The 144,179-nt window shown below is 48.2% G+C and overlaps 2 protein-coding genes across 3 annotated transcripts; one reads left to right on the top strand and one right to left on the bottom strand.

Moving 5' to 3' along the window:
- The first annotated feature begins 49,661 nt into the window (after positions 1 to 49,661).
- Positions 49,662 to 80,174, top strand: LOC144093743 (glutamine synthetase-like). Of its 2 annotated transcripts, XM_077627423.1 has the most exons (7): positions 49,662 to 50,120; positions 51,333 to 51,500; positions 53,447 to 53,596; positions 56,548 to 56,675; positions 57,682 to 57,884; positions 61,869 to 62,062; positions 79,042 to 80,174. In XM_077627423.1, exons 1-7 carry the CDS (start codon positions 49,958 to 49,960, stop codon positions 79,050 to 79,052), a joined length of 1,017 nt encoding a protein of 338 aa, XP_077483549.1. In that variant the 5' UTR covers positions 49,662 to 49,957; the 3' UTR covers positions 79,053 to 80,174. The 2 variants fall into 2 exon arrangements, with proteins under 2 accessions (XP_077483549.1, XP_077483548.1); XM_077627422.1 differs by lacking the exon at positions 79,042 to 80,174 and having other exon boundaries at positions 49,663 to 50,120; positions 61,869 to 67,234.
- A 3,880-nt stretch (positions 80,175 to 84,054) lies between these two features.
- LOC144093744 (uncharacterized) lies at positions 84,055 to 110,938 on the bottom strand. The gene is given in 9 exon segments (XM_077627424.1): positions 84,055 to 85,374; positions 87,303 to 87,457; positions 88,322 to 88,587; positions 93,479 to 93,585; positions 93,705 to 93,784; positions 94,205 to 94,835; positions 94,838 to 96,414; positions 96,835 to 96,947; positions 110,515 to 110,938. Coding segments are annotated over 8 exon segments (3,090 nt in total). The 5' UTR covers positions 96,941 to 96,947; positions 110,515 to 110,938; the 3' UTR covers positions 84,055 to 85,206.
- Positions 110,939 to 144,179: the final 33,241 nt, after the last annotated feature.

The following is a 144,179-nucleotide window of genomic DNA, read 5'->3' as shown; positions in this document are numbered from 1 at the left end:
TACGCACGCACGCACGCACGCACGCGCGCACGCACGCACGCACACGCACGCACTCACACACACACACACACACCACACACACACACACACACACACACACACACACACACACACACACACACACACACACACACACACACACACACACACGCACACACGCACACGCACACACACGTCACCACACACGCACACACACACACACACACACAGCACACACACACACACACACACACACACACACACACACACACACACACACACACACACACACACACACACACACAGCACACACACACACCACACACACATTTTATTTTCCAGCCTTTCGTGAACGATGCACTTCTTCCGTACAACCGACCTGACAGACATTTACTGCTTTCGCTGGTGAGGAGCTTATGTCGAGAGTCGAGAACCGTCAGCGCTGATGAGACGCTAACCACGTAAACTACTGTGAGACCGTCGCCAGTGCTGTACTCGCTCATTTGAAATACCGCAGCGTAAGGAAGAGAGACGGCTGCCCGTAAGACACGCGGCGAGAGAGGGTTTTTGGGACAGGAAGAAGACGTTTGGGGGTAACCTGAAAACATGCTCGTGCCACGCTGCGACAAAACGATTCAACACTGAAACGAGCCCCGTCGTCCTCTCTCCCTGTCAAGAGAGCGGCACACTGTGTATAATTTGTCTTTTCTCGCGGGGCCCGTGCATTCGCCAATTTCCTCGTTTAATTCCAATTTCTGCGCGCGTTTCCAGGAAGTGCAGCAGGGCGCGCTCCGGGGACGCAGCGACGACCGTGTCGTCTCGCTTTTCCACCAGCCTGCGTCGAAGTTTGTGTCGTGGCCGCATCATGGGTGTGCGAGTCGCGAGTTTCCTATGTGTACCGCGGCACAGCACCTGACACGCGTGAACTCTGGCCAAGACGGTCTCTCTTCTACACGCTAAAGGAAACAGTGCAAAAAAAAAAAGAACAGTCTTTTCCCAAAGGCGCGCTTGAGCTTCGCAGAAAATTTGTCTCTCGTCTTCTTAAGTGAGTTTGCAAAAATATCTGACGTGGTCCCATGCACCCTTCGGGAATAGAAACATTTTTCTTCAGCTTGAATACAGCCATGTGACTGCGCAGCTAAATAGCTCGGTGCTTTTTTCTTTTTGTTAGATTAAATGGCTTAATTAAGAAATTTTCCTCTCTGTCTTCTTCATCATCACCAATCATCATCATCACCAGCCTGACTACGCCCACTGCGAAACGAAATTACTCTCCCACTGACGGCCTACTAACTCTGTCCTGCGCCTTATCCCCATCGCCGCAAACTTCCTCATCTCATCCGCCACCCGACTGACTGACGCCTTCGCTTCCTGCTGCCTCTGCGTTCTTTTTGAACAACTCTCCGTCGTTGACCTTAAGGAACATCGGTTATCTTCCCTTCGCATAACGTGCACCCCCCATGCTCCTTTCTTTTTTTTCATTTGGTTTTCACGCAATGTTGAAAGGATTGCCGACATTCTCATGAAAAGCTTATTTGCTTCGAAAACGTACACGATCATGATGGGTCAACGCCGTACAATCGGGTGCCCTTTCTTACGCTAACCATCCTCCTATACGTGTTAAAATGCGAAGGTTGCTCCGCACTAAGCACAGTAGCCATAGATGTGGTCATAGTTTCACTGTGTTTAATATAAGGCTTTAGTGTATGATCGTGACATTTATTAGAACAATAATTTCACTTTACACTGAGCAATCCAAAAATAAGTGAGCTACACAAATGAGACCGCCTTCTCAGTTCTGCGTACATTGATTCTATGATCGGGAAAGAGGAAAAACAACAGGAAAATCGGGCGGCTTTTCTTAACAACAAACATGGTCCTTCACCCCCGGAAGCTTCCTTTTCCTGTTGCAAATCCAGCATAGTCCCTCTCTATGAAGAAAATTACTTGAGCGCTAACTTAACTGTACCTTTAATCCAATAAAGATCCTTTTTTTGTGTTCAATTTCTTGACTTATCAATACAACTAGGTCATTCCGCAGGCAACTGCCGATTAAATAGGTCGCTTGGAAACGTGCCTCACACGAAGACGCCATAAAGCGCCTCAAAACAACTGCCTCGTTTATATATTTAAGTCCGTTTGCCCCGAGGGGCCCGATGCATTTTGGCCCCCCCCCCCTCCCCCCCCCCCACCCTCCCGCCCTCCTATTTGCGGTAGATAATGCCCATCGAAAGAACGATTTATGGCGACACCACCGAGCACGCGCCGCCCGAGGAGTCATTTTCTGATTACTTTTCGTTGCGCGCAATTTCTCAAGGACCGCTTACCTGTTCTATTATTGTTCCCTCGGGTCATCAGCACAAAGGAAAAGCGGTTTAAAATAAAGAGTACACGAAAAAAAGAAGCGACATGTAACGGATAATAAGAAAAGCAGCTGATGTGGTTAGGTATCTCTTGGAACAGTAGCGCTAAACCACCTAGTCCGGACGGAAACAACTCGGGAGGCATTATTAAATGCATCACTGCTGTGTGGCGGGCTCAGAATAGCAGCTCTTAAAAAATCCTCAGAGCGCACGCTGTTTCTGTTGGGCCGATTGCCGTCTTTACTTATTGTAATAATTATTTTTCTGCATGACACAGTAGTGAGACACCTTGCACCCTGGACTCGACGAGGTTTGCACATCATTTCGAGCTTATAAAATTCGTACAAAGAAAATAACTAAGGTGGGCAGCATTATCTTGTCAGACGAGCGGCAGATTGCGGCGCAGACGTCGCGGGTCGTACTGTACACGCTAGGTCATCGTCAAGGGTGAACGGCCCGTGTTTGCGTTATGCCCGTGCGCTTTGCCGTTTACCCGGGGCGGACCCTGTCTGGGCGTTTTGCTAGCGCCTGAGGCTGCAGCTGTGTCTGGGCCCTTCTTTGGCTGCCGCGCCTTATTGCGTTCGGGTCCACCGCCCCGTCGGGAACCTTTTATGGTTGGGTCGGACCATTGTCCACCAATGAATTCGCATCGCACTGCAGCCGAGATTAATTACGCAATTTTAGATTGCCGCTCGATCGCCGACTGCATCTTTCTAGATTTCGCGAAGGCATTTGATAAGGTTTCCCATCATCTTTTGTTACTAAAACTGCGTATGGTGGGATTAGACACTAACATTCTAAAATGGCTCGAAGTTTTTCTTAACCCATCGTCACCAATTTGTTGCCGTTAACAATGTTAATTCCACCGTTCACCCTGTCCTTTCCGGTGTGCCCCAAGGCACCGTCTTGGGGCCCCTGCTTTTTCTTATATTTATCAACGACTTACCCAGTAACATTTCTTCTTCCGTACATCTTTTTGCCGATGACTGCGTCCTTTTTCGGGAAATAACAAATGATAGTGACAAGCACATGATTTAGTCTAACCTTAACGCTATCTCAACATGGTGTAAAACTTGGAATATGACTTTAAATGCTGAAAAGTGCAAAGTAATGCGCATTTCTCGCGTTAATAGTGAATTGCCTGTATATACTCTTAATGATGTGTTGCTTGATCCAGTTACAAGATATAAGTACCTCGGAATTCATATTACGTCTGACCTTAGCTGGCATGCGCACTGTTGCAAATGGGTTGCAAGCCCCAAGGGTAGCGTTGGCCTGGCGTCCTGGGGCAAAGCTGGAAACATCCGAAGGTCCCGGCAAAGGATGAGTCGACTGGCAACAGAACAACTTGTTTATTCTGGCATCTCAAAAGAGCAGCCGGTCAGGGCGACCACGTTACTCGAAGGACGAAATCGAAGTCTCTCGTTGGCGTCCGGGGCAGCCCCCTTTATACCCACGGAGTAGAGGGCAAGAAGGAACGGCTTGGGAAGAGGCGTCCGATACGGCGACGCTTGAACATGTCCAGACGTGACGGGCGCGTCCGCCAGGCCGGCGCCGGTCAGACCTCCTCGCCTCCCAGTTGGGGAGCTCCTCTCCCCGGCTGCCGCGCTTTGACAAGCGTGGGCACCAACATGCACACACACACACACGCACGCACGACGACACGTGGCACTGAAACCTGCCTGGACGCGCTTGGCGGGAGGCGTTGCGGCAGCGATGAACGGGTCCAAATGACCGCCGCTTTGAACAAAGCCGCGGCGTCCGTTGCATCCGCGCCGGCTATACCGCGCGTCGTAGGCGAGACGTAACAGCACATTGAGCATATCATTAACAAAGCTAATCGCATGCTCGGATATCTGAGACGTAACTTTCACGCAGCCCCAACTAACATCAAACTTCTACTCTATACGACACTCGTACATTCACAACTAGAATATGCTTCATCAATCTGGGACCCTGGTGTTAAGAGTTTGAGCGACCTACTGGAGATGGTACAACACAAATCAGCGCGGTTTATTCTCTCTGACTTTCGGCGTACATCAAGCGTAACCGCTATGAAAACTACCCCGGGCCTAAGTTCACTTGCATCACGACGCAAAATTTCACGCCTGTGCCTTTTTCACAAAATATTTCATCATGAGTCCATTCGCTACGAGTTACTTCTTCCCCCTTCATATATTTCACGCCGCACAGATCACATACATACGGTAGGCATTTCTACATGCAAAACTAAAACATTCTCGGATTCTTTTATTCCTCGCGCGTCATATGACTGGAACCACCTTCCTTCCTCAGTTGCCACAATTCCTGACCCTGTATTGTTTAGGTCTGCTGTTACCGCTTCTATTGAATGATATATTGTGTTGATCACTTATTCTAACTTATCTATGTTGTGATAATTTATTGTTCTCTGCTGTTGTTTGTATTTTCAGTGTTATTATGTATTACCCACTCCCCTCTGTAATGTTTTGCCCTGAGGGTAAAATAAATAAAAAATAATAAAAAGGACAAAATAAACCACTTACAGCTCTGTCCTGTTACAAAAGAACACCTGTTTCTCAGCGGAGGGAGTCAGGGAGCGGATGTAGCTTAAGATGTATACCATGTAGCGGAAGTAGCAAGCGCAGTCACCCAGTGAGATGACCTCGGATGGACCCACGGTCACACTCTCATCAAGATAGACTTAACTGGATTTAGTCGCTGTGGTAACTCAGTGGTTATGGTGCTCTGCTAATGACCCGAAAGACACGGATTAGACACGAAAGACGGATCAGAAAGACACGGTCACATTTCAATGGAGGTGAAATGCTAGAGGCCCGTGTACTGTGCGATGTCAGTGCAAGTTAAAAAACGCCAGGTGGTCGAAATTATCGGGAGCCTTCCACTACGGTGTCCCGCATAGCCTGAGTCGATCGCCTTGAGACGTTAAAACCTGTAAAACCAAATATTAATTAGGTCTACTGAAATATATGGAGGTAGAGTTTGTGGTTATTGCGCAAACATAGAACAGCCAACGCTTAAGTTTCACTGGAATACGTTTGTACCATGCAGTTCCGAGTTAATGCAACATTTTTAGATTGATGCAGAAGGAAGGGGGTAAGAGTAGAACGGAAGCGCTGCTTTCTTTATTTTCTTTATGGGTGAACGCAAACAGGGTCGCAGAAACACTGGCATAACCAGGAAGTAGGGACAGCGCTCAGCCATTGCCGCTAGCCCTAGTGGCCTATAACGTTTTTTTTTTCTGCAAACACTCGCTCATTTTCTTTATTTATTACGTAACGGACGATATCATCGCGCTATTTTTTAATGTTCTCAGTGTGATGACAGCCAAGGGAACTAGATGCACTTCTCCTGTATTCCTGCTAATGCTGGACGAATAGCAGAGGTTAGTTCAAGCCCTTTTCTTCATATCTCAGTTATAAAACTGTGGTAACTGATATTGATTTACTTTAAACGACTTCACATTCGCAAACTCACTATTCCACATTTTCATTCCTTGCTGCAGTAACGTAATTTTTCGCAACATTAATTTTCACTAGATGGCTGAGACGAGTTTTGAAGGATGGATGCAATCTGTACAAAAAAAATTACATCAATTAATGTCTTCATTTCAGCCCGTCGCTTAGGACTCTTGCTGCCAAACGGGCTCGATAGGAGCCTCTTCTTGAAGACACTCATTATGAACGCTCTGATATCTTGCCCGTGAGTGAGGAAGAGGTTTATGTGCAAGGAACTGAAAACAGCCAACTCGAGATGGCAATTCAGTGCGATGATGCCTTTCTTACTGGAGTGCAAGCTGATCCTGACTCCTGATATTCCTCAATACAGCTGAAATTTTTATCACCTATAGCGAAGTAATTTGTAATACATTAGCGTATTGAACAGTGGTGGTCACGGGTTGCAGCGTTCAAAAACGTCATGATCCCTAGTGCCATATTCTGAGCAGCAATTACAAGATGACGTATGTATTACATATTATTGGCCGGCACTCGCCGCAACACGTCAGTTGACAGAAAAAGAGAACAATAAGTAACCGTCAAAACGATCAGCGGTCCTCTGATCTTGGGTAGGGTGTGCAAGTTGTATCAGGGCTCAAGGGAAAATTAGTATTATGACGTTTCCAGTTTTTGATTCTACCTAACACGAGAGCCGGATATTTGAACAAGTGCAACTACTCATTTCACTAATGGATAACAAAAATAACCTGGTAAGGCAATTGAAATCTTCACGTAAGAACTTATAATTAGTTATTGGTAACGGCAACATAGTGGGTACCGCGAGGAGCGGAATGCAGCCAGAGTCGACAGGTAGTGTGGGAGATGAGATTAGGAAACTTGCTTGGATGAACTTTCTCGGATGAAGACCAGTGAAGGAGCCTCTGCCCTGCTTCAGAAGTGACCTGACTGATGATGAGGATGATCGACAAGAGATGTATCGTTATGCACCAGCGGAGTTTAGCCTCCGCTTATTAGCTTCAACTTTTGTAGGTTGAGACTTGAGGTATATAATTTTATGTTGGCTAAGTTAGTGTCACTTTATCGCCTGTAAACACTGCTGCAGTGTTTTTGGCGCACATGAATATTTATATCAGAAAATTTAACGTCAATGAAAGTCGTTTGCACGACTGAAACATAAAGTATAAAACCACAGGTGATTTGTGAAAAATCACTTGTCAAACCGTTTGCTTTGGTGTGAAGTTATTTAATTTCAGATAGGTCGAATTTTCAATCAAAAGCCGAAGTTCTAAAATTTGCAGTGAGCCAGCTTTTTACGGACAACCCTGTGGGAAGTTTTCTTGTCTAGAAATAATGTCGCTGTAATGCATTATTTCGCAAAGAAGCACAACTGTAGATATTCGTCTATTGTTTCCAAAGATTTGTGGTTATTGCATGATGATGCTGTTCTGCTGAAAGTGGTTTCATAATCGAGCCGCAGTAATCACCACGTTGTGAATGGTGAGTTTAGGAAACTTATCTGTATACATAGTTTCACAGACACTGCGACTGATAATTTCTGCACAAGTAAATGCAAGACAGGAATCATTGTCGCTTTGGGATTTAGCAGTCATTCTGTCTTGCCTCTTTTGTTTGTTCATGGCGAAATTCCTGACAACAGCGTCATCAAAGTCCTTCACAGTAAACGCTTTCTGTACACGTGCGGTCTATCTCAAAAATGTACAGTCCACTGGGTTCGCTTCTCAGCCGCTTAGTGGGGGCTTCCATAACATTCCTTGAAGCCGTAAAGGCCTCCGAGGGTTATGGAAGAGAGTTACTCTCACCTTTAAGTGGCTTGGGACGCTGGTTATGCAAAATCAGCCTCACTTGCATGGCCCAGAAGCAAACGCGGTGGGATGCATATTTTCGAACAAAGGTTGCAAGTTGTTACTACACGGCGAGAGAGAGATTCCACAAATCCGAGCCGTATGCTCTGAACTGATGCTGTTGAAGTGTGGTCTTTACCAAAAATAACCAGGCTGCATGGCTGGCTTATCTTAAGTATAACGGAACCCTTAAGGCTTCCTTTGAGATTAAAAGGTCTTGTAAGGTCAGGACAAGGGTTCTCTTTACTTTACACAGATTTATAGCGAGGCTGCAACAAATTATCCACTATCAGACGCGAACCGTGCAGCCTGATTACTTTTGACAAAGGCGGTACATGCTATTGTCCTCGGCTGTGTTAGCTCTAACTAAGAAGCAGCAATCGTGCGAAATATTATATATGTGCATATCATGCGCACATAACGAGTGATCTAACATTGTAAGACGCACAAAAGCCTGACAAACCACTCGTAGCGCCGACTTCTACAGTCGGAGCTGCTAACCCAGTGGCAGAAATCTCGCCTTCATTACAAAATTTTCAGAAACACAGCGCAACCAACATCTCCTCTTTGAATGAAACCCCCAAGGAGAAAACTATAAACAGTTCGGTTGCTTGCGGAAAACTCGCGGCGTATAGTCCCGTTCTTCCTTTCCAGTTCTGGTCTTAACGTTATGTCCTAGTTCACTAACACGAATTTCGGTTTTTGTGCGGTGTAGTTATTCTTGTATTCAGGGAGCGAGTGCGAAGATAAAGAAGGCTGCATGGACTTTCGCCGCTTTGTATTGGCAAATTCTATTCGCAACGCGTGCCTCCGCCTGACATCTTGGGTCGGAGATTTTCCTTTCGTTAACGGGCAAAAATACTAGCTATGCATTCAGGGTACGTGGCCTGCATATATATTGTTAGAAGAAATCTAAGGAGCTGCTCGCCTCAGCGGGCGTTTCATTCTAGATCACCGCGTTTGAAACTTACGGCGGCGCATCCACATAAATATTACATAGTGTGTGTGAAGTTCTTCGAGTTAAAAATGCACTGCCATTTGGGGCTGCCTTCTTGAAAGCGTGGTACCTCTCCTAAAATAAGGAAACGCAACATACGGCTTTAAGTAATATGAACTCAAACTCAAACATGCATTTCCGCGATTGCAACACACAGAAAAATAAATCAGATATTTGTGCAAATAAATCTTAAGAAACTAAAACATATTTATATAGATTGATTCATTTGGCAATGCTGGAGCTAATGCGACCATTTTAATTATTCGAATTTTTTTAGTTGATATATATTCCTCTTAAAAATAAAGGAACAGAGCAGCGAGCACACGTACACTTCCCTGAAACGTCAACAATGTCGTGCATATATTGGTTAGTTTGATTGGTTTTTTGGGGGAAGGAAATGGCGCAGTATGTGTCTCACATCTCGGCCGACACCTGAACCGCGCCGCAAGAGAAAGGATAAAGGAGGAAGTGAAAGAAGAAAGGAAGAAAGAGGTGCCGTAGTGAAGGGCTCCGGAATAAGTTCGACCACCTGGGGACCTTTAACGTGCACTGACATAGCACAGCACACGGGCGCCTTTGCGTTTCGCCTCCATTGAAACGCGGCCGCCGCGGTCGGGTTTGAACCCGGGTACTCCGGATCAGTAGCCGAGCGCCCTAACCACTGAGCCACCGCGGCGGGTATCGTGTATATATCATATGTGTATCTTTGTCCATTGCAGCACTATCAATTGAGGTACTTCGAAGCGTTTTCATGCCCTTAAAAGATCATTTTTGTGTTTCTGTTTTTCCCATGTTGATTTCTCATTTAATCCATGGGAATAAAATAGAACCTCAAAGCTATTGCAGTCATTCAATACTAGTCCAACACAGTATTTACTACTTCATGCTCAATACATTGCCATTTCAGTAGATGTCATTACATTTACGTTTAATGCATATGGTCCCTCGACAATGCACCTTGCTGTCATACGAAGTAAGGCCGCACTTCAAGCAAAAGAAATTTGCAGTTGAAGTTCTTGATTTATGTCAACCGCGAATTGCATCCATGTAGCCAAAATTATTTAGAAATATGTGCCGATTGGCATTTCATGATCAAGATTTCATGGTACGCCCTCCATGGTTGGTATATAAGCAAGAGCTTGAAGTTTGTGTCAGGCGAGTGTGTCAACGTTGCATGGGCTTGTGCTTCACTGTAATGCTGTCTTCGAGACGTTGTTTTGTTTTCTTTATCATTTCACGGTTCCGGTAATGAGGTGTTGTTTAAACGCTCAGGCGAAATTTGCGTATACGTTGGCTTCGAGGACAATTCTGAGAGCGTTGCTATGGCGCTTATGCCTATATGAATTACTCTTCGATTGAAACTTGCATAACGTAAAGACACCTTGCAATGTGTATTTTGCGTGCGCTGATATTTTATACATCCAACAGCGCAGAAGAAAGTGAAGTGCATATTGAATGCATTGTTACTCTATGTGTTCTTATAGATAATCAACAGACAGGCATTGCAAGAGAATTGAATAGATTGTCTATAAAAACACGACGACCACTCTTCAATAACTTTTTCTAGAGCGCAGCAAAACCTCAACACGCCTTCAACAGTCACTCTGTTGTGTTTCAATAAAAGCGCAATAGCTGGCATTGAGTCACTTCTACAGATTCGCAAAACAAAGGCAACACTACTTTATATAAGGCTGCAGTAATAAGGGTTTATTGCCAGCGAGTGCATCCTGCGCACGATGTTTTGTAGCGAGAGCTACACTACGCTACCCAGTCGAGCATTTCGCCGTGACTCCGGAGGCCGATAGTGCGCATGCGCGAAACCAGAGAGGAGCAGCACGTGCGCGGCGCATGACTTCATTTTCCTTCGCTTAAGGAGCGGTTTGGATGTCCACCGAGATATGTGAGACAGGCGTAACTTCATTTCCTTAAAACCAACTTTCATTTCACTTTCCTTCCCTTACGGCGAGGTTTGGGTGTCCACCCAGATATGTGAAACAGGCGAGACATGTGTAATATTCTTTCCTTTTTCATTTCAATTTTCATTTCATTTTCCTTCCCTTACGGCCGCGGTTTGGGTGTCGGTCTCCACGGCAGGCGTCGCATGGATCACACCCACCGTTCCGCTGAACGCATCAAAGTTTTCCGGCGTTTAATAATAATAATAATAATAATAATAATAATAATAATAATAATAATAATAATAATAATAATAATAATAACTGGTTTTTGGTGAAAGGAAATGGCGCAGTATCTGTCTCACATCTCGGCGGACACCCGAACCACACCGTAAGGGAAGGGATAAAGGAGGAACTAAGAGAAGAAAGGAAGAAAGAGGTACCGTAGTGGAGGGCTCCGGAATAATGTCGATCACCTGGTGATCTTTAACAGTACACGGTGGTGAGGGTGGTGGTGGTGAAAAGCATTTATTCATCTATATGTACAGAGAGATGCTCGGGGAGAGGCCCCTAGTGGGTCTCACCCCTTACAATAGAAGGCGGAGTCCCTCATTCCGGAACCCCGTTGGTCCTGACCACTGCGCAGGTCCGCCGAACCAGGGCCTGTTGGGCTGATAGTTCCTGGCAGCCGAGCAGAGCCGCCTCCCAGTCCTCTCGGGTAGGGGAAGGGGTGATGGGGGGCAGAGAAGGATTCTGCTTGCATGCCCAAACCATGTGAAAGGTGTCGGCCCCCTCCCCACAGAATGAGCAGCGGCCGTCAAAAAAAGGATCAAAGTGCTTGAGGACCGACGGGCACAGCAGGGTGTTTGTAAAGAGCCTAAGGAGAGTTCGTTCGCCAGCTTTACCCAGTCCCTTCATAGGAACCGGGTAGCGCCTATAGTCAGCACGATAGTGCTCAGTAATATCTTTAAAAGAAAGAAAAGGGCTGTGATCTGGGTTAAGCTCCTCCCAAGGGACTCCTGGTGCCCGGTAAGTGAGTGCGCGGGGTGCCTCATGGGCGGCTTCGTTACCTGGCATGCCTTGGTGGCGGGGACCCATATGATTGAGCGATGAGTTGGATCGCAGTCACAAGTACTGTGGCGAAGAATTTGGAGAGCAAGTGGAGTGATCCAACCGAACTCAAAGTTACGGCAGGCTCCGCGAGAGTCTGTGAGGATGAATTTATAGTCGGGATGGGAGGCTGCGAAGGCGATCGCTACCTCCTCCGCATGAGTTGAGCTGGGCGCTTTGAACGAGAGGCCGTCCACCTGTCTCCCCTCGAGTATGACGGCAGCCGTGTACACCATTCCCCCCTGTAGTGGTAGGGTTCTGCAATTTCGACGTAGAAGACGTGTTTATTTGAGCCATAGTGGCGGTGCCATTATTGTCCTTCTTGTTCATTTTAGTCGGAATGGGATCGAACTTAGAGGGCGCGTCTGTACAGTTCGGGCACTCGAACTCGTTCCATCGTATGGTGGTCATGTTTGATATGTGACCGGTCCAAGATGCGGCGACCGGACACGGTCTGGACGAGACGCGTGTATTGGTTAACGAGATGCGCCTCGCGAAGTTCTCTATACGTGTTCGCCATCCCAAACGCGAGTAGCCGTGCGTTGGAAGGGGAGATCCGGAGGTTGAGGGCTCTATTGGAAAATTTGCGGAGTACAACCTCCAAGCAATCTTCGTCATGTTTCCGTAAGCGGAGGTAAGGAGTCGAGTACAGTACTCGAATAGTTACGAAGGCATTGGCGAGCCACACCGCATCCTAACTTCGCAACCCCTTCGCTTGTTGGAAACGCGGCGAACCATTCGGCCCACCTGGTCGTCGACTTTGCGGAGTTTGGCAAGGGTTGTGTCGGCCTTGCGGTGCTGATTAATGAAGAGACCGAGTATTCGAAGCCCCGGCGCTCCACGGATGGGGCTGCTGGCGAGAAAAAGCTGAACAGAGATATCGCATTTCGGAGAATGTCGAATACGCACAAATTCAGACTTGGACGGGGAGCACTGGAGACCGCAGTACGCAGCATAGTGGTGTACTGTGCTCGCCGCTGCTTGCAGGCATTCCTCAATCTCTCCTATGTTTCCCGTAGTAGCCCAGGTGGATTGATTGAAAACTAAACATTTTGACAGATTTGCCTGTCTGGTTGGGTTGGAAGACATAATAAACTGCACATCTCCAACCAAAAATTCTTTTTGGTTGGAGATATGCAGTTTATTATTGCCCAGATGGTGATGTCATCGGCGTACAATGTATGCTGAACACCGACGACACCCGCCAGCTGGGCCGGGAGGTTAATAATGGCAATATTAAAGAGAAGCGGGGACAACACAGCGCTTTGTGGTGTGCCCCGAGTTTCCATCTCAAACTGGCCGTAGTCGGTCTCTTGTTTGCGTATATAGGCCAAGCGGTGTGTTAAGAAATGTTTGACGTAGTTGAATGTACGAGGACCGCAGTTGGTCTCGCTAAGATGTTTTAATATGACGCAGTGTTTAACATTTTCACACGCACCCTTCAGATTGAGTGCTAATAAATAGTCCTGCCGGCGGTAGATCTGAGGATATATTGATTGTTGTAGTGAAATCTTGCGATATATGAAAAATCGCGTTCATAAACTCTTTCCCGTTCAAAAATGCTTTTATCCAGAATTATTGGGTATGTGGGCATCCGAATGCTTGCATTTTTACTGTCTCTTCTCGCCGGGAGAAGGCTTACGGGGCGTGAAATCTGGTCCGTGAAACACCTAGACACGCATAATGCACGATTTTTTTTTAAATTTCCTTTGTTCATCCTACCGCCCAGCGCCGGTTTCGTTCTGCGCACGCATTCGCCCTCGCATTCCCTTATTTGCGAAACCTTCGCCTTCACAGAACAGCTTTGTGGAAACGTTTTCTCATCTCCTTAATGACAGTTCCCTCGTAGTCTTGTACTCTCACCCAAGGGCGTGCAAAGCGCCAGCCACGAAAATGGGCACGGCCACGCTGCGACGCCTCTGAGGGGGGCCCACCTGTGAAACTGCAAACAAAGTTACGCGCGACACGGGGTCAACCGTCGCCCCAGGCAGGGTCCTTCCCTCCACACACGCGTCTCCTCACGCAGGGCGGAAACGTTTGTCTCTCTTCCCGTCGCTCGTTACCTGCGTGCTCCTTTTATTGTCACATCCTCTCCGCACGAAACACGCGTGGTGTTACACAGCGGACGCGTTTATACGCACTCTCCGACCGAGTGGCATGTACGCGTGCGCAGGCGCATCAGAGGAGGTACACTACACGTCCGCATTATCCTGAGACCCGCTATAGTTCGGTGCAACACAGCACAAGCTAGAGCCGTGGTCTGAGGAATCAAATGAGCGGAGTCGGCTGAATAACTCTAAATTACGCGCCCGGTCTTGTTAGCCTGTACTTGTCAGCGCGGATAAGGGGTCGCAGGTGGCGCAGGATGGAGTTGATTGGGATTCAGCGGGGGAGGCCTTTGTCCTGCAGTGTACGTAGTTAGGCTGAAGATTGACATGGCTGGTTAGTTGGTTGAGGCTCTTAATTGGGCTAGTTTGTTGCTGGATTCCGACATTTTAACCAGCGCAAAAAACGACGTGGGCAATAGAGGAGCGACAGGACACTGGCGTCCTGTCGCTTCTTTGCTTTCCGTGCCATTTTTTGCGCTAGTTAAAATGCCCTTATTGTTAGCCGGCTTTGCGAGGCTTGAATTCGAGCAACTTCCTCGCGAGATTCTAGTCTATAGTTTGGTTAGGCGTCACGTGTTAAAACTACTGAGTGCGCGTACCGAGGGAGACGCGGTCGTGGAGCTCTCGCCGTGAAAAAATACTTTTCGCGTAGTCTGGCACTGGACGCGGCGCCAAAGACTAGTCTTGGGAAGCATCGCTGCACTCAACTGTCGGGCTTAGACAGCACGTCGCGTGCCTACCTCGTCGTGCGAGTCACGCTCGGAGCCTAGCCGGAACAGGACGCCGCGTGTTTCTGAGGCGGGCTGCCGGCGTGCGCACTTTCTCGGTGCCACGAGGCGTCCTCCGTTTCTTCCTGCGCCAACTCGGCAGCAGAGTCCCCCACCCTGGAAGCGCGCCGGAATTCGGCCAGATGATTGCGACGTGGCCCGCCGCGTGGCGAGACGGAAAAGCGGAGAATGTATACGAATACGCACACGTGGCCTGGGAACCTCGGCAAGTTGAGCAGCAACCCGTCGTGACACTTCTTCCTCGGGCATTCCTTTCCGCTATTCCTGATAAATTATACCGCGATCGAATGCCTCCTAACCTGGTCACGTTCTTGGAAATGGCGATGGGTTTTCGAGCGCCTGTGTACGCGGGCATCCAAACACGCGGCACGTACTACGCACGAGAAGGGCTGTGAGTGTCGAGGGAGGAATCGTTTTTGTTGAATCAGAAATGTGCGGGAATACTGCGGAGTGTGAGAATTTCTGTGGTGAAGAGAGATGTTGCGAGCCAACAAGATGGAGCTCTTGCGGTCATACCGAGACTAGTGTACTGTGTGAACGGGGACAGGGACACGAGGAAGGACACGAGGTACCTTCTGGGCAGCCGTCATCTGCGCTCCCTTCTATCCGCGCGTGGCAGCGATAGTGTCCGCGGAGGTTCCTGTCGGCAACACACACACACACGCACACACACACACACACACACACACACACACACACACACACACACACACACACACACACACACACACACACACACACACACACACACACACACACACACACACACACACACACACACACACACACACACACACACACACACACACACACACACACACACACACACACACACACACACACACACACACACGTGTGCGTAAACTTGTGCCACACACTGTGTGGACGGCCTTTATACTGAGCTGTACTGAGCTATGCACGTGGGATCGCAATACAAAAGCTCTACAACGGTAAAACTTCCAAAGCCACCGCGGTGGCTGAGTGGTTATGGCGCTCGGCTGCTGGCCCGAAAGGCGCGGGTTCGATCCCGGCCGCGGCGGTCGTATTTCGATGGAGGTGACATTCTAGAGGCCCGTGTACTGTGCGATGTCAGTCAGCCTGAGTCGCCTTGGGACGTTAAACCCCCATAAACCATAGACCGTAAAACTTCCATCTAGAAGAAATTGCACTGAAGTGAACGCTAGCAGCAGGAGTGAATACTATTGTTTTAGAGTTGTGAATGCCGGTTTGAGTGCTTCCCTCCGAATCAGCAGTGCTTATTGAAAAAAAAACAGTTTTAATAAGTGAGCTGCCACACTTCTGAAGGAGACCCGCTCGCCCGTCAGCCTGGCATGTGAATAACCAGTGTTTTTTCCCGCGACTCGTTCAGGCGCACATCACTCATGCCGGACGTTTCCGCACGCTTGCGGGCCACAGGGTGTTATCGAAAAAAGCCGCGGCGTGTGTACATCCGACACCAACTAACTTCCCAGCTTCAAACACAGCGGCCACACCAATTTTTGAGCATCCCTTCAGGGAGTACCTTAGAGTAGCGGAGGTGCGGAGGGAACAACCCTGAGGCCAGGTCGTTAGTGTGGAAGAGTAAATCCGTCCATCGCCATAGACGGACCGCGTTGCTAAAGCGCTGTGCGTCTCTTCCGTGGGATCTGGCACCCTCTGCAGGTTACAAAGCGCGGGGGAGCTTCATTTTAATCATCAGCATCATCATCACCATCATTCATAAGGTAAACCTGGGCGGCACTCACCTGTACGTGCACTTGCCCACCAAGCAAATGTCCACCTATGCTCACCCTTTGGTTGCTTGCCCACGGTATAGTGGTGGGCAGTTTGTGATAGCCTGCCATCTGTGATCACGTAAGAGAGATTTGCTTTGCAGTGGGCGCCTCGCAAGAGTGAGGAAGCTTTTCTTTGGGCATTGCAAAGCGGAAAGAGTCTGAAAGTTTCTTTTTCCATAGCCTTCGCGTCACCTATGAGTTCCTGCAGAAAGTCTAAGCTTCAATAAATACAAGAATATATGTTCGGGCATGTGAGCAAATCAAAACCTTTCGCTCAATACCGAAAAAAAATCACTTTCAGTGTGTGACATGGGCTGCCTGTACGGCACCTTGTCCTTGCTAACGTCTTGGGAGCTGTTATAATTGCTCAACTTGTGGGCGGGGTGCCAGCCCACCCGGAACAGAGTGGCTTCATGAGTGCCGGCACTAATCTGCGGCTTGTAATCCGCGGCATATATGGCTCGCAGGCAGAGAAACCTTGGTCTCAAAAATCGCAGATGACATCACCGTGATACCAAAAGAAAATAGAATCTATTTCGAAGTTGCTGTGAATTGAGCCGAGGACTTTCAGATTGCCAGGTGAGCACGAAACACATGACCAAAAAACCGTACTGCTTCTCGGGAACAAAAGTGGTCCTAGCGGATGCGTTGCCTTACGACTGTATGCTAATGAGTAGGGCAGGTGTGTCATTAGTAAGGAAGAGAAAAATTAAAAATCAATAAAAAGTAAATAGAAATAAAAAGGATTTCGCATTCAAAGCACGTAAGTAGTCTTAAGTGGCCTCCGTAATTTTCGATCGCGGAAGGAAACCTGACAAGTCGCGCTGAACTTATCTCCACGAAAGACGCCGGGTCTTACAGAAGGAAGTCGTATGCTGCGCCTGGGAACAGAATGAGTACAGGAAATTTATTTTTGTTTCGGAGAAGAAAAGGAACCGTGACCTGGACAGGTCTTATGACAGAGAAGTGGGCAGTACGATAGGTATATAGTGGCCTGAAAATTTTCCTTGTTGATTTTTCTTTTTCCCGGTTTTAGTGCGAAATAATACCCAAGCATGACTGTGTACATCAGAATTCCAGCTTTAGTATTGGCACCGACGTTTTAGGAAACAAGGAAGAATTGCTCTGTGTGGTTTTTCTACACTCCACTGGGCACTCAAGCGTTCGAAAAAGCCTTTGTCTACTTCACTGTGCACTGCTAAGCCTTAGGGTTCTTTGTCGATGCATCGTGAAGTTAAACTAACCTTCTCTTCTATTCTTTTTTTTTTAACGCCGCAATTATGCCTGGCCGGCAGCAGCTAAGTAGGTCAGCACGAGGCGCTACCCACTGCTTCTAACGATCTTCTTGGTTATAGGCCCATCCTAATCTCACCTCAAACGGTCTTTTTTCATGCGCGAGCCGCCACAGGGCTCAGAAATGCCTTCACTAATGGGATTCCAGCACGATCCACATCCCCCCCCCCCCCTCCCTCCCGAAAAAAAAAAGGCCCCGTTTTGTCCGGTAACAAACGCCTCTTTCTCATCATGAGTTTACCTTCGTGTTGCGGTATAATGAAGGGGCTCTCAAAGGACTCGAAGACGAGTCCAAGCAGTCCGTTACGTGGCACTAAATGTTCCCCGAGCACGCGAACACACCGGCGTGGTTTCTTGAGAAAAAAGAAAAGAAAGAGAAAAAAAACGAGAAAAAAGATAACCGCGACGACCACGGTCGAACCGATCACTGCGTCCCCTCTTCGAACTCTTGGAAACGAGGTCAAGTTGATGTCAAGCGTCTGCTCTGCCTCTCACACTCTTTTTTTTTTCTGCCTTTCCTGGCACCGCGTCCGAATAAGAGTGACCGGGGCGAGAGCTTGTTTTACACCACGACGACCCATTGTTCGGCGAGCAGCCAGCGGGCATGTCGGGCGTTGTCGTCCTCTTCCCTTGACGTGTAGGGCCGCGGGGCTTCTGTGTAGACACGTTCGCATCGCGCCAGCGAACGCGCGCGCGGCTGTCGAGATTGCATCGCTTATTGATGACCTTCTGTTCGACGAAAGCGCATAAAAATGAGCTCAACTCGTCTCCGCCTAGCATGCTTGCGCGAACGTGTAAGAAGAGCACGCGTAAGAAAATAAGGTACAAAGAAACAAGGTTCAGAAAGACGGCCAACCGCTAAAAATAGTCAAGACTTCGACGCCCGCCGCGCTGTCCGGTTCGTTGTCCCGCCCTGCGGGATTACCTCTTCTGCACTCGCCCACTGGACACAGCACACACCCTCGTACGGTCGCCGGCGTGCCCGGCTATCTTTTGGAAGCGTCTTTCAACAAACCGACCCCGGTTTTGTTTTCTCGTTCTGTTTTGTTTCGGGATCGCTCGAAACACTGAACCCGGAATGGCGACCGCACTGGAGGCTCTTTCGAAACTGCTCCGTAGCACCGCAGGCTCATCTCGCGGGGTTGTCCCCGCTCCTGGGCGGGTGTGTCACTGCACTGGCGACGATAAAACTACGCCGAGCGGTCGGCAGAGAATTCCGTTTTGCTTTCTCTACTGCTCGCGGTCGCGGCGCTCTTTCCTTCTTCTTATTCTATCATTCCCCCTGCCCTCTCTCTCTTTTTCCTTCTCGGTATCTTAGTCGTCGCTTGATCCATTTTCCCCTAATGACAGCTCCTCCCATCTGGTCGAGAGGCGCAAATTTGCTCGGCACACGGCAGCGGAACCACTCGCCGTGGTGCGTATGTACACTCCTCTGCACGGTCGCTTACGAGGAAGAGCGATAATCTTTTTGCCTGTCTTCCCTGAGCGTCGTGCTTTTTTATTTACTTGTCGCTTTTTTTTTTTTTTTGCGGCCGGTCTCAACTGGCCGACGCTGCCGAGTCGCCGGACCGTTGCGCTTATGTGTGTTGCGAGGAAGAGAACCGACAAAGCAGAAGGAGGCGCTATTCGCCCTTGAAAAAAAAAGCAGAAAAACAGCTGCGCCTCTCTTTACATCATGAAGGCCGAAGGCGTTCTACTGCAGCGCGAAGCCTCCGGGCGACCCTCCTCGCTTTGCATCGCCGCTCACGGGCAGCAAACACGGCAGCAACGGAGAAGGCAGACGGTGCAGACGAAGTCACCGCCCTCGCCAAGCCGCCGCGCGCTCCGCGGAGCGCTGTGTATGTATGCGTTCGCCGTTGCAAAGTGGTGCAGCCGCGCTTCGGTCTCTCTCTGCCTATGCAGGCGGAGGAGAGGGACGCGTTTTCTTCCCAACTTCTTTCGCTTCTGTTTTCATTCTCGGTCTCGTTGCTCTCCCAGACCGCTCTTACCAGTCTGGGTATCCTTGCGCTTTCATTCAGATGGGGGCCCGAGATATCACGGTCAAGCGCAGCAGCAAGCATATACGCATACCTTTAAAACCAAAAGCCGCACTCGCGGTGCGTGCGTTCGCCAACGTCGTCTATGCCAGTGTGTGTGCGTGTGTGTGAGCGCCGCTTTCCTTTTCGACGGCGCCTGCACGCGGTCGACGGCGCCGTTTGCGTGTTCGTGTAACCTTGTGCGTTGGTACAGAGAGCGCATGACGCGGCTTTGCGGGCGGCAGAGGCGCGCGATGTGTTATATCGCGGCCGTTGACTCCTGTTCCAGGGAGCCACCTTTCGATGCCCTTTCTTGCTTCTTTTTCCTGAGGCATCTGCACGCGTTGCGGCCCGGTTTCGAGGCACACCTCTTTTGATTAGCGGGCTATATTTTGTTTAAGTGCATGTGTCTCGATGGTAGCTATAGTGGCACCGTTAGCACTTAGCAGTATTAGTATTAGTAACTGCAGTCTTGTTGCTACGTGCCAGTGACAGTGGCTACGGCAAGTAGTAGTAGCTGTATAGTGGAAGTGAAGGTAGTCATGCTGCCACCAGTGATGTTGCAGTTCTTTTTGTACATTGCTGTAGCAGTGCGCACAGTGACCGTGGTAGCAATGTGCTGCAATTCTGTGTATATCTTTAAACTGTGCATGTTTGTCCAGTCCTCGTAAGCGATTTGGATTAGCTCATATTTTGCTCAGGTATTCGGTGTTGAAGCGTTCTCCTTTTTTTTTTTAATCGAACGGAACATTTTACTGCTAAATTATACCTGCGAGCTAAACGGACCGTCTCGCCGCAGTACAGTCACGAGTTTCAGATTTTTTACGAGCCAACAGTTACCTTCTAAACCCAAAATCTCTAAATGAAAATTTAGTAAGTTCGTTGAACCTCGTTATAACGCAGTTGAGGGGACCCGGCGATTACTACGTTATAGCCGTAGCTTCCTTATAACCCGTGTTTACGGAGCTTCCAAGGGGAATCGTCATTCCTTCGTTATATCCATCATTTCGTTATGAACTGCTTCGTTATAACGAGATTCTGTAACTCGCATTAAGGACGGGCTCTCACAGAGTTGCGCATGGACTGCTTCTAAGAGGCACCAATCATGTGCCCAAACTTGCTGGTTATGGTTGTACATGGGGTCCCGAGGCTTCGACACAAATCCCGCATTTGGTAACGCTCATACTTGCGCTGTATAATGAGAGGTAATAAAAGCAAATAAAAGTTCATTCTTCGTCACATGTACGCTTCTTGCACACTCACCTATGCTTATTGTCTCGAGGGTATGCTAGCGGGGATGCGAAATTCACAAGGAGGTCAAAGGCCGTCGCCGCGTTCCACACTTAGCTGTGGGAGGCATCCGCTCTTAGAACTGGTAAGAGCTGAGATACGAAGCTATCGGATGATCCCGCCAACAGTTCAGGAACCACTGCCCTCGAGAGTCACGTGAGAATCCAATGTAAGGCAGTTTTCCGAGGTCTGCAAGCCATTTCATACCATGAACTACGACTCCACAGAAGGGCTACATAAATGTGCGGTAGGGTTCACAGTGTTCCGGAACAGTAAAACACACAGATAGAATGACACTGCCTCGGTTTTGTCACTATAGCTTCACTGAATTCATCAACGTATCGCTATCCGGTTCCGAAAGTAAGCATACAGCAACAGGAAATAACTTTTATTCATGTGGATAACTTTGAATATGTGAGGAATTAGCTTGAGTTAAACTGTTAAACTGATGGTTTAACATGCTGTGCATGCGGTCTCGCGGACAAGGTCACACAGGGAGCAAAGCCCAGCACGCGCGTCGGTCTCTGTCGGTGGCGCCGTCCACTCTTCCAGCGAAGTGACTCCGCAGCCTCTGTGTTCTGTTCGTATTAGTTCCAGACCGGGGCAGTCCCACAGCAGGTGCGGGATGGTAGTCGCTTCTCCGGTGCCGCAGGTGCAGCAAGCAGTGCACTCGAGGGCGACCTCTCCATGGCCTCGTGTTCTTCGGGTATCAGCGCGCCATCTCGCAAGGACGTCTACAGTGAACGCAAGCGGGTGTGCGCCTTGCATGCAAGCACCGAAAAGTGCTTTAACGCATTCTCGATCCCGTTACTGAGTTTTAGAACCAGGCCTGTTTAAATTATCCCTGCTTATTAACTTTTGAGGTGCTCTTGGCAAGAATATTGGTGTTCTCTTATTTGGTGTGATTCTGAAGTCGACACTTATCCACTATTTCGCCTGCTTTGTTCGAGGTGAAACTTCAGCCATAAACGTCGGTCTCTTCATCTCTGAAACCACCGGCGAATTGAGAGCTTCTTTGGCAGCGGGAAAAAAGAACATGCAGGGAGACCGTAAAGAGTGCCCTGCTGATGTCATCCCAGACATTTCCTCTGAGGCGTTATTGTTATCTGCGTTCGCTGATGACAGCAACAACAGTATTTCTGCGATGAGACGGCTGCATTATGGTAAAATAGTTATGGAGGGGACCACAATAGAACTGGGACTTCGTACGCGCGGTTTCATTGAAAGGGCGGTCCGGTTTCTAACGCAGGCAGGTCGAATTGCCCACCTCTACACCGCTACGAAAATGGGCTCTATGCTAGGTATACTGCGGTGTCGGGTACGTCTAAAAACCATCATTACGTTACCTGCTGCGAAAACCACAGGTTGGAGCGAGTACACAGCTGTTGAAAGAGATAAGTTCAAGCCTTTCATTTCACGCTATGAAATAGACTGCCGTTCCATCGCGTCGCTCGGCTTTCTTGTTTCTTCTCTGTGACGCAGAAAAATCCCTGCAATTTTTTTTCCCGGTATGATGATTGAGGAATAGTCGAGAAAACGGGTCATACAAGAAACGCTTCGCACGCCGAACTATTTCGGTAGGCACGCATCATTTAGCAAATTTCCTTGACCACGACTGTATCGAGCGAAAGACTTGACCTTGCGTGGCAATAGGCTTCTGCGTAGCTTTGTTTTAGTGAGGATATAGATATTCGAGGACGTGGACCAGAAGACCCGCTGTGATTCTATTTTGCTCTGTGCAACTCCGAGCTTTTCCATTGTTTTTACGGCTATCGTTTTAGAGCGCGGCTCTTCGGCGCCCGGTCCTGGCTTCCGCGTTGAGGTCGGCGTCGGTGTGGTCGTCGTCGGTGTCGGCGTTGTCGGCGTAGCGGTTGTCCAAGTAGCTGAGCAAAACTCCACCCGGAAGGTGGCACCCACGGGGAGGTCCGCATAGTGTTCCTGTATATGCTCCCTGCGGGAGCATATATGCGGGAGCATATAGAGGAACACTAGGTCCGCAGGGTGCCACCTGCCACTACGCGTCGGTGCAGTCGGCGTAACACGCCACCTGGCAGGTCACAGGTCACCCTGTCGCCTGACAGGTGGCAGGTATAGCAGCAGAGCGAAACACCACCTTCCACGTTGAAAGCGGAGGAATTGAGAGCTGGAAGGTGGCTGCCACCGGAAGGTCCCTGTGGGTGGCAAAACTAAAATACGCGAAGAGCTGCAGTCAAACTTCGCATTACCGACTAGCATAATCGTCTGCCATTTTTTTTTGATGGAACACTCATTCTTTTAATTGAATCTGACGCGTGAGTTCGCGTCACAACAAAACCTCAGGACGGAGATGTCGCCGCATTCCCGTGCACCTGCGATCGCGAAGTGCGACGCCATCTGAATAAGAAGAAAAAGAGCATCAGGAGCAACGGCACCCGTTTCTCGCACCGCGTTCCGTACAAGTTTCGCGTTGACGCGGCCCTGTCGGGGTCGTCCACTTGAGCCGAGAAGCGAAGGTTCACTGGGCCGAGACCAACCCCGAATGCGCATGTACATCCATATACAAACGTAACGCATCGCATTCCCCCCTCCCGTCTCTTGAAGCCACTGTACAGCTCCCTATACGTCGCTCGAAACTCCGTTGCTCGGTCGCGTACGGTCGCACGCAGAAACTCGATCTACGGGTTGTCGGCGCCCCCTTCGACGCTCAATTACGCGAACCTCCGTCGCTGCGGTCTTCTCTGGCCCCCTTTGTTTTGATGCCCGAACGGCGACGTCACGCGACGTGAAAGCGAGTCACGCGAGCCTGTTCAGCGACCTGCGCGTCGTCTCGAAGGCTTGCTCTGGCGCGCCCCACGGGGAAAGCCGCGAGCACGCAGCGCATCAGTCACGGCCTTTCGAACACTTTCTCACGTGCCTCCATGCTGCGGTTGACGCTTGTCTGTCCTTTGTATCGTTACTGTTTCCTTTAGCGCGCCCCAAGGAAGAAGCTTTGAAGGGGTTAGCGTGTGGGGCTTTGAAAAGCGACTCGTGTGTGCGAGATCAGGAAATAGTAGGTCGGGTGAATGCAGAGAAGTCCGATAACAGGAAAGAAAAAGAAAAACTTTCAGTCGTGCCCACACTAACGCCACACTGGTCCTGCAGTAATGCATTTAATGCTTTTAAATACTGAGTTTCTTCGAAGCCACTAAATGGAGCCACGCTGTTAGGGTGGCTCCAGACTGCTCCTACAGGAATGCATTTAGTGTTTTTAAATATTGAGTTTCTTCAAAACCACTAAATGGAGCCACGCTGTTAGGGTGGCTCCAGACTGCTCCTACAGGAATGCATTTAATGCTCTTAATTACTGAGTTTCTTCGAAACCACTAAATGGAGCCACGCTGTTAGGGTGGCTCCAGACTGCTCCTACAGGAATGCATTGAATGCTTTTAAATACTGAGTTTCTTCGAAACCACTAAATGGAGCCACGCTGTTAGGGTGGCTCCAGACTGTTCCTACAGGAATGCATTGAATGCTTTGAAGTACTGAGTTTCTTCGCAACCACTAAATGGAGCCACGCTGTTAGGGTGGCTCCAGACTGCTCCTACAGGAATGCATTGAATGCTTTTAAATACTGAGTTTCTTCGAAACCACTAAATGGAGCCACGCTGTTAGGGTGGCTCCAGACTGTTCCTACAGGAATGCATTGAATGCTTTGAAGTACTGAGTTTCTTCGCAACCACTAAATGGAGCCACGCTGTTAGGGTGGCTGCAGACTGTTCCTACAGGAATGCATTTAATGCTTTTAAATACTGAGTTTCTTCGAAACCACTAAATGGAGCCACGCTGTTAGGGTGGCTCTAGACTGTTCCTACAGGAATGCATTGAATGCTTTTAAATACTGAGTTTCTTCGCAACCACTAAATGGAGCCACGCTGTTAGAGTGGCTCCAGACTGCTCCTACAGGAATGCATTGAATGCTTTCAAGTACTGAGTTGTTTCGCAACCACTAAACGGACCCACGCTGTTACGGAGTGACAGCCGGGTCCGCTAGGTTGGCGTGCACTCTCGTCGGCTATCCTCTTCCTTGACAACTACTGCTTCCTCTTCTTCTTGGTCATGCGCATAGCGCATTTTTGTAAGAACGTCCTGCTTTTAAGCTGACAAGTGTGCCACATGTTCAGAAACGGAAGGGGGGTTTGGGACAAAGATGAAGGAATGTACTCGAGTTTCCTTGAAGAACCTGCAGAGTCGTCTATGAAACTGAAAAATTGAAATGAAAGTTGGATTTTGAGGGAAGGAAATGGCGCAGTACCTGTCTCACCTCTCGGTAGACACCTAAACACCGGTGGTCACAGGTGGGCGCCTTGGTCACATGACCAACCACGTGACGAACCGCGTGATCAGCCACAGCGCCTCGCCGCCGGAAGTTGCTCCGCACCACGTGATCAACCACGTTAGAGCGTGGTGGCGCAGCCACGCCGAAGGCTCGAAATGCTACCGTAATGTAGCTATCGCTACAAAAAAAAAAAAACAAATACCGCAGACTAAGCCACACGACACTCAACAGCACTCATTTGGTTTCACTCACCTAGGACACACACCATCTTTCTCAAAACTTGCTTACCCGGGACATCCTGTACAACGGCTGCCTGATGGGGTTGCTGGACCCTCTGAGTGCTTCCTATTTCAGGCCGACCTCGCCTAGGATTGTTGTTGCGCCCGTCGGGCATGGCAGGACAGATGCCGAAAAGACCCAGTGTAGACGTTGAGCTTGTTCCAGCATTCCGAGTCAAAGCAGCGGTCGCGGCAACTGTGAACCACTCAGACGCAAGAGGCTATGCGTTAGCTGCGCATCAATTCAAGCGGACACCGCGTTATTCATTTACACGGTAGCTACCTTGCGCGCAGCTGACGGGCAGTTCGTGCTGCTCTACTGCTTGCACAACAATGGAAGCCGGTCAGTCTTTGTCCCAAGGTCCCGAGCTGCGCGACCTTTCGGGAGCTCGTCTCCGATATGCTGACATCGCGATGTCAACCGCGCTGCGGACGCACAAGGACTCTAAGATACGCCCAGCCTTGATTTTAACTTCAGTGACCATGGCTAGGAGTCCCTGTGTTTTTACAGCGATAGCTGTTAGGCGCCCGTCCCTGGCTTCTGCGTTGTAGTCGTCCAGCAGCGTCGCAGTCGGCGTAACAGGTGGGTGCGCTAATGACATGCACCCGGCGATGTTACTAACGCACCCACCGGCCATTAACGCACTCAAATATATCACGGTCCACCTGCGTCGCATAACCCTGCGGGTGGCTCTGTTTGGAACAGCCGCCTGCCAGTGCAGGGGTGCCCCACTTGACCACTAAACCAGTGCGATATGAGGTCACTGCATCTTTTCTACCTCAAAATATCCCCAAAACTAAACGCCTAAACAGCTAACGCTGAATCTGGCGTCACATAGCTAGTCGCAACCGTCCTATGAGTTTTTTTTTGCTTCTTTACTTTTCGGTTGGCGTACCAAATGATAGAGGACTTAGTAGATGGTTCGGTATACAGTTGGCGCACCAACCGAATGCTAAGTAAGCAGAATAAGCACAAAAACGTAGTATACCGAATGGTACACAGGATCTGGTAAACCGCTCGGGCTGACTAAATAAAGCGAAGAAGAGAAGATTTATTTTTACGGCGCAAGGGCGTCTGTGGCCGAAGAACGCCATGACACAAGGCGATTTAGTTTGCTCAAGGTGGAATCAGAGACCCATTTCCCAAGCATTTCACCCTAAAGAAGCCGAGCACCAGGCTAGGGGAAAACTTGTACCCACTGTGTCACCGGTGGGTACCAAGAGGATCCGGGGAGAGAACCCGAACCTCCCGCATGAACTCAATAGAGCTTTAGGTAAACCGGATGGTGTACCGGTAATGGTAAGGCCTCGAAAAAAAAGTACAACATAAAATTGAGCTACGATTACCCAGCTGGAAACGCGAAGCATCAGCTCTAGCTGGCGTGCTATTGTCATTACGCGCACAAAGATGCAGCTCTTGCGCGATGCCCGTGAGGAGTCCCTCGCGCTGATGTGATATCATTCCTTGCACACGAAAGCTTCGTAATGGTGACTTAATTTTCAGTGATGCAACAAAAGTGTCATTCGGATGCAGAACTACGTAGGATTATAGGCATTGGCACTGAGCGCAGGAGAGGCCTGACATCTTCGAAGCGAATCAGAAGCGGCCTTGCCTACGTCTCTTCCAGTGATGCACTCAAATGTCGGCACACGGGTCCCACTGAGCTCTTCTTCTTCTTCTTCTCTTGTTGCAGTGCTCGTAACGGCTCACGTGCACGCGATGATTGGTGGCGTTGCGGGAGTTACACACGGGGTCGTAAATGCGCACACGTGGCTTTGAGCAAAGACGACCGAACGCGGCCACGTGTGAACCAGTCGTTTCGAGTCGTGTGTTTGCCCAGCGCTGACCCCGCGGCGCATCCCCCCCATGATGGCCCCGAGCGACTTTCTTTTCTTCGCTTCGTTTGTGTGTCCAGTGCACACGTACTCGCGGAGGCACCGCGACTGACAGGGTCGAGCGGCGGTCGAATTCGCGAAGCCCGGCTGCTTCGAAGCCTTTTTCTTGCTGGTCGCGCTTTGCTTTGATGGGGCGCCGCGATTGGTACGGCGTTCAGTCAAGAAGAAGAAGAGCAAGGGGGGAAAAATGCTCGTGATTACTGCGCGTTAAAGCGTGAACGCGTGACGTAAACTCAGGCCGCGCCTTTCTTGGGTTCTTTATTTTCTTCTTGGCGCGCACGGTGAGTGCAAAGTGTATTAGGGGCGACGTCCTAAACATCGGCCCGGTTGTCGCACTGCTTGGCACGTTTTTGTAACATTAGGAGAAACGTGACCCATTTGTACGCGCGGGCTGCGTAGTGATAGTGCAACTTTATGCTCGGGGAAAACTCTTGGTTTTGTTATTCAAATACATGCTGGAGGAAGAAATTTCTTACTGCAGGTGTGGCAGTTTCGATGAAACTATAGCTGCGAAAAAGAGCGAAAGTACTAAATATTTAGCGACTCTTGCTTCTAGAAGTTATGTTTCTTTCTCTGCCCCGGTTTCTTTATTACAAAAATAAGCCGAATTGGCAGTATTTAATTACATTTCGGCTTGCTTTCCACTCTGTACGTCTGGGAAAAATGAAATGTTAGTTCCGTACACTGCGCCTCTTAAAGCGTTTAAAGTTGACGAGACGTACATCTAAAATGCGCTGTATGTTGAATAGTTACTTAGGTTATGTGATCATTTGCAGTTTCGATGAAACTATAGCTGCGAAAAAGAGCAAGAGTACTAAATATTTAGCGACTGTTGGTTGTAGAAGTTACGTTTTTTTTCTGTCCCGACTTTTTTATTACAAAAATAAGCAGAAATTGCAGTGTTTAATTACATTTTCGGCTTGCTTTCAACTCTGTACGTCTGAAAAAAAAAATGAAATGTAAGCTCCGTACACTACGCCTGCTACAGCGTTTAAAGTTGACGAGACGTACATCTAAAATGCGTTGTATGTTGAATAGTTACGTAGGTTATGGGATCTTTTGTAAACGATCCATTTATAAAGTAATAAGCGACCATAGAATTGCATTTGAGCTGTCAATCCTATGCGCTTCAAAAGCTGTGAAGGGTGCAGTTTGTGAAACTATACCTGTATTTTATTCGGTGGGCTGCATAGTTGTGCAGACTTTCAAATTGTACAATATTTCGACTTTTTTTTTTCTCAGCAACTAATGTCTTAAGTCAGCATTCTCCTTCCAACAGCCGTTGTTTGTCCACCTTCCATTTCAAGCGCAGCAACCAAATCGGTTGGGAGATTGCACTGAAAAATCACTTCTTCGCTCCATTTATGCAGACACGATCCTATTAAAAGTCGCGCCACTTGTGCGCAAGAGTTGACATGAAGTGCTTACTGCCTCAAGGCTCATAACGCTATTTTTTTCTATGCTGACGCCACATCTCCAGGTTTAATCTCGTTAAACACTGGAATGATGTTAACACCAGGAATCTAGTCGAAATTATTTGACTAAATAAAAAACTTCACCCAGAAGCACGAAATGTGTCCTGCAGGACTGTTCAGATTTGCTGATTAAGATATATAGCAAAAAAAAATGCCCTCATTTTCCCCTAGAGAGTCTAAAAGTAGCCTTTTTGTCTCGCGTTAGAAAGAAAGTTGGTCTCAATCTGAAGTATGGATAAAAACGAACCTTTCAATAAAGAGCCCCGGGTGGTCGAAATTTTCGGAGCCCTTCACTACGGCGTCCCTCATAGCCTGAGTCGCTTTGAGACGTTAAACACACATAAACCAAAACCTTTTTTATAAGAATTGTCGTAAAGACAACCCGATTAGCAAGAGTATGTAAATATTTTTTCGGTAGGTTGCGGTTCCTGGCGAAATAATATAATTTTAGATAGATTCTCTTACCCTTTTAAATTGAAAAGACGCCATCTATGAAATCATAATTGATAGCCAGAAATATATATCGCTAGCTACGGTGTTAAAGGCCGGGCTGACAAGAGGCAAAGAGGCGAAACAGTAGACCGCTGAAAAAAAGTTTTACAAAATGCGGCCCCTTTCCCACATAAGCGATGGGCCCAGAGTGCGCACTTAAGTTATTAAATTGTGAATTACATCACCTTGGTTTCGGTGACAGCACACTAAGTATCTTTAAAACTACAGGCATCGCAAGTATACCTAATAATAGTTTTGGGGCACTTGTCCTGCGTATGTAGTAAAGCAACAACCGACAGGTGTCGCAGATGTGCTGCTTCTCGTTTTCCTCGGGTATACATCGAAAGATACAGGTGGCATTAAAAATCACTAGCATGACGCCTATTGGCGTGTTATGCAGGCATCGTTGGAAAAGTTTTCAGGTCAAGTAATCCGTGACCGTACTGAACACATGGCCGCACAACAATTCTGTGATGGTAGTCACTCCCCAATTTCTAAAATAAGCATATCAAACAGCGTTACCACCACATATTTATACATTGATTTATTTCGTCCCTGATACTCAAATTATTCGACAGCTCTTTTCACCCCCTACGCGTGCGACTGAAGTCCAACCGAGAGTGCCCCTTAGAACGCGTTCAACACGTATACGCAGGACAACCTAACCTGAAACGGCGGAGCGATCACCAGGGCTCCACAGCCACGAGCACATGAACAACAACGACCACGCAATATTGCTAAAAGAAACAACGAAAGGCGCATTATTTAGAGAGTATATGCACGCAAGCATGGCTGTATTGCCGTATACATTTCACCAGAGGTGGTTCTGCAAGTGTTGCTGTCGCGCTGCCCGCTCTGCAGGCTCTTTGTCATATACCGAGCTTTGCGTAATTTTCAACGGTCGCTATTTTAACATCGCGTGTTGTGACATTATTTGCCGGTACTCTGCTACCTCGAAATCATAACTGTTTCCTCTGTGTACACGCGGAGAGCAGGTGCATTTTTACGCTACAGGAAAAGCACAGTTAATCTAATACTGATTGACTTGCGTAAACTTGTATTTTAGACTATCTTCCGGTGCGCACGTGTTCAATGGATTACGGCTCTGAAGGTTGACCTTCGTTGTCCAGTATACTCACTGCCGAATCATCTTCTGCCTCTTTCTTTCTTTCTTTCTTTCTTTCTTTCTTTCTTTCTTTCTTTCTTTCTTTCTTTCTTTCTTTCTTTCTTTCTTTCTTTCTTTCTTTCTTTCTTTCTTTCTTTCTTTCTTTCTTTCTTTCTTTCCTTCTTTCTTTCTTTCTTTCTCTCTTTCTTCCTTTCTCTCTCTCTCTCTTTCTTTCTTTTGTTTGCGGGTTACGCCGTGTCACGCTTTCACAAACGATAATCAAACCAGACACGTTAAATCATTTCCAATGTTTACGCGTGGATTATCTTCTGTTCGAAATAACGGTTGAGCATTCGACGAACTTCACTGACAGGAGGCGCTTTCCTGCTATGCACCCTAGCACTAGCAGTTTTTTTTTAAGAAGAGGTTATCGCGTCGGGCGGTACACTGTCGTCATTATCATCATCAGCCCACCTGCGTCCACTACCGGACAAAGGCACGCACTGACCTCCAATTAGCCCCGTCCTGCTCCAGCTCGGGCCACCTTATCCTCGCAAACCGTTCGAAATTCTGTAGTAGTGGCAATCTGGGTACGGAACACGGGCGGTGGACGAGATTAAAGCACGAGACAAAACTCATCTACACCTCTCAACGACCCGCCTGACTCTCTTTCGCCTCATGCTGGGTTTTCCTTCCCTAGCATCGTATACCTTTCCGAAAAACCATCTCGACCCTCTCCATCTCCCACCTTAACAGCAGAGAAAACCTTGATCTTGCGGCCTCTTCGGCGTCGGCGCGCTTTCGAGTCATTCATTGTTCATCGCGAGCAAGGTTTAACCGCGAAGCCCTGGAGGCCTTCTCGCCTCTCCGGTCAGGCGTGTAGGAGTGCAAGCATGCAGCGCCTTTGTTCCGTATGCAAATATCGCACAGGCGGTGCCTGCCCAGACGAGTGCCCCACTCCTCCCATGGCCCGCACGCTATACAGGGGAGCAGGGCCTGAGCACGAATCTGTGGCCGGCTTGTCCACATCTCGTTCCATCTCTTGCGCACCCAAGCCGCCCATGAAGCGTACAGCGCCGGTTGCGTGCACGTATACTCGTCGGAGACCGCTAGGTGCCCTTTTCGGCAGCCTGGCTGAGTGCTTCTTCTCATGTGAACATTTTCCTCGCCTTGTTGATCGACCAGAAAGTTCGATCTTTTTATCCTGCACGCTATCAGCAGCCGGTCTGCTGCGCTGGGAAGTGGTTAGATTTCTGGGCCATTGAACCCGGCCGATTCAGAGGGGAGGAGAGATTCGGGCGAGACGCCAGGAGGGGAACCATAACAAATATTCGACGGCCGGGTTGGCTTTAAACGGGGTCGTGGTAGAGGTAGTGAAGGCGGACTGCCCCTGGCTACTCCGCACCTAGTAGGATCGAGCACACGCGTACAGCCGGCTCCAGGGCTGTGAAGGCAGGCGCATGCAACCGTCACATGTGTCACCGTTGGTCATACGGTTGATAACGTATATAGCATCTTGAAGAAGTTTGTGGTTGACATGGTCTCATATATTTAACTCTGGTGCTTGCCCATTTTTCGGCAAAGCGCAGGGGTTACAGCATTGTGCACGGAACAAAATATATAACACCCTGTCCTCTGCAGAATACAGAAACTTTTACCACCGATTTTGAATAAACCCTGCCCCGAGAACAAGGACAACCTTAGGAGAAATGGAACGATATTCACAGGCGCTGGTCTCAACTGTTGAGACTGCTACAGTGTGAAAATAATTTGCCAATTGGGACCAGTTTCATACCTCTACATTCCGCTCTTTTATTTTTTTTTCGGCTTCATCAGTGTTCACAGTTCATTTACTTTAATTGAACAATCTGCACTGGGCAATGCTCCGAGCATTGTCGCTTTTCGGACGTGAAGTGTTCGCTTTTTTTTTTCTTCCACCAACACGAGCCCGCATATGCGCACTCGTGCTTCCCTAACTGCGCAGCCACCTTACTTTACTATTGAGAAAAAGAAGAAAGAGGGAAGAAAGAACAGACACCGCGTTACATATGCATTAGAGAACAAACAGTGAGGCAGCCTGGATGTCTTTAGCGAAGCAGCTACGATCACGTTCTCACGTCACGTATGCACTGCGTGTAATTATGCGCTCCCTTATGTGGGCCCCGCCTGCGCTCTAAGTAACAGTGCCCCCCCCCCCCCCCAACTTATGCGCCACTCGGCTGTGTAACGATTAATGAGCGTGCACAGAGCGGGCGCATCCTTCGCTCTTTGTGTGTGCCGAACCACGAAATCTGCCATCACGCCGAGTAACGGAGGCAGAAAGCGACGACGGCGCCGCCGATGAGGGTCAAGGTCCGCGGAACACGAGAACGCTCCTACGAGAAAATAAAGCAAAAAAACAGAAAGGATAGAGACGAACCAAGCTAATGGTTCTTCGCGACTTTCTCGTTACTGTATGTACCCACACAGACATCGGTCGGTCGCTGTCCGCACCATTGGCATTCAGCAGACGCACGCGTCCCCCCCCCCCCCCCCCCCCTAAAGAAACCAGAGCAATAATTGCACTTACAAGCCCCGCAGCGTGTTGTTGTTACTGTGTCGTCGTTAGCAGTGACTTTTTTTTTTCCTTTCGCTGTCCACCAAGCTCAAGGCTGACGCTTTTGTCCGCCTCGATTTTCGCGGACGCAGCGAGAAGGGGATTAATGGGCAACGCAGTTTATCGATCGAGATCCGTAATAACAGTATTTCGCCCCTGACAAGCGCGGCCCGCTAAGATTTCCTCGCGAATCACCGCGCGGTCACCCTCCCCCCTGCTGCAGCGTGCCGCTCTGTGTGAGGCGCCGCAGGCGCGGCAGGATGTGTGTACTCAAGGGCCATCGACGTCTGTGCTCGGATCTATACAGCGCCCCGCTTTTGGCTGCTGTGTGTGCCCCGTATAGGAGCTGGCACTGCTTGGCCCAGCGAACTTGGTAGAGTCGTAGTGTTTTATATTTCATTAAGAAAGGAGGAACTGGAGTGGGCGTGGCCCGAGTCGAGAAATTTTTCGAGGCGCGATTTTTACTGCCTGCAATAAAGCCGCGCTTCCCGAGCCTTGAGCTGAGTGCAGCGCTGTCCGTTCCATTATTCATGAGCGCCGCTTACCGCAGCAAGGCACAACGGCGGAATGGCGCATCTAAACGGACCGGGGGCCTACCTGCTAGTTTTATCGTTTTGAATGCTCCCTCTACTGTTTTTGTGGAGTCTTGTTTGTGACGCGAGACGCAGCCTTCTTTTTTGCGTTAGCTGATCCATCATTTTGTAGGCCTGCCTTTTTTACCACACGAAAACGCAGTAGAAGGAGGAACAACGAAAAAAAAAAGGGGGGGGGGGGTGAAGCTGCGACTCGGCAACGAATTTTTGTTAAGACCGGTAGGCAGAACTTTAGTCCCAGCACTATATGTCAGCCGGCCTTTTCTTTAAGGGTCGCATTGATATTCCAGCGGAAGGTGGCCTCTCCGGATCTACATTTATTTTCTGGGTGCGTACTGGCCATGCTTGCTCTCCAGTCTCTTTGTGCCTTGAGTTCAAAAGTGTCGTTTAGTGCAAAAATATTGCCGAAATTCTGGATGACACCGCTTAAGCTCGGCAGTTCCATCAAAGCTTCTCTCCACTGGTCCACTGTCACACCGGTCTATTTATGCACGGGGTATTCGACTGGTCTTATTGAATGCTGCAGTCCAATATTTGCGAACTTCCTCAGTGTCGGCTAAAATACTCCATGGTTGTGCATTGTTGCAATTATTTTTACGAGCTCATTTCTCCTGACAATAAATGTGGCCGCGCCCGTTTCCAAGCTTTTCACTTTCCATGAAACCTCACGCGGCAACTCATGCTTTGGTGAACTTTCTTGTTGTAGAGGTGTGTCGTGCATGTTTAAGTTATTTCAAATCGACCTAGCGCTAAGAAGACACGAGCGCGAAAAACAACACAGACCAGCACTGCTCGCAACTGGTTTATTCGCGAATTAAAAAGACATGTAAAACAATGCATGCGTCATTATGGTGCACAGTAAGTTAGATAAAGCTGCACACATACGTGTGTACAGTCGGGAACAAAAGTCTTTGGACCGCGCGTTCCGTAAACAAAGCCCATATCTCTGTCATTAAGCCTCCGGCTGAAGGCCGCACTTGTGGAGCTGTAAGGACAAAATTTTGAATTTTTCATCCACAAGTGTGGTCTCCAGCCGCCGGCTGATAGTAGAGGTAACGGCTTTGTTTGCGAAACACGTGGTCCAGAGACTTTTGTTCCCGACTGCACATACCACAACGAATAGATGTGCGGGCACACAACCGAAAAGCACGAAATGAATCGAAATTTGCTGTGTGTTTGACGCAAAGGCGCCTCCAATAAGCCTGCTTCAGCCGCGTGCTATAATAAACGGGCAATCTGTGGCAGACCTTTGTTTGTAGAAGGCTACCAAAGTTATCCGCACCGTTTCACACTCTCGCCCAGAGTCTTCACGCCATCGTATCGAAGCTCACATCATACTCGCTGAAAGCAAGGAAAGTTTATGTATACTGAGTAGTGCGAGCATTCTTCCTGAGAAACTAAGGGCTGTTGCACTTGAATGCTTTTTTTTTTCATAACGAAGGCACAAAGGTGAGGAGCGAATATGAACATTTTTTTTCTCCCTGCCTTCCTGGACGTCCACTTTAATTTGGTTTCTGCTTTATTTCACACCACCACGATGGAACAAAAGAGGGCGGACAGTTACATATTCATATGAATAGTTTTTTCAGACACGCACTTTTGAGAAAGCAGAAGGAAGCGGTTCAGTTTAAGTGTTACACAACGTAATCAAGATGTAATCTTCCGCAGCTGCAGCGTTACTGCAATCCTGTTCGAGAGAACTGCGCTCTTTCCCTGCCTCGAACCCCTTTAGAAGTCTGGGAACCATCAGGCACACCGCTCCGTCCGAGGAAGCATCAGTTCGTTCGGGTAAACAGCTCGCCTCAAGGGAAAAAAAGAGGACAGTCTGTGGACGGCGTGGCCTGAGATTACCTCAGACCACGACAGCGAAGAAAAAGGCATCACCGAAGAGAGCCAGGGATGAGGTAAAGGTTAACGGTTATGACCTTGAACCGCCCGGATCAGCTGCGCGGGGCGCGCGCGTAACCCTCCATTTCGCTATCACGCGACCACGTAAGCACGCACGCACAAACACAAACTCGAGAGAACCCGCAGGGCCGCGCTGGCGTCTACGGCCCGTGCACTTTCTTTGTCGAGTTGGGGGCGGGTGATTCGTGACCGTGCTTGCCTATTTTTCCCCGGAATGCATATGGAATAGACTATATGCCCTGTTGAACCTGCGGCCAAGACGCACATATACCTGTGCCGTGCGCTGCGCACAGCGCGCACGCCTTGCCTAAGCGGACCTCGACGATGATGATCCCGACGGGTTGGCAAGGACGCGCGAGTTTTTCGGTGCCCTTTCCCGCGACTCTCTCGCAAGCAAGGCTGGGTGAAGGGCGCGCGCCACGAAGCCTTCAGATATGCACTGCGCAGGTTTTTTGTCGTGGGGCCACGTTACCGTCTCGGCAAAAGGAAAACATCCAATGCGGTCACCTATGGAGAGCCCCTATAATGCAGGAAAGAGTGGTGTTCTCTAAGCCGACGGTTCGCTTGCCTGTGTCGCCGCGGTATGCGTGTTACTGAACTCGCTTCGAAGCAGCGCGTCTGTCTTCGTTTCTTAATTCGCTCACTGCCTCGCGGTTTCGACTTGACCTCGGTCATGCATGATCACCCGGAATATTCTCAAAATTCTCAGAATTTAATGAAGAGAACGACAAAAAAAAGAAATACATGAGGCGGAGATTCTTGTTAGGCCAGAAGATTCTTGTGTTGAAGCTCGTACTACCTTTTTGTTTTCTCTCTCTGAAGTCGTGGAGTTGTTGACTGAAATGATGATGCTGCCTTTGAACCAAAGGCCACTCGTGTGTTACAGATAAAAAAAATATTTAACCGTGGCATAGTGAGCGTAAAGGCGATGAATTCTGACGTTACAGATACAATTAGGAAGAGCCAATACAAGCAGGAGGTGTGACAGCTAATCAGGACACTGGCAATCTCTTTCAAGAAACATGGAACTTTTCGCAACCCGACTTTCTCCCTCGAAAGCACGCAGCGCTGCTCGGACAAGCCCAGAAGCACTCACTACCCAATGACTTCACCTTAAACAAAATACAACAGGGTCCCAATACACCCCACTGTCATATGTGTTACTCCATACCCACGCTTATCCACACATGCCGGAACTGCCCAAGAGACAACGGTACGCAATGTCGCGCACTTTCTTGCAACGCACTCACGTGTGAGGCCTAGGTTGCCCATCTCGGCAAAACGCCCTTCATCTTCATGGGGCGTTTCCTACAGCACCTGCTCACCGTCTAGGGGGAGGAACCTTAAATCATTTTCCCTCAAGAACACGGACCCGGGCGTCGTTTAAAAAAATGTTCTCTCTCTCTCTCTCTCATTGCAAAACGCCGTAGCGTGAAAGGCTGGAGCACCGAAGACGAGACAGAATTGGCAGAACTGGCGAGCGTAAGATAGGCATGGTATGGGAGGCTAAACTCCCAGAGCCTGCACAGGGCCTGTGAGGGACCGTTAGGGGAGGGCCCCTGGCTCATTTAGACGAGCGTAAACTAAGAGCGAATTAGTGTAAGGTAGCAATTTGGATTAGATAGTAAATTACCAGAGAAATCCTAGATAATTCTGCAGGATTGTGCGCATGGTCGGTTGGAAGTAAATGAAAGAGGTTTCTGTTCAATGGCCGCAAGCGCGCTGATTATGATGACGATTACAATGCATTCCAGGAGTTACATGTTTATGGAATATGAACGAAAAATATATGATCACCGTGTTTCTGAGCGTGGCGTCAATATATCTAGCCATATTCTGAGAATGCCAGTTGCACATTTCACTATTAGGTCTCAAACAATGCGCCCGGTTACAAAGAATCAAAATTTATTCACCAAAGTCGCGTTTCACGAACACTTGACGGCGGGTAAGCATGGTGATATATTCATGTCACTGATGTTATGGAAATTCTGGTGTTAGTGAAAGAGAAAGCTGCGAACGGCTTAAAAGCTGTGCAGAAATTAAAAGGCGTAGGTGAGGATAAAGTAACTGCAGATGCATTGAATAACGCTCTGTGACTTTATGTACCAAAGCCTCTCAACTTGTATATATGATGCCTCGTCTTCCAAGTTGTACGAGAAATTTAGGAAAATGCTAAAGAAATGCTTACAAAATCCTAAACATGCTAGCAGCATAATGGAAAAATAGAATTATTCAACATATTCGCTCTACATCAATCATTGAAGCTTTAGAATAGTAATCCTGACACCATAGTTTCTTAATTTGTCTGATCACTAAACCAAAAAGCTGCTCTGTATGCATTTGTCTGCCTAGTATTGCTTAAATTGTGCACTTCTGTTGCGGACCTGCTTTTGTTGTATTTTGTTAGCATTATGCCGGTACTTACCGGCCGTTTGATTTTTTTCTTTTGCGCCGAGTTTGTACCCGCTTACCGGATTTTATTGTTTTCCCTTCATGTTGTACACTTTTTGTATTTGGGATTTGCCTTGTATCGCATCGATTGTGCTGTAACTATTTTTATACACGTCTGTGCATCCCTTTGTAGCACCACTTTGTAGCACCGAATGATGTCATTTCGTACCTATTAGTATTGATCAGTTAAAAACTCAATTAACTACAGTACAATCTCCCCCCCCCCCCCCCTCTGATTGCTCCTCGTGGCCTGTTAGGTACTAATGCCAAGATTTCGAATATAGGGGGTCGTTCTGGATACGTGCCTGCTTCATAACTGCCTCTGCACATAATTAAATTAGAACGCGAATGATGTCATTCCGTTCCTATTATTATTGATCAGTTAAAAATTTAATTAACTACAGTACAATCCTTCCCCCTCTTTCCCCCTTTCTTTGCCTCCTCCGAGTTCAGTGTAGACGACCTTTCCTTCTCGTCTCTCTCGCTATTCTTCTCCAAAAAAAACACGATTTAAGCCACACCGTTTTGGCTGCCAATATATTAACTCGTACGCAGTTCACAATAATGCGGGGCACTGAGCGAATTGATTGTCGTTGTATTTAATCGGTCATAGACCGTGGCTTCCCAGTAGCGTATGCTTTGACGAGAACCGATGGGCAGGACAACGAAAAGAAATGTTTAAAAAAATTACAGCTCCTTGCAATGTACCGCCGCGGCAATGACCTATGACGCCACACCGGGTGCTGCCATCCGCAGGAAATGTCTCACAAGTCCTACATTTGCTGACGCGCTTAAAAGAAACCGTTCCCTGGCGCAATGTGAGCCTAGACTGGCCTGTTTACAGCTTTCGCCTTCTTTTTTAGAGCGAGAGCTCTACTCCTCGGGGTACAACTTCCGATTTCGATGTGGATGAGACAATTACCTTCAATGCCTCACAAGGTCAAACAGAACTGAACTGCGTGGTGGTATGGCCCAAGCTATGGTAGTATGACCACGTGATCGTATGGCTATGATAACTGGGTACCTGACCTTGACACTTGACCTTGACCTTTACATTTGATTTGAGACAGTGGGCACCACATCGACAATGACCTTCAATTCCTCGCAAGGTCAAACCAAATTGAACTGCGTGGTGGTATGGCCCAAGCTATGGTAGTGTGACCACGTGATCATATGATTATGACCATTGGGTACCTGACTTTGACACTTGACCTTGACCTTGACATATGATTTGAGACAGCGGGCACCACATCGACAGTGACCTTCAATTCCTCACAGGGTCAAACCGAACTGAACTACGTGGTGGTATGGCCCAAGCTATGGTAGTGTGACTACGTGATCATGGCTATGACCATTAGGTACCTGACCTTGACACTTGACCTTGACCTTGACATTTGATTTGAGTCAGTGCGCACCACATCGACAATGACCTCCAATTCCTCACAGGGTTAAACCGAATTGAACTGCGTGGTGGTATGGCCCAAGCTATGGTAGTGTGACCACGTGATCATATGACTATGACCATTGGGTACCTGACTTTGACCTTGACATTTGATTTTAGACAGCGGGAACCACGTCGAATACTTAAATAATCTGCGATTCGCTGATGACATTGCCTTGCTGAGTCACTCAGGAGGTGAACTGCAAATCATGATCAGTGAGTTAGACAGGCAGAACAGATTGCTGGGTCTAAAATTTAACATGCAGAAAACCAAAGTAACGTTCAACAGTCTAGCGAGGGAACCGCAGTTCACAATTGGCAGTGAGCGCCTGGAAGTGGTAAAGGTCCACTTAGGGCGGGTAGTGACAGCTGATCCGGATCATGAGCGGGAAATAACTAGAAGGATAAGAATGGGGTGGAGCGCATATGGCAGGTTCTCGCAGATCATGAATGGCAGTTTACCAATTTCCCTCAAGAGAAAAGTGTACAACAGCTGCATCTTACCGGTATTCACCTACGGTGCAGTAACGTGGAGGCTAACGAAAAGAGTTCAGCTTAAGGACAACGCAGCGAGCCATGGAAAGAAAAATGATAGGTGTGACGTTAAGAGACTGGAAGCGGGCAGAGTGGGTGAGGGAACAAGCGCGGGTTAATAACTTCTTAGTCGAAATCAAGAGGAAGAAATGGGCTTGGGCAGGGCATGTAATGCGAAGGCAAGATAACCGCTGGTCCTTAAGGGTAACGGAGTGGATTCCAAGAGAATGCAAGCGTAGCAGGGGACAGCAGAAGGTTAGGGGGGCGTATGAGGTTAAGAAGTTTGCAGGCAAAGGGTGGATGACGCTGGCAGAAGACAGGGTTAATTGGAGAGACATGGGAGAGGCATTTTCCCTGCAGTGGGTGTAATAAGGCTGATGATGATGATGATGATGATGATGATGGTGACGATGATGATGGTGACGATGATGATGATGATGACCACATCGACAATGGCCTTCAATTCCTCACACGGTCAAAATCGATCTGAACTGCGCGGTGGCACGGCCAAAGCTATGGTAGTATGACCACGTTATCATATGACTCTGGCCATTGGGTACCTGACCTTGACCTTTGACTTTGACCCTGACATTTGATTTGAGAGAGTGGAGACCGCGCTTAACAGACCTTTCGCTCCTGTAACTGGGTTCAAGCCACGCTGAACCGCAGCCGTTTTTTTTTTCTTCCTACACAGTTCAAACGCGTCAATGCACCAATCAGATCAAAACTGGTAGGCGCACAGTGGAAGCGCTGACCCATACCCTATTTTGTCATGGTCGTGCAATGACTTTTGATGGCACTGCCATAAAGTCGGGCGTCTTTTTATTGCCGGAAACTGCAAACGGACGCAGCGATTTCGCCAGCAGAGTAAAAACAGCGAGGCGTATTGACTCATCCGCTTCATGCCACTCCGTTCAGCGCACCTGTCTACTCACTGGTTCATTACTGTTAAGAATTCGTGCAGTGCGAAAAATTCTGCCGCTCGAACTATATTTACAGCTTGCGCGTAGGTTGTTACAATGGTACATTGGGATATTTTCGCTTGAGTATACGATAATGTGAACGGCACTAGGGTGGCTTAAATGAGTAGAGACATCAAATATTGGTTGCGTGTTTTGTTCTTTGAAACAATGCTGAAGACATTAGTATAAATGAATCACCACGAGGTGTTCGTATTCCGCCGATAAATAGTTTTGTAATGAATTATTACCTCGCGCAGTTTCGATTTTGCTTTCAACAGGCCAGCAATGGCTGGGACGACAAACGTTTAGTATAGATGACATATGCGCGTAAGTAAACAGCAAAACAGTCGCTCCTGCTTCAGTGGTTGTCATTCCGACTCTTGATACAGGCAGGCTTACTCGCTGTATAAAATTAAAGCGACGAAGAAGCGATCATACCATCATTTTCCTAGTGCCTCACGTGACTTATACTTCACTTTGATGTCACCGTAATTGCTGGATTTTTGAAGCCGGAATGAATGAGAGAAAAAAAAGCCGAAAATATGTTCGCAGGCAATACCATTGGTCGTCTATATTTATACATTGCCTTGCGCATCATTACAAACCAGGCACATAGCCAGGAATGTTTTTCGGGAGGGGCCCAAGGTAATTTTTTATAGTCTTCTAGCTGGCGGGGGGGGGGGGGGGGGGCTGAACTTGATTTCGAGAGGGGAGGCGGGCGCCTCGCCCCCCGCCCCCCACCCCCCTTGGAAATGTGCTTGTTACAAATATAAAAAGTATTCAATCAAAAATTTGATGTTTATACTTGTTTAACGCGCTCGAATATTTTTACGGAGTAGGAGTTCATCAGGTGCAAGCCTCACCTTTTGTCCTGACCCAGATATCTTTTGTGCTGGAAGCCAAGAAATGAAGCATCGGTTCATGTATTCTTGCGGCCAAAATATCACATATTAAGTCCTGTATTGCAACTTGGACATATTCATTTGTTTCTTGTGAAGTTTTAATCTTAAAAATCGCCAAAGTGAAAGGGAGAATACTAAGGCGGCGAAGAAAATTGTGCGGTTTTGTTATGCTCCCGCAACCAGGCGGAAGATGGTAACTGTTCAGCTCCGGTTTGAAGTGACTGGCGATCAGCATTTTAAGTTCAATTTTTGTGGCTGATATATGCATCTTTAGCGTTCGGGCAAACGACAACATAGCGAGAAAGAGTCAGAGAATCAGTGTTTGCTGAGAAAAATTAATGGGTGAAGTTATCCTCAGCTTCTCATTAAGTTATCTTCAAAATGTATACGCTAACTACAAGGGTAATACGCGAGGTTGTAGAAAAAACGTTTGTTACCCCTGGACGACTTCCCACAAAAGAACGCAGTGGCATCTCAGTGGCTATGGGGTTCTGCAACTGAGCACTAGGTCACAAAAGTAGCGTATCAGTCTATAGCTGGTCTGTGTTTATCTGTGTCCGTGTTGATTGCAGTGGTTTCTAAATTAACGTAAGTACGAGGTCACTAGTTCGAACCCAGTGGTGGCGGCCTCATTTCGGAGCAGGTGAAAGCCCAAAACACTACTGCTCAGAGATTTCGGTGTACGCCAAAGGACTACAGACAATTTAATGAGGCACCAAAGTATAGGCTAACTCATAGCCGCATGCTCGGCTCTGGCACATGAAAAACTCATTCATTATCTTTACTATAATCACCCCTGCTCATAGCATCCTGTTAAAAAAAATCATTGTTTAGGAAATACGCAGTGGTGCAAAGGTAAAGAAAACATTTTAAAACTAAAAGCGTTCTATAATTCCGATATCCTCCCTATCTTCAGAATGGGCCTGCAATACCTATATGTTGATAAAGGCAACCGCCGGTATCTAGCTATGGATATCAGAAACCTGAATGAGATTATGTATTGTTTGTAGAATACATGAACTTTTTTTTTCATGTTCTTTGGTATTACGCATTTCGAACTCCGTGTCTCCAAATAATGGTATATGTAAAGATCGTATCCCTCCAACTTCCTTTCTTCTACCTGAACCTCTGCCTCTCTATAGCATGCGTCTAAGTTTAATGTGCTGGCAATGAGATAATAAATAATACCACGTTTACTGGACCCTTTCCAGATAATTTTCCTAACCTGGTCTACACCAAAAGGCTTATCCGTGGAAACATAACGAGATAAAAGCCCTTCCGTTGTCTTACTTAAGATGTTCAGTTTTCTTTAAACACATAAAAAGTTAGAATACAATGATGTCTGGGGTAGCAACAATATGAGGCCCGTTTTTCATTATCTGATCTCCCCGTCGTATATTTACGTCACTCTGCATCTACTAAAAATGTGCGTCTAACGGCAGCCCCCTACAAAAGTTATGGCAGAGAGAAAGTCGCGTTGAAGTCAGTCTGTTCTTCACACCCAGCATCTCTCCGAAGCGGGCCACCACATCCCATGTGGATAATCACGACCCACCGAAACATTTGACTTCACCCGGACGTAGTCGTAATTTAGCTCATTTTCCTCCCATACAGGATTGTGCAGCGAGTGAACATACTACTAACCTGTACATGTGTACGGAACCTATGTGAAGTGAGGTATGCTTGTGAGCTCAGTGAATGAACTCAGGAAGGCCGTTCTTTCTTTTTCTATTTCTGTTTTCATGAGGCCGCCGCCAGTTTCACGAAACTGATTTTATGGCGTCGTTGCCCCGCCTGCTTTTCCGGCCATCGGTCAACGTAGCTCGTGCATTGGCTTCCCTGGTTCTGCGCGGTGCCAGTTAATGGAGGCCAACGTTTACAAATACACTGGATCATTACAGAGAGACGTAACTCTTAGAGCATATGCTTGGCCACTGGCTGGAGCAACGAAGGGTATTTTTATGTTATATTTAAGCATTCAACTTTTCGGTTCGAACCGAAAAACGTTGATAAAAGTACGCAGAGTTCATTTTTTTTAATTCGGTTTTAACTGAAAAAGGCCAATATTCCTGACATGCATGCCACAACCAGCTGGTTGCTCAGTACCAGTTAGAGTAGGTCACAGGAGCAAATTTAGAAAGCGCTGAAAGCAGGGTGGCGATGAAATGAGGGTATCTTTGGAATTTCATGCCGTGGTTGTGAGTTCTGAGGCATTGATCCGCCAACTCAATCACACCGTCGCTGTCCAGGAGGTTCCATCTGTCAGCCAAGAGATGTCGGCTACATTGTAGCATCATCTACACCGACTTATATCACCGGCGTACGGCCGTTGCTTAGTTGAATACGATTTTCCTTTTAGTGTAAAGGCAGAGACAGCTTCTGAAACCATGACGAGCAACCGTCAATATGAAACCACGCGTAAACGGTAAGAAAGTGTCATGCTATGGCTTACACGACGGTTAAACGGCAGTTCCGTCCTTGTCATCAGCACACGGACCACATGATGCTCTCGTTCGGAGCAGATTGGAACCAGGTTGGAACCATCAGGTAAAAACCAAGTTTTTGGAACTAAATTTGCCCTTACGTATTTGTCTTTGGGCCTGATCATTTATCTTGGACATTTTTACTTTTTGCGACATCCTGCAGTAACCGCAGCTCTTAATTCACCATTTGGGTTTAATTACTGTTACATCAGCTGCTTGTTCTATGAAAAAAAGGCACAAGATATTTTTGCACCGCACAGAGACATCATATTTTTCACTTATAAACACCGAACCTTTCTAGTAAAAAATGACCGAAAGTTGCGTTCTGAAATGAACGCTAAAAAAAGTCCGCCGAACATTAAAAAAATTTAACCGAAAAGTCCAACCGCTAGGTAGATTATCTAATTCACGAAGTTTTTTTCCCTTCCTTCTCAAGGTTTGAGTTGTACGCAGTCCTACGAAGAGTTTAATTCATGTAACAATGCTAAGCCATAGGTTGCCTTGTTTCTACGCAAAAGCATTTAATAATAATAATAATAATAATAATAATAATAATAATAATAATAATAATAATAATAATAATAATAATAATTGGTTTTTCGGGAAAGGAAATGGCGCAGTATCTGTCTCATATATCGTTGGACACCTGAACCGCGCCGTAAGGGAAGGGATAAAGGGGGGAGTGAAAGAAGAAAGGAAGAGAGAGGTGCCATATTGGAGGGCTCCGGAATAATTTCGACCACCTGGGGATCTTTAACGTGCAGTGACATCGCACAGCACACGGACGCCTTAGCGTTTTTCCTCCATAAAAACGCAGCCGCCGCGGTCGGGTTCGAACCCGGGAACTCCGGATCAGTAGCCGAGCGCCCTAACCACTGAGCCACCGCGGCGGGTCGCAAAAGCATTTAAAATTCTCCTTTCGAGACAACTGCGGTGACTTCTAACGGCCGCTCCGTGATTTCGCGTTACTTACTCGCACATGGCCCACCCGCTGACACTTCGTCTGCGCTTTTCCTCTACGGAAAATGTTTTTTTGGTGATCACACTTATTTCATGAACACCGTCATCCCTTGCAGTCTCTAGTTTGGCAGTTCAACGTTTGCGAGAGTTTTTCTATGTTTTTGGTGTCATCCACATAGGCGTCGCCTTTTTTCCTGTTTCTTGCAGTTTCGAACTGTTTTTCTCATTATTTTGAAAACACCTATTACAACGAAAAAGGATCGTCCAAGAAAAGTAAAGGTGATTACCAGTTCAAATGCTAGAAAAAAAAAGCCTCGAGTCGTCCATAATACCTTAAATGAAAGGCGCTCGTGTGCTGTGCGATGTCCGTGCACGTTAAATAATATCCCCCGGTGGTCGAGATTATTCCGGAGCCCTCCACTATGGCACCTCTTTCTTCCTTTCTTTTCTCAGTCCCTCCTTTATCCCTTCCCTTACGGCGCGGTTCAGGTGTCCGCCGAGATGTGAGACAGATACTGCGCCATTACCTTTCCCCAAAAACCAATTTTCAATTTTGAAAGGAGAATAAACGCTTGCATATGAACGGGAAATGACATCTACGAACAATGACGGGCACTCTATAGAAAGGTTTTAGTTGAACGCTCAATCCCGAGAAAATATCGCCTTACTAGCGGCAAACAAATGAAATGCGAGCAGCGGAGGGCGTGGCAAAAGGCCCATTATACGTTGTCTGCATGTCGTCATCAGAGACAGGCGCGTTCAGCCGGTTTGCGGTAGTTCTGCTTCTGTTTTGTTTGACGTTTGTTTTCTCGCTTTGCCGCTGGAGCGCCATATTCATACTTTCCACTGATCTCAACTTGCTCAGCGTGGCTTAGCTGGCCGCAGGTTTCCTCACATAGTAATATTTAAAACTGTATGGCGGCAAAGGCTGTAGCCTGCGTGGGTGAAGCGAGTGCTCATGGCTCCATGGGCTGCAGCGCTTTGATTTTGCTTCCATCATCGTCCGGTTATCAGCGTCTGGTTGCGATGCTGTGAAAGAGACCACTCGGGTGGCGGTCGGCGTCCAACGTCCTTGTTGATTCGCTTGCTTCTGGAAGTGAGCAAATGTTTATCGCCATCTGGAACGTGGCGCTCCAGTGACAAAGCCGGAAAACGAACATCAAACAGGAGCAAAAATATCGCCGGCCAGAAGAGCGCGCCTATCTCTGACGGCGAAAGACGCAGGCCGTAAGATGGGTCTTTTGCCACGCGCTCCACTGTTCGCATTTCATTTGTTGTCGATAATACATTACCGCCTTAAACTGCGTGGTACTTACTTTGTCTACGGTAAATCGCCATCCCTTATATATACGGGCATGCTTGCACAGGGTACGGTGATCGCCAGCCTGTTCGTGTTCGTCTTTCTCATTGGCAGTGCCAGAGAACTTCCTGCGGCAGGAACGCTGCCTACTCTACGATCAAATGCTGGAGCAAAGACTTTTATACCTCTGTCGCGAGCGCTATGGTCCTGGAACCTGTACGGGGGCCGATTTCGCGTGCTCATTCAGAAGAGCCGACAATTACGCAAGGATTGCACTGCCAGCATTGTTTGTGGTTTTATTGGTTTATGGGGATTTACCGTCCCAAAGCGGCTCAGGCTATGAGGAACGCGGTAGTGAAGGGCTCCGGAAGTTTCGACCCTCTGGTGTTCTTTAACGTGCACTGACATCGCACTGTACACGTGCCTCTAGAATTTCGCCTCCATCGAAATTCGACCGTCGCGGCCGGGATCGAACCCGCGCCTTTCGGGTCAGCAGCCGAGCGCCATAACCACTGAGCGATCGCGGCGGCCCATTGTTTGTCCACAAACCTTCTTAAATAAAAAAAATATATCCCACGTGAGATTATCCTCGCAGCGGTTTTACAAGTAGGCTGGGGAGCGCTCAGTCTCTGTGTGAGCGAAGGAGATGGAAGCAACAGCTTTCATGCCAAAATCTTCAATTAAATGCATTCGAATAATCCCTTCTCGAATCCAATGAAATCTACCACGAATAGTCTGGCTTTGTTACCAATTCGAATACAAATACATGGTGCAGCTGAAGACCTTATCTATTGCGATGGAAATAGTGACAGAACTGAATCGAATAAGAATAGAATATTTTCACAGATATATGCTACTTGGGCGAGGATTCGTGAGAAAGGAAAAAAAAATACGTGCGAAACATCGAAGCGCTACCGGCGGCCCTGCGGAGAGGCGCTATAACTTATATGGAGTTGACGCCTCTTCTTGGTCTTCTTAGACAACCTCAAGCACGCACCTTTACTTAGGTTGCACATATGTCACACTTGCTTATATGACACTGATCCGCCATATGGGATCCTGAACAAGCACACGCCATAAACAACTTCAAATCCCTGAAAAACCGTGCTGTTCGCTTCATATTTTGAGATCATTCATGCTTCCCCATTGTCACTGCATTAAAGGGACCCTGAAACAATTTCGTTGGGCACATCCTAGTGCAACAGATCTGTAGAGGTGGCCTCTGTGGGTATTCGAGTCAAATTTCGAGCGATGACGTCAGTGGGCAAACGGGGCGAGTTTGAAGGCTGGCTCTTCTGCCCATTGACGTCATCGGGGTAGAGGACGTACGGTGGGGTGAGTCGCCCTAATCAGTTGCGAGCTACTTCGAGCAGTGATTAAAAAAAAAAATTAATTCCAAATTACAGGGTCTACGCAGAGCTTTAAAATTTGACTTGAATACCCACAGAGACCACTTCTGCAGATCTATTGGACTATAATTATATCCATCGAAATGATGTCAGGGTCTCTTTAGAAACAACGTGCCGAGTTGGAATCGCCATCGCGTCGACGCCACTTCGCTTGCCTAACCTTATTTCGCAAACTGTATCCTCACTACATCCTCCACGATGATTTCCTTTTGCCACTCATGCAGTCTTCCCCGCGCCGGGACCACGCCAGCTAAGTAAAAAGCATAACGTGCCGCTGACCTCTCTACACAAGAGCATTCATTCCACGCAGAATAAGACACTTGAACAACCTGCCGCCACACAATGCTACTGAAGGTAACCACCATCTTTTCAAAATTTGCCGCAACAAAACGATGTGCGCCAGCAGATATTTGTTTGGAATATTATTCTGTTATGTGCATTATTCTATTTGGCGTACCAAATATGTTGGGAATTTGTGAATTGGTGCATAAACCCCCTGCACGTATTTATGTTGTATTCTTCGCGTTTTTTTTTTTTGTGTAATATTAGCTTTTCTACAGTAATCGGTATTAGCGTTGCTTTAAGGTTTGTGCAGTATTCTTCAAATATGTGTTTGAGTCGCTCCCCCCTTATGTAACACCCTCGCACAAGGGCCCTTAGGAGAATTGTAAATAATAGCCAAAGCTGCCAAAAGACGTAATAGCAATATCAGCTAGGCAGGCACAACAAGAAGTCAGAATATTAAATCTATGACCGTCATATTATACGCATAGAAAAATGACCCTTCGCTACTTATCACAACTAAGGCACATTTCAGTAGACAGGGGAGGCAGGAGGTAGGTACGAGCCATGGCCTCTGTATTCAGCCATCAAGACAGGGATTGTTGAGCCTGCCTGAGCTCTGCCGCCTTGTCCAATCTTGTCAGAGTATTATGAACGCCGCCACACGAATGGATCACTTCGCAGCGCTGAACCTTTCGTCCCGCGCACTGTGTGGCGCCGGTGTATGCCTTGTTTCTGAAGCAGTCTTCCAAGGAATCGATGACCTGCATTTCTGGAGCTTTGTGGCCATTATTCGAAAAGTATTCAACAACTTGGGAACGTATTCAATTCGATTGGGATAATTTTGAATATGCTCTATTTGATCCGCCTGGTGAATCGAATGGGCTACTGTTCGATTTGTTAATCTAACATTTTGCCTATTCGCACTCTCTTACTTTATTTAATGCGAACATATCACGTAATTAACTGAGCGCGAACTAAAGCGTCAGACGAGACGAGTGCTATAGGGTGCGAAAAGAATCGGAACACATTTCGACGCTTTGGATTCGCTTAGCTCCGTTTCAGAAGTACAGAATGAATGCAGCGACAAATGTCAAAAGTGGGCAGGCAAAGAGACAGACGAGCGAGCTAGTGAATGAATAAGAGATACATCAGGCTTGGAAAACCGCGCTCGCGCTGTTAGACACTTTAGCAAGATGCACTCCACGTTGCATGTTTCTGCTCGTTAATTCTTTACAAAGAAGCTCTTGTAAACCACCGATACACCTCCTGCAGATACACGCTGAGATACAGCTGTCGTTATCAAGCGCTCAAAATAGCCGGAAACGAGGCGCGAAGCAACGTCAGCGCCCCAGACTTTACAGAATGCTCTTCACAGTTGCTATCGCTGGCGCCAGGTGCGTGCACCTGTGACGTCGGCGTGGCATCGCAATGCAGCTGCTCACAGCGCGTTTGTTTCTCTCATAAAGCGCCCGACAGTTCCTTTCTGGCAGGAAAACGCCGCGTAAGCTGGCTGCCTCGTGTGTTTTATAATTTAAACTCGCGGCTAACGGGCCCATATTTTTTTTTCGCGCAGTCACGCAGGAAGCAAAAAGAGTCATAGCAGTGTGTGGTCGCTGGATACGAAGTTTCCCCGCGTACTAATCTAAAGCGGAAGCCGAAGATGTCGACAATGGCAACTCTGCGACAGCAGGCCTTCAAGAAGTACCTGGAACTCGACCAACCCGACGACCAAGTGTTCTGCACGTACGTTTTCGTCGATGGCAAGCTTGAGAATCTGAGGTCGAAGATGCGGGTATTGAGTTACGAGCCACAAACACCCGAAGGTAGGGCGCGTCTTTTTAACTTTCTGTGTGCTGCCGTTATGATACAGTTTGCAAGCGTACCTCTAACTTAACGCGTACACAACTGCAGGGGATACTGTTTAAACCTTATTCTTGCTGCGTCACTGCTCTGGATTGAGTTTCTGCAGATATGAGACAGAAGACGGCAGCGGCATGGCAGGACGAACATTCATAAGCTACATAACATTTAGTTGTGTTCTTTCTATTTGTTTTGCTTTGTGATATCGGTTTATTTTTCATATTTGGTCATTTCATTATATTAAGCCGAATGAAAATAATACTGAAACGTTACCAGTCATTTTCTGCTGGCCTTTAAGTATTAAGTTTTACCCTAATAGAGTCAAAATGTTTGGTTTGGTTTATGGGGGTTTAACGTCCCAAAGCGACACAAGCTGTGAGAGATGCCGTAGTGAAGGGCTCCGGAAATTTCGACCACCTGGGGTTCTTTAACGTGCGCTGACATCGCACAGCACACGGGCCTCTAGAATTTCGCCTCCATCGAAATTCGACCGCCGCGGCCGGGGTCAAACCCGCGTCTTTCGGGCCAGCAGCCGAGCGCCGTAGCCACTATGCCACCGCGGCGGCTCGAGTCAAAATGTGTCGTTCAACTTCACCCAGCAGCTAAGGTACATTAAAGTGAGTACTAAAAGAGATAAGATTTCTCCAGGCGGTAGATACGCATTTTTTATGAATTTCGCCGCTTCGTGTCAATGAAAGAATTCCCTTAGTCATTACTCATATTTGAGATATTTGGAGATCACAAAAGAAAAATCTTTCAGCGGTGTTGCCTTTTGCCCCCTGCGGTTACTTGTACTCGCACCCTTTTGAAAGGAACGCGCGAGCTTTTAATCATTTATTTGTTCGGTTTCAAACCACAAGGGTTGACACAAGGGGACGGAAAAACCGGGCTGACTGTCTGCGAGTGTGCAGAAGACTGTGCGATGCATTATCTGAACATTTAATTATCTGAAGGCATGGTTCGGTTTGGTTTGGTTTATATGTGTTTAATATCCCAAACCGACTCAGGTTATGAGGGACGTCGTGTAACGCTGTGCTAATAAGAAACGAACTACCGGCAACAAAGGTAGGCTACGTACCGTATAATTATTCCATGCACCCCTTTTAAACTAGTAGATAAATTCTGCGCCCTTGCTTAAAATGCAGTTGTTTATATTATCTTTCCTTGTACTCTAGATTGTCCGGCGTCTACCTTCTGCGGCGTGGGCACGTCTCAGTGGCCAGATGTAGATGTTAACTCGGAGCTTTTTCTGGCCCCTGTTGCTCTCTTCCGGGACCCTTTTCATGGGGGTCGAAACAAGTTGGTTCTCTGCGAAGTTCTCAACTCGGACCACCAGCCCAATGGTAATCCTATTAAATTATCTTGCTACATTGACGCATTTCGTCGCTGATTTCTCAGCAGAGTAATCGACAGAGTAAACAACGCTGCTCGTTGCTTGGGCGAGTTGGTGCTCCAAGTTAGTTGTAGCAACACACAAATGAAGATAAAGGTCACGAGAAAGATGCAGGCACGCAGATAAATGTTACTTTGCACAATGAAGTCAAGTAAGAAGCTGTTAGCAACCTTCGCGAAGAGAAAACGATCAAAGCCACCAAAAAAAGACAAAAAAGAGCTATTATTTAAAACGTACCCGTGAAAGGCAGCTCCATAGAATCGCTGAGACTGCGCTGACAGCGTCTTGTCAAACATGTCAGTGCCCAGCTTCGCCCTCATCGCCCGTTCTGTGTACTGCAATGCTGGTGCAGTGAGTGTTCCTTATTTCCCTACCGTCCACGATGGATTACATGTAACCGACCACAGACTGAACTCTGATGGGTACCGGAAAGGCGCTTTGTTGCCTGTAGTCCGGAAACCCGTAGCTCGCGCACGGCCGCTCCCTTCTCCTGTTTAGCGCCATAATGTAGAAGACGTTTGAAGAAACGCTGTTTCGAGTGCTGAATGCGTCCTGATAGCGTGACAGGTTGTGACTTCGCTGCAAGCATGTCCTATTCGGATGCCTTTGCTCCTCCCAGCATCCCTCAATCCTTCCATTTCCCCTTTTTCCCATCCCCACGCCTCTCGTATCCCCCTCATCTCTCTATCTCTATCTCTAGTCAGCAGCACCTTATAGCAAGCGCACTCTAAACAGAAAGGAGTAAAAAGTGAGTAAGTAATTCTAGCGCACACGCTTTTGTAACAGATTTTGCGCTAGAAAGCAGCTTACCTTTCTTTAGTTGCAAAATCACTACTTCACGAGGTCTAACCGGCTCATCGAGTTCGTGCGAAGCTTGACCTTGAGGCTGACCTTGGCCGAACCATAAATAAATAGATATTGACGTGACCGGGATTAGAACCCGCGGCAGCGCGAACAGATCAGCTTTGCTAGCCACTTCACGAGAGCACTGTCCTATCGCCGCAGCCGATCACGCTTCGTGTTGTTGTTGTTGTTGTTGCCTCAAAAGCGATGGGACATACCCACGGTGGAGGATTGGCCAGTATTTGGTAAACTGCAACACTCTCTTGCGCTGTGCATTGCACATCGTCGTCTTCATCTACTTCCATTTGCGGCGCGATCAGGTCAGACCAGCTTAACCTCGATCAGAGCTTAACCGTAGTCTAATATCGTCGCTGGACGTGCCGACGACCGAGCAAAGCATAACCATTTGCCCACTCATGCTTTCGCACGTCAACTCGGTTTAACTACGTTATAACCCTGCCAGTTTTTTACTCCCACATAAGTGTATTTGCGTTTAGAGTGTAAGGAGCGTTAAATGAATGAAGAGGAAAGAGCGCAGGCATGGCCGCTTGATCTCATGTCTACATGCATCAACGTGTCCACACTTTGCACCTCGCGCAGATAAGGGAACTGGATTAGAAGAACTTTTTGTTGGGCTAGATGGTGCATACTGTAACAAAAAAACTGTAGCGCGACCAAGACGAACACAAGACAGGCACACTGGACTGTCTTGTGTTCGTCTTGGTCGCGCTACAGTTCTTTTGTTACAGGGGAACTGGAAGAGATGTTAAAAAAAAAGAAAGATAGGACCGGCGCCGCAACGCAGATTATGATCGGCACCAAACACTGCCAACCACTTCACACACCGAAAAGAATTGTGTCTGTTTCCTTTCTTCTAAGTTTTTCTTTCCATGGCACGTGAAATCTTTCAGACTTCCTTTTTTTTAAATTCAAAGCTGAGTCACCTGTGAAAGCGCCTGAACGCTTTCGTGCAGACGTTCGGTGGAGAAACATCTACTTCCTTGCGAGGATAAAGGAAAGTTCACAAGGCGATTCTGCATTTTTTTTTTTCAGAAACGAACACCCGCCGTCCTTGCAGGAATGCGATGGAAGCAGCGAAAGACGAGGACCCATGGTTCGGCATTGAGCAGGAGTACGTGATATTGGAGAGAAATGGTGTGCCTATCGGCTGGCCTGAGGACGAGCGGGCTTTGAAAGCATGCCGTGAGTCTGCTTTTCCTCGCAACCGCGCATTTCTTTAAACTTCATTTTTCAAGCAGACCAGATTTCCCGTGCCTATTAAGTTTCACTGAAAGGGCGCCCGTTACATCACGTGAACACCGCCTGTCCCACTAACAATGAACTGCGTAGTTTATGCCCTGAGCAAGTGTACACCGCTTAGAAAACTATAAACATAGCGATAGGACAACGACTGCAGCATTGAAACGGGAGTCTCTTAGTGTTCTACAGTACTACTGTGACCTTTCTATTCGCCAAGATAACGTGTCTTTCGCCGCGTTTAAGAAATGCTCCTAGCAAAGCAACGCATTTTATTGTCATATGCAATCATATGTTTATCATATGCTTTCATATGTGTATATGTATCGTATGGTATTATGTGTGTATTGAAACGAACTTAATAGCCCTTTTTACACGACAGCGCTTTTTTCTTACAAGCCCTTGTGCTCCAAAGCAGCACAAATGTACTTCGCAGCGCAATGTAATTACATTTGTGCGGTGCAAGTTAGAATGCAGTGAATGAACACGCATTCTAATTTTTTTAGTGTGTCTGTACTAGTAAATGGTTAACCTATTCTTGCACGCCAGAAGAGCTGTGCTACTTATGAGGCACGCCGCCGTATAGAATGCGTATAATCAGTTTAACGTTTCTCGATCTCTATGTATACTACGTGGGCATTTTCGCCGTTCTCCTCCATATTATCACAGCCACTGACTTACCACTGACCATATTATCACAGCCACTGACCCACCGGTTGCATTGTTTACGGAGTACCGCTTTTTGTTCCGTTCTGTGAAAGTGAAGAGAAAAAAATCGCCGTGAACAAAACAGCGCGAATTTTACCGATATGTTTGGCATAAGGCCCCTCGGGATGAGGTTGAGGTTGAGGCGTTGAATGCTACAGGTGGGGTTAGCCTTGCTTTGTCTGCCGGCAATTGCTCCACCGCAGCGTCCCTTCGATATTAACAATGCCGCATCTACCCCGCTAAGCGCACAGTCCCTTATAATAGCACACATTCTCTCCCACAGTCACCATCTATGCACACAATCAATCCACACAGTTCACATCACAGTCCACTCCAGAAGTCACCATCTATGCACATATTCAGTCACAGTAGAACATAGGCCATTGTAGTGCCACACTCCATACACACATTCACTCACAGTATAAAGTAGTCCACTCCGGAAGACACCATCTACGCACACAATCAATCACAGTAGGCCATAGCCCGTTCCTGCTGTCACCATTTAAAAACAAGATCCGTGTTCTGCAGAAATGTTAAAAGAAGGCGTGCAGCCTCCCTTCTGCATGTCTGTTTTCCACTCGGGTAGACTATGTCCTGCACTGTGCTGTGACGGGTTCCTGTCTTCTTGAAGGAAGCGAACATCACATGCCTTTCCGCGTTGTACTCTGGGAAGTACATAATATAATGTTCGATATCCCCGCACACACCACATAAAGAGCAGAGCGGAGACGATGCTATGCCGGTCTTATGCATCCATGCAGGAGTGCGAGCAGAGGCCGTGCGAATTCGATGTAGAAGGGTCGCCTGAGATCTTCTCAGTCCCTTGGTCACACATGGCTTGTGGGACGCACTCCACAGGGTACTGAAGTGATCGAGCACCGTTTTCCTGCAGAGACTTTGTCCATCTTGAGGTACTTTTTTTGATGGAATCCTTGAGAGAGCTTTATGGGCGAGACGGTCTGCCACCTCATTACCGTTGATTCCTATGTGAGAGGGCACCCACTGGAAATGTAGAGTAAAGCCTCTGCTGTGCAGATTCTGCACCAAGCGCAGAGAGCTTAGAGACAAGGCGTCAGTAGGGAATCTGCGTTCTAATCTCTGAAGGGCAGATTTTGAATCAGTTAGGATGACAACAGGTTGAGCCGGACAAGACCCTAACTTCCGTAAAGCCGCCTCAATAGCAACACTTTCAGCCGTTGTGGAGGATACGACAGCAGTACAGCGTACGGACCACTTACAGTCCAAAGAAGGAATGTAAAAAGCCGCTGCGCTAGCTTGTTTGACCTTGTCCACAGAACCATCCGTGAAAATTTGAAGATGGCAGGCATACTCTGCCCTTTACCGCAGCTCAGATAGAAAGCTCGGGCAGCCATGAAACGAGCACCATTGAGAACTTATTTTTACTGCAGCTGCATCCGGTTTTATAAGTTGTGTTAGACTGTATATCGTGCCGCTCAACCCCGTGTCAGACCTTTGATTCGTTATATTACAAGCTCGAAAAAAGAAACACCTGAAGGAGTGCCATCAGAGATCGATGAACTGACCGCGACGAACTATACCGGCTTAAACAACAGCCCACATAGTTATCTAAGCCAACATCACCGGGCCGAACTAAACACCTTCAACTATAACAAACACCGTCAAAAATTTGCTCTCTTGAGATTCTCTAACGAAGTCATTGTACTTGCGCAGGGAACGCGGGAAATGCAAGCGCAGAGTGAAAGTACGTTTACAAAATGCAGAAACCTCGTTGACTGATCTCTGCCGTGGCATGACAGCCAACTGCCCACTCAATAAAATTGAACACAGAATCAGAAACGTAAGGATACACGAGATTACATGAGGGTATCGTATGAGATTCATTATTTTGTGTTTTTGTACCAATAGCTACATTACGGTAGCATTTCGAGCATTCAGCGTGGCGGCGGTCTGCGGTGGCTGCGCCGCCACGCTGTCACGTGGTTGGTCACGTGGTGCGAAGCAGCTGCCGGCGGCGCGGCGCCTTGGCTGGTCACGTGGTTTGTCACGCGGTTGGTCACGTGACCAAGTTCCACTCAGCCAGCTGTAGCTATCGCGTCACTCCAGGTTTAACCAGAGCAAAACCACCACCAAATTTAAACTTAGGTTCTTCTGTCCACCTCGTTCGGCATCCGTAGTCTCTCTTTAACATGGCATTCTATACATTGTAGGCGACTACTTCTATGCTGTGGGGCCAGATAAAATCGCTGGCCGGCAGATAGCTGATGCTCATATCAAGGCCTGTGCCTACGCCGGAGTCAAGCTTTACGGATCGAACCCTGAAGCCTTCCTCTCACAGGTATTTCCCTCCACCTTTTTGAAATTCTGCCTCGTCTGCTCAACAGGATCGAGCATATCATAGTCCGGATTTCTCGTCATGTTTACTGTACCTCTTGATTTTCATCAGCAAAACCATTCAAGCAAAAAAAAATAATTATTTACCTTCCTCATACAATAACTCTCCTTAAGAACCGTTCCAATGGCTTCGCCACTGGCAGTACCATTAATATTTTCTTTTTTCTTCTTTCTTTTCAGCCATGTAAAATTCTTTTTCATTATTTGTTATTTTTCTACTTCGCATTGTTTAAAGCCTGTTATACTTAGTGGCACGGGACCAGACACTTTTTCTTTCAATTCTTTTTCTCAGTCCCACCATAGTATTTGGTCCACCGGGAAAACATCGTCACAGTGGCACGGGCTGAAATACTGTTTTTATTTTTTAGTTTTAGTTCTTAGTCGTACAGTAGTTATGAGACGTGCAGGGGAAATTGAACAAGACTACTGAATGAACTTCGCTGCTTTTAAAACAGGAACAGGGCAGTTTAAGGGCCGGTGCAGATATATCCGAAAGAAGCCAGCAGTTTGAGACCATGGAAACCATATGGGAATGCTCTCATATTTTTTATGGTTTTACTTACTAGAAAAAAAATTACTAAAGAAACTGTTTCAAAAAGGAGATAATTTTGAAGAAAGTGAAAGAAAAGGCAACCAGACGCCTCGGGTGGCATCTGAATTTACGGCCACAGCATGTAGCGTACGGTAGCAGAGCCCCGTACACGACTTGCAGAGGTTTAGTGCATGCAGAGTTCAGTCTTAGCTCTCGAAGTCGCGTGATTCATGATTATACCTCGTGGCTTCCTCGTAATCCCTCTAACTCACGATTCCTTCTGTAGTCTACCTATAGCTGGGACGTTCGAGGGATGTTAGAAATACATGGATAAATAGACTCGCCCGTCCCGCAGATGCTAAGCACAGCTGACCTAGATAGATAACTCGGCCTCTGTGGGGCTTTGTGTTGTTTCCAGTGGGAATACCAGATTGGGCCTCTGCCGGGCGTCGAAGCGGGCGACCACCTCTGGATGTCCCGGTACATCCTTCAGCGAGTGGCCGAGGATTTCGACGTCACGATCAGCTTCGAGCCGGTGCCCTTCAAGATCGGCGGTCTGCCGGGCGGCTCGGGTCACATCAACTTCAGCACCAAAACATCGCGCGGAGAAGGCGGCCTCGAGTAAGACTCGCGAAAGAGTGCTGCACCGCAAAGTGGGAGTCATTTGCGCGTCAGTTCAACAGCCTGCTGCCGGGCGATTACGGGTTCCGAACCTGCTCGGGCGAGCGTCGCTTTTCAAGAAACTATGAAGCGTGTCGCTGTTCTCCGGGTCGCTGAAGTGACGGCGATATCTAAACCACGACGACTCCTCTACAACCCCCCCCCCCCCCCCCCCCCACCTCCGCTCCAACTCGTATTGGCATCTCTGAAATGACCCACTCTGACCGCACATCCCAGTTTTCACTCCCACTTCTCGACCTCTTGCTTCTAACTCTTCAGAACTTGTCTTCTCGTGCTCAGCGTGCTTCGCACGTTAGGCGGCGGCTTGTCGTTGTTCGTCCTCTGTGCGTAGTCGTTCGCGAGAGTGAAGCATGTTCTCTACGTACGCGAAAAAGAGAGCGACGCGACGACGCTCGCTCCATGCAAGCGAAGGCGGCAGGCGACGCGCACCCGCGACGTGCACAGCGGACTCCGTGCTTGCGCGCACGAACTAACCACGCCCGTAACCTGTTCTCTCTCTTAAAATTTTGTGAGTGTGCCTCATAGTCAGGGCAAAAGAAACATTTACTCTACGGCAGCGGTGTAGCGGCAGTGGAGATAACCAAGCCGGCGTGGTTGCGCAGACGAAGTCACATCACGGATACACCGGGGAGGTGTGCTTTCGTTCGCTGCTTGTGAGTGAGCAAGCTATAATATGCAAGTGAGAATGCGAGGCGCGCGTGTTTCTGCACGTATATACAGTTGGAGCGCAGCGGCACGGTGGATCGAGCGCCGGTACCCGCGGCTCGACACGCATCTCTCCCTGCAGTACGCCCGCTGGTGTAGCCCGTTCCAAATGTTGTTAGCCCTCCGTAACCAACATGTAGATTGTTTTCATTATTTAAATCATGCGAGTCTGCCTCACAGCTACAAAAGCAAATATTATCTCCACGGTGGCGATGACCAAGACTACGCGCTGGTAGGGTTTCGTGAGATGTACGCGTGACAAACCATGGACAAACCGGAAACGGCTGTGTGGGGCTCTGATTGGCCAATCGCGTGGGGGACTTCCGGGCGACGAGCGAAATTTTCGATTGGCGCAGATCCGAGCGACGAGACAAGCGACACGGCAAAAATGCTTCGCGCGACGGCGTCGCCTTCGCGTTCGCGTCAGTTTTCGCGTACATGGAGTTCATGCTTTAGACAGAAAGTTCTTCGGTAGTCCGGGAACCTTGTTCGAATGGGTAGGTTGAGGTGAGGAGTTAGGTGTGGTAAAGCGTTTACCCGACAGTATGTGATGTGGGATTGAGGCCATTAATAGCGGTGGGCGGAGTAGTGTAAGGAAGAGGGAAGGGGGGGGGGGGGGACTTTAGAGAACAGCCTACCTTTTTGATGATTCAATAATACATATATATACCGGGTGCTACAAGGAAGACTAAGTAATTTTCAAAAATAGGATTTTTGAGGCAAAAATATGGTTTTCGCGGCTGCCAGGGCTGGCGGACGCCAGAAAACCGGTGAATCATCTTAATTAGTAAGCTTGTTAACTAATTTTCAATAATTAACTTTTTAACTATTAGAGCTAGGCGCCTAGTGGCATTTACAGATTTGTAGCCGATCGTTAGTAATAACCATATCAGTCAAAATCTGCCTTTTTCGACTAGTTACGTGCACTTGAAGGGTTGCTTTGCCTACATGCTTTAGCGCATGTATTTTCTCACGATGCAACCAAATTTTGTCGATTCATAGCGGCGAGGCTGATCGTGTTTTCGAAATTCCAAAAACTTATATGGCGGTCACTAACGGCCTTTTAGAAATCTCTAATTGCAACTAGATGCCTAAATTTAATAGGTAAAAGTTAATTATTGGAAATTTGTTAACCATCTTACTAGTTAAGATGATTCACCGGTTTTCTGGCGTCCGCCAACCCTGGCAAAACCATGCCGCAAAAGCCATATTTTTGCCTCAAAAACCCTGTTTTTGAAAATTACTTAGTCTTCTCTGTAACACCCGGTATATAGGCTAGCTGTAGGTAAAACATCCCTTTTTCTAACGCTAGCATTTAAAATAATGAGGTGATCGATAATTACGTTTTAGGCTTCTCCACAGAGCACCGGAGGAATGCTGTGAATCTCAGTGAGATCTGACGGACGACTTTATTTCAAATTTCCGTTGCCATCAAGCGCACTCTACCGTGCGTCTTTCGATGCTGCCAAACAACGGAGAGCGGACTTTGCCTTCGTTCGCGTTGGTTTCCTTCCTGCAAAGCAAGCGTTTATGTGTTGGAAGTGTAAAAGTACCGTAGATGACATCATCACGCCAAACTCCCCCCAAACTGAGACGCTGCTGCCTGTGGAGAAGCCTGAAGGCCGTCGCGATATTAATCGGCTATTACGTCACCATTTCATATGATATCCCAAGAGGACTTCGCATGCTTTACCTGCAAGTTTCACACATTTGACCCCTTTAAGCTTATCGAATTGTATAACCTCTGCAGCTGCCCTTTAATGCATGGGGTGTAGGAGGCGGTACAAGTGACTTAGTTCTTCACTTCTCTGTTTTCCGTGTTTACGCTTCGTGGATTGCTCTTCTGACCAAGGAGAATATCAGCAGAGTTATGAGAGAGGTTAGTTGGTACTGCATGCTCTGGGGCGTGTCGCGAGCAAGGACAAGCCCATCCGTTCTGCTCTGCTTTTACAAACGGAAACCCATTCCAGGGGGACGTCAATGAGTGGATGCTGGTGCAGGCGGATGTTTGGTTGTGCGTTCCGCGCGCACTCTGATGGTGCTGGTTTAATGCTGGTGGTGAATGTCATCTATTTTGTTGGTTTTATCGGGTTTAACGTCGCAAAGCGACTCGGGCTATGAGGGACTTCGTAGCGGAGGGCTTCGGACAATTTCGACCACCTGGGGTTCTTTAACGTGCATTGACATCGCACAGTACACGGGCCTCCAGCATTTCGCCTGCATTGAATTGTGACCGCCGCGGCCGGTATCGAACCCGCGCCTTTCGGAACAGCAGCCGAGCACCAGAACCGCTGGGCCAACGCGGCAGCTGGAAAGTTTCTTCGGCGATCGCTTGCGTTTTATTCTGATGGGTGGTCAGTAGTGATGAACCTCCTATTGGCGAGGTTGGATAAGGTAGCATCTGTGAAGCGGTGTCGTGGTCTGGGTCACTGCGTGCGCGATCCCTCTCCGAGTCCATGTGGCGGGCTATACAGGGCGTTTCACCTAAGACTGTAAACAATTTTTAAAAACATGCTTCTTGAGTTAGAAGAGCGCTCTTTTCGGTATATGTAGCATTGTCAGCGGTATAGTGCATCAGAGTGCAGCTAAGACGTGCAAACTAGCAGGCTGGTTAAGTAATATTAAATAGTTAACTCTTTAGCTCTTACTGCTAGGCTTCTTAACTATTATGAGGCGTGTAGCGCACCGTAAGTAATATCCATATCAGTTTTTACAATTCATAAAACGCCATCATCCTCGGCGCTGTGGCAAAACAAACTTTGGCTATTTCTACGGGTCGCGTGCACTGGAGAGGTTGCTTTGCCTGCAAGCTTCTCGAAAGCGCACGTAGTTTGGTGCTCTGTAGCCAAAATTTGATTGGCCACTGCGCCCAGGAGAACCACTCTCTGTATTGTGACGCCACTCTCTGCATTGTCACGCTAGCAGGATCATGAGAATCGACCAACGCCATTGGCTGGAAGGGGGTCCTTTGACGGGGAAAAGCGGCTGCGTTCTTGAGTTGCATCCGACTATAGTGAGTTAAAAGGAATTGAGCATTTAAAAAAAAAGCATGGAAACTACTTTCGCTGCTTTCTTTTGCGGGGTTTCACTTTATTTATTTTTATTAATTCATTTATAAATAAGTTTATTTTTATTTATTGCTATTTGCGGCGAACAATGAAGCGAGTGCGCCCTCCCTCCTAATGCCCGGCGCACCTCTCCCTTGCCCTCCTCCTGCAGGTGGATCAAGAAGGCTCTGCACAAGCTCGAGCTCAGGCACGAGCAACACCTTGCGGCCTACAACCCCCGGGGCGATCTGTCAAACGATGAGCGGCTGCGGCGCGGTCTCCGGGCGACTCCCAAGCGCGAGTTCCTCGCTGGCTTCTGTTCGAAGCGGGTGTGCGTGCGCGTGCCCAGGCAGACGGAGCTGGACGGTAGGGGATACTTCGAAGACCGCAGGCCCGGCGCCAACGTCGAGCCCTACCGGGCAATGCAGGCGCTCGTCGAGACACTCTGCTTGCACGGCTAACTTACTCCGCACAGCGGACCAGTGTTGCTTCTCTGCACGCATACCTTATAAGGAGTCAGAGGGAGGTTCTAAGTGTAATGGAACGATGGTGTGCTGGACAGAGTGCGCTTCGTTTCTGAGGTTACCTGCACAGCTAAGATTCGCAAGTTAAAGCCGAAACACACGCACAAAAAAAAAGCTAAACGTGCGACCCCATCGGCAAACGTTACTTCGTATGATAGGGACTGCTTCTTCGCATTTGTTTAACCAATTCTTTCCTACCTTCGCTACTATTTGCCTTTTCCTCTCTGTTTCGTCATTTCATTATGTTTGGTTTAGTTGGTTCTTAGAACAATTAGCGGTCCTATCTCGGATCATGCGCAGCCGCTGTATGCTTGTGACGAATTGAATTACTTTAAATTTCTTTTCGATAGTTATGCTACCGCGCTGGACAGAGATTATCAGAGCTGAACGCGGCGCCTTGCTAACGTGGTGTGCCCAGCTGTCACCTCGATGTTCTGTGCGCCTAAGCCGTTGCATCGGCCAACTGGGACGTGATGTCGGACCAGTTGGCCTCTCTCTGAAAGGGCTTACTTGGAGAAGGGAAAATGTCAACCAAGAGGACTTGACACGACCACAAGTTCCTTTTTAACTTCACTTAGCCGCGGTCTACGTTGTGTGTATGCTATTAAACGCGCTTCCAAAAGAAACTAGTGACGTGAGTATAGTGAACAGTAAGCGGGTACATAACGCAAAAGAAACGAACACACCATTCGTACGCTACCGCTGCATTGCAGCATATATAGTCTGCATAAAGAGCCCAACTCTTTGTTGTAAAGATTAACAGACACCTTGATTTTGTATTGCCATTCTTTGCACGATGGTAACAGATTTTCGTGTGACGAGTAACGCAGTGGGCAATGAATTCTTGAGGAATTAAGGACAATTAACGTTGCTAGACAGCGTGTTCACAAGTGCACAACGAACATTTAATGCGCAGTTGAAAAAATGATAAAAACAAAAAGCGCGCAGCAGGCTGACTGGTTTGTCGGCTGATTAAAATATGTTCCGTCTGTCTGAAGCAAACAAGTAAATTAGGCAGTTAAATAATACATTATGACACTTCTCTGTGCATTCATGTGCGCACAACGATGTTGCGCCGCCCTCGAGCTAGCTTATTTATGCACTGCGGAAGGAGGAACACCGCTTTTCACAAGGGCGCCAGCGTGCAGGCAGACGTCGGAACCAAAAGACCAAAGGGGAGGCAATATAGCGTCGTGATCACGTGACCAAATTTGGCAGCTCTTATGCTCGCACGCTGCAAAGCGTCCAATGAATAAATTTTGACTCGATTGCAGCTCTATTCATTAGCTCCTTACAATGCACGCGTGGTATCCCAATTAAGGTGATTACGGGTTAAAGCAATAAACTGGGCACGTTGCCCGAAATTAACTTGTGCAGTATGGTTCGTGGTTCGGTGCAGTGAGCAGCAGGATTCTTGTTAAAATAACTAGGCAATGAAAAGAATTACTCATGTTTTGAACCTTTGGATACACGCACAAAGTCTGAAGTAAGAAGTCTAAGGCGGCAAAAAACAACAAATACACAAATTGTACAATTTATGACAAGTTATAGCTTCACATCCAACACTTTATTCACGATCTAATGAAACTTGCAGACGCCATGTTAACTGCCGATACGGGAACACTGGCTGTCATGCGTCGTATGTGTTCTAAACATGCCCTTTCACTTCATAAATTCGTTGCTTTGCGGGCCTTTAAAGTATTAGTGTCAGAGTATATATGCCAGGCTAGAAAGCCCGGGAGATATCATGGAACAATACATCTAGCGCTGCAAAAATAACCTGTTTGTTAGTTGCTTCGCACGCACGCATACCCATAAGGGAGCCTCTCCTTCATTGTCAACGATTGAAATATCAACGAATTAGTCTAAACTAAATGATAAGGCTAGCATGCGCTAAAAATAACCACCGTTGCTCTTAACGTCAACCAAACTTCATTACTCATAAGGACAGAAATGTGGGCAAGTTGGTTACGATCCATAGTATAACAGCGCGGAAAATGAGGACGAACGCAGAACCAGACAACACGAGCGCTGAAGAAAAACGCGCTCGTGTTGTCTGGTTCTCCGTTCGTCTCATTTTCTGCGCTGTTATACTATGGTTCATTACTCCAGTTTCAAATCGTTCAATCACGTTGAGTGCATATCCTGCAGGAAAATCCTGCAGTCACAATGGGCTTCAAAAGCATATATTTGCAATACGCACACCTCGCATACTTTATAGGCTTCATCGTGGTTAATATGTAGCAACTATGTAAATGTCTCCAGGGCAGTAAACGAGATAACAATATTTGCACCTTAAAAGGCACTATAATATGGCGGAAATTTCGGATTCCATGGAAAACAAGCAGAAACAAGTTGACTGCAAATCAATGAAAGTAAAATGGTTTATACGACTTTGAGTGACTGCTTAAAATGAAGCCGCCGCGCGTGCACACCTGTGTGTTAATCGCAGGGCCCTAACAAAAGATTACTTGTCACTGGCCACTGCCAATGAATGCAGGGACGTCACAAAGGTGCTTCGAGCTCCAAGCCTTGGCGGCGTTGATTTAGGGCACAGACTTCGCACAATATTGTCTGTCCCATTTCTCTTCTCAAGACGCGCAAACGAGTCTGATCAAATCCATCAATCCTCTGAATCGCTTATTAGACTAACAAACCTCTCGAGCCTCCAACGTGACAGTAGGCGGCGTTGCGTCTTCTTCGATCGCGATAGAGCCGGGAGGCGCCCGGGCGAACCTCACTCCCGAGACGGGTCTTCTATACAAACACAAGCGGAGCGCATCATAGCGAGCGTAAAAGCCCGTCCTGGGTCATCATTGCCGTTTCACTCTTGACCTTCTCAAACTGGGTTACCCTTGAGGCCCAAGGAGCACAATGGCAGACGCGAACCGGGAACACAAAGGCAACTCGAATCCCGCCTTTCGCCGCTCACATTACTCCGCCATGACTCTCACGGCCGTCACTCAGTGCAGGGCAACGGTGAAACAGATTGCGTCGCTGACAAGCTATTGAATCGATGGGTTATGCTGCAGCCTCCGATGTAGCTACGCTCATTGCGTCGAAGAAAGGGGTATTTTTAGAGCTCCAGACTGCGAGTGTGCGTGCTGTATGGAGTAGCGGCAGCGAGGCTACTATCGTCGAGTGTCGCTTTCGAGGCACGGGGGGAATTACTGCTCCAGAGCCGCAGCGCTTGCAAGTTCACGCTATCTAACTCTCCGTGTGCATAGTCTCGAACAAGCTGGGTACTGTGCGCGCTTCTCCGTGGGAAGTGAAGCTAGGCACGTGGGTTACGGCGTGATTAACGACACGCCGTGCAGTGACCACACTCGAGGGGCCGAAAATAGTTTGGAGTGGATGGAGTCCCCAGCACGAAGAAAAGAAAGGGGTCACATAACCGTACGGAGCAACGGGAATCGTGAGGTCAGTTTCTGGTTGCTCTCATAGGTCTGCTCAGCCAAAGCCTCACGAAGGACAGGAGATTCGTAATTGAGTTTCTATTATTGGAAACATAAATCCCGGCATTTATGGCGTGGACTCGACACAACACTCGTCGGCTTCGGAGTAGTTAGACTTGATAAGTGGTAATCAACACCGCTTTACTGAGAGCTTGAAGATGTTATCGATGCCTAGTTTTTTTTTCTTCCTTATTTCGCCAATGCAACACCATAAAATTAGCTAGTCATCTTAACAGTTCAGTACTAGCGAGATTGTGTTAAGGCTGCCGTTCTGCACAAAATCCGGTGTTGTGAGCGAAAAAGCTGGCGGCCCTCCTACTACCCAAGTCACGTGACCTTGTTACGTCATCAGAACCTGGCCACCGGATTGTGAAAAAACTGCCACTGTGACAGGGGGCAATTGAATTAATGATTGGTCGCGAGAAGCTGCTCTGGAAGAGCAACCTTAAGTTGCTAAAAGTATATTTCGATCGCTAAATGTACGGAATGCTTACTATGGCAACGGAGGTATATCCCCACTGCAAAGCATAGTAATTAGATGCACTTAGTGGTGGGAGGAGGCGTTTAAACTCGGCACTGCAGGTTTTTATGTTTGCAAACAGAGGAGACTGAAACCTCGGTTAAACTCTTCGTAATGTCTATCGAACCTCATATGTTTCAAAAGGAGAATTTGCTGCCGTGGCCAACCGTGAGTATTCCGTACTTTGAGCGATAGAAATCTACTCCCAGGTCTTGGGCAGCATACCAGTGCGCCACAAGACAGCTTACTCCCGTTTCCTCCTTTCGTGTTTAGATTTAAGGAATGCCATGCTAAATCCCTAGTGTTTGCCTCTAATTTCAGGTTCTTTAATTTACACCGGTGGTTACAACTTGTTTTTAGAATAGAAAGTAACTAATTTCTAGAAATCGGTTACTGAAAATCAACCGGATTATCGAGTATGTTAACTCCTGCAAAAAAAAAAAATCACTGCATCACAAAAAACATCGATGAACGTAGAAGTCACACACTAACATTTGTCCATGCCCGAGGATTTCTCATCCAGGAAGTGAGCGACCCGCGATGGAGCGCATGGTCACATATCATGAGATCACACTCCATTGCCGACATGAAAGATCAAAATACCCCTCCACTCCCCCTCCCCGTGTCTAAACCTCTAACCCAATCGGCGCAAATTGCGTGGAGACAATTGCAAACCCATACCTTCCCGAACCCAAGTCGCTTCGGTGTCTCGTGGTTATGGTGCTCGGCTGCTGACCCGAAAGACGCGGGTTCGATCCCGGCCGCGGCGGTCGCATTTCGATGGAGGCGAAATGCTAGAGGCCCGTGTACTGTCCGATGTCAGTAAGACATCCAGAGCCCTCCACCACGGCGTCCTTCTTAGACTGAGTCGCTTTGGGAAGTTGAACCCCATAAAGCATAAACCAAGCTTCCCGAACCCCTATATAGGTATATTTTCTCATGTACGCCATGGTATATTAATCCCGCTGCATTTTATGCAATTTTTCTAAAGCCAATCTAAATCGCATGCTATGCGAGTTCCCTAAGCGTAGACAGCTGGGCTAGTTGGTTCACAGTCGCATTATGATACATCGTTCTGGCGCACGAAAAACACGGACGAAGGAAGAACAGACACACAATCGCCGGACATCAACTGAAGTTTATTCACAGAAACCAGTCCTATATGTACACAAGTGACCACCAAGTAACTGATATCAAAAGCACAAAATCGGGAAAACCAAAAGGCAATCAACCAGAGCCACAGGTTCCATATCGCACACGTGCCTTCATGCAAATCGCCCACAATTTCTGTGCCTAGCTGACACGATCAACACCGTTAGCCTTCAGATAATCTAGTTCCTTTCTTCTAAGCACAATAGAGGGAGTACTGACGCAGTGATCTTTATCATTGGCAATACAGAGGGCTTCAAAAATTTCCCGGCTTTTCTGAGTCCTGAACTTTCTTAACACACTTGTTTCTTCCAAAAACGCCTTGCATGCTGGCTTATACGAACAACGGCGAATGTGGTCAGCTAAATGACCTCCGCCACTAATCGAAGTTACTGTCCTGCGATGCTCTAGCAAGCGTTCGTTAATACAGCGCCCGGTTTGTCCAATGTAGCGTTTGCCACAGGCGAGAGGGATGTTATACACCACGCCAACCTTGCAGTCGACGAGGGCTTTGGTGTGCCTAATTTTGCAGGCAGACCTCTTTTTGGGTTCGTTTACTAGGCGGCACAGGCGTCCCAGCTTCTCCGGAGCTGAAAACACTACACGGACGCCGCACTTGTCCCCGACCTTCTTGAGGCGGTGCGAGACCTTGTGCCAGTAAGGCACAACGACAGGTCGCTGTTGCGGGCGTGTGTTATCCACCTGCCTGTGCCGTCCACCAGATTTTACTTCACTAATCTGGCTTTCGACCACTGAGGCCACGATTTCTCTCTGGAAACCTGCCTTCTCCAGACGCCTTAGTTGGGCATGGACACTCTCCCGGACTCGATGCTCACACGACTTGGCTAGAGCAGAGCGGATGCAGTTTTTTGCAATAGCTCTCTTCACGAGCTTAGAATGAGCCGATTTGTAGTTAATAATTTGTTTTCTCGACCGTGGCTTGTACTGCCAGCACACGCGCGTTTCCTCAAAAATAAAGCACACATCTAGATACTGGATGTGCCCTTCCTGCGGCAGTTCGTGCGTGAACTTCATGCCAAAGGCGTTGCAAACAAAAATGTCAATAATGTCGTCCACGACAATACCCCTATCCCGAGCCTCAGTCGCGTTCATTACTACAAGGTGGTCGTCTACGTATCTAAAAACTTTCAGCACGCTGGCGTTGTAAAGGGACGCCTGAATGCGCTTGTCAAGGGTGGATAAAAATATATCGCTTAAAAGCGGTGCTAGGCAAGAGCCTATGCACCCTCCTTCTTTTTGGATGAGGCAACGATCATTGAAGGTGACAATGGTAGATGAAAGATAAAATCTTAAAAGCTCTAGAAAATTGTCGGTAGATAACCCTGTCATATTCTGAAAAGCCACAGGCCCGGCGTCTTCAATGAAAATTCTGACCGCGCAAAACAGCTCAGGATGAGGTATTGAGTAGAATAAATCTTCAACATCAATTGAAAAGGCAAATCTTTTTGGGCATGAAGCTTCTACGCCAGAAAAATATGCAATGACTTGAGTGGAATTTTTTACCAGAAAAGGGTCGTCTAAAGAAATGGCACTAAGGTGCTTCTGCAGGAACCTTGACAAGGAGCCCTGCCAGGATCCCTTTTCCGTAACGATAGCGCGGAAAGGCGCAGATTCTTTGTGGGTTTTTACCGTGAAGAAAACACTAAGGGAGTTTACATCAGAAGCGGAGATACTCTTTCTTAATCTTTCCAAGTTCATTTCTTCACATAAAGCGATGGCCTTTTTCTTCACCTTGGCTAAAGACACCTTCCTATCAGCAAAGTTTTTTGTCAAGGCCTCGTTTGCCTTCTGATGGTACGTAGAATTTGGCATCACCACGAAGCCTCCCTCTTTGTCCGACACTAACAGGGCAAGATCGTTGCTCTTCAGAAAGTTGACAGTTGATCTAACTGGTATTTTGGGGGCAAAAGGTGCACCACTATACCTCAAACACTCTACACCTTCAGCAATACAGCGGTCCTGTTCATCTGAGCTTACTGCCGCCGCCACGTTCCTGACCATGGACAGTAAATGTACAGGTTCTTCTTTTGGTTCAATACAGAACTTAGGACCACGAGATAGTGCAGCTTCAACCCTTTCGGGCAAATTACACTCACCAATACAGGTTACTTGGTTCGTTGCCAGTTGCTGGTGCACTGGCGCTTTCTTTAACGCACATAGGTTTGCAAGACACATGTTCCACAGGAACGCGGTGGTTTTTGCAGCTTCACGAGTGAACGTCCGGAAAAGGTGTTCACCACTCTGTCCACGCACTAGAGAAGCTGCCTAGTAAGCCTAGTAAACGAACCCAAAAAGAGGTCTGCCTGCAAAATTAGGCACACCAAAGCCCTCGTCGACTGCAAGGTTGGCGTGGTGTATAACATCCCTCTCGCCTGTGGCAAACGCTACATTGGACAAACCGGGCGCTGTATTAACGAACGCTTGCTAGAGCATCGCAGGACAGTAACTTCGATTAGTGGCGGAGGTCATTTAGCTGACCACATTCGCCGTTGTTCGTATAAGCCAGCATGCAAGGCGTTTTTGGAAGAAACAAGTGTGTTAAGAAAGTTCAGGACTCAGAAAAGCCGGGAAATTTTTGAAGCCCTCTGTATTGCCAATGATAAAGATCACTGCGTCAGTACTCCCTCTATTGTGCTTAGAAGAAAGGAACTAGATTATCTGAAGGCTAACGGTGTTGATCGTGTCAGCTAGGCACAGCAATTGTGGGCAATTTGCATGAAGGCACGTGTGCGATATGGAACCTGTGGCTCTGGATGATTGCCTTTTGGTTTTCCCGATTTTGTGCTTTTGATATCAGTTACTTGGTGGTCACTTGTGTACATATAGGACTGGTTTCTGTGAATAAACTTCAGTTGATGTCCGGCGATTGTGTGTCTGTTCTTCCTTCGTCCGTGTTTTTCGTGCGCCAGAACGATGTATCATAATGCGAGTTCCCTAAAGGCTTGTCTCCTCAGGGCCTCCAAACGTCAGGCCAAAATCACTGGGAGACCGCGTTGCTAAGCTAGGATCCAGAGACACAACTCCGGACAGTGAGCGACCCTATATAGAGGTCGCCCGGAAGCACGGACTTCCCGCCTCCTGACGCCATACTGAGGGCCCTACGCGATGTATCTCAAAATGACCCCTAACCCTGCTTGTCTTTATGAGAATTAAGCTTTACCACCATCACCTGTACGGTTTTATTTGATAAAATTTCAGCTGTTAGGAAAATGCCGCTACATAGCACCCAACTGCAAATTTCTTTCATAATTACGCCTGAGTGAGGAATGTGTGAGTTTTTCGTGAGTGGGTGAAAAACTAATTTCGTGATACGTTTTCTTTAAGCCGTCTCAGATTTGGTCATTGACCCTTCCGAAATTCCTGCGGGGAAATTGAACGAAATTTAACCTACCATACGCAGGCGCGTGGGTGCGCTTGCATGTAAAAAAATTTGTCAAGCAAGTACGACTTGTATTTATGTCGGTTTTATTAAAAAAAATTCACTCAATTTTCAACAAAAAATGGACTCAGCAATCATTGTCTTATGCCGGAAAGTTTTTTTAAACGTTTACAAATTTTTGTTTTAGAAAAAAACTGAAAGATACGTCAATGCAGTCTGTGCATATGGATTGTACTGTAATGCGGGCATTATGTACTACTGTGACAAAAGTTTCCGGGAGGCGAGCTCTATAGACAAACGTTTATTGCAGCTCCACTCCGGTATACCCAGTCGCCTGATATTATGAAGAGAGGAGGGAGCATTTATGCCTTTAATGCCTTCATACAATGCCTTCATAGGTGGAGCTGCAATAAACGTTCTTCCTAGAACTCGCGTCCCGGAAACTTTTGCCCCCAGTAGTACATACATACGTAATAGAGCTCAATAATTAGTCGAATGATAATTTAAAAAACGATAAAGTTTTTGTTCTTTATTTTAGGCGTAGATTACATTGAGAAATTGAAGGCCGTCAACACCGAAGGTGAAAACAGTTATCACATTTTTTTTCTAAACTGACAATGCATGGGGTTCGAAATTGCGACCGTCAAAATACGCATTTGAAAGCTTGTTGAGTTAGGGCGCTCGACTACTGATCTGGATTTCCCGGGTTCGAACCCGACCGCGGCGGCTGCGTTTTTATGGAGGAAAAACGCTAAGGCGCCAGTGTGCTGTTGCGATGTCAGTGCACGTTAAATATCCCCAGGTGGTCGAAATTATTCCGGAGCCCTCCACTACGGCACCTCTTCTTCCTTTCGTCTTTCACTCCCTCCTTTATCCCTTCCCTTACGGCGCGGCTCAGGTGTCCAACGATATATGGGACAGATACTGCGCCATTTCCTTTCCCCCAAAACCAATTAAAAAAAAGCTTGTTGAGTTGGCTTTCCCGCTTTGCATACTCATAAAATGCAGTGGCTCGCATTTATTATGCTGCAAATACATGCGCTGTTTGTGTATTTTGTGATTTAGCAGCTGTTAACGCGATCTCGCGGACGATACTACGCCCAGCAGCACTATTTTTAAAGGCGCAAGGCGGGAAAGCCAACTCAATTAGCTTTCAAATGCGTATATTCGACGCTCGATATTTCGAACTACTCTGCTGATTAAGCAATTTTACGAACTGGTCTCACCTTCGATTTTGGTGGCGTTCAATTTCGCAATATACAGTTGCCACCTATAGTCATAAATAAAAAGTTTATTAGTTAATTTTAGCTAATTGATCGTTTAATAGTTGGGATCTATCTCGTACATAATATCCGAAGCCTTTCGGCACAATCATCCTACACAGACCGCATCGACGCATCTCACAGCTCTTAAAAAAAAAAAATCTGTAAACGTTAAAAAAGTCCATCCTTGGAGCATATAAAATAGAATTGTAATCACCTTCCCGGCCCTCTCTTCTTTTATAAGAAAATTATCCGCTTTATGATTTTTAATGTCGTTATATTTTATCTTTGCGTTCAGTTTTTGCGTCAGATTTTGAAATTCCAAAGTTTAAACAATTTTTTTTTTCCCCAGAGCTACATTTGCTTCGGGAGTTGATTATCGTTTCTTTTTCTTTGCTCTTTTTTGCTCTTGGTTTTAACGGACAAGCCACGTGACAATTTTGAGGCGCTATCAAAGCGCCTGTGTTATTGGATTTCGCTCTAAACGTGCATTGTACATCCACGGGTGTAGGTGCTGCCGACTACCGTTCAGTCGCAGCACAACGCGCAAGAATCGTCCAACTTAATAATAATAATTGGTTTTTGGGAGAAAGGAAATGGCGCAGTATCTGTCTCATATATTGTTGGACACCTGAACCGCGCCGTAAGGGAAGGGATAAAGGAGGGAGTGAAAGAAGAAAGGAAGAAAAAGGTGCCGTAGTGGAGGGCTCCGGAATGATTTCGACCACCTGGGGATCTTTAACGTGCACTGACATCGCACAGCACACGGGCGCCTTAGCGTTGTTCCTCCATAAAAACGCAGCCGCCGCGGTCGGGTTCGAACCCGGGAACTCCGGATGAGTAGTCGAGCGCCCTAACCACTGAGCCACCGCGGCGGGGCAATCGTCCAACTTAATATTCGTAAATATTCGAGCGATGCAGCGCCCTCTACGGGGACGAGACGGGACTGCTCCGCCCAGGTGTAGCGAGCTGCCTAAAGATGGCTCTGCCTCTCGCCCGCCGCTAAAGTCCCCGCCGCTACTCTGCTGTGGTTCATAGAAGACTTGCTAGCCTGCCGTCTCGGCCATCTCTACGCGCGTTCCTATGGAGATTGGTATCCGCTCTCGTAATATATGCAGCGGCGACGCTGCATGCAGTAGGAGCTGATCGGCTGGGGTGCCACACCACCGCTTCGCCCCATCTCTCTGACGTTCTGACCTCGTTTATCGCAACGGCAACGCATTATTTAATTTATTTTATTTTACAATACTGCCAGCCGCCTTTTAGCGACCAAAGCAGGAATGTGCAGAGCACAGTGCATTAGCAAATAGGCACTCATGTGGTATACAATGGGTGATGACAGAAAAATAAACAGAAGAAAAGATACAACAAGGTGCATCAGACGCGAGGCCTGTGCATAGTTTACAAATCGGCTGTGCATTTGTCAGAGAAGATAAGGAACCGCCGCCGACGATTCACACGAGAAGAGAACATTACATACGCTACTATCACAAGCAGGGATGCAAAGCAAACAAAAATGTTTCAACGGACTCTGATTCGGTAACGGCGGGAGGCAGTCCGTTTCATTCGAGAATGGATCTCTGAAAAAAAGAATGGCGATAGGAATTTGTTTTACATTGAGGCATTAAAAGTGTTTTCGTATGTTTTGCTCGAGTAGATCTTTTAGTATTATACTGCGCGTAATCATTAAAATCCAGTCTGGTGTTGCTATTAGTGATATTGTACAGTAGTTTTAGGCGGTGCGTTTTGCGGCGCTGCTTGAGCTGTGGAAGGCCTGACAGAGTAACAAGACTGCTCAGTGAGATGTGCCTACCGAAGGCATTATTGATAAATCGGACAGCTTTACGGTGCACTCCCTCAGTATGGTTGATTTTTGTTTTAGTATGCAGGTCCCAGACGACGTCGGCATACTCGAGTAGTGGTCGTATGAGGGCTGTGTAAGCAACTACTTTTGTCATTGACTTGCAGTGTTTTAATTTACGTCTTAGCGTCCAGAGCCTTTGAGCGGCGCCTGAGACTACCTTCTTAATGCAAACGCTCCGACTTAGATTTTGTTCGAGCATAAGTCCTAAATATTTATATTGCCTAACAGATGTAATTTCGTTATTGTTAATTTTGCACCTGAAGGCAAGTGGATTTTTTTTTTTTTGCGCGCGCGATATAGTCATGTGGGCTCACTTAGACGTATTCAAGCTCAGGCATGTCCCGTTTTCGACACCAGTCGGCGACAGCCGTGAGATAATCGTTCACCTTTGGATCGTCAACTGTTCCGATACTAAGCAAGGCAACACAATCATCTGCAAAGAAACGGCAGCGCACAGGAGATTCGAATGACAGATCATTGAGATAAATAAGGAAAAGTAACGGGCCCAGCACAGATCCTTGTGGGACCCCTGATAGGAAACCCGCCAGTTCAGATGTGGTCCTACCAAGTTTGACGCATCGGTAACGTTCGGAAAGGTAAGAATTAAGCCACTGCGTGATGTTGTTGTTTTTAACAGGTTTTTTCAGGCAGAATCGAAGGCTTTTCTGAAGTTCAGGAAAACTGCGTCTATTTGTCCACCTACATCTACAATAGTAAGAGATCCATTTGTGGTGTGGATTAACTGCGTGACAGTGGACAAGCTTTGACGGAAACCTAAATGGCCGCTTTAGAAAAAAATTGTTATTCTCTAGGAATGAACTGATGTGATTAAATATGAAGTGCTCCAAGACCTTGCTCGAAGTACATAGAAAGGAAATTGGCCGTTAATTAGATATGCAGTGCTTATCCCCAGATTTGTGGACCGGAACAATATTGCCTGATTTTCAGTCCTTCGGTATATCTACGGTGTGGAGGCTTTCGGAGTAAATTATAAGCAAGTATTTACCACACCATTCTGCATACCTGCAGAGAAAAACATTTGGGATGTCGTCTGGGTCGGTGGACTTTTCTGGCTCCAGGTTGCGTAGAGCGGAGACAATTCCCTGTTCACCAATTTTAATCTCGGGGATTACACCTAGCGAGTGACCCTCAGGCTCGACGACCTCGTCACTGCCATGCAAAAACGCACTAGCAAAATAGTTGTTAAATGCTGTTGCTATCATATCAGTGTCTTTAACATTGGTATCCGCTATCTTTATTTTATTTATCGTCTCTTTTCTTGTCGCCAAGTGTCTCCAAAATTTAGCAGGATTATTGCGCAGAAAGTTGTGCATTCGCACGTTAAAAAAGTTATATTTTGATGATTTAATTTTTGACCGTGAGTCTGCACGGAGTAGCGCCAGCGTATCAGGAGCCGTGCTTGGCCGTGAGCGCAGTCGTTTCACTCGTCGCTTGAGCTGCAAGATTTCCCGTGTTATCCAATTAAGGATTGTGCTTGTTAGTTTTTTCCGGCTTAGCAGTATGTATTTCTGGATAATCTCGTGCGCCGCGCGCTTAAAAAACGACCACAACTCATTAGCGCTTGGCGTGCATTCTTGAAGAAAGCTGGTGAATTCATCGTATCGTAGCTCGAGATGATCAAGAATTCTGACATCATTAGCGTTGTTAAAGTCACGAAACGTTGTGTGCCTTGTAGTTGTGTCCTTTGATTTCGTTAAGCTGCTTCTAAAAAATGCCGCTTCATGGCCAGACATTCCTGGTACACTATCTGCCGAACAAACCTAGTTTGCCGACTGTGTCAGAAATAAAGATGAGGTCTAAGCATGAACTTTCACCAGATGTGATGCGTGTGGGCGACTCAACTATCTACTTTAGATCAAAAGAAAACGCTACGTTGACCATGCCTATAATTCGCAGAGTTTTCAATCTGCGAATTTCAACCTGAACCGCGCCGTAAGGGAAGGGACAAATGAGGGAGTGAAAGAAGAAAGAAGAAAGAGGTGCCGTAGTGGAGGGCTCCGGAATAATTTCGACCACCTGGGGATATTTAACGTGCACTGACATCGCACAGCACAAGGGCGCCTTAGCATTTTTCCTCCATAAAAACTCAGCCACCGCGGTCGGGTTCGAACCCGGGAACTCCACTTACGGCGTGGTTCAGGTGTCTGACGATATATGAGACAGATACTGCGCCATTTCCTTTCCCCCCAAAACCAGTTATTATTATTAAAGTTTTTTCTAAAAACTTGATGGCCACTCTCTTGTGGCAAACGAGAAGACCGCGCACTCTATGCTTCGCGTGCTGAGGCAGTAGTGATGGAACTGTTGCTTAACCGTGGCGGAAGCCATGACACGACACTTTCGCTCCGTCGATGCATGGTTTCTCATTGACGGTTGCTTGTTACGGTTCCAAAACCTACATAACAAAGCAACTAACCCAAGTTGGTGATAGGTCTGAGCAGACGGCGCTACGTTTGTAGCGCTTAGCTTAGCGGTCTAGCTTTCCTATTTGCAACAGCGTGTCTGAGTTCGCGAATCAATACCTCATGAGTCATGACTCGCTAAATTCCTAAGTCATGAGTCATGACTAAATTCCTAAGATACCTTTGTCGCACCGCGTTCCTGGTTCCAGCACATTCTTATGCTTCGACCTACAGTAGCTGGCACTAAATAGCCAATTAGATGTGCCATATGCATGATAATAATAATAATAATTGGTTTTTGGGGAAAGGAAATGGCGCAGTATCTGTCTCATATATCTTTGGACACCTGAATCACATATGCATGCCAAAAATACCTTTTTCTGTTAGAACCGAATTTCAAAAAATGAATTCGGCGCCATTTTATCGGTGTTTTTTTATTTAAACCGAGAAGTCCCACCCCTAGATATAATGAACGGCACCCTTCTGACATGGGCCAGTTTTTGTTTGGTGTCTTATAAGTGCAGGAACTGCAGTCATTTTTGCCTCCGTTCACCACCCGGCGCATCTTGCCCAGCTTGTGTAGTGGTGTCAGAACAACCGAGAAACAGTCTCTTTAAGCCACTGCTTTAAGCCCTTGTGACAAACCTGTACTGTGTACGGAAAGGCTGCCCGCCGTACATGCATGGATTGTCACACCGGCTTAAAAATTACAGGATTACACTTAAGTCTGCTTAGGAGCGGAAATTCGAAAGCCTTTCCCTTTCCTCTCTTTCTCCTTCCCTTTTTCAATTGTTCTTTAGAGACTCGAACCCACGACTTTCGCGGGACTCGAACACACTCCTTTTTTGCTATCGTTATCATCATCATTACTACCATCCCCACTAACATCACCACTACCATCATAATCACCATCACCGACTATCACTGTTGCTATCATCATCATCGCTACCACCCATTATCACTATCGCTATCATCATCATCGCTATCACCAACTTTCGCTGTCGCTATCATCATCGCTATCTCTAGCACGATCACTGTCAGTAGCAATCACTATCATTATCATCATTATCACTATCTCTAGCACTGTCATTATCAGTAGCTATCATTGTCACTATCTTTCAATATTCTTTACTCTCTCTTTACTATCGCTATATACTATCATTACATATTTGTTGCTTAAACAACTTTTACATTTTATTGTAATTACGATACAACTTATGGTTGACAGTTCGTGCGGTCACTTCTGCGGACAGCCTCTGCTCACAACTTCCACCCACGCCACTCATGAGCCAAGATAGGCTTTCTTTCACCTTAAAAAAGCGAAGTCCGGCGGTGTCACGTCAAGTAATCATTACTAAAAGTATATTGGATAACCTCAGGAAACCTGGCTTCTAGTTTGCACAGCTGCCACTACGCGCTGCACGACATTAAACGCTCAAAATTACCGCGGGAATTTCGAACGTTCGATACATCCCATTCATTTCTTATGTCAGTGTGGGCGCAATAAGCATTTTAGAGGTCAGACTTAGAGGTCAGAAGGAAATGTAGACCATGGTAATCACCAAGATCGCACATAATGTCTCAGAACTCTCTACTTTTCTCAAAATTACAAGCTTAGAACATTCCCAATTTAGATTCCCACGTCCCCTGCAGGCGGGGCGTTCAGTCTACAAAATTCCACTCCCATGTGAGAGGTACTACATTGGGTAACGCAGCAGATGTTTGAATGTGCATCTGCAAGAACACAACACAAAAGTCTAACATTACTACCGACGGCCAACTGGCTGTCTATTCTAAAAAAAAAAAAAAATGTGAGGAAGAGCCTTCTTGTCGCCCTTTGTTCGAAAAGACGATCGTTTTGTATTGCGGCCCCAACATCCTGACTAGGGAAATCGTGGAAGCTACCGAGGTAGTGCGGGCAGGTGATGAGAGTGTCAGTATACGCACTACAAGGAAAGAAGGTGATTTCATGGCGTGGACGGCGCATGGAAGCGTTACATCTGTTTTATGTACGCTATTCTTTCCTTTTGCAGATCCAGATGTGTATATATATGCTCCGGATCCGAAAGCTAAAGTTCAGCTGAAAGTTAGCGTTTGTGCTGCCTCTAGTCTCTCTTGTCTCGTCCTCGTCCTGCCGTGCTTCCGCGCTGCTTTCCCTGTAACGATGAACAGCCAGAACCTCTTCACTTCCACGAATGAAGTCGTTTAGTGTGTACACTGCTACTACGCTCTTTACTAAGGCCAAGCAAGGAGCACGTGGTATTTGACGATGAAAAACGCGCGAAGAGACCGTTCCTACGTTGCAGCAACGATAGTCGGATACAACTTAAGCCTACAGTGAAGCTCCACCCGTATTCAGGCCCGCCACACAAAATTGCTCCACGACAGAAAAGTAGTCCGTTGTTAAAATTCCTATTGCCTGCTAAACAAGAAGCTGTACACAATAAAAAAAAACTATAAGCTGTAGAGTCAGATAGTAAACGTTGATTTCGATTACTGTTATGATTTGCTAACGGAGTAATACAGGACGCCGCGGAGCGTGGCCTAGTGTTAACAATTTCTGTTTTTTTTTTAAAGTTGTATTCTACTATAGTACTGATGGTTCCGCAAGTCCTTTGAACGCAAGTCCTTGAAGGCAGTGACATAGCAATATGAGAATAATCGCATAAGATAAAATTGGCTGTGCGGTTCTGAATTGCTCCAAGTGCATTAGGAATGTTGGTGTGATGGCGATCCCAAACTGTGCAGGTACAGTGTAACAGGAGATGAACCACGGATCAACCTCGGCGTCTTGACAGTCGGTCAACGCCATTGGCTGCAATCCCGCCTTGGAGAAACATCTGCCGTATCGTTCTTGAGATGTATGAGAATTTACGACGAATGTCATCCTAAGAACGCGGCTTCAACGCAACTATCACGGTTATCGCTGCAGTGCATCCTCTGCGTGTAGCCAGTTTTTTTTTTGTTATAATTGTTTGGCCTTCTGGCTTCAGTCTGTTCCTCTCAGCAGAAGCAGCGTTCTCTAGTGTGCCGCGTTCTTTATTTTTATTTTTTTTGCGAACGACATGCTCTTTCGGTGATCCATAACAGCGCGCCAGACGAGACAGAGAAGAAGGGACACAACACAGAGCGCCCAACAACTGGTATTGTCGATGCTCTGTCGTTCACTTGTTGGGGAGTTCTCTACCTTCTTTTCTCGGTATTTACTTATTCTCTCTGATACAATCATTCCCTTTTGCTCTTCTTCGCAAATGTGACCCTTGGCTGCCTTGCTCCTATCTTTAAATTGTTTTGCGCCTATGGACCTCCTGCATGTTTGTAAACAAACGAGGTGGCGCTGCAGTCGCTAGCGAGCTCGTGGTAGGCAAAAGGTCGGGGAGTGGCGTCGCGGATAGGTGTTGAGCGCGGGTTTTCAAGGCTTGTAGGCGCGTTTCCAGTTTCTGCGAATCATAGCAATGGTCGATGCTTCCAACTTAGTAATTTGTTGAAGTACACGAGCTCGCGTTGGCCACGTGCGGCCTATAAAGAGAAATAGTTTGCACTGTATTGTATATATGGTTAGTAGTAAACATGTAGAAAGCGTTCCTGCCGTTTATTTATGCGCTAGGCATTGAATAAAACAAGTTTTGACACTCTGCACTAGCCGGAATGATTTTACTTCGGGACAATAGTGAGGGGAAGTGCTGGCCTTGTTTCGTCGGAGCAGACATGCGCTCATCGTCTGCTGACATACGTACGTCTCGCGCTGCGCGAAAACTGGGGACAGCGTCGTGTCCCCGATCTCCTGTCTCGCTTAGCGCTGTTTTTAGCCGCATGACCACGCACCAGCCAGGCCGACTTGTCCTCTTGTTAAGCTGGTCGATTTGGTGAAAATTTTTGATTTCTAGAATTATTTTCTTTCCTAGCCCTGAAGTCTAATTACGCTTTTTAGAAGTGTGGTCGTCAAAAATTGTGAGGTAATTTCTTTGATTTCAGTGCCGCATTTCTTTGACCAAAGCGAAAGCGAAGATGCCTTAAACGAGGGAATAAACTTTAAGGTTCGTTTTCTGACCTCTCACATTTTCTGCGACTGGATCACTCACCTTCGTAATTCGCATGAAAATCAAATGATTCAATTTGTCGCAATCTATTCCTGAGACGTTGAGGAGCGTAATAAATCTCTCGATTTTTTTCCCCACAGGTGCAGTATTGTGTTAGTTATTTTTTGTAAGAAACGTTTTCATGTAACTATGCATGCATAAGTACTGATCATATAGAAAAAGAACTAATCGCGTCATCATACAGAACAGGGCTTTATGTACATGCTGGCATAAAAAACTGCGCACTATCTACTCAATTATTTGAGACCTTGGGGGACTTGACGACGGTGTTAATTATAATTGCCCAGAACTGCACCAGGTATAGTTATAAATAAAAGGAATGACTGAAACTAGCGTAGGAATTTTATATTTGTACCAAGTTTAGTTACATATCGCATGCATGAATAACGAAAACACTTTTCATGCCGCGTCCCCTCTCAATCTCGCCACGTGTCTGTTAGTAGCACGCCTGCGGCTGCTTCTTTCCAAACAAGCTTCGCGATCACGTATTACCTCATGAAACATGACACATGCATGATACAATGAAAAAGTATATGGCGTTTAGCACACTTAAGGTACGTGCTATTCTAAGCACACCAACGCGACCGCGCAAGATTGACACAACTTACCAGACTTCTTTCTACTCGAATGAAATAATTACGTCGTCATATCAAGAAACAGTTTCAAGTAAATATTAAATGTCACAAAACGCGCCATTAAAACATGGTGTGCTATTAACAAAAAAACGCATTCCTTGGGGGCGAGTGAACCTGTCGGCGCCCCGTGCACCCCGGCTCAAAGTGATAAGTATGTGTGCAGCTACATATGTCTTTTTTTCCTTGAGCAATTATCAGCCTATACTATCCTGAAGTTCAGGTGAATGAACGCAGTAACTTGCATGCTATTAAGTGCATTGAGTGGCAGTGCCTATCGACTCCCAGACTTCGCGTTTTACTACCGTGGCCCAATGCCTGTTAGCCAGTTTCCGAATGCGGCATTTATGCGCGAGAAACCTATCGAGGCTAATTTAATATTTTTTATGCTACTACGCGGATCCAGCAGTGACGCAGCTAGTCAATATATGCTGCTTCTGCAGTGCACAGGCTTGAAGCAGCCGCCGGTAGCTGCGGAAGCTGCGGTAGGCACGGGCAAGCGGAACCTGTTTTGCCTACCATGCGAAAGTCGCTGCTAACATCAGCGCCACCGCATCTTCGTGTCGTCGCGGGGTGAGGGAGGTCCATACGGTCAAAGGCGGGCTTCGCCTCAGTGTACTTTAGTGTTCAGGAGAAGCCAAGCGTTCGTTGCAGGCCGACGGTAGACCGGTTCCTCTACAAAGTTAATCTGTGTGTCACGCCCAGCAGTGTTTCTAGCTGCCGCTCGGGAGCAGCACCGGACTGCAGAGGCTGCAGAGGCGGGCGCACCTTTCCTGCAAGGCGATCATCGGTGTGGAGGAATGATGACCCCAGGAGAGTGCTGTGAGTAGGAGTGCCTACCTACGATCGCCGCCGTCAACGTGCGTGTCCGGAAACGCAGGCATGTGTATGACTCACAACGGCGAAACTGCGGCGAACGAAAATTAGAGGACTAGCAACCGAATAACGGCTTCGCATGCAGAAACGGAAAAGCAGTCGGAAGGGGAGAAAGACAGGGTGAGTGGACGTTTTAAAGGAGGGTGAATTGCAAGTAAAGCGAGGGAGGCGTGGAGTTGTAGGGAGGGGAATGTGAAAATGCAAATGATTAGACAGAACTGATAACGGACATTGGTAACGCAAAACGAAACACTCCGCCTCGCGGTTAGTAGTCCATCATGAACTAACCACGCGCACAACCTGTACACATTTCTTATTGTGTAAATAGTCTGTGTACGTTACCTCTCCGACACCCTCTCTTCCTGTCCCCTCATTTCTTTCATTTCATTTCTCCATTCTGCCTGCTATGCTTCATTTCCGCTGGCTCAGCTCAGGTGCTTCAGTATCGATGGCAGTTGCCGGTACTAGCAAAAATCTTTTTTCTTCCTTTTATTATTATTTTAATAAAACCACTTACTACTACTACCCGCGGTCAGAGATAGCGGTGTTCTGTGCAAGGTGTCAGCATGTAAACCGACGGAAAACATTTTGTTATGAAAAACTTATATAGGGGCCTCCTTGATCGCATTCTTAAAGAAGGAAATGATGTAGCATTTCGGTTGTCTGCTATGGCGTCTTCGATGAGTGTCTAATGTTCTTGCGATTTTCCCGCCAAAACTACGGTTTGAACCGGTTCAGTTGTCCTGATGTGGTATGCATTAATCACCTTCTAGAATGCTTCATTGCGTTCCACTAGATTATCCTATGGGATTGTGCTAAACCGTCCCACTAATCGACATTAACTCACCCACTAATCTATCTTAATACATATTCTAAGGCTGTCCTACTTGAAAAATTTCGGGAGTCCTTAGATAGTCACGTGATGATGACGTCACGACATTCTCAATCGCATTCATAGGTCTTGGGGAGTCCTCATGTCACTGACCCGGCAGTTTGGCTGTTTGAAACAGCCACCACTTGTGCTGCCCGCCCGTTACTAAAGGGTATGACCTCAAGTATATATTTTGACCTGCCGGTGGGACTTGCGAGACCCAGGTTGCGCCGCGTCACGGTGGGCAGGCGGCCAATGCACTGAATTCTATTCTATTTAATTGCATTGCCAAATACGCAATCAGCGATGACGTCACAAGGTCACGTGATCTCTCGACCAGGGAAGGAACTTCTCGAGATAAGCCGGAAATTCTTTGAGACAACCTAAATGCTATCGCGCTATTAATTAGTTACAACTTTTGCATAGATTACGGCGATGCCTAGAGTATCATTAAATTGCGTTCATCCAATTCTGGCGACAGTGATGTTTTCGGAAAATTTTGGAAACTTATAGCGAATAGGAAACACTTGGCTATAATTTTGTCTTGGCAGCTACTATATATATTGTAGCATTAAGCTATTCGAACTTGATTTTTTTTTCTACCTCTGTTTAGGGCGGAGTACTCACTAGATTTTTCCAAGGGAGCACCATTCCAAGGGGTGATGGTTAACTGCGATAAAATCGCTGCCACCTTGCTAGTGAAGTTACAATTAAGCGAAAGGTACTACAGGCTACTCTGGGAGGAGTTTACTTATCTAAAGTTTCATCCTGACACCGAAGTTCATCGTACGTACGTGTCATTTCGCCTGCAGTGCAGTTTAAACTTCAAGTGAGGAGGCGGTACTAGTTCCAGTTGTCTCAGTTAGGTCAAGTCACAGAATATGACAATAAATAATTGGGTAGTGTTATCATTCTAGCTTTCGAATTGTTAAGTGTGATACCATTTAGAAACAGTAATAATTACGACAAACGGAAACGAAAGACACAGCAACTCTCAGCAGTGTGGGCGTAATACACCATGCCTGATGTAAACGGCATTTTACGGCGCGTTCAGCTTTCACGATATCCTTCGACAGTGAAAATTTTGAAAATAATGTCGGAAATAAATTTCGCAACATGCTGTTGCAGTCGAAAGGCCTAAACGTTTTTCTAGCGTCACGAAAAGTCTTATTCGTTCGTTTACAGCACAAGAGAATGAAGCGAGTGCAGTCGATTCAAAGGCACACAACGCGCGACAAATCTGCAGCATGACTTGGGATGTACGCGGACGATTTAGGATTGAGTGGCAGAGCCAGTGCAGATCTTCAAGCAGCCACCAGTTCTCTTACATATACTAGAGAAGTAACAAAAGCTGCATCGTTTGGAAACGAAAACCTCCGAAAGCGCCGTTCAGCAAACTTAAACCCTGAAAGAAAACGCCACGCATCTGAAAACGGCATTCACTTTTATGCCACTCTCGAAATTTGGCCGTCTCAAAATTAGATTCGCCCGCAAGCACTGCAAGCTGTTAATGCCTTCTTTATGTTCCCGATCACTGTTCACCTCTACTCTATACAGGAGGCTTCGTATACAATATCCAAATACATTTATTTATTCATCCATTCATTTGATCCAGCACGCTTCGCTGCGCCAGATCTAAGTTGCCATTTTTTTCTGGCGTTACTTCTTGCTCTACGCATAACATTATATTTCTTAAAGTGCAATATATATTACACTTCAACTTTTTTACAAAAGGGAGCACAGACATCATAGTTATGTTTTATTGTGCCAAGTCATTTGTGAGCCTGTGGTCTTCTGTGTGTCATAATAAATAAAAACAATAAATAGGAAAGTGACGATGTCCCGCTTTCGGTCGATCCTAAGCGCCGCAGCCTTACTGAAACTATCCGAGTTCTCCAGAAGAAACGAACACCTGTAGGCACCGTCCGATTCACCGCATCGCTTCATCACACGTCAAACAGTCCACGCACAAGACAAGCACATCACACTGTCCTTTCGAAGCAACGCCGCAGGTGCTCCTCGGTGGTCATTTCGTCTCCGCTTCGATGACACCGAAGAACGATGAACGAGCCACTTTCGTCTCGTCCCTGCGATTCGAGGTCCACACGGTATACCTTGTATGAAGAAATTGCTAGAAAGGCTATGCCAAGGGTGAAATAAAAGGGCCGAAGAGACCAAGTGATATGAGAAGTGAGAACGACAGAATTGCCACCATGCTATCCTGGCTGCTGCAGTCGTGCAGAAAACAACAACTTCCCCGCAGACCTAACAAGCATGTTCGATGTAGTGAGCGCTACGCTGGCTCATGTCATGAATTAGTAGATTATGACGAAGAATCAAATGGGAGATCTAAGCTGAATTTGTGCCAAGTTTTTTTTGGTGACAGAAGAGGGAAGGAAGAAAGGATGGATGTGGAAGGGATGTCGACACGCGGTCATAACTTCTGGCCAGTGACACTGTCGATCCAGGGGCGATAGGACGAGGTGCGCATATAGACCCCAGGCATGTTGGGCTCGGCACATCGAATCCCGTGAGACACGGTGCCCACCAGCACCCAGCGTCCGTCATCTCGCACGAGGGTCAGTGGTCCGCCAGAGTCACCCTGCAGCACGCGCAAGTCAGAGATCACGCTGTTACGTCGTGTATGAATAACTTGTGGGCTAGCTGGAGCACCTTGCAGTGGCTCTGAAACGCTCTCGCAAGAGCTTACAATTTCTTCAGCAGGGGCCGATTTAAGCCGCACGGGAGAGAGGGAAACGAGAAATTTGCAATGAAGATCCACACTGGACTCCATTTTGAGAAAAAAGTAAAATACATGATTCAAGTGAAACCGACTATCCGTATTAACCGGCCCCTCATACTTGTCACACCAGCTACCTTATTGCAGGAAAAAAAAAAACATGTGATACCGAACGTAAACTTGCTTCGATTCTAAGCATTCTTTCTTAGTTCAAGTGTGTCTTTAAAGGTCTGTTGAGACAATGGCGGAGTGGGCATACCACCATGGGCATACCACCATGGGCATACCACCATGGGCATACCGCCATGGGCATACCGCCATGGGCATACCGCCATGGGCATATCACTATAGGCATGTCAATATAGGCATATCACTATAGGCATATCACTATAGGCATATCACTGAGCACGGTTCGGGGTCCCACTGTACCTTATAAGAAAAATAAAACACTGGCCACAAGCACGCAACGACTTTGTACGTGACTGGGGCTCATGAGGGCCCTTTGTAAGCTATTTACACTGTGTAATGTTTTTCGCATAAATTTAGGGCGCGAATTACCGCCAGCCAGTCCTTATTTCAATTCGAATACAATGCAGCGTTGTGCATCTGGGTGAGCCACTTTTCATCCGTGCTACAGGGACACGTTGATACGAGTCCAATGATATAGAAGTACAGAAATGTCAGTTCAGATACGAGGAAGACATGATCTGTGCAAGAAACACGAATGACCTTGCCTTAGAAAGCACAGGTGCCATCAATTCGCCTGCGCATTGCATTGATTGTTTCGTGCAAGTGTCGACATCAGCAGATCAGAATATCAGACAAGAGAACTAACCTAGGGAAAAAAAAGGGGGGCTACATAAGCGATACACCTGTAACCATGTTCGGAGCGAATATAATTTCTAAGATGCTTCCCTACAGGCTCTGAATAGGGTGCAGTTACAGGAAACATACTGTGTACGAGGTCGAATAGCCTATATGCACAAGCAACGGACAGAAGCTGCAAGTACACCGCCAGTCCCGTCTCCCTCATCTTTGTGTCCGCCGTGTTCCTTCGGCTAGCAATGGCTGTAAAATAACAGATTGCCGAATGAAAACCTTAGAACACGAAAGTATCTGCGCAATAATTTTTCAGCTCCAGCTAGGGCAATGCGGTGCCAAACTCAGCGGTGCCCAACTCAGCGGTGCCCAACTCAGCGGTGCCCAACTCAGCGGTGCCCAACTCAGCGGTGCCCAACTCAGCGGTGCCCAACTCAGCGGTGCCCAACTCAGCGGTGCCCAACTCAGCGGTGCCCAACTCAGCGGTGCCCAACTCAGCGGTGCCCAACTCAGCGGTGCCCAACTCAGCGGTGCCCAACTCAGCGGTGCCCAACTCAGCGGTGCCCAACTCAGCGGTGCCCAACTCAGCGGTGCCCAACTCAGCGGTGCCCAACTCAGCGGTGCCCAACTCAGCGGTGCCCAACTCAGCGGTGCCCAACTCAGCGGTGCCCAACTCAGCGGTGCCCAACTCAGCTGCGTATCGTCTCTACTTCCCTCGACCCTATACAGATGCGCTGTTTTAGACTTAAAATGAAGGGCATTTTTACCTCAAGGCTGTGCCAAAACTTTTTTGGGTTAAACAGCAAAATCATTTTGCTGAGTCTCTGCGGTGTGCGTTAAGAAATATCCTTTGTAGTATCGAATAAAAACTTGCCGATGATTCGCTTTCAATTTGGTAAACCTCGCACAGCCGTGGCGCGTAAATCGTGACATTAAATAAGTTGCGCAATATTTGCTCATAGGCCGCGTACCTCGCAGGAGTCGCGGTTTCCCCGGTCGTAGCCAGCGCAGACGAAGTTTTTCTTGATGGACTTGATGTGTCCGGCCTCCATGAACATCTGCTGGCAGTGGCTGTTGTTGAGTATGGGCACCTGCACGTACTGCAGAACGTTCGGCACCGACCCTCCTGCACACGAAAAAAAAAACACTTTTAGTAAACGACTTCTAATGATTCAGTAAGTAGCAGCGTTCATTTCTTTTATCAGGGAGCCTTGAAATAGGCAGGTTACGTATGTCGTGCAACGAGACTTGCTTATTGGCGGTAATAACTACTTTGGTCTTAATTAGCATCTCTTCAGAATCAGAATCATGTTTATTTAACATCATGACGATGTAGGGTGCGCCGACAAAAAGCCAGTGAAAGTATTGACGAGGCCGACGCACCCTGCAGAGGCATTGCAGTGGTACACAACATGATAGCACTTTCAGAGAAAAACAACATATTTTCCACTAGCTATACATCAATTTACACTCTTTATTTAATTTATGCGGGAGAGTGTAGATCAACATTTTATAATCATAATTTGCTCGGATCCTAGGTACAAACGATTTCAATGTCATTCGTGTAGAGTACTTGGGCTCTTGCATTGTAATCCTGACAGCTTTACCATAGGGCAATTGTTTTCATAAGCACTGGCTTTATACCGCCGTCGGAGTAAATTTTCGTGCAGCTGTGGCAAGCGGACGATTCGACGTTCATTGATCGCTTTGGTGTGCCCTAATCGAGGAGCATTCATAACATTTCGAACAGCTTTCTTTTGAAACAGATACAAGGACTCCGTTTGTAAAGCTTGGCCTATTTGTAAAAAGACAACACCCTGAATGAATCCAACTTTAGGGCTTGGGCAGGCGAGTGTGCTTATCAGTCTGAATAAGCACATTTTGTGCTTACTTTGTCTGAACCTCGCCTGTCTCAACCTTGCTAGGCAAACCGTACGTGCTCTACTGTCGGCTCTGCTGTCTACCTAAACGGAACTAGTTTGACGCGTACCGTGCGACAGCTTTCCCCATCCGGTGACGTAAGACGTCCTTCCGGTGAAGTCCTCGTCCCCCTGCGGCAGGCAGATGGGCACGATGTGCGGCTGGAAGACGACCGGCCGCTCCAGTTCGAGCAGAGCCAGGTCGTTCTCGAAGGTGGCCGGGTTGTAGTGGCGGTGCACCACCATGCGTCGCACGGGGATCGAGACCGGCTTGAGCCGCTCGTAGTCGCCCGACAGGTCGTGCTCGCCCAGGATCACCAGCAGCGACGAGAGGAACCTGCGCCGGCTGCCCGGTCTGAGCACTGCGACTGGCGATGCACATCCATGCACTACCATGGTGGCTGAATAATCAGAGTCATATCTTCTTCTAGCATTCTCAGTTTGAAAGTATGGTTTTTATCGTTACAATACTGCTGCGGCACTGCGGGCTGCCATAAAACGAATGGAGCTTGTTCATACGCAAGCATTGGCAAAATTTGTGGTCAGCGCCATGCTACGCCTAGATTACCCCACTGCAGACATGCATGCGTGCTCTTCAACGCTTTTATCTCATGCATACACAAGGAAAAATCGTCACTGAAGAAACCTTTATGCACTATTTTCGTTACGTCACCTGTAAGCACACACGTGGCACCACCGATCACATAGCGTGTATAACGTGCCTGCTCTGAATTCTCGCCGGTTATTGGCGTCTCGACGCTGGTATTTGGTTTCAGTTTCATTTACTTTTAAATAGTGCGAGGCGTTCTAGGTGGTGTCGGTCAGGCGGATGCAGGAAACGAGGACGCTAGCTTTAGCAAAAGCATATAGACATTTTCTGAACGCAACGAGCCAACCACACAAAAGAAAACACGAAAAAAAAACGCAGACATTGAAAGCACGTGCGAGCGCGGACAGAAGCGTGCGCATGCGAGGCAGGCTAAGAATCGTGCTCAAACGCAACAGAGAACACATCACACGTGAAAGACACACTGCTCGTTCCAAAAAGATAAAGCTGCAGTATTTCTAAGGAGTCTCTCTTTGATCACCTCGTCAGGCTATTGTGCATTCATAAGAAGATAAAATTTATCTTTCGTCCGGAGTATTTTATATAATCCTGCTTTTCTCCTTGTGTTTGGCTGCGTGCAAAATTAGTGCTAGTTTGTAGCAAAGCAGTTATCGATGTCGCACTAATTGCAAGTTGTAATCAGATATAACTCAAGAACGCAGCGGATATTCCCCGTCAAAGGACCTATCCCCTTCCAGCCAATGGTGTCGGCCGATTTCCATGACCCTGTTAGCGTGACAGTGCAGAGAGCGGCGCCAGAATGAAGCGAGGTGTCTTTCCCCGATCATAGAGGGTAGTGATTATCCCCTTTCATCTGCGACGTTCTATTTTGTCGCGTTAGCAAGGTCACAGGATCGACCGGCGCCATTGGCTGGAAAAAGGGTTCCTTTGACGGGGAAAAGCCGCTGCGTTCTTGAGTTGCGTAAGGAAGTGCCGTTTTCATAAACTTGTACGGCCTGCATGCCAGATGAAATGAGCAACAGCGCCGTGGCACTTAGAAGGCGTGGGTTCGAATCCCACTCAAACCTATACCTTTCGGCGTGTACTATATTTTGTCGAGCTTTTGTGACGTGCGGACGGAAGGACTGACGGAGGGACAAAAATCTGCAGACAAAGAGAGGTGAAAATGTAGCCGTTAAATGCACTACTGCTTAAAGAAAGCACACACACACACGCACGCACGCAAATACAAGAACATTCAGGACGATATGAAAATGTGGCCGCTCCAGCCGCTAATGGTTAGAAAGCTCAATTCTGTGCCCAGATTGATCACCATGACTATCTGTTATTGCTTCTGTAGTATAATGTGACTGATCAAAAAACGTTTATGCACAGAAATTATGGACAAGCCTATTTTTCAACGGGAAACAGTTTATGTACGCAATCTCTTCATATATCGTACAATTTCGCTATAACAATCAACATGCCAGCAGGTCTCTCCTCGGCAGGTTTTGATCTCAAGATTCAATATATCGTCAAACACGTTCCCAATTATGTTCTACGGCAGTCTTATCTGTTCAATGAGAGCGATGGACAAACTTTAAAAGAAAGGTTTTGCTATGAATGGAAATAATGGACCATTACCTTCAATATTTCCATAACAGTATGCTAAAATATTCTACTGCTGCCTTACAATGAAAAAAATCCTCGACTTACATAAACGTAATGCTAGCGCCTATAATACTAGATATAATACTACTCATAATGACATTTATAATAATAGCGTTCTTGAATGCCTCCCCTGTAGTTCAGGAGGACATAGTGGATCAGCAGTTGAATTACGTTAACGTAGTACATAGCGAATCAGATTAGAATTCTAGCGCCAGAAGCAATTTAGCCTGGCTAGGTAGATTTCGGTAAGGGCGCACGCGGCCGCATCCAACTTGTTTAGTTTATAGGCCGGCTCTGTCTATTCAAGGCTCACAGAAATAGCCCGAAGCAGCAATGTTTCTTGACTGAAGCCCATTGTTTCGGCTGGTCACGACCGAATGTGTATGCAGCTGGCAGAGTCCTCGCAACCTATTCGCAGTTTCAAGCGTCATTTGTATGTGCCGTGATTTCAGAAAAGTCCGTTTTTTTTATTTCGTGGAACGCTTTTAGCGAAGATTTATTTTTTAGTGTTCCGCCAGAACTCGGCGCTTAGCTTCGCAATTGCGGATGTCGTTTTCGAGGTGGAAAAGTTTTTTTTTTTAGAGAACTTCGTGTCGGCAATAGAAACATTTAGTTAATCGTATGCACCGCTCACTGCGTTGCGTGCACTATAAACAACGCAAGAAAGACACTTTTAGTCTGCCGTGCCGTAGCGCCTCTCAGCTGCACGTGTAAGCAATGACGCCGTCTAGTGACAAGACGTCAAGGCATATCACCGCTGGATAGTCATCATCAGCCTGGCTACGCCCACTGCAAAACAAAGGCTTCTCCCGTGTCTCTCCAATTAACCCTGTCCTTTGCCAGCTGGTCCCTCTTAATGAAAAATGTGTACAGGTTTGAATAGGAGACAAATAGGATTATGGCACATTTCGTTTAACATTATAGGATGAAGCTTCCAAAGCGATTCAGCCTTTGAGTGACTCCTTAGTGGAGGGCTCCGTATAACTACCATTACCCGTGGTTAATTACCGTGCACTTACATCACACAGTGCATGCAAGTCGTGGGTTCAAACCCGCCCACCACGGTAGCACTTCGATGAAGGAAAAATGAAAATTCCGTGTACTGTGCATTGTTAGTGCCTGTTAAGAACCCAAGGTGGTCGAGATTATCCGGAGCCCTTCATTACGGCGTCCCTCAGACTGAGCCGCTTTGGGACGTCCATCCTATAAAGCCAAGCCAAATGTGCCATAATCCTATTTGCTGACCCGTTCAAACCTATATACATTTTTCAGAAGGGGGACCAGCGGTTATCCTGCTTTCGCATTACATGCCCTGCCCAAGCCCATTTCTCTCTTAATTTCGACTAGAATGTCACCAATTCGCATTTGTTCCCTCACCCACTCTGCCCGCTTCCGGTCTCAACGTTCCACCTATCATTTTTCTTTCCATAGCTCACTGTGTTGTCCTTTACTTAAACAGAACCCTTTTCGTTAGCCTCCATGTTTCTGCCCTGTAGGTTAGTACCGGTCAGATACGCTGGGTAGTAGAAATTTTTATCCGTAGCTATTGACAACAGGGGTGGGTGCATTGCGAGCTTTTTTTTTTTGTTTCATGAAGAAAAACTATGCAAATAGAAGTATAACAACCGAATAAAAGCTACAGTACTGCTTCATTTAGGAAAACACTGCATTTAGTTGCGCCGAAGAGCTAGAATATCGCCAAATTATCTGAAAAACAGGGGCTAGCTGTCGCTTGTAACTCTTCGTGTGGGCGGCAGTACGAAATAAAACCGAACCGCTGCCATTTTGAGCGTGTTGTCGCGTCGAAGACTGCAGCGGCTACATGTATTTATTGCGAAGCGGGCGAGCAGCCCGCCGTTATCTTGTCAACGCACCGCGTAACGTGCCCGCAGCGCTCGCTCGCTATGCTTTGTAGCGTGCGTACGCCCGCAAGACGGGGTTAGATACGTACCGTTCTGCGCATGAGTATTCGTTACCCGCAGAGTCGCTGCGTACGCCCTATTAAAAGCGTAATGTGCGTCGCCGGGCTCTCAGTGCATGGCACCTGGCAAAGTAATCCTTGAACATTTTCTTTTTGAAGCCGATCGTTTGGCTGGCGCAGCAAGTGTATTGTGACAAAAAGATTTTATGCATGACTGAGAAGACGGCAGGTGTTGTGCCGGCTCCACTTTGCAGGAGGGCGGCGCTGCTCTTATTGATATGTCCGGAAAATCACGCGAAATGTCAGATGCCATTTTACAAACTGGTGGTTAGCTGTAACAGCACCCACGTTCACGGTGTGGACGTAACTCGGAAAACAGCTGCCTACGCCAGAGTCGAACATTGCAAGCTCGGTTGCTTCCAGTTGAGCAGTTTACGCATTATGTTGTGTTGGAGATGCGAGCGCAAAGAAATCTTATTGAAAATTTGAAACACTTGCTGTTCGCGTCGGCGGTATCACTTGTCATCACAAGAAATATCTCAATACAGCACTTACTGTCCTGGCGAAAAGAAGAAAAAAGTTGGAGCACTTCTCAGTCTCGGGCAGGCAGCAATCTAGCCGCAGTCCCATTCTTTCGAAATCTTGCCATTAGTAACCAATGCCGACGCCGCCACCCGAATATGGGGACGATCGGTTAGTCGGAGACTCGGAGTGCGCCAACTAATAATGTAATACAATGGACTGAAAAGAAACATTTTATCATTTACAAACGATCGACTTAATGACACTATGCGAGTTGTGCGCAGCAGAATAAATTTCGCAAAGTTCCCCAACGTGAACACTCCGGTACCCTCATTTTCAAGTTTGTAGCCCAGGGGTTTGCTTTTGAGCCACATCATGTGCATTGTAAGGCATCCTCCGGGATCAAAACCTGCTGAAAATTAGAAGACTTTTGGCCCTACCTCCTCCAACAGGTCACTGTATCCCCTCCAATGGCTTAGCTAAGCAAACCCCCCGGACTACAAACTTGTGAAAAGACTTCCATTAGAAAAGAAAAAAAAAACGTAAAAGCGCTGAGCGCGTTCTTACCCCGGCTGGCAGTGGGCCGCAGTGAGCGCGTACCTGTCGCTGATCAAAACGCCGCCGCACTTGTTCTTGATGAACAGGCCAAGCCACGTGGCTTCTTTCACGAGCACCTGCAAGAAGAAAAAAAATGAGTGAAGAGCGTGACACTAACCCGAGATGCGTATCGAGCATCCAACGTCGAGCAGTAAATAAGGAAGCAGGAAGGACTTGCGTCTAGTGCAAAACGTACTTGCCACGGCCATTCACCGAAGAACGAGTTTCTTCCGCCGACGATCCGGCCCTGGGGACGTAGCGGCCTGACTCCGCAGTCTTCGTGGGTCAGAAGTGAGAAGGAAAAAAAGTGGATTGAAAAGAAGGCGCATAAAAATTGACCAGCATGAAAAGGTTCAACGCTATCTCATCTTCAGCAACTAGAAGTTGCGGGAAGCGTTTAGATTGCGCGCAAGCGCAGGCCACGTAACACTACGCATGCTGGCGGGATGTGAGCGACAAAATGAGAGCAAAGAAAACATCTCTAGTTAATGCAGTAAAATTGCAACGCGTTTGTAGGCAATTCCAAAGCACGAGTAATAGATTTGATGCACTGCGCTTAAGACGCTGCGTCCTCTTCGGAGATGGTGTACGCAGTCGCGCAAAGGACTGCACGGCATTCACAAAGAGCGGAAAAGCGGAAGCCGAAAAGAATGAGCGGAATAAACGTCCCTGGAGTGGGACGGCACTGTGTCTTACGTTTGCGGTAGTCCCAGTGCTTACTGCTCGCCTCGGCCGGTCCCTCTGTGCTGTTTGCGAAGCCTGGCGCTGTTGTCAGCTTCGTGCTCATTGTCGAGGCATGCGTGAAGGTGCCCGGCGCCGGTGGCATCTTTGACGGGGGCTTCGGGGTACTCTTCTTTGGCGGCGACTTGATGGGCAGCGGTGTCTTTGTGGGCTTCGCGGGGCGGGCCGGCACTCCCAGGGCCGGCTTCATGGGCTTCGGGGTGCTTTTCGGCTTCGTAGTCCCGGTTGTCATCGACAGGGTCGTTTTCGCCGGTAGCGGCCTGCTCGCGGTCGTGGTCGGCTTCTTTGTGCGTTCGGGAAACTTGGACGTCGTTTGAAGAGTCGTAGACGTCGATTGAGTCTGATAGGTGATGGCGGGCGTCGTGGAAGAGTCCCAAGAAAGCGTATTGCTCTGCGCGGGCTTCGTTGTCATCTTTGTCCTCAGGGGAAGTTTAAAGACGGTTGAAGGCCACAACGTCTGCTTGGATGGGTATGTCAAATGGTGTATGTAGTTGGAAATGGTCGTAGGAGACTGTGGCGGACGCTGCTTGGAGGGGATCGGTTTGGAGACCGCCGTATACGGCCAGGGCTTCGTTTGGGTTGTTATGGCGAGCGTGTTTTCAGTTTCTTGGTCGGGGTAGATGGCGTAGGCGTAGAAAATGGCTCAGTCGAAGACGAGACGACCGTTGAACCGACGTGAGAAACGGTGACGTCCGAAACTTCTCCGAACGACGGGTGTCCAGTTGTGACTCCGTACACGTGCTCCGTTACGGTGGGCCGATCTTCGCCGTCGAACTCTAGGGTGTACTCCATAACGTTTGGTGTAGGCGGCGGCTGCGCTGTGTTCGTCTCAGTCAAATCGACAAAGCCAGGATGTCGTGTCGGGTGAATGTTTTCGCTAGGCGTGGACAAAAGTATGCCTAACGCAGTGTGGTACTCCGGGGTCTTCTCCTCGGCGTCAAGATCGGAAAGGTCATTCAGGGTTGACGGTGGGAGCCTGCTGACAGCGTGTGACGTATAGCCATCGGCCGGTGATGAGAGAGTGTGGAGCGGAGGCCGAGACGACGGTGAATGAGTGGAGGAAGGTTCGTATCTTGTAGGGGCGGTCTGCCACCAGGCAGTTGTATGAGGCTTGTACTTCTGCCCCAACGTACTGTGCGACGAAACGGCAGTTGGAGGCTCGAACGCTTGCGCCGGCGTCGTTTGAGAAAAAGACGTGCTCGTAGAGGCGTAATTTTGCGTCGACGTACTTTGTGACGAAGAAGTGCTCGTGGAGTCGTACTTCTGCGCCATCGTGGAATGCGAGGAAGCTTCTGTCTGCGTTTCGTACATTTTCGTCGGCGTATGTGGCGGTGAGGTTTGCGCCTGTGAGTATGTGCTCTCCTGCGTAGTCGTGGTCGTTGCGTCGGACTGGACGGCGAGCGCTGTGGTTTTCTTAGCAGGCTTCATGGTCGCGAGTGTCGGCCGCATCTTCATCGCAGTCGTGATTGGTCGTAACAGCGGCCTGGCTATCAGAGAGCTAAGCATCCCAATAGGCGTGCTCGCGAGCACCGCCTGCAGTGTGGGCCGCTGTACGTACGTTGCCGAAGGGACAAAGGGAGAGGGGCGCACGGCTAGCTTAGTCGGCGTGAAGAGGACGTTGGGCCGCGTCATCATCCACGTGGTCACCGCAGGCGTGGTGAACCCTGGCGGCTTGTGGTGGTTAGTCACCGTTGCAGCCGCAGCCAGCGGCTGCGTGGAAAGTGCGGTCACCGGTCGCTTTAGCGTCGTCGGTAGCCTCAGCAATGACCACAACGGGGTAGGTGGTCTTGGCCTGGAAAGCACCGTGGTCGGTCTCGCTGCGACTGTCGTGGGTGCTTCCGTAGTGGTGGTAGTCGTGCTGGGGGGAAGCCGCGACGCCTCTGGGTGTGTGTCCGAAGTGGACGACAGGGAAGTGGCGTCGACCGTGACGATGGTGCTCACTTTGGACTGGTCTTGCGTAGTGTGAGCACTACTGGCCTCAGTCCAAGCAGCGGTTGGGGCGTCTGCTGCGGGGGGAAGTTTGCAGCATGCACCCAGCAGGAAGCCATCCATGCAGGCGGACAGCATGGTGCCTTCCTGCCGGATGCATTCCCAGTTGAACATGCAGAGGCCGGTTTCCCCTTGAACGCCTTCGCATGGCCTCCTCCCGATGGTCCACTGCCTCCCTGCGGTCGGAAGTAATGGTGAAAAAAGGGGTCAAATTTATAATTACTTAACGGTTAATTTGTTTATAACTTAACTACGACATGCGTCATAGTATACATCGCTATTCTATACGTGAAATTCATTAATCTGCTCAGCGGCCTCATAAATCTATCTATTTTGTTTCATGCACGTGTTTCATGCACATTTCATGCACGTATAAGACGGAGCACAAACTCTCCCTTCGCGTAAACCCTGTTAGTAAATCGCTGTTAAAAAGACTTGCAGTTACGACGCATAATTGTAGCAGACGAGACAGTATAAGATTAGGCCTAAAGAGATAGGCCTGCGCCCCGACCACTGCGGCATCGCGGGTATAATAGACGACAAAGCAAACGCTGCAACGACTTAAGGTAGTCAGGGTATACGAATGTCCCACTCACAGGGCGTAGCAGAGGTGTAGTGCTTGGACGACACCGGCAAAGGGGCCGCTTCGCAGCTGCACAGCCAGGCACTGGTGATGATCAGCGCTGTCCATCGAGTTTCCATCACGCTGCTGAAAAATAGGGCGGAACACTGTTGCGGAGAGGCGCGGCAGTGTTAACGTGCCAGCATCCGTACCACGTGTTATCCCTATCACTGCCAGATTGAACAAACCACGAAGTGGTTTACTTTGCTGACTAATACACGTGTCGAAGTCGAAACATCGAATCACTTGCAAGTGAGTACGTGTTTCTCGTATTGAACGAGTCTTCTCACCTTAGCGTCGTCCAATCGTTCTGATAATATAAGCACTTATTCTAGGCGCAGTAAGCAAACTTGACGCTCGCAGTGGCTAAAATGAGGAAAGACATCTCAGTACGCCACGCTTCTCGTGCGCACGTTGCTCCGTGCGTGTGTTGAACTACGTGTGATGTGTAAGAGAGAACACACCCGTTGTCAACCAAGCGCCCCATTCGATCCGTTAGCTAAGGAACGCCCCGTGCACTCAAAAAGGGACAATTTCATGTATTTGTGAACAGCGAACTCCACAACACTGCTGTGAACAGAAACCTCTGGTCGACCTCGTCCATCCTATTACTAGCCTCCCCTCCATTTTACTGGTATGTACAAAAAACTGATCCCAACAAGAAAACTTGGTATAATGCAGCGGCCTCGTGGTGATCCTGTTATTCTGTGACGTTCATCAAACTCATCAGTGCGTAATGATGACCACGCCTTTTCTGCGAAACGATGGGCTCGACAGAGGGCACTTGATGCATGTCTGATACAGCCGGTCACACCTGACTGCTTATCCTCTTTATCACCTAGAATGACCCACTGCAAGGATGGCAGATGGCTGTCTTGATGGAGTTTAAAAAGTGTGCGTACTTAAGGCAATATGTTGCACCATCATCATGAACGAACCTCTGGACAAAATATATGACTTCTTGTTTGTAAGACAGTTTTGCCATTCGATATGCGCATCGAACATAAGATAGTGTTGATCGCGCACTACAGTTATATTAGCAAGGCTGTCACAAAACTGATCATCGTGACAAGCTTTACAGTTACCTTCTCAGTCCATGTCCTATCCCACGCATGACAAAACACTGGAACCATATTCTATATTGAGTCGTCGCGATTGTTAAAGTTAACGAAGGACAACTGCGTGTAATTATTTCTCTGAGTAAAAATTCATTCTTCGTCTTTTGTTGGTATGCTGCCGTTTGTCTGACAGCAAGAAACGCATTAATCGCATAGAAAATCGGCTTTTAGGTAACGTTTTAACGCAGTTAAGCGGAGTAGACGTGCGAACACATGTGTTTAGCCTGACTTGCTCATTGTTTTGCTTTTCTGGGTCGTCGGCGCCTCTGGCGACGATATTAGACTCATTTTAAGCTGATCTGATCTGTTCGCGCCTCAGATGGTAGTTGATGAAGACGACGTGCAAAGCACAGCGCCAGAGTGTGTTGCAGTTTAATACGAGGCGTGATCGGCTGCGGCGACAGCATAGTGCTCTCGTGCCCTGGCCAGCGAAGCTGATCTTTTCGCGCCGGCGTGGTTTCGAATCCCACTCGCGGGAACATTTGTTTTATTCCTTTAGTTATTGAGGGTCAAGGCTTCAGCGATGGCCCGGCTTCTACAGCTTTGGTCGTGAAGTACAGCCTTTGTTCTGAAATCTTTGTGCAAGCCGATACAAACTCGCGACGTCCTTTACGAAGTGGATGGGTTGCCCCCGTTTTGAAGTGAATGCCGATGTATTGTAGCCTCTGCGTGTTGTAGGCAGTATAGCCACATGCAGTGGCTAGGCCGTCTGCGTGGCTTGGCTTGGCTGCGCTACTGCGCGCTCACGTGAGGCTCGCGGCGGCGGGCACGTGTCTCGTCTCGGCGTCTCGTGCTCGTGCCGGCATTCGCCGGGCTGGAATAAAGGTCTCGCTTTCCTCCACTCAACATGGCGTCAGAAGTAACGCAATTCCCACAGTAAGCCCAACCGGGCCTGTTTCCTCTCGCTCGGACACTTATCTACGGTGGCACACGTCACAGCAGCGTCTACGGCCTGGACTACGCGGCCAGTACATGGCGTCCTTCGTCATTCAACCGCCCGAGGGCTTCTGCTTCACGACTCCTGCCAACTGGCCGAAATGGAGGAAGCGATTCGAGCGTTTCTACACAGCTTCCGGTCTCTGCGACAAGTCAGGGTCACACCAAGTCGACACCCTCCTTTACATGATAGGCGACCAGGCTGAAGACGTCTTCGCTACCTTTAAACTCTCTGGTGAGAACGCTCAGAACTTAGAACTCGTCCTAAAGCAATTCAACAGCTACTTCGTGCTGCGGCACAACGTCATTTTTGAACGGGCACGCTTCAACACGAGGGTCCAAAACGACAGCGAATCCGACCAAGACTTCGTAACTGTGCTTCACACGCTTTCCAACCATTGTGAGTACGGCACCCTCCGAGAGGAACTGGTTCGAGACAGACTGGTCGTCGGCATTCAAGACCAGTAATTGTCAGCGAGACTGCAGCTTAACGCCGATCTTAATCTTCAGAAGGCGCTCGAGAGTATCAGGCAGGCCGAAAGCGTTTGTCAGCAGCAAGCGGAGCTTCACCCCGAAACGCTGACCGTCAACAAAGTTGCATCAGGCAGACAGCAAGTCAGGCATCCCACGAACGCTGCTCACGTCGACGGCCGAGAGCACTTTGAATCAAGGGAACATATGCGTCCAGCTGACAGCGTTCCGACATTGTGTCGTTGGTGTGGGAAAGAACGACATCCGCGTTCATTGTGCCCAGCGCGGACACGGGTATGCAGGGGCGGCCACAAAAAGGCCACTACGCGTCTGACTGCATGTCACGCCGGGTTGACATCGTTGAAGAATCTGGACCCCACAGCAAAGGTGGATTTATCGGAACCGTCTCGTCCTTCGAGTTTCCTTCAAGACCGTGGGAGAGAGTTGCAATGGACCTGTTATTCTTCAATAACCACTGGTGGTTAATCGTGACTGATTATTACTCCAGATATCCGGAACTGACTCGTCTAGAGAAGCTATCATCTAGTACCGTGATCAATCACTGCAAATCAATTTTCGCCCGGCACGACATTCCAGGAGTGGTGTTCTCCGCTAATGGTCCGCAGTTCTCGTCTCTGACTTCGCTAAGTTATCTTAAGAATACGGGTTCAAACACGTCACATCAAGCCCACAATACCCTCAGAGCAACGGGCTCGCTAAGACTGCGGTGAAAGTCATCAAATCTTTTGTGAAGAAGACTCAAGACCGGTACCTGACCCTCTTGTCCTACAGGTCAACTTCATTGAAAAATGGCTACAGCCCCTCTGAACTATTGATGGGGAGGCGGTTGCGGACAAAGACTCCTATGAGTCCCGGAAGGCTTGTTCCCCGTTTGCCAGACGCCACTAAACTTCGGAATTTTGAAACCCAATACCGCGAACAGCAGCGAATAGATTACGATAGACGACATGGCGAACGGCAACTTCCGACCCTTCTGGAAGGAGATGAAGTCTGGGTTACAGACTTAAAGCGAAAAGGGAATGTGGCGGCGGCCGCAAGCGAGCCTAGGTAATATATATAGTTGACATTGGGAAGGAATCTTATCCCTTTTCTCAAGCCTGCGGAATAGGAGAGTGACAACCAAGACGTCGTGTACGACGAATTTCTCCCTGGGACTTCAGTTTCTCAAGAAGATTCACAACCTGCGCTGACGTCTCCTACGAGTAACCTCTCCCTGAGACTTCCGTTTCTCAAGAAGATTCACAAACAACCTGCGCTGACGCCTCCCACCGGCACACCAGGTGTGGACGTTGCGTCATTCCTCCCAAGATTTTGCTTTTCTGTCAGGGGAGATGTATAGGCAGTAGCCACATGCAGTGGCTAGGCCGTCTGCATGGCTTGGCTTTGCTGCGCTACTGCGCGCCCACGTGAGGCTCGCGGCGGCTGGCACACTTCCGGGCGTCTCGTGCAGGTATTCGCCGGACTGGAATAAAGCCGTCCGGTTGGCGTCTCAACGGTCTCGCTTTCCTCCACTCAACACTGTGATCCGCGACGAAAAATCATTGTCGACGCACACATTTCACTAGTGAAATCGGTCGGTGATCACTGCACCTGTATTACCGTTTTTGGTCTTTCCTAGCTTATGGATGCTCCGTTTTTGTGAGAGTTGTCCCTGTGTTTAGAACCCGGCACCATGTCTATACAGGGCAACTTCACTTTCCCAGAATGTCCCTTGAACGATTATTTCAAAACGCTCTGCAAAGTGTCATAGACTAACGTGCTATAGCATTTCCCTATTTGTGTGCAACTGTTTGCATTATTTTTATTTTGTCTTTTTTGTCTCTAACTAACCTTCAAGCATTAAGGTAACTTAATAACGCCAGCTCACTCCCCTTTGCATAGCGCTATGCATAGGCCGTATGAATAGATTAATAAAAATCAAATGACTGAGCATAGACCAAGCATGCCGATAAAAAGACTGCATAAGTCCGGCCGCAAAATGAAACAACTGATTTTTTTTTTGTGGTACAAGGAACGTGTAAAGAGCCAGACCCTGAAAAAAAAAAGAAAAAGGCAGTGCCACGCGAAGTATACTACACACAGCCTACAGAACGCATATTCCACATGGCAGGACCCTTAGGCGTGCGCTGCGATGCAGTCACAGAGCTCCAGACAAGAGTTGTGGTTAAAAGGTACTGGAAAAGAATACCTTTTTGTCTGAAACGCAGAGACTATGGCATTTTAACATTAATTCATTCATACCTGCCGCGCCCGAAGGCATCGCTGGGGGGCAGTTGATACATAACGTTTGCGTGAGGACAATGCAGGGAAATATGGCATCGCTTGAAATAAGTGAAATAACAAATAGACGCCACTTGTCCAGTTCAGAACAAACTAAGCGTAAGTAGGCAGGTATGGAAAAAGGGAATCAACTCAAATTTTACGGCGTGAGCTGTTGTACGGAGCCCCCTTAGACGCGTCACGCCATTGGTCACACGAAGCTATGCAATAGTAGATCCTGTGTTTCTCTCTCCACCCGAGCGGCTGCAGCTCGGAAGCGAAGTGCTCAGTGAGGGATCTCCTCCAAGATTTCCTCTGCGGGAAACTGAAAAGCTAAAACGCGCGGACGGAGCAGCAGCTGCCCTGCTGGAACAGGGGGCGACGAAGACCTCGCAGCAGCGAGAATGGCGCCGGCGACAACGCGTAGAGAGCGAACCTTCAACTTCCGGAACCGCCGTCGCGGACGAGGTTCGCGCTAGGAGGGCCGCGCTTGAGCGGGACCTCAGGAAGCGTCAGCGCGAAACAGCCGCAGCCGCCGCCCTGGCGCCGGCTCACGCTGATTGTTTAACTGGGCCGCTGCCTAGTTTAGCCATTTCGTTTTTATCTCCTGCATCCCTAAAAAATTCATGGTTATACAAATTCCCGTCATCGGAATGCGCAGTATCGTCTTATTCAACTTCAGTTGGGCCCCTGTCGCAACATATAACAGCTCGTAGCGCACTTAGCATTGTATATATTTTGTCTAAATAGCGTGATCGCTCACCCTGAACACCAAGCGCGTTATGTGACGGGAGTGAACTAGTTCACAGCGGGCAGAGCAAAACCTGCTATACCAGTTGGCGAAGTAACGATGTTGCGAGAACAACCGGGAGAAACATCCTTAATCAGTCCCTGATTGCTACGTGCTTACGGTGGATTCATCTTTGCTAATGATTAACGAGCTCTTGTAGACATCAATACCTACCGGATCAAACTGTCTGGTATTATACTGTTTACTCGTATTTGTTAATTAGGTACCTGTGTCTGTAAAAGAAAATTCAGCGGCTGACCTGGAAGTAATTGTTTCTGTTTGAGAAAGTACTAGTCCTGAAGTTTTTATTTATTTCTTCGTGATGTGTAATGAAGTCATTTTAAATAAGCGATTCATGAACAGAATGGTTGATTGACCTTTGCTGACGTGAGATATCCGAGTGGAAGTATTTGCACAACGTTTTCACTGCCATGAGTGATGTGGAGTTCGCTGACCTTTCCGCGAACTGGTCGGTCCTGTGTTCGCAAAGAAGGCCGCAGCAGTGAGGTCGGAAATCGCCAACAAAGGGGCCCGTCCGGTCCCTGCCTTTCCTTCGTGCGGCGGACGTCCTTGTTTACTCCGCGCCGTCACGGGCATAGCCCCTCTTAAGAAGCCTGACCATGTACAGGTGACGACATGTGTGCGTTGTCAAGGGGTTGCTGAGGCTTCGGGAATGCACGAGATACGGCTGAGCATTAGCCGAGTGGCCGGAAACCCACTATTCCCGTAACGACTGTCTTCTTCTCTCTCGGTGTGTTCTGTAAACAACTTTAGGGATCGCCTCGTCGGCATATGATTTTCGCGTGTGCGAAAGAGATAGAAAGTGGTAACGGCTGGGCCGTGGGTGCAGTGGGAGAGGGCGGTCGCGTTTGTGCTGTTGTGTATTTGATTGCAACCTCTCCTTTCCCAAATGTTTAATCAGTCCTCTTTCCTCAATCTGTGATTAATTGGTGGAAACCTTATTTTACTTTCCCTGACCACTGATTGGCGAGATGTGCCGCTTGTAATCTTATTGGTGGCTGTCCCCGCTAAGGGCGGAGACAGAGGGTTTAAAAGCAAGCGCGCTGGGTTGAACGGGGGCTAAATTCGTCTAATCAACGGTTTAGTCATGTAAATAGTTTTCTCCTTGCTTCGTTTCTTCTTGTTTTATTTATGTTGTAAATAAATAGTTAACCTCCTTTCTTCGAGTAACGTGAATGCTTGTGAGTTAGAACCACCGGGTCAAGAACCCCGATTTCATCATCAACAAGGAGTTTCCTCTCATCGCCACATGAAGGGGGAAACTCAACTAGTGATTTATATCGTTAAGATTTATACGCTTGCCGAAAGTCGGCAGCAGCTATTTTGGAGAATGCAAATTACGGACAGAGCCGAATTTACCAAAGGGTGTCTTTAAAATCTTGTTCTGAACAAAAAATTAGGTAATAAATAATGGTATACCCGGAACCGACAGCATTCAAATAGACAGCATGTACATAATCTACACTTGAGTCACGCTCACCACTAACACGAACTGCTAAGAATCTGCGCTTGCTGCCCCGAGCGCGTAACCTTGCTTGCTTTTCTAGCACATACATCTCCCGTGAGCTGGGATCTGTTCGTTTTGTAGCGAGCGCTACATTACTGCAACCGCTTCGCCTCTTCAGCATGGTCGCACTTTCGCCGTGGTCGCACCGCTCGGCGCGCCATCTGGCATGACGTCACTCCGCCGTTGCGCTCGTAGTGGAGCAGACGTCGCTCGCCTCGCCAGTTGTGCGCATGCGTAGTAGAGGGAGAGGGGCTGCCGCAGTGTGTATACAGTCGAACACCGCTACAACGAAATTCACGGGGTGCGCGAAAAATTTTTTTGAAGCGGAAAATTCGTTGTGGCGAAATCAGCCCAAAAAAACCAAGATCTTGCTGCACTGTTAAAAAATATCATTTATTTCCAAAAAAATCGGTCATCTTGGCTTGCGTCCTTTTAAGCCCCAACTCGATGGACACATCCTACGCGTACCGGCGGAGCGCCTACGCGCACGGGCGTACGCTGGATCCTGTCTGCGCATGCGCAAAGCGCGACGCGCGCGCAGGCGCGAGAAGAAGCAGATATCTGTCCATGTCAGATATCCGCGCTGGCGCGCGCGTCGGAAGCGGGGTCCGGTTTACAATAGGAGGACGGCGGGGGCTCTCGGGGACTCTTTTCTTTATGGCTTGAACCTATCCCAGGTTCCTGGAACTTTTCTTCGCGGTTTAAGTTGTCCTTTCAGCGCCCCCCAAATCCCTTTCTTCACGCTTGAAATTCCTTCGGTCGGCTCGAGAGGGAGAACGCCCCAGCACAGGGAGCATGGAGGTGTATGACTTTTTTCGACGCTTGGCACGGCGCGGCGCTGGGCGCGCAGGCGCTCCGCCGTACGCCTGGGATGTGTGCATCGAGTTGGGGCTTTAGTGAACAGCGTTTAGTGGACATCGTTGACAGCGTACTCTGTGAGATGACCAAGTCCGCTGCAACATCCACTTTTTTCCTGCCGCTGGATGCCGCGCTGGTATTTCGTGCCTGCTATTCAAGAGAAAAGAACTTCCGCTTCCTAGACAAAGTCGCCATGCTCGTGTCGATTGCAGCGCACAAGCACAAGTGAAAATAACAAGGGCGAACGCGCTGCTGCTGTTGCCAGGCTGCTGCGCCCTTTGGCGACGGATTGGTTGCGACTCTGGCTTGGAAGAAAACGGGAGCTTGCACGCGCGCATTGTCGCAAGGCAGCCAGCCCGATTGTCATCACCACCAAGCAATGGTGGTCTTCATGTGCGTTTGAATGAATGGATCAATTGGTTCCAGCGAAAGCTTAGTGAAGCAAAGCAGCGTGGACCTACGGAACTACACAGGTGGGCGTCGATATGCTTGTTTTATTGTTAGATTTTTAAACCCAGCTTCGCATAGCAAAAATTTTGTTGAAGCGGAAACGCGCGCCCAAAATGGTTCGTTGTGATGATAAATGTCTTCCATTACTTTCTATGGCGATCTGACGGGGAATTTGAAATATTTCGTTGAAGCGAGAATTTCGTTCAAGTGACATTCGTTGTAGCGGGGTTCGACTGCATAGACCTCCTGCATGTTTACAAACAAACGAGGTGGCGCTGCAGTCGCTAGCGGGCTCGCGGTAGGGAAAAGGCCAGGGAGTGTCGTCTCGGAGAGGTGTTGAGCGCGCGTTTTCAAGGCTTGTAGGCGCGTTTTCAGTTTCTGCGAATTACAGCAGTGGTTGATGTTTTCAACTTAGTAATTTCTTGAAGTACACGAGCTCGCGTTGGCCACGTGCGGCGTAGTCAGAGAAATAGTGGCCACTGTGCATTGTATATATGGTTAGTAGTAAACAGAAAGCGTTTCTGGCGTTGATTTCTACGCTAGGCATTGAATAAAATAGAGTTTTTGACACTCTGCTCTAGCTAGAATGATTTTACTTCGGCACAGTAGCGAAAGGATGTGCTGGCGTTCTTTCGGCGCAGCAGACGTGCGCTCACCGTCTGCTGACATGCGTAGGTGTCACGATGTGCGAAAAGTGGGGACAGTGTCGTGTCCCCATTCTCCTCTGTCTCCATTAGGCGCTGTTTTTATCCGCAGGATCACGCACCAGCCAGGCCGACTTCTCTCTCCCCTTGTTAAACTGATCGATTTGGTGAAAAAAAATTTATTTCTGGAATTATTTTCTTTCTTAGCCCTGGGGACTTCTGTTTCGTGACGAAAAATTACAGCAAAATATTCAGTAGAAATTTATAAATTACGCTGTCTAGATGCGTGGTCGTCGAAAATTGTGAGGTAATTTCTTTGATCTCTTTGAGGCTTTCTTTGAGTTCAGTGCCGCATTTCTTTGACCAAAGCGCAAGCGAGGAGGCCAAAAACGAGGGAATAAACGTTAAGGTTCGTTTTCTGACCTTTCACATTTTCGATGATTGGCATCATTCACACCTTCGGGATTTCGTAACGCATGAAAATAGAATGATTCTATTTGTCGCAAGCGATTCCTGAGACATTGAGGAGTGTAATTTATATCTCGATTTTTTCCTACACGTGCTGTACCATGTTCGTTATTTTTGTAAGCAACGTTTCATGTAATTATGCATGCATAAGTACATGATCATCTAAAAAAAGAACTAATAGCGTCATCATACAGAACAAAGCTTTGTGAACATGCTGGCATAAAAAAATTGCGTACATTCTACTCAATTATTTAATACCTTGAGGTAACTGACGAGGGTGTTAATTATAATCACCCAAGAACTGCACCACGTATAGCTAAAAATAAAGCGCATTACTGAAACTAGCGTAGTAATTTCGTATTTGCACTAAATTTAGTTACATATCGCATGCATAAATAACGAAAACACTTTTCATTGCCGCGTCCCCTCTCAATCTCGCCACGTGTCTGTTAGTAGCAAGCCTGAGGCTGCTTCTTTCCAAACAAGCTTCGCGATCATGGACTACATCATGAAACATGACGCATGCATGATGCAATGAAAAAATATGTGGCTTTTAGCCCACTTAAGGTACTCTATTCTAAGCACGCCAACATGACCGCGCTTAGCAGACTTCTGTCTACTGGAAGCAATTAATTACGTCGGTCGTATTAAAAAAACACTTTCAAGTAAATACCATAAAACGCGCCATTAAAACATGCTGTGCTATTAACAAAAGAACGCATTCCTTGGGGGCGAGTGAACCTGCCGGCGCCCCGTGCACACCGGCTCAAGGTGATAAATACGTGCGCAGCTACATATGTGCTTTTTTTCCTTGCGAAGTTATAAGCGTACTATGCTGATGTTCAGGTGAATGAACGCAGTAACTTACATGCTTATATTAAGTAAAGTGAGTGGCAGTGCCAATCGACTCCCATACTTCGCGTTGTACTACCGCGGCCCATTTCCTGTTAGCCAGTTTCCTAATGCGGTACTTATCTGCGAGAAGCCTATCGGGGCTATTTTAAATATACTTTTATGCTACTACGCGGATCCAACAGTGACGCAGCTGGTCAATACATGCTGCTTCTGAAGTGCGCAGGCATGATGCAGCCGCCGGTAGCTGAGGCAGCTGCGGTATAGGCACGGGCAGGCGGAGCCTGTTTTGCCTACCATGCGAAAGTCGCTGCTGACATCAGCGCCACCGCATCTTCGTGACGTCGCGGGGTTCGGCGGTTCGGCGTAGCGGGAGGCGAGCCGCAGCGTTTGTTCGGCACCGCGTCAGCGTCTCGTCTACCGGCGTCGTCGTCGCTCGGAGCCCGCAGGAGAGGGCGACCAAACACATGAAGGCATACGAACTAGTGTCTCCAGACGGGGGTGGGGAGACATTGTCGGTAAAGCCCCTCAATTATCCCCTCTCCGTAGCTAATCGTCCCATTCAGTGGCGACGGGAACCTTAGGGTACAGAAGGGGCGCTGCTGCCTTCGCAGAAACGGGCCGCGGCTTTTGGCCCCATCAATCTCCACAGGACACCGACGAAACTGCTCTGAATGTTATGGCTACCGGGATGCCTAGCCTCACTGAACGGGAGTTGGCAGTCATGATTGGTGATGTCAACAAAGATCCCAAGAGATACCCTGCGTTTCTTCAAGCCGCTGAAGAACGATTTCAGCTGGAGATGAACCACAGCGAAGCCTAAGCGTAGTCATGGCCTGTAGTCATGGCGCTGCCTACCAGGTTTAACCAGAGCTAAACCACAGCCAATTTTTTCTCTTGACCATCGCAGTGTTCGCGCAACATCTCTTTTCTTGCGGAACATGAACACAGGAAAAAAGTTCACGTAAGAGCGAGTACCAGGTTGGACATGCGGAGCGAAAGGAGCGCCTCTTCGGAGCCCTCGTCTCCCGAGAGTACCAAATAATAATAATTGGTTTTTGGGGAAAGGAAATGGCGCAGTATCTGTCTCATATATCGTTGGACACCTGAACCGCGCCGTAAGGTAAGGGATAAGGGAGGGAGTGAAAGAAGAAAGAAAGAGGTGTCGTAGTGGAGGTCTCCGGAATAATTTCGACCACCTGGGGATCTTTAACGTGCACTGACATCGCACAGCACACGGGCGCCTTACCGTTTTTTTCTCTAAAACGCACCGGTCGGGTTCGAACCAGGGAACTCCGGATCAGTAGTCGAGCGCCCTAACCACTGCGAGAGTACCAAAGGTACATCTCAAACTTGCGCACGTGCGAGCGATGACCTGGCGTCGCGACATGCCCGTGCCCCTGCTACGCCCCTCGCCCTTGTTTGCTTCTTGTGCACCTGAGTCAGCGAGGGTGAGGTGCGGACAAAGAGAGTCCTCTCCGGCGGGGTGCTGGAGAAGAAAAAGTGAAAAGAATTCCGAAGCTGGGAGAGGTTCCGCCAATTAAAATTCCACGTGCGCCGAGGCTTTGAGAGCCAAGCTGAAGGGTCAGAAGAGTCGTGTCCCACGGCCACTGGTCAACAGGCATTTGCAGCCGCGCGCACCCATTGTCGTGCCTCGTCAGTGGAAAAATTTTCGCGCTTACTCCCCCCCCCCACCCCCCCCCCCCCACCCCCCGTCCCTCTTGGCTGGTGCGCATGGCTTCTGGAAATTTGGCATCCTCAGTGATGTAGTCACAAACTTGAAGGAGTAGCTGGGAAACTAGTTAGGGCCTTGCCCGGCTCAACCGGGCTTCAGGTAACAAAAAAAAAAAGGATGGAGCAGAATATCCACGGTTTTAATCCTAAACCCTGCGAAGTTAGAGGCGGCCTTGACCTCGGCCTCGTGTTTTTTGCTGGGTGAGCGCAGGACCAAAGATCTCGGACAAACTTCGAAAGTTCGCGTCTTTTCCGGTAAGCGCTAGGATCTTGCTAGCACGCGTTTGAAATCTGTCTATCGGTTCATTGCACACGAAAATTCTTAAGAAAGTCTGCGAATCCTACTTAATTAAAGAGATAGAAATAAGTAAGCCGTCATTTGTAGTCAGGGTCCACTTAGATGCGCTAATACTTGTGCCGAAAGAAGTCTACCTCCTTCTTTCAACGTAACAAAATATTTTGTAAAATGCAATGTTTGCAAAATATAGCAAAAAAGAAGGTTGCTCCACTACACAGACGGCCACAGTAACATATTTTTTAGCTTTGATTGATCACGTTGCGTTAGTTCGGAAAAACTTCAACCTTGTAACACTGCCGTACAAGTTCTGCATTTTACTTCGTAAACTATTCTAGGTACGGGATTCTTGCTTTTGTTTGCCTGTACTAGTTTCTTCGCACTTTAACCATGTATAACGATGGCGGGCAAGTTTTGTGTACGTGTGTTATTTTTGCGACTCTAAGCGGCATTCTGCACAAAGTTCTAGTTTGCTATACTTTAAGTACTCCCTCGCTCAGCAATTCCCCCCACCCCACCCCTCCATGAACCGAGAGGAAATTAAAATAATAAATGTTAAGAATACCAATTAAATACTGCTATCAGTACCGGAATGAAGAAACGGCATGAGCGAAATTTCGCTAATTAACGGTAACAGTAAATTTCGTTGATGTTGTCGGACCGACATGAGCAGCTGCGCGAAAAGATAGCGAGAACAGAAGTTTATTTTGTCCGGTAGGGTTCGACTGTCGAAGTCATCGGGGCGTACTCAGAAGAGCGTACACACAGCGTTTTATAAACGATCCGTTCAATGTCCGTTCAATTTCATGGTTCCAACGAAGTGTTCAGTACAAAAAGTATGGTGGGGCAGCCAGAAAAAGAATGTAAACCAATATGCCCCTGCCTGTGCCACTAAGTATAACAGGCTTATATGTGTTCAGTACAGTTGCTTAACGACGCATATGCGCGACAAATACCGTGTTGTGGGCTGTTTTATAGGCCTGGATAATCTAGCCTCATCTTCAGCTAAGCCATATAACAACACTGCTACCGCGATTGCTTCATCACTCCAGTACGGTTCCACTGCACGTGCTATTTACTGAGCGTGCTTCAACAATTATCCTCGTGCCGAGTACCGGCCGTGAGTGCAAAGGGGAAAAACAAAACAAAGTGTGCTACTGAGATCTCACTGTACCACGCGGGAGGCCTCGTCTTCAGGGAGGGGCACAAATCAACACCGGCGGCTCTCACCTGTTGTGACTCGTAACCGGTGGCGCTGTTGCCCCGGGCGGCTACCATGTCCAAAAGACGCGGTCGTGGCGTTGACGGGGCGCACGCGCCGAACCAGCGGGCAACATCATCACGTTCCCGGCGCGGGCAACGCGACTTCCGCGCTGGCGGCCGGCGCTGCTTCGGCGACGAACATTCCTGCTTCTTCCTTCCTTCTTGCTGCCGTTACTTCGGGGCGGGGGCCGGCGCTGGGCCAGCGGGCCACCAGGGGGGTAGCACACACCACGACCTGCCTCCTCGTCGTTTGGCGCGCGCCTGCGAGCCGGTCGTATCCCGCGCTGTTATGTGCTCGGCGCTGCACCGTCGTAGTCCTTGTGGGCCGCGCCTCCTCCGCTGCTGCTGCTGCTGCTGCTCCTCGCCGGCGGTGATCGGGGAAGGGGACCGGTTTCCGGCTCTGCCTCGGCCGCAGTGAGCCGTCCGCTCCGACGGAGTGGAGGGGAGACCCCCGCGCGTTCGGGAGACGAGCGGGCGCGCGTCGCTGGGTGACCGGCGCAGGTGCGAAGGGTGACCGAGGAGGGGAGGTGCGCCCCCGTTCCTCTTCTCTTCCTACCGCCTCGGGGGATGAGCAGCCGCTTTCCTCGAATGAAGGGCGAATATTTTTCTTTTATTTATTTTGTGTGTGCGACGCTTTCGAAGCGAGCGGATTAGTGCGAACTTGCTGCCCAACTGGCCGAGAGATAACTATTGTAAGCCCAATTAACTTCTGGCAAGAGGAGACGTCGTCGCCATGTCCGTTGAGCTGGAGACGGCTTGTGGGATCCTCTTTCCGTGCTTATTCCGCGGAGACAGTAAAATGTCTCATAGAATTATTGTGCTCTGAACTGACGTTCACAGGAAAATGGAGCGACGAGAAGGCGGAGGCGCTTCTGTCGTCACGTCTCTCCTTTTCACTGTGAACGTCAGTTTAGCGCCCCGCAAGTCTCAAAGATCATGTACCAACTAGCCCGTCAGAAAGTGTTACAACAGTAAAGGGAAGTCTAGCACCATGAGCAAATTTACAGCACTAGTTTCGCGAACTTGCCGAGGCTAAGCTTTGGGGGGATGGGGGAGGGGTCGTTCCTTGTGGGAAGAATAACTCAAACCACAAAAATCACAAAAATCACGGCAAGTCACCGAAACCTAGGAGCAGGACTGTTAGCTTCCGTCATGTATGCCATAACAAGCCCCTCTTTTTTCCTTTCCTTGTCTGCGCAAAGCCCAAAAAGTAAATTAACCGTTTGCCAAGGTCGGTCTTTATGTGCTGCGGTTATTGATGTAGTTGGCATGGGGTCTTTATAGACCTTGAGATCTGGTCATGGGATCAATGTCAGCCCTGGATAAGGACTTCGGGGTTGTCCTACTTTATTTTAGCATTAAATAAAAAGTTGGCCGCGGGTGACAGTTTACCGACGTACCCATAAGGAGTGGAAAAGATGTAACACGCAACTTTAGTGGCGACACTAATTTAGGGGCTACCGAAGCAGTGGCATTTTTGAACCGCATTGACGAACTTGGAGTCGTCATCAGTCTGACTATGCCCATTGTAGGGCAAAGGCCTCTTCCAAATCTCTGAAACTTACCCTGTCGTTGGCGTACTGTGCTTACATAACTAACATATGCGCCGTCTACAACTGCAGCACCATGGTGCCAATAATGGTACTATGGTGCCTTTCTGCACAGGCCATAGCGTAATGCAAATATTCATTCACCAGCCAAGCAAAGAAATAAAGAGAGGAGTTTGGACCATTGGCAGGCGTTATCGTGTTCGGTGCACCCGTTACTTGAAGCTGGAACATTCGAGAACAGGCGCTCCTCGCACTCGAAAGCGTCGCACTGCTACCCTGTACGGGCGTGGCGGTCCTCTCTCGTGTCCGGGCCTGACCCAGCATGTAGTGCGTGAAAGGAGCGCCAGGCTTCACGACACCCATTCTTGTCGCCGGGCCGCCTCACCTGCGAGGAGGCATCGTGCGCGAAGCCGGGAGGGCGGCGCCCACCCGCGCACCGGAACATCTCCGCAGGATCGCGTGCGCGCGCACGAGCTGCTTTGGACGCGACCCTCGGGTGCGTTCTCTCTTCTTTATTCATTTCATTTTCTTGCCTCCTTCTTCCGTCGCCTCCCAGAGTCGTCATTTTTGCACGGCCGCCCTTTCGCGTAGGCTCCTTTCTTTCCGGCGCGACTCGACAATGCGCCGTTTTCGCTTGAGAGCCCCGCGAGAGACGCCGGTGCGTCAGCGCGTGCCGCCCATTTCTTCGTGCATGCTGACCGTCGTTTATATTTTGTGCTTGAGGCGCTGGATCCTCGGGCACCGTGTCCATGCGCGGGTCACGCGATGCACATTCTGGTGTGACCGTTCGCAAGTTTCCCGAACAATCAGGCGCAGGGTAGGCGCGATGAGGAACCTCTTCGCTTCTCTGCCCTTGGGCACAAGTCGGGTGTCTTGGGAACAGTTGCGCCTATGTCGTTCGGAGAAAACCTGCACATCTACGCCATGTACACGCTTCCCGCTCATTCCACCCGTTTGTACAACTGACTGGTAATATGTCTGATTGGAACCCGGCAAGTGCCGTCGAGTGGCTTTAGTGTGAAAGCAGGGCAAACCAAATCAGGAATCTTGTGGCGTCCCTGACCTTGAGGGTGCAGAAATAAAATAAATATTGCCGCGACTGGGTTTCGAACTCGCGGCGGCGCGAACAGATCAGCTTCGCTGACCTCTGCACGAAATCACTATGCTATCGCTGACGCCGATCACGCCTAGTGCTAAACTGCAACACTCTCGCACTGTGTTTTGCGCGTCGTTGTCTTCGTCAACAACTCTGCGGTGCGGAAAGGAGACCAGATCAGCTTAACCTCGATCAGAGCTTAACCTCAGTCGCCAGACGTACCGACGGCCCTGCAAAGCAGCACCATGAGCCAACGAGGCTAACACATGCTTTTGCACGTCTACTCGGTTTAACTACGTTAAAACCCTATCCCTTATTCCGTTGGTACGTGTTTGTAGTAAAACCAAATGGTGATATTCAAGTCTGGACTGTAGTAAACGGGAAAGAGGGCCTTTATACCTTGGCAACACATACAAAAGGTAAGTTGGGATAGGCAAAAATGACTGGAAAATAAAATGGCCCGGCCCTTCTAAGTGTAACGGGCTGTGGGGACTCATTCACCGAATACCGATTATTATCCAACTGAGCGTAGCCATGCGGCCGCAAAGAAAATTTTCGCAAATGACAGAATTCGTCCTTGTCTGGAGCGAGAACGAACGTATATTCGTTTGAAACCGCAACGTGGCACTCATCCCCGCTAACGATTAATCACTTCTTTAAGTGATATTTACTCCGTGTTGAGGGATTAGTGCGCCCTCAATGCGCATTGAGGGCGCATCCCCTTCCAGGTGTAAAAAATTATAGCTGGAAATTCGTATACCTCTAGCGCTACAGCAGTACGCCACTCCTGCCATTGCGGCTATCAGTAATCAACCGATCGATTTCTTACATTGATAAAAAAAAAAGAACTGTGCACTATTTCCCCGAGTCTACTTTCGTGAGCTGCTCGAAAGACCAACAGCGAAAACGCAGCGCCTCTGGCTTCGCTGGGTGCGTTGCGCAGGGCTTCCTGTGTAAACAAAACGCGGGACGAGAGCGGCCTAAAGGGCGCAGCAATCTGGCATCTCGGTCGTCTGTTTTTCTTCTTCAGTCGTCTCTATGACTAACGGGGGCTCCGTGTTCCCGATATTCTGTTTCCAAGTTTGATAGAATCCCTCTCCACCTATCTCTTCCTACTGCCCGTTGAAGAACAGGTATTCACGTAGCCGGCATGCTATACGGGCCCTCTTGATAGCTGGGATGGTTTGGGGGGTGGAATGATGCCGTCTTGGTGCCTCGGCAATTACTTCCGCCTGGCACGGCGAGCGTGTATTATGTGCGGCGCACAGACACGCACAAAGCAGCAGCGAGGAATACATAAGATTGGCGCTGTTCGCGCACACCGGGCCGGGCGGCAAGAAGAAGAAGTGCTCGTGCGTGCCCGGGCCGCGCCGTTGCCTTCGCCGTCTTCCCTCCCTGCACTAGTGGGATCAGAGCCGAGATAAGGAGGAGAAGCCGCCAACCCGTTCCTCAGCCCGGCCGGCCGGCGTGCATTTGCGTGGAAGGAACCGGCTGTGCCTGCGGGCGCTCTCGTGAGTGCGCTACACGACGGGATCGGGAAGTTGTCCGTTTGCTTGTCGTTTTGTGTGTTCGTGTGTGTGTAAAGTGTTTTGTTTTCTTTTTTTGTATTTGAAGAACTGCCTCTCGGGCAGTCGGAGGATGAGGGACCGTTTGTTTGATGTGCCTCGCGTACTTATTTTCTGCATGCGCTGTCGCCTCGGGGCTTATGAGTGTAGAATCGAGCGACACACGTATACAGCCGGGCACAACTCAAGAACGAAACATCAGGTGTCCCTCAAAAGAGGCCCTCTAGCTAATGGCGTCGGCCGAGTTTCATGAAGCCCCGGTTAATCCGATTAAGCGGTGGTTATTTCCCATTTATCTGCCACCACGTGCGATTTCACGCTAGCAGTTCAAATGGGATCTTTCAAGGAGCAGTAACGGTCAAGGGGAGAATCAGTCGACACCATTGGCTGCAGCGGCTCCGCTGAGGGACATTTGCCGCTATGTTCTTGAGTTCTATCCGACTACAGTCATATGGTAGTTGTATGGCATTTTTTTAGGGGCTTATCAATTCGTAAGAAACGGAAGGCAGGAGCGTCTTTTGGCGGCACTATTCAAGGAAAACTTCTGGCCATTTAACTAGGTGTGTAGTCAATGGAACAAATTTTGCTCAGTGAAAAGGTAATCGAAGAGGCAACGCTATTCTGAGTGAAGGGCGAAATGCTTTGCATTGTGCCAGGTTGTCCGGGGCTATTGAGGAAACAAGCTAAGTGGCGAATAGCGCATTTCCCACAATGCTCTCCTCTGCTTTGTTCCAGTGTTAACTGTGCTCCACGTCAGCAGAGCGAGGCTTAGAATATACATGGTGCGGTGTACTAATGCGAGAGTAACGTATTTCGTTGCTGTACGTCGGTCGTCTTTCTTAGGCCCGTCTCAGTCGTGCTGCCTTTAGATATTCCAAAAGTTTTAAATAGAAATGTTTATGCTGCAAAATTGTGCGGTAGCTCTAGGGGGCTTTCAGGGCAAAAAATTTGGCTAATGATGTTGATAGTTGATTTTCTCACTGGATTTTATAGAGGGAAATAGTGTTGATGGTGACTATAGCATGCTTGACGTCTTTCAGATTCGGTGTTGATCAATCGCGTTGCTCGAGACCACTTCCGGAAAGTTTAACTCTTTAGCAAGGGGACAACTTATTTACATTTGGCCGGCTCGTAGTGTGAGTCGACGAAACCAGCACACGGTACCGCCAACACAGCTTGTTTTAAACCCTATGTCACCGTCATCGGTGGGGACAATGACCAATTAGGTAAATTCACAAACGTGCACCCAATAAATCTTCGGGGAAAGGGAAACACAAGCAATCAAGAATTGGGGAAAGAAGGCAAGTCATTCGACCATCATTCTACAAATATAGATGACGGAAGCCAACACTCTTCGAAACCAAGAAGCATAGGGGATGTTTTTATTTTTTTTAAATATGTGGTGTTCATCAATGGGAGAATGATAGGGCATTTATATTAAATATAATTGATTAGAAAGCAGAAGAACAAGCACATGCCCCCGGTGGGATCCGAACCCACGACGTCCGATTTTTCGCGTTCGGGGCTCGGGTCCCGTCCTTCGTCTGCTCAACTGCACAAATACGTACACTCTCCGCTATCGAGATTTCAGAGTGGTTCCCTTTTCTCCCGCGGGTTTGGTGAACACTCTCGTTTTCCCATGGGTGCGGCTTGTTGCAGCCTCAAAGAGTTAATCTGGTAACCACAGTTTCGAGGAAAGGCCATCTACGAGGCCCATCTTTTCCGGTGCCATCAGTCACGAACTGTCTTGTCAACCGGGCTTTAGGCCTTCAAAGAGCGCCGCCCGAGACACCCCTACTCTTTGAGCGGCTGAGCAGCAAACACGGGACGAAAGCGGGCCAACGTCGCCGCCCGCGTGCGCCTGCCTGCACAGTAAGGTGCGACACGTCGTCTACGCTTCCCGGAGAGGACCTTCTCTCCGGCTGTGGGAAAAATATATCTTGCTTGCGAGAGCTTTGTTTACATGAGCGCGCCGTTGCGGGTCGAATAGAAGCGCGCCAGATGTCGGGCTGACCATCCCGACACGACCGCGTTTATAAGAACCGGTTTTCTGTCGGGCAGTGATCGCCGCTACCTCTAGCATCGAGCAAGCAAACCACGCGCGGATGCTAGAAGAGGAGGAGGGACGCCCAGGCTTGCGCAGCGCCGCCAGACCAGAGAGGAGGCAGGAGAGAAGGCGATAAGCCGACGCGGCAGCGTATACATGCTCCTTCCAACCGGGCCGGGCCGAGTCAACCCACCCCCTGCAGTCGGGTTAGCCCAGCTCAACTCGACGATCACTTAGCTCGACCCCCTAGCGTATACATGAGCCCGACAACCGGTTTTCTGGCCGACAGCCTACTTGACCCGAGTTTTGTCGGGCTCATGTAAACCCCCAGTATCTGAACCGTTTTTGTCCGTGTCCTACAAAACAATAGCTAACGCTTCAAGAAAACACAAGGTGTCTGAAACTCAATTGTTGTACCTGATATCTATTACGAAGTGTAGACCCTGTAGAGACTTATGGCGGCAATGAGCAACAGGCAGACCTGTTTATATCGTGGTCTAATACCCCTGTCACACGGGCACTTGTAAGGCCTTAGAAATTAAGGTCCGTTGCCCCAAAGGCGCGTGACGCGCATCTACACGGCAAAGCGTCGAGACCTTTGCGATAAAGTTCCGTAGCAATAAAGGCGGCCGTCAGCGGCCTTAAAGTTGCTTAAAGGAGCAACCCAGACGGCAGCGCCAGCTAGCGAGCTCAAAGAATAAAAAATTGGCGCAATTTTTAATTTTGAAACCGTAAAAAAATATCTAATTTATCTTTTTCAATGGTTAATTTTGCGTTACAGTGCACTTAACCGTAGAGGAGGCTATGACTAAAGACATCCACACTGCTGAGAAAGGACTTGAACGCTTTTCAGCAGCCGCATCGACACACACGTGCTTGCGCATCTCGCTTTGCTGTTTTTTTTTTTCGTTTGCTCTTTGTTGTGTGCGTGTTTTGAGTTTGCTTGTGTGCACAAAGACACAAGCAACAAAGCACGCTTCTCGAACACAACGAGGAGCCGAATGGAAAAGTGCGCCTACCGTGGCCGGGCCGAGAACGATGAAAAAAAAAAAAGAAACTTTGTTTCTAAATATCCGTTTCTCACCGTCAGAACGCTCGTTCATTATCGTGATAGCTACTTTTTCCAACATAAACGAATGCACTTATAGCTGAAGTGCTACCGTCTGCTTTAATTTCATAATGTTACTAGCGCCGCTTCCCACACAGCGGTGACTTTTGGCATTCACGGAGGCCGCGTTCTAGCTCCTTTGGATTTGCCGTGTAGCAGCGTCGCTGCTCCTTTTCGGTTTTTCTCCTTTAGTGCAATAAGACAACTTTACGGCAAAGGCCGAGAAGAAGTCCCGTGTGACAGGGGTATTAAACAGTTTTCTGTTCGGAGAAAGTGCCACTTGTAAACGTGATAAATATCTCTTCAATGGGGAGCCCTTACGGTGTTAGGGGCTTTATATACTCTTGGGTACGAAAAGAGCACAGTAGCAGCATCATTGTCATTCGTCATGCTAAGCCCAATGCAGGAGAAAATCTTCTCCCAATGATTTCCAATGAGCACTGTTCTTCCCTTGGAAGCTAGAACTCACTCTGACCACCGGTCACCTGTGGTACGCATTGCTCGCCCCACCGAAGTCAGTTTTCTCCGCTCAGTTTGCGCTAGGACATCGTCAGCTGCAATTTGTTGCCTAATCGACGTTATGTTCATCCTGTCTCTCAACTTTAGACCTTATGTTTATGTATTTATTAGTTTAGTTCCTTGCTATATTTACTTTTACAAACCGAAGCGACTTTGCGGCATATGAACGAAGTAGTAGCGAATGGTTTTGGTTTGATAACGTGCACTGAAACATAGCACGCCACAACTTTTGCATTCCATATAGTCAGGCAAAAGCATCGACGGATTTTGAATCAACCAAACACGCGGCGGCTTCTGACACTTGTGCAGGCTGCACAAGTGTCATTTATTTATTTGGTTATTTCTTTATTATGTTATATATTTATTTATTTATTTATTTATTTTTTTATTTATTTATTTATTCATTTATTGCCGACATAGGCTGCGGAACGCATTCGCAGAAACATTTCTAGTAGCGCAAAAGCCAGACAATTTGGTTCGCAGGCGTGCATTGAGTACGCAGGGCATTCAAGATTTTTGTGAATGATGAGATATTTGTGTTCCTGAACGGATTTCCACCGCCATCTGGCTGAGAAATGCTACTTTCTTGCTGTCACGAAAGTACACTTTCATTCTTTGTCTTGGGGTCATCAGTTATGATTCGCTGTACTTAATAGCTTTGAATACCGGGTCCTTAACAATCACGCATTCCTCCTACTTCTTCGAAGGAGAGAAACCATGGCTTGAAGAATTCTACAAAAGGGGTCTCACTTACCGGCCTGCAATATTGCAGGAAAGCTGACTTACAGAAACTTGTTTTTCCAACCAAGAACCCTCGTTCACAGACTGCGTTTTCGCTTCCTGCTCTACCTACACCAGGAGTTAGCGTGAGGGGAGATGAGTCTGTCGCTCTTCATTGTAATCTTTTTAGAAATGGAAAGATGTATTGACTTTAATCTGCGTAAACCTGAACCCAAGAAGTTGCCATTAGTTTTCGAGGTCAAGTGTAAAGGGCACATGTCAATAGGGTACAATGGTGCTTTCCCATGCAGGGAACCTGTCTCGACTTACTTCTCGTGTTCGCACTGTGTTCTTACCCGTGCTAGAACGAAAAAGAAGAGAGTGTGAGGGGCGAGGCGCAAGTCACCACACATTTCTTTTGCTAGTTTGGATATTTTGTATTCACTGGAAAGCTTATACAGTGGCTGTAGTGTGTCCTTCTGGCAACTTCCTTTTAACGCAGATTAACGGGAATCGCCCGCTGTCTTTTAAAAAAATCCAAAAATGCCGTCTGTGACCGAGAGCTTTTGGTTGGAAAACTTCCTTGCGTAGAAGCCAACTTGCAGAATCTTTCAAATTTTCCTATTTATGCAGCGTCACGATACAGACACATGGAGGCTCTCAGGAAGATGTGAATTTAAGGCCGAAGGGGCCCCCGACGATGCGGGGTCACATGTGAGCATTAATTAACTGATGACATGTATAGTGAAGAAGACTGCAGCCAAGTCCTTACGGTGCTCGCAAAATCACACTCAGGCACGGAAATGAAAGGGAAATGAAAATGCAGTGAATTCTCATTCTAGCAGAGGAATCTACCTGATGCAATTATATAATCGCACACGGTTTCAAGGCATATCCCTTGGCGCTTGCCCTCAAGGAGAGGAATCGAAATTGAGGAAGCCCCAGACGAGAGAGGAGGATGTCCAAGTAAATTCTACGAAGAGAAGCGAACCGCCGGCAAAAGATGAAAAAGAGATCTCTGGACTCAATTTCGCCACAAGACTCACAAAGGTTGGACAGAGATAGCCCTGATGGCCATAAATAGAGATTTAGTCGCGGTATCCTGCAGCGTAGGAGGGTCATGGACACCTCGCATTGCCTTGAACTGCACATCCGCACACTCCAAGGAAATGCCAGGTGTTGAAAATCCGCCGCAGCAAGGAGAGTCTCATGGCAAAAGTAGTGGAGGCGTTGGAATCGTTAAAAGCGTGTTATAGTCAAGTAGAAAGTATTTGGGATAAACGGGACAATAGGTAAAAATCAGCCCTCTCTTTAGAAGCAATGCCACAGTGCCCAGGGACCCAGTGAAAGCGTACTTCTGTAATATGTGGTGGAATAAAAAAATTGAAGGGAACAACTCATAGGAGTATCCCTCGTTTTTACGAGCGCTCTCAAGGCGGAAAAGCTGTCTGAAAGTATAATAGCCTGAGAGATACTGCAGGGAATCCTTATTAAGGCCACCTCAATGGCCAGAAACTCGGCGACAAAAATAGGGGTATAGTGAGGGGCCCGAAATGAATAACTCCAATCAAGAGCCCGTGAGTAAATACCAATGACTGTCTTTTCATTTTGCTGGGAGGCGTCTGTAAAAACGGCGATATGGTTAGAGTTAACTTTCTTGCCCCCGTTCTGATGGGATCGCCGGTTTGGGCTGGTCGGTTGCTCGTCGCGAGCGGTAGATGGTGATGGCACGCTTGGCGGTGGTCGATACACGGCGGTTAGCAGTACGAAGGGATTAGCGGTCTTCTGGCGCGTTCACACTTGGACATTCGGCGGCGAGAGCGAGCGGAATCCGCTGCCGCGGCAGAGATTCCGTCGAAATACCCAGCGGAAAGGCCGATCGGTCCAGGACCGAATTCTGCCGCCGGAAAAAAATCCGCCGAATCTCGTCAGCCAATAGGAAGGCGAGTACTCGCGGCGACAAACGTGGCGGCGCCCTTCGATGCAGGACGCCTCGCTTCGGACTGAATTCGTCGCTGTTACTGCCTTTTTCAGCCCGTTCACTGGCCATAAAAGAGCCAGCGGTCTTTCGCTTTGTCTCAACTCGCCCATAAGAAAACGTTTGAGCGATAAATTTGCTTTAATTTATTTTATTTCGGGTGACGACTCTTCCCCTTTTGGGCTTAAGATTTGGGCCAGCATGAACTTTGGGACACAAACGAAGAGAGACACATGGAACACGGAACACACTTCCATGTGTCTCTCTTCGTTTGTGTCCCAAAGTTCATGCTGGCCCAAATCATGGATTCATACCAACTGGCCCAGAAAAATGCCATTTGGGCTTAAGAGGGGCGTCAGTTTGCTGACAACAATGGTTCCCCTAATAACTACCAGATGGCGCCACTAGGCTACTCTTATCGTTTTAAAAGCGAGAATGTTATAAATGGCGTAACGTCCGGCAAAATAGCTGAATTTAGCGTACGTAAGCGTGCATAGGGTTATGGTACATAGTATCGATTAACCTCTTGCCATATTTGTGTACGCCGTGAGCAGACGGCACACAGACAATGAGCGGAGACGCGGATGCCGGGAAGTGTGAACGAGGCAGCATTTCGGCGGTCGCGGATTCGGCTTGCTATCGCCGCCGAATGTCCAAGTGTGAACGTGCCATTCGTCCGCTCGTCTGGCGACACGTTGCCGGTTGGGGCAGCAACTCCAACTTCTTGGCAAACAAACTGATTTATTCAATACGGGATCGACATAAAAAGGCAGGTGAGCAAAAGACAGTTTAAAAAGGGCAGTTTTAAAAAGGCTGTAAAAAGTGGCTCTTAAAAGCGGCCGAGCTTGAGACTTGGCGCCCTCGTCCAAAGTCATTGTTTCCAGTGGGTTTTAACCAGTGTTGTAGGCATTACCGAAAAAAAGTAACTAGATACGTTACTCGTTACGTTCAAAAAAAAAGGAACGCGTTACCGCCCTACGTTACCTACAAAAAAAAGGTAACGCGTTATCGTTACCGAAAAAAAGTACCGCACGTTACTTTGCCGTTAGTTCATGGCCATAAATTTTAAGTTTGCGGTACCTTAAGAACTTACAATAACAATTTTATAAAGCTCACATTTCACATATAACATCTAGCCCAAACTACAATTTTACGCTATATCCTGATTTAACGAGAATAATTTGCACAAATGTGCAGGAGCTTAGCAATATTATAGTGGCCTAAAGTTGCCTGTAGAGTTACATGTGTTGGATTCTAACTGTGTGGAACATGATGACGCCACCTTCTGAATGAGGCATTAAACTCCAAATGACACTCCATCATCAATTCTAACTTCACAAAGAAAACATCGCTGAACTCTCAACAAATTTAGAGGATTTCTGAAAAATGTGATGTTCCAAAATGCTCGGCATGCTTCCGCTCTGTAGAGAGTTGTGTGTGTGAGTGGTTCGGGAAGGGGAGGTAGGTGAAGGCAAGTGTATGAATGCGTGTTCCTGCAGGTGTTTCGTGCTTTATGGCTTCTCCGTCTTTTTTATTTTTTTAGTTGGGTGCGTTGTCGAGGGCAGCTGTTCTCTGGCATGCATGCGAGCCCCAATAAGGGTTGTCGGGAGCACCTTAACATTTCGTTTATTTACATCACTTTAAGTGCTCTGCGCTTTTTTTTTTCTAAAAAGGGGGCGGAGTGGGTCACAACTGGAACTAAAATTAATTAGTAATGTGACACCCCACGTTACCGAGAAATGTTAACGTAAGTATTTTACCCGTTACAGTTCCGAATTCGTAACGAGTACGTTACTAAGTTACCGAAAAGAGTAACGCGTTACCGGTAACGCCGTTACATTTAACGCGTTACCGACAACACTGGTTTTAACCTCTTCGATGATTGGGCGGAGCTTTAGTAAACCAGCACTCGCCCAATTTGAACCAATAGCAATGCAATGGCACCGTATGTTCAAGTGGGCGGAGCCCAGGGCTCACCCGTCCGAGCCCAGTGGACCCCGCACCTCCTGGAACGTGCTGGGCGCGTAACTCCGCGTACGCAGCTCGCTGCAGGTGCATTCCATCGATTGCCACGCATCGGATTTGCCGTCTCCGCTGACAGCAAAGGAATGTTTCCAGCGGGACAAGGTCGTCGACCCCCTTGCCGGTCAGCAGGGGATGACTCGGCGCCAGAGCCGAAGGATTAGTGCCGGTAGCCGGCATCGAGGCACCCTACGCGCGGGCGTCACGCCTCTCAGTAAATACCTCTATTTCCCATGGGGATGACCGCTCCCGGAGGTGGGGAAGGGGGGGGGGGGGGAACGACCCATCGGCGCCTTGGGCTTCTAAGTTAACACTTAGGGAAATTATCCAGATACTCATCAATAAGCCCGTCTAATACAGTGGCAGGCAGATTCTTAGCATTCCCTGGGAGTGTGTCGCCAAAGCAGACTACAGTATCAGTCCTGCGGTGGTTAACTGGTACTAAAGAATTTATTGATACAGAAGTTTTTGTCACGCAACCTGAGGAAGTTTATACCTAGGCCAAAAAGTACCAAAGAAGAGATTTGGGTTCGTTGTAAATATGGGGTTAGCCAATCCAGGAACACGCTCCAAAGACCTAAAAAACATCCGCACAGTGAGAAGTTGAAACCGCAAATTTAGATCAGTTATCCGCACCTCCAAGTACGGCACAGCATTCGCCACTGATTTAGGCAGGCCTGAGCAAAAACGCAGAGGGCGTCGCTCCGTAACAAACAGGGGTTCAAGGCTGTACACTGGGCACCCGGAAAGGAGAACGGAGCCGAATTCAAGTATTGGCCGTACATAAGCCTTATATAGAAAGAGCAAAGTGTCCCGACGCATACCAAATTTTTTGTTGCTGATCCTAACCAACCAGCCAAGGGCACGCTCATCTTTCAGCACAATGCTTCTAATATGGAGACGCCAGTTTAACAGCATGTCATATGTTATAGCCAAGTATTTAATACAATTAACTTGCGGAATTAGGATAGAGTGATACGACAAAAAAATGCAAAGAGCCTGTGGGAAGACAAGGACGGTACACTTGTTCACATTTAAAGTTAACTTCAGGTTGTCCAGCCAAACTTCAAGAGCATTTAAATACTCTTGCAACAATTGATACAGGATATGAATATTTTGGCAGGAGCGAAAAAAGCAGTATCATCCGCATACACATTATTTTTGGCCTCCGGGTGATTAGGGATATCACGCATTAATATATTAAACAACAGCGAAAGACGGAGCCTTGTGGGACACCTCTAGGCTGGGCGTATGTGTTAGAATTTAACGTACCCTTAGTGCAAAAGAAAGATCTGGACCTTAAGAACTCCCTTATCCACGCGAAGAGGTACCAAGGAGGTCATACACCAGCTAGTTTTTGAAGCAGAATGCTGTATTAAACGCCTCTGCAATATCCAAATTAACCAGAGCTAATAGCTCTTTTTGCTTCATAGCAACCCTAATACAGCTCTCCAAGTCTAATTGCGCAGTCCAAATCGAACACCCACGGCGGAAACCAATCTTAGCCTCGCTGAAGCCTTGAAGAGACAGAACATGATCCGTAAGGCGGCTGAAGACTGCCCGTTCTACAAGCTTAACCGAATTTGAGGTGAGAGCAATCGGCCGAGATGGGGGGGGGGGGGGGGGGGGTGGGGGGGGGGGAGTATGTATCTAACGCGAGCGCTCCGTCCCGCATTACTGCCCGCTCATCGTCGTCTTCTACGTAGAAATAATCTGGAGGCTCAGACCCGAGCAAAATCGTTTCTTCCGTGTCCGCTAAAAAAAAAAAAAAACAGCAGGTTGAATCAGTCATCATGTGTGTGCCTCAGTTCAGACATTCATGGATGTAAAATAGGTATAAAGAGTCTGTGCCAAAAAAGAAAAAGGTGTTGCTTTCGAATTGAAGGGAATGTTGTAAACGTTATGCTTTTTTTTCTGGCACCCCTGCTGGAAAAGTATTTCTAGAACGCCACTTTATAATATCGCAGGGAAGGTTGTTACCACATCAATCAATGCAGGTGCTGCGTTTGTCTTGTGTCTACAGAAACCACTGTTCAAACCGGCATGCCAGCCATTCACGTGAAGACACCAACTTTTGAACACCAAAACCAGCTTGCCTTCGAGAGGTAGCAAGGCTGGTTGCAGCTTTTGTTCTTTTCGACTGGAAGACAATTATCTTTCCCCCTTCACCGACGGTCTTTTATGATTGACAACCACGCCGAGAGTAATATGCTGCTTTGGCCCGGCACGGGACATGAGCTGCGGGGAGGACGCGAACGTTGTGGCTCGAGCAACCAAGGCGGCATCCCGATAAAACGAAATGGGGCCTTCTTCCGTGGCCTTTTGCAACTGATTGCTTCACGATCCTTCTTCATCCCCCCCCCCCCCCCTTCCCCACTTGAAGGACTGCGATGACGTGTTTGGTGACGCCTTCTAAGGGCCGGGATACATGGAGCGTTTTCTGGGCGATTTTCGCCCGACGGCGCGCATTGAAAAAAAGGCCGGCCGCCGCCCTTCTGGCCCCGCCAGATATTGATGCGCGGCGTCCGGCGAGACCGGAAGCGGCAGCCGGGGCAAGCCAATAGCAGCGCAGAAAGCCCGCTCTTCCGGTTTGGCCGCCTCCGCCGCCGCCGCCAACATGGCCGCCATGGCCGACCAGCACTGCTGTGTTTATTGCACGGAAATGTTATTATCGTGGAAATAAACGCTTCACTAGACATGAAATGTCACTTTTTTTTGGAGAACACGACCGAATCTTGGATCGAAATGACCACTTTTCCTCCCTGAAGCGAAGGTGCCGAAGAAAACCGCCGCCGATGGTAGCCACGGCTGAGCGGGCATCGAAAGGTACGCGACCGCATGCATCCGAGCACGCAAAACCTTGTAGATATTTATGCACGCGTGCTGCAATCAGTACGGTGGTGTCGAAATGAACAAATTCGTTATTCTGACAGAGGAGTCAGCGTCGCTGCTCTCAAAGAGCTTCTCGCTCAATGGTATTTGCCACTTGTTGATCACATTGTACGCGGCGGCGGGCTGCCGCTTTTTCGCTCCATGTATCTCCGGCCGGACGTCGCGCCGCCACGACGTTTTCTGCCGCGCGAACATCGTCGGAAAAAACGTCGCATGTATCCCGGGCCTAACATGCGGTGCTTGAAGATGCAGTCAGTTCACCCGTCGACTGTACTTTGACCGACTAGGCACACGGATTTCGCTGAGGCAGGCATGCGCAGAACCACGGCCGGTCTTTAGAGGAGCGCGCGCTTCTTACGGCCTTCACAATGGGGTCTGTTTCCGCCTCCCGCCGCACCTCGGTGGGGTCGCCACTGCCCCACCGCTCCGCCGCTGCGACTGCCGTTCACGCGGAAATAGAATCGCTCCCAATTCGGCCTGCGTCAGAGGCAACCGTCAAGCCTATATATTTTGCCTCTTTACGCAAAGACCGCGTAGTCAGCCCCTTTGCCATGGGAGAAATCTGAAACAACGGATTAACGATTGCGCGCTCTCTCCTTTAGCCCGACTGTGTATGGTCGAACTCATTATTGCTTCGAGCACGGACGTCAACACGTTCTACCCTTATATTTGGCCAAAAAGCAAGGCTATCGGCTTACATAGTTCGTCTTCCGGCAAGTTCTTTATGAGTGTGTAGAATGATACGCGGCATCTGTAATACTTGGATGGCAAGTTTCAAAGAGTAGAAGATTCTGCAGCGTACATATAGCTCCTGAAATTTCAAGCGCAGCTGCTATAATTGTGCACAACAGCAGCGTTAGCAAGAATTCATGGTGCTCCCCAGGAAAACGCATCATGTCATTCTGGAAAGGAACGGGTATAGAGGGAACCCAACCCTGGCCGCAGGAGCAGAGCACGTTGCACGCTCGCGACGTCCAAGATCTCCTCTTGGAACAGCATTTTGAAGTTTGGCGCAAAAATTAAGTCTGTAGTTGACAGTAACTGCAAGCATGAACTAACTGCCAGCAAAGCAAAATTAGTTCGGAACTGCGTTCTGTCAATAAAATCGGCCTTTACGAGCGAACATACTCATCTGAGAGGCGATGACTACAAAAGCTTTGCATATTCTCCTGCATTTCTGTAGCCTCGTCATTGCTTTCGATAAAACTCCCGAGGGCACGAACTTTCCTCACGTCATTCAGGAAACAAAGTAGCACCCCAAAAAGAAGTTTTCAGCAACCTAACGGAGCTCCACTAAAACTCACAGCAATGCGCGTTATACAAGCTGGCTTAGCTTACAATGTAAGGAAATAAAAATTAACATTTCCGATGCTTACATCTTACATCTTACATGCTTACATCTTAAGTCCCCCGAATTTAAGAGAATAAAGGGCACTGGGCATTCAACTGCATAATCTGAGATATTTTACAAAGATATTTAAACCATTTTTTTAGGCATGCTTCAGGACACGCCGCAGGTCGAATATACGTGGACAACAAAAATGGCGCTCTTTATGGCAGCTGAAGTCAATCACTGGACATACATACTCTCTGAAATTGCAATACTCAGTACGCGTCAATATCTGTGGCAGCATACGCAGCTTGTACTGGTTGCTTCTGTTACGTTCTTGTAGCGTTAGTCAGGCCAGAATGACGAAGAGGAAGCTTGCGTCCAAGTCGAAAATTGTTTATTGGGCGAACTCATGTCCTCAAACAGGCGGCGCAGCGATAAAACAAAATTTAAAGGTGACAAGGAACTTGAAACATTAGGCGCCTAATGCGCTTACGACAATTTTGAACATGAAGAGAGATTTGTGCGCGGCTACAGTCATTCCAGAGAAATCTGGTGGCCTCTCGTTTTACAACAAAAGCCGAAGGGCCGCGTGCCATTGGCTTCGAGCACGGAATAATGCATTACAGTTCTTCTTGACACTTGCTCGCACATTAGTAATTAGCATTCTTTTGAGTTATCGATACAGGCCTCTTGTTCAAGGAAGTTGTGATGTATATGAGGGTGAAAATAAGGACATTCAGGACGTGCGAAAAGCGATATCGGCGAAATCGAGTAGTTGACCTGCCGCGGTGGCTCAGTGGTTAGGGCACTCGGCTACTGATCCGGAGTTCCCGGGTTCAAACCCGACCGCGGCGGCTGCGTTTTTATGGAGGAAAAACGCTAAGGAGCCCGTGTGCTGTGCGATGTCAGTGCACGTTAAAGATCCCCGGGTGGTCGAAATTATTCCGGAGCCCTCCACTACGGCACCTCTCTCTTCCTTTCTTTCACTCCCTCCTTTATCCCTTCCCTTGCGGCGAGGTTCAGGTGTCCAAAGGTATATGAGACAGGTACTGCTCCATTTCCTTTTCCAAAAAAAAACATTATTATTATTATTATTATTATTATTATTAAATCGAGTACTATATACATCTCCCAGCAATCAGTTTATCTGACAGCTCAGCGTTGGTGTACATGAGTCTGACTTTCAACTTTAGAAGTATCGTCTCAAGCCACCAGCTACGGCGCTCTCAGATTTACGGCTCACGCGTCGTAGAGAATATTTTCCTCGATATAGTACATTTTTATGGGACGAGCGCAACACTTTCGTTCTCCAAGATTTCATTCTTTTCCCCTTAGCATTAACTTGTCATTTAATCACGGACCGTGATACGCGAGGAAGAGATCAGAGTATTTCCCTCTGTATTTAAAACCACAAATGCTCGACATAGTTCTGGGAAATGTGAGTGTGATTCCTTATTTTAAATGTTTTCATCGAGCAAAGTTTGTGACGAAGAATCTGTGCACAAGTGGACTGTGTTGAAGATACACAGCTTAAGCACCTGCATTTTGCTTTCTTTGATTTCGGTGCTGCGCTCACCAACGGGCTACAGCGCCGGGCTACAGCTCGAAACCAGGCAAAAACCATTCGCCGCCGCAGATGCAGGCGTGGAGCCAGCGGTAGGGCCGTCGCGCCTCTAGCGGCAGCGGGCGGCGTAACTCTCGGAGAAAAACTCGCATTGCTACCGCGGCGAATGCGAAGGCCGTATGAAAGAGCGCGTGCGCCCCACTCGAGACCGGCCGTGGCAGAACGCGCTTTTAGGCACGTGCACTCAATCCACTTGTTGGCAATGAAAATGTAAATAGATGCGGCCTTGTACCGGCTGGTATGCATGGTCGATACACCTGGTGTCTTAGCGTAAGCGATCGGCAAGCAGTTGAGGGGCATCGTGTCGCACATCTTTTCGATGCTCATAGTTGATAATGAAATTTGTATTGTAAGTTCTCCTCGTGGTCAAGATTTTGTGTGCGAAACAATGGGCCTTAGGACAATTCACGCAAAATTATGTTAAGGATAGTCGCCCGCCCACCCGTCGCGCTGTCAGAGAGGCGATTGATGTTTGCAGCCAACGCTGTGCTTGATGAGCTCAGGCTTGGCACAGCCTGGCATGGAGGAGGCGGTGGTGTTGCGACGCATGCCTATCGAAGCTCGACCGACGTTACTATTGGGTAGCGTGGCGTCGTCGGCGGGCTGCAGGCATCCGGTAGACCATGGCGACCGAGCAAGGACGAGACGATCTCTAGTGCGAAACTAGCACTGTTTATTCCAAAGTTGGTGAAAGATGAAGAGAAGAAAATGAATTAATATCAAAAGTACATTTAGGAGCCCCTTAAATAGGCTCTCTACAATCGTCGGAGGTAGAGTCACTAAATAAAGACCTAGAGTACCGTCACTGCAGCACGGCGGTAAGCAGGGGCGGCCATTTTGTTGTTTATCATTGTTGCCAGATTGCCGCTTCGGCGACCTCGCCGCTAACTTTGGCCTGGCCATTTTGTAAACAACGCTGTTAGCCACCCTGCGCTGCGGCGGGGATCGTAGCCGTACGGCATGGAGCCGCTCAGATGCAAACGGTACAGCTGTTGCCTTCAGTTTATGCTTTCGTCGTGCGAAGCTGAAATGCTGCGAGGCGCGGAATCCCTGGTCACTGAGTCGGTCACCGGCAGCACTCGCAGCGTCGCAGCACTAGGACTACCACAGTTGCCCGACTGAAAACGCATAAGCCACAAAATGGCAGCCCCCATGAACCGTCGCAGTGTAAACAAATATCACGGGATGCAAACTGACCAATGATCGTGGCGGCGGCACAGAACAATAGGAGAAAAGAGTGCCGGTACTCTAAGTCTTTATTTAGTGACTCTAGTCGGATGGATCTTGCTTCCGTCGACGTCACGTGACCGGCACAGAGTCTGATTGGCGGAAAGAAGTCACGCCTCATTCCGACGAAGCATGGTGAGAGAAGGTCGGGTGAAATTCCTTTCTGCACCTGGTGCCAGACGCCAACCGTAACAGCATCTCCGTCGGGGGAGGAAGATCCCGACGCGTAGGGGCCAGCAGCCGCTGTGCGAGGGATCGGCGTTTCAGTAGCAGAATTCCCCTTAGAGGTGACGACCCCTTATACTTCGTCTCACAAGATGTTTGCAGCACTACGGAAGGTAGAGCTCTCTCGTCCAATCAGGGCTGCAGAAACGCAGAAAATAGTCCCTCGAATATTTGAGGAGTGTATGACTATTAATCAAAACAATAAGCATTGCAACTAAAAACATGATTTGGACAGGTATATTTAAATGGTAGGGAGTGTTTCAATCACTGGTGAAATTACCAGACAAAGCCCGTACGGACACAGCTCTGCGGAGGCCTGCTGCGAGGTAGTGATGCGTCGCCACTTTCCAACATGGCGTCGGACGAGTCTGTTGTGTCTCCTGTGTGCTCTACACCGACAGTGCGCTGTTTCCCCAAGCAGGCGAAGCAGGTGGCTTTAAATGTTCTTGAAGCGCTTCGCGTCGAGTGCGGAGGCAGTTGGAGTACAAATGCGCTCATCAAGAGGACGGCAAAACTCACGCAGGTGAGCGAGCGAACGCTTTACAAGTGGACAACGGAGACGTTGAACGCGGGCCGAGTGTTGTCACCGAAGAAGCGTGCTGGCGGAAGAGGCCGCGAGCGGACGAAGAAGCTGGACGATTTTGACCTGAGCGTGTTGCGAAGGGTGGTACACACCTTTTTCCAGAGAGGGGAAATTCCAGCTATCGCGAAGGTGGTTGCGCATTTCGAAGAGGACGAAACGCTACCGACCGTGTCCGCAGCGACAATGCAGAGGATGTTGAAGAAACTTGGCTTCCGATATAAGAAGCGCTCTCGGAATGCGATGTTAATCGAAGCGACGCACATTGTGCAGTGTCGCCGCCGGTACCTGCGCCAGATAGCGGAGCTGCGACGCCAGGGTAGGCCTATTTTCTTCACCGACGAAACGTGGGTTAACGCCGGCCACACGCGAAGTCGAGTGTGGACTGACTGCACCATCCAATCTGCACACCAAGCGCATCGATCCGGACTGTCGACTGGTCTACAAAACCCCAGTGGCAAAGGTGGCAGGCTTATTGTGACGCATTGCGGTAGTGAGCAAGGTTTTGTCGAAGGCGCAGCGGAAGTTTTCCGAGCGAAGAAAAACTCGGGCGATTACCACGAGGAAATGAACGGGGAACACTACGAAAACTGGTTCTCCAGGAGACTTCTGCCACCCGGCAGCGTTATAGTGATGGACAACGCGCCATATCATTCTGTGAAGCAGGATAAAGTGCCGCGGATGAGTAGCCTCAAAAAGGACATACAGGCTTGGCTGTCCGGAAAAGGTGTCGCGTGGAGCAGCGGCATGGTGAAGGCCGAGCTCATGCAGCTTGTCAGCAATGTGAACACAGGTGGGGAGCAATACCGTGTCGACTGCATTGCTAAAGCTGCTGGCCATCTCGTTGTGCGCCTGCCACCGTACCACTGCCAACTGAACCCGATAGAGCTTGTCTGGAGCGACGTCAAGGGTTTCGTGGCCAGCCAAAACAAGACGTTTAAGCTCCAAGACGTCGAGCCTCTGGTTTGGCAAGGCATCACGCAAGTGACTGTTGAGAAATGGAAGAATTACGTGCAGCATATTATCAGTGAGGAAGATGTGATGAGAAAACTGGACCACATCATCGACGATGTTGTTGACCAGGGACCGGCCATTGTTGTCAACCTGGAGGACGACACAACCAGCAGTGCTGAATTCAGTTGTTATGAGGACGATGAGATGATGGAACCCGTTTAACGTGCGTTGCCTCTCGCGCAGCACATGGGCTTGTTTTGCATTTCGCCACCATCGACACTCGGCTGCCTCGGCACGCTGGAGTAAATAAATTTATATGCACATGACACGATTACTGAAATTTACTGCGACGCGACAACAGAGGAACTGATGAGAACAGTACCCTGGTTGTCTCACATATATCGGTGGACACCCGAACCGCGCAGTAAAGGAAGGGATAAAGGAGGGAGGGAAAGAAGAAAGACAATATCTCCGTGGACACCCGAACCGCATCGTAAAGGAAGAGATAAAGGAGGGAAAGAAGCGAGAGAAAACTGAAAATTGAAAGTTGGATTTTGAGGAAAGGCGCGGCGCTGCGCGGTGGAACACCTGTGGCTCGGTGCTACTATAAATAGAGGTAGAAAGAAGCCACCTGGACATCAGGTGGATCGAGCCACAGGCGCGTAGGAACACACTAATGTAGTGCGCGCCATCCTGATTGTACGAGAGAGCTGTACCTTTCGTAGTGCTGCAAACATCTTGTGAGACGGAGTATAGTTCGTAGCTGGTAGGTTCCTAGGAGTTGTCATCAGTCCTCGGGGCGCTCTTGTGGCTATTTTCCCTGGTCTTGTCCGGTGAAATTGGCCTTGCAAACAGGTCTCGCAACTTTTCGTCTCCGGCGTGGGCAAGCAATCCCCCAGGATAGTGCCGGACCCGCAACCACAAAACAGCGAGCACAATGCCACCCTCCTCCAAGACACACCAGGCTTTAAAAAAAAGAAAACCCGCTACACCTTTCCCATTCCTTACGCGCGTCCCTCCCCACCTGAACACTAAAAACAGCCATTTCTTGAAAGCGCTAAGACGTGGTTAGTAAAATCTGCTAACAATCGGCTACACTTCGAGAAAAAAAAACGCATGAACGAACATAAAAATACCACGGAAACCCGGGTGAGCATGAGGCTTTTGTTACTCTAGGGGCAACGACTCAAACCGTCGGCATTGCCGTTAAGCTTACCCTTCTTGTAGCGAATATTGAAGGAGTACTGTTGAAGAGCCGAGCTCTAGCCCAAAAGACAGCCGTTTTTCGTAGACATGGACTGCAGCCAGGTGAGGGGACAGTGGTTAGTCTCTATGGTGAACCTCGAACCAGCGATATAGCAAGCTAGCTTCTGCACCGCCCATACTACGCAGGCGCATTCTTTTTCTGATGCACTGTATGCTTCCTCCCGAACTGAAAGCTTTCTACTGGCGTACAATATAGGGTGTTCGTTCTCGTCATCTCTCTTTTGACAGAGCACCACCCCCATACCCCTGTCGCTGGCATCACACTGAAGATTGAATGGCTTAGAGTAGTCGGGTGCGTTCAACACTGGCTGACTCGTTAGTGCTTTCTTCAGCATACTAAAAGCCTTTTCTTTTGCGTCATCCCACTTTACCGTTTGTGGTTCTGTTTTTCTGAGAGCGTCCGTTAAAGAACTCGCAATCTCGGAATACCGCGGGATATATCTTTGGTAATAACCCGCCAAGCCAAGGAATGATCTGATGTCCCGCTTGGTGCGTGGTTGCGGGAAGTTGTCTATTGCGGTCAGTTTAACCTCGGAAGGCCGACGATGACCTTGCCCTATTATACATGACCTAGATAAGCTACCTTCGCGCGCCCTAATTGGCATTTGGGAGCCTTAACAGTTAAGTTGGCCTCTCGTAGACGACCCAGCACGGTTCGCAGGTGTTGCAGATGGTCCGCCCATGATGAAGAAAAGATCGTTATGTCATCGAGATACGGAAGTGCAAAGTCCTCCATTCCTCGTAGCACCTGGTCCATAAGGCCAGAGAAGCAATATGGCGCCTTCTTCAATCCAAAGCTCAGGAATTTCGGACGAAAGGTTCCCATCGGGGCAATAAACGCCGCAAGCCTGCTTGCCCTCTCGGTCAACGAAACCTGCCAGTACCCTCTGACTAAATTGAGCGTAGAGATGAAATTAGCACTGCTCACTTTCTCAAGCCTTTCCTCGATATGCGGTATTGGATAAGACTGGTCCTTCGTGATTAAATTGAGCCTGCGGTAGTCGATACATGGCCGCGGCTCCTTTCCTGGGACCTCAACCAAGACAAGAGGCGAGGTATAATCACTCTCCTGGCTCGATTACACCTAGCTCTAACATCTTATTTCAGCGGTCATGATTTCACGCTGACCAGGCGAAACGCGATAAGCTTTCGAACGAACTGGGTCCGACGAGGTTAACTCGATATCGTGAACGATCGCAGTGGTCCTGCCCGGCGTGTCTGAAAATACGTCTTTAAATCCAAAAACGAGTCCCCTCAGTTCGGCCCTCTGATTGGGATTCAACTCCGCCTGTTCTACCAGCTTGTCAATGGTCTCGTGAACGTCTTTTGCCTCCGTCACGGCTGTTAACTCCGGGAAGTCGACAGGCATCTCCTCAGGTTGGTTAAAGGACATGTTCACAATTGCCTCCCTCTGCCGGTAGGGTTTAAGTAGATTGCTATGGTACACTTGTGGTGTCCTTCGTTTTCCCGGTACCGCGATTACGTAGCTTGTTTCAGATAATTTCTGAATTATGTCAACCTGTCCCTCCCATTGAACCTCTAGCTTGTTTTTCAATGAGGGTTTCAGGATCATTACCTTTTCTCCAACTTCAAAGCGTCGCGTGCGAGCCGTCCTGTCATAGTAATGCTTAGCATTGCTTTGTGTCTTACGCATTTCCTTCCCTGCTAATTCTTGAGAAGTGTGCAGACGGTCCAACAGCTCTAGCACGTAGGCCACAACCGAAGAATCGTCTGCCCGGCCTACCCAGGCTTCTCGAACAATGCGAAGAGGGGAGCGAAGGCAGCGTCCGTAAACGAGCTCTGAAGGTGAAAAACCTGTTGATTCGTGCGGTGCAGTTCGAAGCGCGAACATCGCTGCAGGCAAGAAACTCTCCCAGTCGGCTTTGTGCTCTTAACACATTGCTCGCAAAAGCCGTTTCATGACTGAGTGGACTTTCTCTACCGCGTTTGACTGCGGGTGGTACACTGAGCTATGAATGATCTTAATACCGCACCTTTCCAGAAACGTCGAGGTCAGTGCGCTCGTAAAGACGGATCCTTGATCTGACTAGACTTCTGCGGGAAACCCTACTCGCGCGAAGATAGACAAAAGCGCGTTGACAATCTCCACCGAGCTTAATTCTTAGAGAGGCGCTACCTCGGGAAATTTTGTTGTGGGGCATAGTGCAGTAAGAATATGTCTATAGCCAGACTGCGTTGCAGGATGTGGCCCCACTGTGTCTATTATGAGCCTGCGAAATGACTCCGTGATAATGGGAACAAGTCTCATTGGTGCTTTAGCCTTATCTCCGGGCTTGCCTATGCGTTGACATGTGTCGCAGCTTCTTACAAATGCTTCTACGTCTCGAAAGCAGCCGGGCCAGTAAAATTCCTGCAATAAGCGGTCCTTTGTTATACGAATGCCCAGGTGGCCTGTCCAAAAGCCCTCGTGAACGAGGTGCAGGAGCTGCTCGCGATAGGGATGCGGCACCACGAGTTGGTCGAATTGCACTCCCTTTCGACTGGTGTACTTTCTATAGAGGACGCCTGCCCTCTTGAGGAATCTTACGCTCCGTTTGGCCACACCTTCTTTAGCGTCCGGTCTTAAATTACGCAGGGTGGAATCTTTTTCCTGCTCAGCAATCAATGTGGCATAGCTTACATTCAATAACTTTTGTCTGCATTCTGCCTCGCGAGACATTTCAGGCTCCGCTGCTTTCCTGACCCCTTCATTAGCTGGTGTGCTTTCTGCATTATCCCCTATAGGGCTGTCCTGTTTGGTGCTGGGTGACGAATCCTCCGTCAAACCTGTTTCCTCCACCACTGGGCACTCATACACTGCCTTGGCCGCGAGCTCCCTTGCCTTGGAACGAGTTAAGGCTTGCACTATCCCTTCACTAAACCCGATTTCCCTGCGTCGCAGCAAATCCTCACATTTGTTAGAAAACAAATATGGATATTGAGGCGGGAGATGTGCCGAGACGGCAGCTTCAGTGTCCAGTACTCCAAAAGGGCCTTCGAATCTTGGCCACAGGGAGACAAACACTGGAGGTTTCCACGGCTTGCCTTATCCAAACACATTCTCCCGTGAACTGGCCTTCCTCTACGTACGACGGATGCACCACATCTATTGTGGGTCGCGAAGCACTCTGCACGGTTTGCCATTTACCACGAGGTCTCGAATGTACGCTTCTAGCAATTTCTGATTTTCCTCGTTACTAGTTAGAGACATCAACACAAGTTTGCGGTTTTTGCATCCCACGGAGATATGCCCTGTTTGCTGGCAGTTGTAGCAAACTATTGGTTTCTTGGCCTCGAAAGCTTTTTTCTTTTGCCTTTCTGCCCTCTGTTCGGGTGACTCCTCCCTTCCCTTGCTGTTCTCGTCACTACATTTCACCGAATCTGATCTTTCCTTTGATTTATACTCATTCGACTTTGACCATCGCTCTGGCTTGTCGGGTCTGTATTTAGTCACCTCCTTCTTAGGAGCTTCGTTGCCTTCGAACGCACGGCGGGTTACGTACTCCTCAGCGAAATTGGCCGCTTTCGTGATAGTGTCTACGCCTGGCCTATCCTGAATCCAATACTTGATGTTTACTGGCAGCCGGCGGTAGAACTGTTCTAAGGCAACGCACTGCATTGTCTTTTCGGCGTCGCCGAGTGCACCCTCTTCTCTGAGCCATTCCTTCAGGTTTACCTCCAAGGTGTATGCAAAATCTGAGTATGACTCGCTTTTGGTCTTCTCGACTTCCCTGAATTTTCGCCTGAATGCTTCTGCTGATAATCTGTACTTTTTAAGCAGATTTGCTTTGACTTTATTGAAGTCCTCTGCTTCTTTTTTCCCCATGTGGGCGATGATATCAGCTACCTCACGTGGCAGTAACGTAATCAAGCGTTGCGCCACGTGTTTCTCGCGAATTGTGCCTTCTCACACGTGCGCTCAAACTACCAGAAAAAGACCTATGTCCCATCCTACTGCGTAGGGTGCCATCAAGTCTGTCATTCTGCGCTCGCTTTCACGTGCCTCTGTGCTAGGTCTTTCAGTATTTTGAGCTTTCAGAAGCTCAATCTAACGCTTCATTTCGAGGTCGCGCTCTTCTTTGGCCTCTAGGCGCATACGCTCTTCTTTTTCCTCTAGGCGCTTACGCTCCTCTCTCTGCGATGCTCTCTCGGCATTCCTCTAGTTCATCGTGGTCTGCCCCGATCGCTTCGATCGCCTCTATGATCTCCGGTTTTCTCTTTTATTCGGCAATTTGGAGGCCCAACTCTTTGGCCAAGCTCAACAATTCCGGCTTCTTTAGTGCCTTCAAGTTCATGGCTGCCCTTAGTGCTGCTAACTCTTCACTCTATAACAACCTTGACGTACTCAAATCTTCCGTCAACGGTTAAAGAAAAATCACTGCACTGTACGTTCCTCAAAATACGTAAAGCCAAGTGATATCTTAGTGAAGAAAAGCCGTGCACTCACCATATGCAGTCATGAATCCAGACACCTTCCTTCCGAACGTTGTCACCAGGACGAGGAGGCTACGGTTTCGTAGTTGTCGTCCAAGTTGGGGTCTCCAGGGTTGCGTATCCCACCGCTGCCACCAGTTGTAGCGACGCACGCCTCTCGAAGCTCGACCAACGTTACAATTGGGTAGCGTGGCGTCGTCGGCGGGCTGCAGGCATCCGGTAGACCATGGCGACTGAGCAAGGACGAGACGATCTCTAGTGCGAAACTTGCACTGTTTATTCTAAAGTTGGTGAAAGATGAAGAGAAGAGAATGAATGAATATCAAAAGTACATTTAGGAGTCCCTTAAATAGGCTCTCTATAATCGTCGGAGGGATCCTGCTTCCGTCGACGTCACGTGACCGGCACAGAGTCTGATTGACGGAAAGAAGTCACGCCTCATTGCGACGAGGCATGGTGAGAGACGGTCGGGTGAAATTCCTTTCTGCACCTGGTGCCAGACGCCAACCGTAACAGTGGCGGGCCGGCTAGCCCGACAGGGAAAAGGTTTTGTGGGTTCCGCTGTAGTCTTCGCTCACATATTGTGCTCGTTCAAGGCATTGTGGTGACAGGTATTGTGTTGCGGGACGCACGATTTACCCGGAAGCGAGGATCGGAATGCCTTAACATGAAAAAATGTATTTGGAAGGGTAAAAAAAAAAGCGTATTTTTCAAGGAAGCGGTGGGTTTCGTGCAGCTGCAGAGGTTGTGCGCTGTGCCAGCTTTTCTTAGCAACAGTTTTTCATAGCAATGCTGCTGAGGACAGAGTGGAAAGGGAAGAAGACAGGCTTTTGTCCCTGTGCCGTAAGGCGGGAGAGGGGGGGGTATTCAGTGTTCGGGCTTAGCGTGCGGAGAGGTGACAAACCACTTATTCTCTCCTTTCCTGCCTAGTCTCCACTGTATTACCGAGAAGAGTTGTTCCTCAGCACAATACACAGGGGCAGCTATGAAGGGCAACGGACTGCGGTAAGTTTAGCAGATCGCTCGGGGACTTTCACGCGGCGGAAGGTCATCAGTCAGCTGCAAGTACTGAAGCTGAATATACAGAATCGTCATTCGTGCTGCTGCACGGCGACACAGGGGTGCAGCGCGGCAGCACAGCACGTGCACCGCTCGCTTGCAAAGATTGTCGTCATGGCGGACGTCACGCAAAGGCGCACTCCGAGCCGCGCGCTGGAGTTTCGGTTTCAGTTCAAAGATTTTTGTTTATTTAAAGTTATTAATACGGGAATAAATACTCATTAGCATTCACCAAGCGCAGCCATAAGGCTACAAAGGAAAGCTATACAGCTTCTTCGAACCCGGGACTACCCGTCTAGCCGCCAGCCTCCACTGCGCATGCGCAGGTTGCCCTGTGTGCGCTAATGGCGCCACGCTCCCGTCAACATCGTGCTGGCCTGCAGCGTTGGGACCAGTCAGCGCATGCGCCGTGCCGGGCGCGGTAAGCGTTTAGCGGTAGCTGTACGCGCGCTATGCTAAAGGTATCTATTACTGCATTTGATCTACGGTTTCCTTTGTGCTGCGCAGCATTTCCAGCAGTATCAGATGAGTATTCTGATAAGAGCAATATACCGGCAACGCAATAAAACTGGGTGCACCTCTGGGCTCCCACCCACCCTCCACCTTCGGCTTACCGCGGCCGTCAATGCGCATGTGCCTCCATCTGCACATGCGCACTGGCTGCCGCGGTAAGCGATCACAGTATACACACTGCGCTAAAGCTATTATTGGCATTAGATATTATATTTTACACTTGCTGTATTATTAGTTATTTTACGTTAGTTATATCATCTTACGGTTACAGTATTATTAGTTTATTTAGATTATGTTGTTTCGCAGTTTTTTTTTCCATTAGTTCTATTATCTTACAGTATTGTCGTTTTTCGTTTTTATTTATATTGTCGCCCAGTAAGGCGGCCGCGGCCACATTTATTGAGGGCAGCCGAGGAGGAGACAGCAGCGGAGCGGCGGCGGCAGCGTCCGGCCCTGGCCAAGGTCCCGAGCGTTCTACGCGGCTCGCGCTTCCCGTTCTTCCTTCTCTTCGCGCGTGCCGCTACGGCCGCTACAAGGTGGCGCAACAATATTATTTTACACTTGTGTTATGAATTGTTCTGTTTCCGCAGTGGAGTCCTACGGAAGCCTTCCCTATATACGTCTACCCATTTAGTACCCGGGCCTTTTCGCACCCATTTTCCAAACTGGGTGACAGTGTGTGGCGGTGCGTGGCGAAGCCTGTGAATTCACCCACGTGATGCGGGAAATGGCGAGAAATAAACGAGACTTTGAATGAGAGTGACCTTGGCCAACCTGAATAACTAAAAAAATATTGCCGCGACTGGGTTCAGAACCCGCGGGGGCTCAAAGAGATCAGCTTCGCTGGTTACTGCACGAGAGCACCTATGCTGTTGCCGCAGCCGATCGCACCTCGTGTTAAACTGAAACACAATCTCAAGCTGTGCATTGCAAGCCGTCGTCTTCATCAACTTCTATCTCTGCGCAAGTCACGAAAGGAGAGGAAACACTCATTCAATTGTGTTTTGAGGTGCGTGACGTGTGTCCACCAGCAAAAAACTGGTTACGTGTAGTATTACGTTGTTTGCAATGCTAAAATGCTAAACCGCCACCAATTTTTTTTGTCAGGGGGGGGGGGGGGGCAGCGTAAATTTTTATATGGGGGTAACGAGGAGGGGCAAGCCCAAGACGCTCCCAGGAACAACAAGAGCCACACTATGCACATGTATCTAGGCGCGTAGACCACTGTCTTAAAATTCGCGAATGTCACACGAGGAATGGCACCTGCGCAAATTCTTTCTTTGTTAAACAGTTGTTCAGTGGAATCGGTAAATGGAAACACAGGTGTGCTGTGTGAATGAATATCTATTTTTTTTTTCTATCATGTAATCCCACTGCTGTAACGCTTCGGGCGCGGCGGGGTAATGTCTCAATATGTAATTAATATTTGCATATCCCGCTCAGGTACGCTATCGGACATTTCGCATTCAGGACAGTACGTAAAGCGAGTCGCCCAGCATCTGAAGCCTTTACCTTCGCTTCCTGTGACGTTGTAGCGAGTCAGAATGAGGGCAGGAACTTTCATACAAGCGTAGTAACAGCAGTAATTGCTGTCTCTTAAAGGCGCCTTGTACACACTTGTGTGCGATGCAAATTTACAGCTATTTCTGGGCGTGTGATTTCTCTGTTTGACGTGAATTTAGCATTCTTGATGGTGCCAATATCATGGTTTTTCAAGCCATATAACGAACGCATGAAATAATTCGTGAAACTGTGAGCGAGATAGCCATTTTTGCGCAGACAGATTTTTGTCACGAGTAATAACCTCAGCTTTTGGGCCCATTTCAAGCGTAATGTGCATCTTCAGAACACAGATTGATTGCACGATCCTTCAGATGTTCACCTGACAAGTCCCGGCATTTCGATGCTGTTGTGTCCATCAATCATGACACTTTGTACGATACTATTCAGGCAGAAATATTTGTTTTTGATCGAAACAACAAATGACGTCTGAAAGGGCTATACTACCTATTTAATACTTTTTTCTCCAAGAGGGCAGAACACGCACACAGCGTCCGCAGTTGTAGAGCTTCGTTGTTGAAGGCAGTGAGGATCACGAACAAAGCCCAACACTATAAGAAGTCGAAAAATTATCCAATGGGTGTCTCGGGAAAAAAAGAACTAAGGTATCATAATTTGTGAATGGCACTGAATTCATTCGCAACTAACTGTATGGGCAGGTTGCGTGGAAACCAACAATGCATATTCTTCACAAAATGCCTTAAGGCAGACGCAGGCAGCTCGCGCGGCTAGAAGTGGGACAAATGAGACCATTCGTAAGGGTGTTGTACGCAGCCAACGATCGCTTATGAATGCACACTTATTGCAAACCACACAATTTTGTTGGTATCTCTCTCTCTTTAATGTAGCCGTGCTCTTTGTCCTCCTCCTTTGTCACTGGGCCGCATTTAACGTGCTGTTATGAAGCATTCTGTTACGTCTTTTGCTGTTTTTTTCGCGTCCCATACCGATCATCCGAGATGTTATTGCTCGAAACACGAACACTCTTGGGATGCTTTGTTTGTTCAGTAGGTCGTGTATTCAGAAATAGGGGCCACGAAGGCCCTTCGTTTTATTATTTTATTCGTTCCATTACATAGCGCGTGCCCGTGTACTATCTCAAAGTAGTGAGAGGCAGGAAAGAAAGGCAAAAGTAGACAGCGGCAGCTGGTCAGGCTGGTTGTCCTCATAAATTCTGACTCAAAGATTCCCAACAGCCGGCCTGTGAGCTTCGAGGCTTTCCTATACGGCACGGCAGCGCTTGGGGTGTCTTACGCTGCGTGTTGCTTGAGAGATCCCCCCCAGCTTACGTAAAATCCCGAGAGAAATAGCCCGCCCGAAGTGCAGGTCGAATCAATTGAAAATAAAGAGGTGGGGGGGGGGGGGGGGAGGGGGGGGGAGGGGGGCGTCTGACCATTAAAATATAGATACCAACTTTGGAGCTTCTCTAAAAACACTTTTGTAGAATGGTGGGAAGTATGCTTTGCTTGCTGGCCTCTGAATCTTCCTGAAAACCCTGTCAAAACTGCTTCATTCATTTCAGCTATACGCAGGTGCATGTCGCGGTAATCAGCTAGCAGACGTTTTTAGCATACTGGAGACGTACTGGCGGAGACGTATACCTGTTTACCGGACACATCTTGCGCATGCGCAGGAGGGGTCCATTAATCCGGTATACGTATCCGCTAGTACGTCTCTGGTATGCTAAAAACAGAGTTACAGCATATCGTTACCGTGTTTACGTTACCGTTTACCGTGTTACCGGACGCTGGATTTTCCGGTTAGCGCGGCGCACGCCAGAAGACGTTTTAGCGTACCGTCTCTCCCGTAACAAGTTACCGTAAGGCTAAAACGAGTGATGATGATGACAGATGCCCAGCTTTTAATTATAAAAAAAAACGGATGCATTGCAATCATTTCTATGAAGTGAAATGCTACACTTTAATAATCTTTTTCTCTGCATATAAAGACGTACCGACTTCGCTTCAGCTAACAGCCGACTCAGCGGCTTTTAAAATGTGCACGCGTGAAGCTAGACACCTTTGCCTGCCCTGGCCAGTTGACAATTTCACTATGTAGACCTCAGTAAGCTTGCATACACAGCGCACGTTGCGTTGCGAGCGCTGTAAAAAAAAAAAAACCACAACTACGGCACCTGTTCGCGTGCCGCAACGTCGCTTCTTTATGTGTTTGGATGTAAACACTGTGGCGCCATCTAGTGGCAATAACACCGGGCCGGAGAAACTTTTTAATTTCTGAAATTACTGATGAATATACCAAGAGATTTACCAGTCTTTATTTTCGAGGAAAAAATCATGAAAAAATAGAAAAAAATGTTAAATCGGGCACGAAACTGAAGAGCTGCAGTATAGTCGTTGCTATTTGGCTATGCACACGACATATGGTCAGGCTTATCTGCTAAAAAATCGGCAAATAATCTCAAAAACATGGCCTAATTGTTACTCAAACCTCAACGTATGAGTGAGAGTTTGCAAATTAAAAGCGAATGCCTTCATGTATAGCGAAAAAATGGCGCCGAAAGAACGCGGGCGGGCGGTGGGTGTATTTGGTCCGAAGCGGCCGTCCAGGGCGCAGCCATGTTTGTTTACAAGCGAACGCTAACTCTCCGCTACGCTAAACGGGATTCCGTAAAGTGTTTGCGGACCGGTAAGTGGCGGCGCATGCGCAGACGTCACTTACCGGCCCGGTAAACGGTAACGTCTAGTGACAGGCGCTCATGCGTCCGTCGATGCAAAGGTGGTATGCGGGCATTCGCGGCTCTTCGGTTCGGACTCTAAGGCAGGCGCCGCACATTGTCCTACTTTGTTTCTTAAGTTCTTCGCGCTGATTCCAAGAGCACGTCACATGTTAACTAACATTCCTTGAGGATACTGTTGCGACGCATGCCTATCGAAGCTCGACCGACGTTACTATTGGGTAGCGTGGCGTCGTCGACGGGCTGCAGGCATCCGGTAGACCATGGCGAGACCGAGCAAGGACAAGACGATCTCTAGTGCGAAACTTGCACTGTTTTTTCCAAGGTTGGTGAAAGATGAAGAGAAGAGAATGAATATCCCAAAAGTACATTTAGGGAGCCCCTTAAATAGGCTCTCTACAATCGTCGGAGGGATCTTGCTTCCGTCGACGTCACGTGACCGGCACCAGAGTCTGATTGGCGGAAAGAAGTCACGCCTCATTGCGACGAGGCATGGTGAGAGAAGGTCGGGTGAAATTCCTTTCTGCACGTGGGTGTCAGACGCCAACCAGCAGCAGAAGTCACGCCTCATTTTGACGAAGCATGGAGAGAGACGGTCGGGTGAAATTCCTTTGTGCACGTGGTGTCAGATGCCAACCGTAACAATACTCATACGCTAGCTGCCG

The sequence above is a fragment of the Amblyomma americanum genome, chromosome 6, assembly GCF_052857255.1.
Source record: "Amblyomma americanum isolate KBUSLIRL-KWMA chromosome 6, ASM5285725v1, whole genome shotgun sequence".
NCBI lineage: Eukaryota > Metazoa > Arthropoda > Arachnida > Ixodida > Ixodidae > Amblyomma > Amblyomma americanum.
Note: the sequence above shows the minus strand (reverse complement) of the source record. Positions and strands in the feature narration are given on the sequence as shown.

Bases quoted from the DNA above. Each gene is read 5' to 3' on its own strand.
- LOC144093743 (XM_077627422.1), top strand. From the start codon at position 49,958: ATGTCGACAATGGCAACTCTGCGACAGCAGGCCTTCAAGAAGTACCTG. The intron at 51,501-53,446 runs GTAATCCTATTA...TTTTTTTTTCAG, and splicing joins CTCGGACCACCAGCCCAATG to AAACGAACACCCGCCGTCCT. The intron at 53,597-56,547 runs GTGAGTCTGCTT...TATACATTGTAG, and splicing joins GCGGGCTTTGAAAGCATGCC to GCGACTACTTCTATGCTGTG.